This window comes from Xiphophorus maculatus, chromosome 21, assembly GCF_002775205.1.
Source record: "Xiphophorus maculatus strain JP 163 A chromosome 21, X_maculatus-5.0-male, whole genome shotgun sequence".
In the NCBI taxonomy this organism is placed as follows: domain Eukaryota; kingdom Metazoa; phylum Chordata; class Actinopteri; order Cyprinodontiformes; family Poeciliidae; genus Xiphophorus; species Xiphophorus maculatus.
This window is the reverse complement of record NC_036463.1, coordinates 13,520,632-13,641,301: the sequence shown is the minus strand read 5'-3', so window position 1 is coordinate 13,641,301 and position 120,670 is coordinate 13,520,632. Positions and strand designations below refer to the sequence as shown.

General features: G+C 39.0%; 2 protein-coding genes across 6 annotated transcripts; one reads left to right on the top strand and one right to left on the bottom strand.

Annotated features, from left to right (window-relative positions):
* Window positions 1–827: 827 nt before the first annotated feature.
* Window positions 828–4,384, top strand: prlh (prolactin releasing hormone). Its single transcript, XM_005809850.2, has 3 exons — window positions 828–1,005; window positions 1,312–1,528; window positions 2,657–4,384. Exons 2-3 carry the CDS (start codon window positions 1,366–1,368, stop codon window positions 2,860–2,862), a joined length of 369 nt encoding a protein of 122 aa, XP_005809907.1. The 5' UTR covers window positions 828–1,005; window positions 1,312–1,365; the 3' UTR covers window positions 2,863–4,384.
* Window positions 4,378–115,871, bottom strand: myrip (myosin VIIA and Rab interacting protein). 5 transcript variants are annotated; one of them, XM_023326521.1, is made up of 18 exons: window positions 115,768–115,871; window positions 102,245–102,474; window positions 56,171–56,392; window positions 28,821–28,957; window positions 18,948–19,028; window positions 18,319–18,416; window positions 18,090–18,170; window positions 17,620–17,772; window positions 15,834–16,026; window positions 14,604–15,139; window positions 13,546–13,692; window positions 12,635–13,384; window positions 12,357–12,419; window positions 8,620–8,811; window positions 8,368–8,529; window positions 8,162–8,257; window positions 7,956–8,016; window positions 4,378–6,929 (listed from the first exon to the last, which is right to left on the bottom strand). In XM_023326521.1, the coding sequence occupies exons 1-18, from the start codon at window positions 115,855–115,857 to the stop codon at window positions 6,886–6,888; spliced, it is 3,336 nt and encodes a 1,111-aa protein (XP_023182289.1). In that variant the 5' UTR covers window positions 115,858–115,871; the 3' UTR covers window positions 4,378–6,885. The 5 variants fall into 5 exon arrangements, with proteins under 5 accessions (XP_023182289.1, XP_023182290.1, XP_014328323.1 ...); XM_023326522.1 differs by having other exon boundaries at window positions 13,546–13,689; XM_014472837.2 differs by lacking the exon at window positions 115,768–115,871 and adding an exon at window positions 115,478–115,740.
* Window positions 115,872–120,670: the final 4,799 nt, after the last annotated feature.

Sequence of the window (120,670 nt, the reverse complement as noted above, 5' to 3'; positions counted from 1 at the left end):
AGCATAATTTTATTCAGGTTCAGGACTGTGTAAAAGTAGATAATAGTTTACAAAGAGACAAAACAACACATCAATATCCAATACAGAAGTAATTTAGCAGAATTATACAGGCAAAAAAAAAAAATCAGTCAATTAGAAATATTTCAACTCAATCTCTGTTTTAAAACAATTCACTCAAGTAAATTTTTTTTACACTTGTTCATGCCTTTGATGATGTATTGTTTTAAACTAAACGTTACAGAACTTAAGATTCCAGTGTGGTTCCATTATACCAAAACTGCTGCTGGTTTTCCTTGTTTTCATCTCCTGACAGATACCTTTCTACAACAAAATTATTTCTCTTCCTTGTATCCTCTCTGGGGTTTTTACTTCACATCAGCACACTGTTCACTCACTCCTTTGCCCCACCAGCACCGATAATAGACTAATACACATAAACCGGAATCAGACAACTTCTTTATGGATTTGCTCCAATTTTGTGTTTCTTAATCCTCTTTATTTGAAAGCAACAAATGACATCTAAGTTTTGTCACAAGTGCTCTTCAGATGTAGTTGTTATGACTTTCAGCACTGTATCTAGCTCTAATGTGATAGATTCTGGTAGTTTGTGATTCTATTTTACCCTCTTTTATGATGCTGATTGATGAAAGACTCCATGAAACCACCCACCACAGCCCTGGGTCACTGCTGTTGGGATGACCCCCATGTTCACTAATTTAACGTTATCCACATGTCATTGACTCCTTGATGGACTGCTCTGCTGCGTGACAGACGTCAGGAGATTTTAGTCAAAGAGACAAGGGGTTTGAGGGAGTGGGAGGAGGAGAACAAGGGGAGGGGTGCTGCTCGCATACCGTGATCTACACTGTGATCACTCAGGGTAACTGACGTTCTTGATTCATCATCCGACGACCTCACGAGCCGCATGGCTATATAAGCTCGGGGACACTGCTGTTCAGAAAACAACCTCAAGAAACTGACCTCAGTTCATCACCAAAGATCTTGGTAAGTGCTTCTTGGTAATGATTTTATGGATTTTATTACCTACTGCCAAACAAATTCATGGACATATACTTTAAGAAGCTCAAAATGGATTTGCTTCTCTATCCATTTGTCACTGAGAGTCTCGAGAGACAAATCCTTTAAAACAAAAATAAAATGAAAGAATAACATTTAAATGTAAAGGAAAAGATATTGTTGATGTTTGACCTAGTTGTAATTTTCAATTTTCTAATTTATTTCTACTTAAGCAAACCTAGAATGATGATAAAATGAATTGCTGTGTATTTCTTTGCATGTCCCTAAGTACAGCCCAGATTAATCAGCAGTGCCCTCAGTGCCTTGACCGACTCCCCCAGCCTCAGCATGCTGCCTGGGAGAGACGCTGCTGTCCGGCAGTGCATCCTGACGAGCCGCTGGCTGCCCACAGCTCTGACGCTGCTCCTGCTGCTGTCCTCCAGCTTCAGCCGCGCTCAGAGCACCACGGTGGAGCACGACTTCCACATCGTTCACAACGTAGACAACAGAAGTAAGTAGAAGTAACTGCTGCCTCCCTATTTAACTGCAGTTGCTATTATTTTATCTGTCACCAAGCAGACGTGGTGGAGCGACCTGGCTTTCGAGATTACTATTTATCATTCTACATATTTCTCTCTCTTTTTTTATTCATCCCGTCAATTGAAATCTTGTATTCTATAGCTTAAGTTTAAAATAAAAAAAATGATATGCCTTGAGTATGTATGAAAACGTTAGATTTGTTTTTATTTAACAAAGAACTACATATGTAAGAAATACATTTTAATAAATGTAAAGTATGAACCCAGCTCAATCTCCTGATCTGAGCTGCTTTACGCAGTAATGAGATGCACAGAGTGGTCGTGTGGAAGTCACCTACTTTTTTAATTTCCTTTGTTTAATAAACAAAAAAACTTGATCTTATAATAATTTCTTTGATAATATTAACAAAACAATGTGTTCTTCAGGTAAGATATTACAAGCTGCATTTTAGAAATGAAATTGAAGACAACATTTTAAATGTTACACAATTACTATATTTGTCATTTTGCCTACTGAATGCAGGAAATCGTATTTCACAGTAAGATAAAGAACAGTGACTAATATTATGAATGACAGCTATCAGCATGCTTCCTCTTAGATATTGTGTTAAAAACTCCTTTACTTTAGGAAAAGTACTTCTGGAAAATTAATTAAAGATAGTGAAAAATTGCAAAAGTTGATACTTTATACTGATGTATCTGAAATGAACAGAAAAATCCACTTTTTTATTGAAACAACTTTGAATGTTCTTGCAGAAAGATTATTGTGCTTTTTTGTTTCTAATGTTTCTCTTTTGCCTACTTTTTTGTTCATATTTTATCTTGCCATTTTTTCTAAATGAGATATTTAGTACTAAATAGAAATTTATTATGCAAGGAAAATACTTTCCATTTAATTTCAATATTTATTTTGTACATATCTAAGTTTAAGGGATGTGTTTAGTTTTCTTTGATTGTAAAACATTTCTGAATCTGGTCAGGAGCCATTTATTTATATGTTGAAACCACAGAATCTATTGATGTGCTTCCTGTTTTTCTTGACCACAGACATGTTTTACTTCCTTCTCCTGCTGATGTTTGTGTCTGAATACACTGTCCAGGTCCAGAGATAGACCCGTTCTGGTACGTGGGCCGTGGAGTGCGACCCATAGGGCGCTTTGGGAAGAGGCACAGCAGCATGGATGCTCTTGGAAACAGTGGGATGCAGCCTGTCCTAAGGACTTTGGAGCTGCTGCTCAACAGCCTCAGAAAAAAGGAAAACCTTGAAAAAGTAATCAGTGGAGAGGAAAATGTTTGGTTACCATGACGCCATGTTCTTGCCTTCTGTCCACAAACCTTTTTTTATTCTCTTAACTGAAGTTGTACATTCATTTCTTTTAATGTAAGCTATGAGGTTAGCCATACGTGCATAATTCATTCATCATAAAGTATTTACACATAAAAGAATACAATGTATATTTATCAATAAATAAGAATGTTGTTAGGATACCAGTTAACGGTGTCGATTTCTTGAGCTTGCAGACGCACAACAAAATGTTTGCTTCAAACTAAACAGGTTTCCTTCAAGTTTGCAAATTTTATTTCATAATACATTTTATTTCTGAATATTGTGGCACATAGAGAATCTGTATTTTTTGCATTTTAATATTTTCCCCAACATGTCATATGGATTGCAACAAACGATTACACATTAAAAAAAGTGAATGGCCCGCCTTTGGAGCTGTGCACAGTGTTGCTCGGACTGGATTTAAACAGGAACAAAAGCAATTTCTGTTTCCATGCCATTCACTTTCATTTTCAAGAATCCCAGTATAAGATGAGATTACTGGCATCTTATAGCTACAATTTTAACTTCCTGTATGAATCCAGCCTCACAAGTTATAGCAATTTTTACAGTCTCTTGCACACAACACCGAAAGAACCGACTGGGCAATAAACATGTGGCACTATATCATATCCATCTCTTTTTAACACATATACATACATTAACAAACATTTTGATGAGATATTATTGTTCTTTACATTAGAAAAATACAGGACACCGATGATTGGACCCTTGCAGATGTGCTTTTCATGAAAAACTTTACACCGATCCCATAAAACCAGAAACATGCTTTTATACTACAACACCTTTTGGAGAACAAGACTGACAAAAGTACAGAATCAGTGTGTGCAAACTGAAAGATGTGAAAGGCTGCGATGAAAAGGTCACTAATAGAAGAGGGAAGAGCATTCATACAGAGCATCATCACATCTTTTATGCAGTCCATCAGGACATCCAACCCTGTTTTTATATTTCGCCAAAGCAAACGAACAACCAAGTGCATGGCTAAATCAGATTCTGATTCATGTAAGTCGTCACCGAGTAAAGAAAAGTTACCCAGAATGAAAGGCAGTCTCCTCAAATCTAGTGTCTAAGGAGTATACAAGTACAGTGTGAACCACACTGGCCACTTTAAACATGCCTTTTGTAGCAACCTGTTTTTGTAACACTCATGTCACCGCTGCTGATAAATGAAGGCTTACACTGAAAGCAGTTTGAATCACCACATGAGTCTGGTAGAACTAATTAGGGGTCCTTAGAGGATAGGATAAAGCCTTTAATTTGTAATAGTCCTTATTTCTGTGATATTGCATAAAAATGTTCTGCAAGTACAAAAATAAACTGTTTGTAACAAAATCATGTTTTCATGACATTTATAATATAGCACATTAGATGTTATTGTGTAAAAATCTCAACAAGATTTTTATGATTAAAACACAAATGTTCAGCTATGACCCGGAAAAGGATACAACAAAAACAAACATTTTATTTGAAAAAGAAAGGCCACAAAGTTGAAAACAAAGAAAGCAAAATAAATTCTACAGAGAACTTTTTTTCTTTTTTTGTCACCAAATGTCAGACCTCAATTTTTCAACTGTCTTGTAAGGGAGACGTTTTGAGCTCAGTGGGACAAACCTCGTTAAACTAAGGTTGTTATTATTATTTCAGTGGTTCCGTGTTCATCTTGGTTTTAAATCATACAGAAAATTATTTTTGGTTTGGGATTCATTGAAAAGGATCAGTGCACCACCTCTAATTTAAGGATTATATTGTAGGCCAGTTGTAAATTGTTGCCATTTTACAAAACAAGAAACCAAAGATTCATATTAGCTTAACATTTCTAAAAGGAGACCCTGATGTCATTCGCAGTTGCTTTTTTTCCAAGCCTAGACACTTTTTCAATTTTTTGGCCACCCAACAAGTACTTAGCTAAAATGTGCCAATTATTTATTAGAAATAAATTTCTTGCTTTAGTTGCTGATGTTTTGTCAGCAGATTATCATGCATCATGCATACATTTAGTCTATTTCATCATCAGAGATATCCTTGCTAATTGAACTAGCTACTTCGTCAGTGCTAATGCTTAGCTAAGCCAACAGATGGAGAGTCACTGGCTGTGATACCTACTGACATGATTGTATTTACAACACTTTCTATTTGGATCCAAATTCACCCTGATTAAAGATATACTGGGCTCCAACTATGCTAGAATAAGATCTTTATTTCATTGACATCGTCAAAAGATTTAGGCTAGTTGTTTCCCACTTCCTGTGTGCATAGTTAAGCTGGCTGATGATGATTCATTTCCCTAAGTTGCTGACTGCCCATTTGTTTCATGATAATTAGCATCCACTATATCTAGACTCAAAGTGTCTAGATCTTAAAGTCAGACATACTAGACTTATATTATCTATCTCATTTGCATCATCTATTCAGGTTGGCTCTCCCCCCTTTCCTCATGAATAGCAAAGCTAACTTAGAGGCTCCTTGGGCTTCACCAAGTTTAATATAAACCATGTTTACATATACAATTGATCTTCAAGAAAGACACATTGGAATTGAATTATGGCGGAATAAGTTATTTATTTCACCTTACTTTTACTTTGCTGTATTTAGCACAAGCCATTTTCTTCCATTTACTATAATATTCAACTTAAGCTAGCGGGTCCCTCCTTCCTGTATGCAGTGTTGTACTAAGAAATTGGATTTTTTTTTGAGTTACAATTTAAAAAAAATACAATAAGAACACCCTAAGAAGGAAAAATTTTGTTTTGGAGAATTGAAAATCGCCAAATTGCCCTGAGCTCAATGTCCAATATGGCTGCCATGCATATAAAACACAGTGAAAGAAGATGCTTGGCTATAAACTATTTATGAGCTTTGTGTCAGTTTCTCTCTCATTAAACCAACAACATACTGTAAACTTCAGTTTGGAAACACATTTCTTTAGTGTTTGAATACATAAAATAAAGATTAGTGCAGATAGCCTACAACAATACGACAAATCTCACTGGTCTTCCAATTTGACACATGAAAAAATTCGACCTGGGGTGTGGTATAAACACTAGTTCTGTGTTTATAGAAGGAACGGAGCATGACATAACTGGCTGTTGGCTTAACTGGATTCTGGATATCAATTAGCATACCCCCTAACTAGAACACTGGCATCTAAACTATACTGCAATTATATGAATCTTTTATTCTCATCTGTACGTCAACAGTAGATTGAACAATATCACAAATGTGCTTTGTGTTTGTTTTAGCTCCTGCACATTGCAGTGGTAGGAAAAGTCCTTCCATGTTTTGGCCCAGATACTTTGCATATCTTAAACACTGTTTTCAGATACTGTGAGTGCAATGATCTGATTTTAAATTGTAAAAGTACCAAAGGTTTAAGTGTAACCGACGTCTGATATAAGTGTGTAAAATGAAAAATAAAAAAAATAAAAAAAATCAATGGTAGTTGGAGGGTGGATAAATACCTGTATTCTTTTTTACCAGTTTACTTAGGAACTAAAAACACAAGACAGCATAAAAACTGCCCGGTCTTTCCATGATACTGAATCATAGAGAGTTTCACACAATCTTTCCACAGCTTCATCTTACACTTAGTAACAACACTGCTGCAAACAGATAGAGAACGGCATTGCATTCTTCTTTGTCTGTACAGATGAATATATATATATATATTCTGTGAGTTGTATGTAGCATGAGGATTGTTTTCAGATTTTAAGGCAGATACACCAATGCTAAGTCAGCTTTTACATGTGTGCATTGAGGAAAGAAATACTGAAGGTTAATGGTGAAAAAGAGAAACAACCTTTAATGTTTTCCTGTGAGGTGCAGCTGTTGAGGTTGGCTGAGGGTGGAGAACGCAGGGTGGGTGTCAGCCCCTGCTTGGCCTAGAGCTGGAGGCAGATGCTGGGTCAAGGCACTAGATGTGAAGGGCCCCTGTCCCTGAGGCTCTGTAAAGTGGCCCTGAGGGACTTGTGCTGCTGCTTGTCTCTATGGCCGAAGAGCTTTAACCTGCTGCTCTGACTCCAACTTTTCTGAAATGCCATAAAAACAAACACTCTGTTATCCAGGAAAATTTAAACCTATTTTTTTAGGCCTTTTTTGTACAGTAAATGCACAGGAGAGAGAAGCGGGAGACATGCAGCAAATGGCCGAGAACAGCAGAGCCTGGTACGAGACAGCAGAGCCTGGACAGATCCACTGTTTTGCAGGGTTTTAAATGCCTACTTGCTTAAACACAGGATCAAATTATTGAATTATCTCTTCATATTTTGCAAAGATCTGGTCACAAGACATTCAACTCAGGTGTGTTAAATTAAGGAAAAGAGCTAGATACCAGCCGTATAGATGACTGATCTTGGACATCACTGACCTACAGTGATGGCCAGAGGGAATGAATGAGATCTATTACTCGTTTTTCAAACCGTGCTGATAAAGCTAGTCTGACTCAAAGCTTTTGTAGTGAGAAGAGTGACGACTAAAAAGAATATAAAGAAAGCTCCAATTAGAAAAAAAAAATCCATTTACAAACATGAAAAGGAGACGATGTCTTGTAGCTCAATAAAACAGCCTCATCAACCTGTACTGGGTGTGTGTTTCCATTTGGGAATTTTACGTCTAATGGGGCTTTTCAGTTTCTTAGTCTGTTTTTAGCAAATGTATTAACTTTTGCATCTATTCAGGAGCAGCTTTAGGAGCTGCTCTATTCAAAAAGCTTTTTTTACAGCTTTGGAGGTAAAAAAAAATCCTCTTGTTTCTGTGTGTCTGTTTTAGACTCCCATACACTCACATTATATCTGCAGATAAAGATGTACTATTTACTGCATGCTGAAGTGATTTAGTTACTTCAGCATATGCATATTCACCAGCATATTACTGGTGAATATGCAGAATATCAGCTCATAATATTTTCCTAATAAATATTTCCTAATAAATAATAAACATTTTCCTAAATATATTTGACATTTTCTCAAATATCTCCCCAAAAAATATTCTATCTCTGGCTTTCTCTGTGAGCGTCTAGTTTTCTGCAGACTAAACAGAAACAGCTAGATTAATACCTTTTAATGGAGGTGCTGGGAGTTTCCTTCTCTGATGGCGTGACGAGTCCAGTGTTTCAGGCTGGAATAGACACAGTTATGTAGTTTACAAACTCCAACACAAGCAGACTGGATTTTGATGGAGGTCAGTTTATGGTACGTTACTTTTTATCAGCAAAAATCTTCAGAATATGAAAAAAAACAGATAATCTGAAGGGCAGAGATACCTTGGACTTTGGCTTTATCTTTGAGAAGCGATTGCAGACAGTCACATTTAACCCAGCTGTTTTCAGAGCTGAAATTCTGGCCTCGATATTTGATATCTTCAAAACAAAGACAAGTCATCCACAAGAAGACCTTTTACTTAGTTGTGACTTATGAACAAGCACCCCATATTTTTATTTTCTCCCAAATAAATAATCCTACTAAGTACCTGTAGTTCAGACTGGTGGACCTGAGCTGCTGCAGTGGCTACCTGGTCCTCCAGGAAGGCCAGATCAGTGTCTGTGGTCCCACTGCTAATACTGCGGGCACATTGCTCTAGTTCTCCTAGCGCCCCCTCCAGGCCATAAACAGCTCCCGCAGCCAGGTACACCTGCACAGTCAGGAAGAGCTAAACCGTCAGTGTCCGTCAACAGTCTTTGTTCAGTCTGATATGGTTATGCAGTGCTGCTCCGTAGCCTACATTCTCCTCCATCTTGGTAAGCCTCTGGTCCAGCCTGCGTGTCTCAGAGCTGCTGGATATGGGAGAGGCACTCATGGACTCAGACGGGGTGTAGCTCTCACCACCAGCCTCTCCAATCAGATCCTCTGTGGCATTCAAGACCTTCAGCACTTCTGTGGTGATGCTGCACAGTGAGGCTGCTGAATACTTTTGCTTTGATCGGAAAACAAAGAAGCACATGTGCCTATTTATTAGCACCAGGAATCAGGAAACCCAAAAAAAGTTTTGGGTTTAGAAAAGCCAAAACTTTTCTAGCATCAAAGGAATTTAGTATACGATTGTAAAAGTAGATGTTAAGACACAAGAGTGCATTTTTATTGGGCTCATTGGGTAAAACATTTAAATCCAATTAAGGAGAGAAACATTTTTTCTTTCTTTTTTTTTTTTTTTTTTTAAATCCTAACCTCAGAACTCAGGTTGTACAAAAACACATTGAAGGGACACATCAATCCTGTTAGAGCTTGAAATTGATCACAGAAACAGTAGGAGTGCAAAATAAGGATATGAGATGTGACACAAATTAGGAGAAATATGTCCAAAAGTAGACAGACAAATTCAGAGAGATGGGTGGTGATTTATTCTTTTAGTATGCCTTAAATATCAAAACAACAGCAGAATGAACAGCATGTCTTGATTAACAAACAGATGAATTTGCAGGAATTAGCTAATTTGATCACTAATTTCTCACATTTATTGTGTAGCAAACTGGTCAGCAAGAAAGTTGTGTGTTCAAACCCTGGTCTGTGTGGAGTTTGATCTTCTCTCCAAACATGCATGGGTACTCTGGCTTTCCAAAAACCTAATTGTTTGGTTAAATAATCAGTCTAAATTGCCCAGGTGTGTGTGTGTTTGTACACATGATGGGGTGTTCTCTTCGTCTCTGTTGTCCTGTGATGGACATGTCCAATGACTGCTGGAGACAAGTTACAAACTCCTCCTGTGCCTCTATTCCCTATTGCCTATAAGCTGGTATACACAATTAATGAATGGATGGGTGGACACTCTTTAAGACTATATTTAATATGTGCTTATTTTATATAACAAAACGACAAAAAGCAAAGAAAGCTTTTTTCCAACTTGATGGGAGTCGACGCATTTACTAATATAAGTCCAAGCCCAGTCCCTCTGTCCAAACTCAGATGTATGGAGAGGTGTATGAATATAAATTAAATACATGTATATTTTAATTTCAGTAACGTAATCTCACACCAAAAATCTTTCAGTCCTAGTCCAGCTGTGTTTGCCACAGATTAAAATGTTTTATCCTTTTTTAAAGAGCCACTAGTTACTTTCTGATTTAGATCCACTACACTTGAATGTCATGTTTTCTCATCTTTCTCATTATGAAGAGTAGCTGAGTTAAAGTGTCATGTCAAAGTAATGCCCAGAGGAAACAGGAAGTCCTGGATTATTAATTAAAGGTTCTAAACAAAATGGTTCCAGTTTTGTATATTTTATAGAATTTCTTAAAGATGCCAATAATTGAGCCCCAAATAATTTTGTAAAAATTAGTTATTTTGTTAGATTAATTAAATTATTTTCTTCACATCTTCGTCACGGGTTCCAGTGCATATGAAGGAGTGTGTGTATGACTGAATAGCAAAGATGTAAAGCAAAAACAGCGGCTGATGTATTCCCCTGAAGAGATAAAAACACTGCGGACATAAAGGGAGACGTGTTATGATCAATAATGAATAAATTGTTGGGTGGCACTTTGATCAGTCCCATCTCAGGCTTATTGATCCTATTTTAAGCAAGTGTGACTCTCTGAAAGGTGTTTTGAGGTAATGTTAGAAGAAGCAGGTACATGGATGGGAACAAAACAAAGGAGGTGGCATCTTTTCTTTCATCCCAATTCAGTGATCTTAGCCATGCGGAGCGGCACAGATGGACATTCTGAGATATGTATCGATCTGAGCCGCTCAATAGCCGTGTGAAGACGTCCTCGTCCACTGGAAGGAGTCGGCATCAACCAATCTAACGTACGTGTGGCTGTTTATGTTTGTTCTTTCACTCTGTGCCTTGTTTTCTCGCCGTCTTGTTAAATTTCTAGCAGGAATCGCACGTAGCTTCATCCAATGATCCGCTCCTAATGTCTAAGGAAATTCTGCTTAACTACACGCACACAAGAATTGAAACAAAACACCTGCAGCTATAGCGAGCCATCATCCATTAAATGTGTATAAACCGGCTTTGGGTCTTAATTAACCGTTATTTTACCAAGAAGTCCCTTGAAATACAATCTTTTTTTCAAAGGCAGACCAGGTGAAAAGGCACATTGAGGCTTATGCTACCCTGAAAAACATCTTTATTCATGTTTTCTGAAAAACAAAAGCCAGCTTCTTATTTGTGCATGTACATGCTGACGATGACGCAGATGAGAAATATAGTGGATAATTACATCAGCCGGCAGCTACACAATACGGAAGAGTCACTACTTCGCATTGATTAATTTAATAAAAGCTCAAACTCTATGCTGTCTTTGAAAAGGGCGCATGTTTGATGCAAAAGCTGAAAATGGACAGAAAAGACAAAAAAATAAAAAATAAAAATCAGTGATGGTGATATGTTTTCTCCCCCAATGAATTCCCAAAAGGTGGATAAGAAAACCGACAGAAATAGATGTTATGAATACATTTGCCATTCACCTTGTCGGAAGCAGGCGTGACTCAGAGAAGCATTCATGATGTCCCTAATAACCAACCATAACTCTCACTTTTCAGAGGGGTGTGTGTGTGTGTGTGTGGGGGGGGGGGGGGGGGGGTTTGTACCTGCCTTTGTGCTCATTAGTCTGTGTTGACTGGAATATAACTATTAAGCAGTAAGAACTTCTAATTAAAATAATTTCATAAGCATTTTATTTTACTGTCTTGTGTTTTGATGTGTGATATTTGTTCCCATTTGTACTAATTGAATGTGTGCATATCTGAATTTTTTTTTTCAAAAACATCAGAGATGAGTGCTGTTGTGTTCCTTCCTAAATGGAAAGTCAAACCTACAGAGCCTTAGAAAAGTAACTAACCCCTGACTCTTTTCCGATTTTATCACATTACAGCTGTTAAAATCAGTATTACAATTATTGTTGTTTTATGTGCTACACAAACAAAATGTAATATACAATTAGAAAGTGGAAGGAAAATTTAAAGAGGCCAATTAATGAAACAGTCAATTTTTTTGGGACAGTCAGAGGAACATGCAAACTCCATGCAGAAAGACTCCAGCAGGGATTTGAACCCGCAACCTTCTAGCAGCAATTATACCAGCTGCTCCACTGTGCAGCTCTAACTCACTTTTATTTCTAAAACATGCTGAACACCATTCTACTATACAATTACACATTGCTTTCTGTGGTTCCGTGAGATACAGTCCCAATTAGATAAACTGATGTTTGCGGATGTTTTACAGGTATGAATACTTTTGCAGTGCAGCGTGCGCAGAGGGGAACGGAGGCAGATTTCTTTGGTGTGCGGAAGTGCAGCAGCCGCTTCACAGATGGAAAAATTACCGGACCAATGGCTGTAATTCATTCTGAACTTTGGAGGCTTTCATTATTAAAAATGCTTTCCACAGAGAGAGGTTGCCAACTCATGCGCTATAATAGCTTTACACCATGCTGGATTACGTCGAGAGTGAAGCAGACGTTTGAGTGTTTGAGACGGGAGGACTCGCTTTGCTCTCCGGCCGCACAATGATCTCACCTGCTGCAAGACAGAAGAGAGCAACTGAAGCCTCTGCTGTTGTTCCAAGTCATTCTGTCCCACCTGATACAAAGACACACGCGCACACATAGAAACACACAAGGCAAATAAAACCAGCCAGACTAAACACACCGAAGCAGTGAGCGCCAAGGAGGACAAAAGCAGTGTAAATACAACTTTAAATAATACCATAATGGAAGACAAGCGGACAAAACAGACATACAAGCCAGAGACAGAGAATGACTGAGAATGAATGTGTTTCTAATCTCTCATCTCACCTGGTTGTTTGACAGCCCCCCCTCCTGGGAAGAAGGAGAAACAGCAGGTGAACTTGCACTGGATCCGCTCCTCCTGGCTCCACCTTTTTGCGCCACCTCCTTCTCTCCATCTCTCTTGCGCTGTTTCTTACTTACTCTGTTCACCTCTCCTCTTTTCTGCTCCTTCTCGGCTTCTCTCTCTACAAAACTCTCTGCTCTTTTCTCTAACCTCCTCTCCTGAGCTGTCGTTTCCTCTCGCGCCGAGGAGCTCTTCACTAATCCGGGAGCCCGTTTCATCTGCTGCCCGTTCACCTGTTCCGTCGCTCCGCTTCCTTTCTCCCTCTTGACACTTGCACGATGCCTTTTCCTCTCCGTTTCATTTGGTCTCGATTTCTCGTTCTGTTTCTCACTTTCTTTCTCCATCTGTTCGTCATCCTCGTCGGATGAGACGCCGTCTTTGCTGTTCCCTCGACTGACTAGCCGACTGAGCTTAGATCGTATTTCCACTTCCAGAGAATCTCCAGAGCCAGATCCAGGCCCCGGGCTCCTGGAGACGATCTCTGGCCCCGGGGACACAGAGTCAAGCTGAGCAGAGTTGGGCTGTGGAGAATTTGGAGCCACCGTGTCTGAGGGCTCTGGCTCTCCTGCTGTCATGGCATCTGGTTTGAGGGCATCTTGTCCAGCTGGTGCTGCTAGCGTATTGTCAGGCACCGGCTGCTCCTCACTTAAACCTCTCTTCAGCAGGGCGTTGAGTAGAAAACCACTGTTCTCCTGAAACACACAAATCACAGGGATTAAAATCATCTGGTCCACTAAAGAGAATGCACAGCTGCATTAAAAAAACCACACGTGTTTGGCAGCAGACATGCACAAATCCTTGGTGACACAGCGGAGATGAAGAGATAAAAATAAGCAACAATTAGAAGTGCTACCTGTGCTAAGGGGTAGATGGACTGTGCATGGTTCGGACCTCCAGGTTTGTTCTGGTCCGTTGACGACTCCTTTCTGCTTTTCCTGCGTCTCCGTGATCTTCGGACACACTGCCTGTCGTCCGCCTCGCTGCTGTCTCCCGTCACCTGCTAAACAAACAGCAGTTGTTGGAGGGGGAATGGGGGGGGGGAACACAGCATGTGTTGGTATTTTAGACTTCCTAAAAATTCATATTTACTTTTCAAAATGAAAGTTACAAAATAAGTTTCATTTGTGGGGAAAATGTGGACAGAATTTTCCTCTTAACTCAAACCTGTAACAGGAAATAAAGATGTAATTTTTGTCCAATCCTGTTTTCTTAGATTTTATTTTTAATGACTCTGTTGAATCACAATTTAAAAGAAAGGTCTGATTTTCATTGGTCAGCTTCATGTTATTTCAATGGTTATTGTGGATATTTCACTAATTAAAAGATGGATCCTAACAGTTTTGACAAAGTGTTTATTTCTCAAGTTCACCCAGAGGTTAAATTACCATGGAATGGATCTAGATTGGTTATTTGGATGAATATTAGTATTTTAATAAGCAGAGTAGATGTAAAAAGTGTAACCATCTCTATTAAAATGATTTTTTAAATTATTTGTAAAATGAGACTTTGATTAATGATTTCAATCCTTTTCCCTTGTGTTTATAACTCAGCCAGAAAACTAACTAATCTGTTTTTCAGGGTGTGTAAAATGAACAAAATAGCAACAAACCTGTTGCATGGGAGAGCAAATCTGAAATGAATCATTTGTGTTGGCATAATTCTTCGACTCTTTTATGCTCAACATTGTAATACATTTGATTTCACCTTCTCCGTACAGTAGTTGCATTTTTTCCAACCTTTACTCATTTGCAACCATTTACTGAACAGTTTGCATAGAGGTTACAAGGATCAAAACATCTAGATGGAATAAAGGCACAAATCGGAGGAAGGGAGTGTTGTGACACCGAGATTTTTTTCTTTCTCCAACCTGCCTTTAGTTTTTGCCTCTGAAATGCATGAAGGAAGCATCACCTTGGGGTTAAAGTTCACGTCCAGCGCCTCTGTGTGGGCTGAGTGTTGGGATAAGCTCTGCTGGAGGGGCAGATGGTACAACGGCTGCTGATGAGGGTGCAGCTGAGAGTCCGCCGGTCCCTTCCTCCTCAACAAGTTGTGAGTGGGTTTGCGAGGACATGCAGACAGCACCGACGAGGCCTCGGAGTCCGAGTTGAGGGTCTCCGTGTTGGTGTACAGGCCAGAGGACGGCGAGGTCACACCGGGGGGCTGGGTGTAAGTCCACTCGGGGTCGTGCTGCGAGTCCGTGTAGTAAGTCTCATCGGACAATTTGCGGCGAAACTGTTGGAGCGCCGCGCCCCACCTGCCGTCGTCGTCCTCCTCCTCCTCCTCCGAGTCGGAGCCCATCTCGTCGTACGCAGAGACCACGCTGGACTCCTTCTCCAAGACGCTGAACACCAGGCTCTTCCTCTTGGTGAGCAGGCTGGGCCGGGAGAGCTGCGAACTGTGCAGAGCGATCCAGTTTCCATCCGGGCTCTGCAGGACCGAGGATGCGCCTGGAAGCACAAAGCCATCAGGATGTTTGAGGAAAAAGAAAAACAAGCAAACAAACAAACAAAAAAAAAAAACATACGAGACTTTCAAGCCTTTTTAGAAATACAAAAATCTGGGGCGTGCTGTGGTGGCGCAGGGGGTTAGCACGCCCCACGTTTGGAGGCCTTAGTCCTCGACGCGGATGTCGCGGGTTCGACTCCCAGTCCCGACGACCTTTACCGCATGTCTTCCCCCCTCTCCTCACCCTCCTTCCTGTCTGCCTACTGTAGAAAAAAATACGAGCCACTAGCGCCGCAAAAACTCTTCGGAGAAACAAAAGAAATACAAAAATCTGAAAAATGTGGCTCAGGGATTTAGCCTCCCTGAGCCAACGACATGTAGAACGACATTTTGCTGCAGAGTTATTAAGAGGCTTATTAAGACACCTTGCGAAAAGTTCAAAGAGCCACAGGATTTAGATCCTTGGTGTAAATCATTCTGTGGTAGCATTTGGAGTTGTCACACTAGATTTTATTTTGGGGCATCAGATTAAACGTACAGTTTTCAGAACTTTGTGTGGATCTCTAGAACATACAATCCCCATAAAATACACTGGACACTTTGTGACAAATACCGAAAGAGTTAAAGGGATATAAATGCTTCTCTCAGACTCTGTATCAAGACAAGCGATAAGGTGAACAAGACTGGGGTCTTTACTTGAGTTATCCAAGCGATCCATGCTTTTCCAGCCGGGTAGCAATGCAGCCTTGCCCTCCCTCTTTAGGGAAGCGTACTCCTGCAGAGCGCCTCCACCAGCGGCAGCAGCAGCAGCTTCAGCCTCCTCCTCCTCCTCCTCTGGACCCTTCTCTGGGGAGTCGTCACTGGTGAAGGAGAATGCTGATCGGGACCGCTGCAAGACGATCGAACACTTCTTTAGTTAGTTTTTACCTTATTTTGTCCAGGAAAAAAGAAACAAAAAAAAAACAAACAGACAAAAAAAAAAAAAAAAAACGCTGGCCGTGATTTAATAGTCCCAACAGCAGGTGGAGCTCCAAAACAAGTAAATAAAATATCATGCACTGATTCCCAATAACAAAATCTCCCCCTGGACACAAATTAATTAAAGGGGTTGTTTATTTTCAGAGCACAACTTCTAATTTTACAGGAAATCTTCAAAGCGGGCTCATAATTTTAGAGTTCATTAAGACGTTATTTAAGTAGTTAACAATAGCTTTCTGTGTTTAGCTTCAGGGCAAGCCTAAAAGGATAAACGCTTTTAAGATAAAAGGCATAAAGCCTCATAACAAGTGGGATATGATCTTAATCTGTAGTGTTGCCAAGCAGTGAGGCGGCTCTGAGAGTCCATCCGCTGTGTCTCGGTGAGTGTGTTTGTGAGAAAGCTAATAAACGGGCGGGCTGAGAAGTTTAGGAGGATCCGTGCGTGTTTCACAGGACTTTGATCTTCCCTGAGTGAAACAGCGGGAAACTGAGAGGCCTGGAGGGGGGGCGCAGCTTTGATGCTCCGCTCACACACACGACAATGACAAATCTATGAGTCCCTGCTGGCTGGTAGCAGGATCCGGTGGGAGGCCGATCTGCTGCTGGTTGGTTTTTGCTACAAACTTGTGTATGCAGCGTCTCGTTTCTCTCCAGATTGAAACATTACCTGGGAGGATTGCAAACTACACTGCTCGTTTGGATCGTCTTAGGTCCATTTTTTTTTTCTATTCAGATCAGCCGAAACCGCTTCCGAAATTTGTTCAATTGACATTTAGAGAGGAATTTGTATTCCTTTCTTTAACTTACTGAGGAGGGAATAAAATCTACAGTAGAGAGGAAAACAAGTATTGGCCAGACAACTGTGATATTAGAGGGAATTCTAGGTAAAGCCTCCACAGAGTGCCCAGCATTTCTACTAGATCAATGTTAATTTTAGGGTTCATTTCACCTTTAAAGCAATACTCTGTGTAAATTAATTAATGTATTTTTTTTGTAACATTGGTCATTTAAGTGCAGCAGAATGCAGCTGTCCATTAGAAAACGATTGTGCTGAATGCCCAAAACAAATGATAAATGATCACATGGAGAAAGTTCTGTGTTTTTTTGGTGCTTCATTAATAACAAGCCAAGCGGGCGCGTGCTTGGCAGGTTTACGGTTGTTAAGGTGTGTGGTCTGGATAGCTCTTTGGATTTAATTATAAATCCCATAAAAAAAAAATCACAAAATTAATGACCAAGCACTGAGCTTCAACTTTTAAACCCGAACATTTGATTATTTTCCTACAAAGCACCATGTGCGCACACTTTGTTTTTCCATTTTCCATAAACTAAGAGGGAACGGCAAGCTCACAATAGGACAGGCAGAAAAATAAACCAGGCTATCAAACAAGACTGCAAATATGCAGCTTGTAGATAGGAAAGAAAAAAACAACAACTAACCGTCTCTGCACACAGATACGGTTTACACCCACCAGCCAGACATTTTGGGGCGAAAGGGACTCACCCACAGAGGGTAGGGGTTCTTCAGAGGGTCCTGTGATGAAGTGTGAGGTTGAGAAGGAGATGGCAGCTCACCGGTCTGGACTAGAGATTGAGGTTGTGGCCAGACAAAGTCATACTCTGTCTGCATCTCTGATCGCTTCCTCCTCTGAATGATCTGATGGGGACAAAAGAAAGAAAGAAGAGAGAGATAGAATCCTCCGAAAAATAAACATATTCTAACATACTAATGCAATATGTTCAATAGTCTTTAGCTTCCTTATCAAAGTAGGACACCAGAATAATCTTACAATTAACCTACACCACTTTGACTCAATGTTTCATGCTTGAATATGACATCAACGCAAACTGATTCAAGATGAGTTCATTATTTATTCATTCTCATTTTAATAATAATGTTTTCCATTATTGCTTGCTGATGATGTGGAAAAATAAAAATGTTGTAAAGAGACAAAACAGCCTCTCGCAGCTCACCTTCTGCACAATTGTTGTTGCGAGTTCCTCTATGAGCTCATCTTTGTGGTCCCGCAGATACCGAGCCTCATTCTGCTTCTCCTGCACACACGTTTCATTCAAAGAGGCTCAATTATGTAGAGGTCAGACAGAAAGAAGTAGGACATGGCTGGGAAAGTTGGTCAAGTAAATATTAAAATTAGGAGAAGAACATAAAAAAAGAAAAAAGAAAAGTAAAACAGCATCCTACCAAACTGTCCCGGAACTCCTCCGCCTTAGCGATGGCCTCCTCTATAGCTTCCTCAGCAACACGCAGGGCGACTGTGAGTGTCTCTGCCATACTGTGTCCTGTTACCACAACAACAAACATGGCTCAGATGCTCACATACGTCAGGGTTAAAGCCTCCGAAAGTTATCTAACTTACCATTTGCAGGGCAAAAATACATATTTATCTTCCTACTCAGCTTCAGTTTTTTTGTGTGTGATTTTTTAAAATTTAGGCCCCCTTCAAACAGGAAAAAGTCCGGACAAGAACAGAAAAAAGAAAAAAAAAATCAACAGTGTGGGTTGTTTTTGTCGGGGCTTGAAGACATTGAATCAAGAATTCACAAAGCTCACTATTCAGATTGGGTGTGATGATATTCCCACAAGAAATTTTAAATGATTTTAAATGTATGTTTGGGTGGATTTCTGCTTAAATGTTTGTGTGATCATTTGTTTAGAACAACAATGAAGGGGTCAAACGTTGACGGTGGCGGGTGAATATCAACAAAGACTGCAAAAGATAAAGGCTCTGAAATGGCAAAGATAATTTTGACGGCAATTACTTCCCGTCTGCAGCGCCACAAGTACCGACCGCTCATCAACACATCTCTCACCTTCACTCTGCCTGTAAAAGACGGAGTCGCTGCCGCAGACGCTGCCATCGTTATCGTTGCTTCCGCCGTGAACGCTGCTTTCTGAAACACGGAGGGAAGGGAAACCATGAAAGCGTTTCTCCTCACACCGAAACTAAACTCGAACATCCTGCACAAATTGTGCTGCTTTGAGACGCAGCACAATTTGTGCAGCTGCAGCCACGTGAAAAGCAGGTTACGGCTGGAGCACCATGTCTTGAGACCTTTTGTCAACTGGATTTCCAACCCGGTTCTGTTGTCTACTCGGTTGTGAAGTTCTGTTTCATTGTGATTTTCTCTAAACAAAATCAGAGCTCAAAGAAAAAGACAGCTCATCTCATCGTTTAATTTCCAGCTCAAAGCAATCACACACACATACACGTATGCCAAAATATTCTGAAGCCTTATTTTTTGTTCCAGTCCTGCTATATTTATGTTGCTCAATTCTCAAGGAAAACCTACATTTACTGCAAGACAAATGTCGTATAAAGGTGAATTCAGTCACATTAGATGTTAATTGGTCTAATTTAAAGGACATGAACCACTCTGATAAGGTTATTGGTTAAAAGATTTCCCTTTTTAGAAGCTCACATTCCCTCAGAGGCCCATTAGCTGCAGTATGATAGGCCTCCTGGGGGGCTTCTCATTAAACCAGCAGTAAAAGTGAAGTGGTTGTACTTGGACATGCAGCTTTTAAAGCCTAGAAACTTGCAGAAAAACACATAGCTGCTGATTGCCAAACCACCGTGGCAAAGCAGAGAGAGGTCCATCTCTAAATCCACCTCTGGGTTCATTTTCATTTCTTAACACAAGTTCGATGGAAACTCTTAGAACAGACTGAACGTAAGAGAAAGCTGGATCCATGTTTGTTCACAGACTTATTCCAACATGTCATTATTTTCCTCTGCCTTCCTTAGCCAGATCCCTAGTTTCTGTAGTTAATTCAGTCCCGTTGCTCAGCCTGATGGCCAGGCTGCAGACAGACACAGATGAATGTGGTTCGATGTGAACCTGATGTTAAGCAGCACAGGCCAGGCTCACATATCCCTGCCATAGCTGTCAAACTGCCAAGACAGCAGCACACGAACTCCTCATTCTCACACTCAAAGTTTGACAAGTCCCTTAAGTTTTAAACACGAGCCTTCTCGCGAAGGGCAGAAAAACACTTAATAAAAACCGTTTAGAGAGGAAAACCTGAAATGCATCAGAATGAAGAGAGTAGCATTCCCCCCTCTACTTTTCATTCAGAAGGAGCAGCAGCTCCGTATGCGAGGTACGCTTTATCGTTTCAAGAAGAACTGCTGTTTGTCAAAGTGCTGCGAGGTTTTTCAAAGCGGGAGTGCAAAAACCGGCAATTTCACCTGTCACATCGGCACCCAGCGACACAACAAGAAAACACAATGTTTGTTGTTTCTCTGCACATCTGACTCCCTAGAGGAGATCCCCCCCCCCGACCCCTCCGGCCCTCAACCTGCACACAGCCCAGTGCAGGAAGCCCCAGAGAACATCACCCTCTCCTCTGACCTTTTCCCTGTCAGTCTAATCGTTGAATGAACAGAATTGCACAGCTTCTGCTTGGTTAGAGCTGGATTATGGTTTCTGAAGACGACAACAGATCGGTGGAATTACCTGCAGCAGCGGAGGACGATGTAGACACAAAAGTACTGCTGTCAGAGAAAACGGGGGCACCTCCAAAGATTCACTCGCCGACTGGTAGGCAAACAACAAACGCTGTTTGCACACGCTGAATAAACTTGCCAGTCATACAGAAGAAGCCCGCGGCGTCGTGCTCTTGAATGCAAAGCATGTACTAAACCTTTAGCAAACAGCAGTACTGTATCTATTTCCTTTACAAATATTGTTGTATATCTCCATGCAATCGAAAGACTGGGGAGGTGAGTTGAAATTTTGATTTTATTTCCATCCAAACCCTATAAAAAATTCTCAAACATACACTTGTAAGTTAGTGTTAGTGTGGTATATCCATGATTTTCTTTTGCCCTGGGATATAAATAGAACATGTGATGGGATATATATCAAAGAACGTCATTTCTCCTAGCCATGCTTTGAAATAGGAAATAGAAGAGAGCAAACACTGAACTACGAAGCATGTGTGGGTTTTAAGGGAGGAAATTCGATTCAGCTCAATTTACTACTAAATTAATACTGATCAGCAGCAAAGATCTCTTGTAGTGGTCTGTGTTAAAGCACTTCAGACAAAGCCTCTGACTGAAGATACTGTTGTTGAGAGGATTTTCAGGAATGTGCATTGTGTTTTATGAAATAGGGCAGCTGCGATTTCCTCAGTACCATTGATGACATTGATGGTTTATTGCTGTTTATCATTATTTTTAGCTAAGGCGTGATTTTTATGATTTCAGTTTTAAGAAAGAGATCAGCTGCAGTTATTTGGTGTATCTGTATTTCTAAGTAAGTATGGTGCAAAGAGAGTCTGATTAAAACCAAATAAGATAGCCTATAAAGGTTTTTTTAGTTTTTATTTTTAAAGACCCAAGGGGTCTAAAATATGGGAATACTTCAAGTACCAAACAATGAGTGGAGGTCTGGATGCTTTGTAACTTTGATGAGTCATTAAAAAAACTGCAGTTCGTAGTCAAAAAGGACAGTAAAGCAGATTTTGTTTTTGCTAAGTTTTTGTGTGAATACATTAGTCATCGAATCGTCTGAAAGAATAAAATACGAAAGTTGCATAGACATAGGCTTGATCAAATTAACTCCATGACCACCTCAAGTCCTGGAGACAAATCCTGAAGAGAAGCTGTGTGCTGAGAGAATAAGGGAGGATCCATGACTTTGGTTATCGATTGTTCAAACAGAATTAATCAAAGATCGACATCATTTAAGACTGGAATGTTGTCCTATTGGCAAAAGGAGGATTTAGAAACCTTCAGCAATAGTGGTACACAATAATAATAATAATAAAAAAATTTACCCAAACTACTGTATGTGTTGTTTTAAAATGATTCTGCTGCCTTATTAATAAATAAATGCTTAATTAGGTGCTTTAATAAGACCAAATGGATTAGGTTATTCTGTACATGAATGCTGTTCACCCATAAGTTCTATGAATAATGTAACAACAGCAATGATATAGTACCTGCTGGAATATAAAACAGTATTACATCCGTTGATGCAGAGTGGCAGCGATCCACCATATTACAGAATATATAGCTGGTCTTCTTGAGGACAATTAAAATTTACTGTAAGTCGTTTAGACAAAGATTTCACTAAGTGTTTAAGTGAGACCTTAAGCATTAAAGGAATTATGACAACAAAATGTGCCAATCACAATCTTTCATCTCCAATAATCTTGCCCTCCTTAGATGCTGATTATACTACTTAAGAGATTATTGAGGGTTGATTGATTGAAATAGAGTGTGGGAGGAAACAGGAGAAAACCCACACAGCACGGGCAAGAACAGAGTTCTTCTGCAGAAAATCCTAGAGAGTTGGCTGAGGTAAACCAGAGGCTGCACTTCCTAACCACACAAAAACGCCAGCTCTAAAATCTGCATTCTGAAGTGGCAGAACAACAAAACCGCAAATTTCGGAGGTGAATTCAGTTTTTAATCTTGCAGCCCACTTAGTGGTGACTGTGAAAGAACATTAATTGCAATAATTTCGTTGTTTTTCTCGTTACTTGTCCAAATGCAACAAGATCTGAATGCTTTTTAGGAAGTAAATGCAGTGCCTGGCAAAAAGCGGTTATAGCCCTTATACCTGAACACAGAACAGAGTGTGCAGATCAATGCATATTTACACTAATTCAATCTTGTCATCCTATTTTTGCTAAAACAATACAAATATACATGTTTAGAAAGTCTCTCTCATTCATATGTTTATATACACACATACAAAGCATTATCTTTATTTGGCAAAGTGAAACCAAATTCCTTGTTTCTGAGCACAGACTGGCCAAATAGAGCTGATTTTGGTGTATTTTATTTGCTGGAATGATACAAAAAAAATGCATAATAAGTGCCTTTTATTTTTACAAATAAATATCTGGAAAGTGCTTTGTGTATGTGGTCTTGGCTTGACTTAGTTCAAACTTTTTAGAACCATTTATATGATTACTACAGCAATAAATAAGTTCCTGTTTGTGTCGTTTTGCCCTGGATTTTGAAAACCTCACCTACTTTAGACACAAATGTCAGCTGATATTTACTTTTGCCAATAGATGGCAGTAGTGGTTTCGATGCAATGGTGCTTTGATATAAACAATTTGATGTGTCTCATTAAGATGAATTTCTGTTCCAGTCTCAAGTCTTTCTCCAAAGGCCTTTTATTCAGTATTGCCGTATTTTAGCTCCTTCCATTGTCCCATTTATTCTAAGTAGTTTCCCCGTCACTGCTAACCAAAAGCATCCCCACAGACTGATGCTGCCACCACCATATTTCAGAACGGGAATGGAGCGCTTAAGAATTTCAATCAGTTCGTTAAACTGAATGTCACTCTTTCTTTTTGGGTCTTTATTCCTAGAAATCGCTTTAAAACAACAGGAAGGCTTTCCTTCAACTTCGGCGTTATTACATTTTTCAGTTTGACCTTTCATTGAAAGTCCTAATAAAACACAACAAGACACAGCCGCATAGTTTAAGGGTCTCAAAAACAGACAAAAAAGCAGAGATCCTCTGAACAAAAATGAAGCGAAATGAGGACGTATAAATAAACAAGCCACTAACAAAATTCTTGAAGTGCCAGCAGCAGCAGCAGGAGGAGGAGGACAGACAGTCCAGACGGTTTGCTTTCAATTACAGCGCAGCATCTGGCAGCACACACGAGCCCCGTAAACAAAGTCCTCAGAACAATGGCTGAGCTGACAGGATGACTGTTTATATCATTCAGGCTGGTGGAGGAGAGGAACAAACACACATATGGTCTATTGTCTCTTTAATTTGGGATCAAGTTGGGAGTTTACAGTAATGTGATGGAGCTGACATTTAAATCTGTAATAAACATAAATTATGCCACAAACAGGAGCTCAGTCGCTGTTTCCTGCTGCAGAACATATATAACCAAATATTAATGACTGTCAGGCTGAGCTTTGACTGGTGTCTGTTTTTGGGGGGTATTTGCAGAAATTAACTAGCCATAACAAAAGCTTTAGAGATTGAAATTGCGGAGATGAAACACAAAATGAGGGAGCAACGGGTCCTCTGTAATTAATTTTCACAGTTTTTCCAAAAGCAACCCAAGTAATCTGTCTTTGATTGGACTAATCTTCCTTAATGCAGGAACGCAGAGGAAAACAGAGTAGCAAAAAAATAAATGAAATAAAATAAAAAGACACAGCTTAGAGGGATTGGAAATGTTCAGCCGGTAATAGGAGAAAAACAACAAAACAATCCTGCATAAATCACTTCAAAAATTAGGTCATATATGAATGCATAAACAGAAGAACAAATCTGCATAAAAGCATTTGGATCCAACCCCCGAGCTCAGATGTTTGCCTTTTACCAGCGGTAGCTCTGGGCTCCTGTTTAACATTTGCCCTCCGCTCCTTCCAGCCGGAGCTCCGGGTCTGCGAGCCTTCAGCTCAAACAGCACCAACATGACAAATGACTCCAGCGCGGCCAAAAGCCTGCCAAGTGTCTGAAAGACCACAGCCACAGTTCAGCAGGTTAATTTTCCGAAGTGCACTAAAAAGGCCGATTATAGATCCGCTGAAAGTGAACCTGCCTCTGCGTGTGCTTGCTGTTAAATTCCGCTGCTTCTTTGGCAGAACAACACCGAAACGAAAACCAAGGTCACTCTTTAGAAACACTCTTTAGATTTCCATTATACACAGCTTCTGGAATCACTTAGGCTGCGTTCACACTGTAAGCTGAAGTGACCCAATTCCAATTTTTTTTTACGTAATGCGACCTGTATCTTATCTTTTCATGACAGTCTGAACAGCACAGGTCGGATTCTTTTCGAATGCGACCCAGGCCACTTGCGTATCCGATACGTATCCGATTCAAATGCAACCTAACGTTCAGGTCACATTCATCCGAACTGAACGCCACTGATACTGGACAAATCTCACTATTCTGCGCCCTGATACACACAAGCGGGACGTATAACAACAACCACGACGGACTATAATGAGGATTAAGTTGTTAATATGCTACTTCGGTCGGACAACAACTTCAAATATGTAAGCTGTGCTCCACTGTTAGCCTCCATGTTTACTTCCTCAAACACTGAGCACTTCTTTTTATGGCGGTTGGCAGAACACTGAGGACGCTGACGCTATTGTGCCCTCTACTGCGCATGCGGGACACTTTCAGGTCCTTTAACCTATTCAGACTGCAGAACACATACAAGTCGCATATGTGTGGCAGTGTGAACGGCCCCGGCAAAGAAATCCAATTTGACAAAATATCGGAATTGGGTAATTTCAGTCTGCAGTGTGAACGCAACCTTAATGACACGAGAAGCCCTAGACTATGTGTGAATCTTAATTTCTTTAAGTGTAATTTTCACTTTAGTTCAACCTTACAAAGCCATGTTTTTGTATTAGTTCGACCTAGAAAATTTGGTATCCCCTGAAACTTAAGTGCCAAAACAAAAATGGAGTCATTATGAAGCCGGTTCTGTGGTATTCTCAGAAGGCAGCCTGGCTTAAACCCATAAAAAATGCCCTGAAGATAGTTAGTTTCGTGCAAATGCTAACTTGATATCATTTTCCTTATCATTGCATGCATTAGTCAACAGACTGCACATGAGCATGCAGACACACAAATACATCTCTTTGATTTTTGCAGAGAACATAAGATTGGAGCTGTGAAATACTTGAATGCCTGCGACCGTATCCTGCAGTTTCCTTTCTCTATTTGGTTTTCAGCTAGAGAAAATGACATGTGAGAAGGTGGTACTATGCTTTAGTATTTCTCCATTTATCTTTTCTGGATAGGTGCAAAGCTTCCCACGGATGTTTTGAGGGATGTAACAGCAGACAGAAAAGGCAGGGGAGTTAAACTAGGACATCACTAATCCCCGAACAAGAAATAAACCTGATTTACCCGTCATAAAAATGTTCAAATAGTTTCTTAGAGGAGTGTAAAAATGAGGTGGAAATAAAGAGAGATTTATAAAAACAATGACAAAAAGCTAATGGGTTCCACGATCACTGCAGACTGTGCACTATTTTATCACAATATGCTATTTATGGTAAATATATATTTGTACCAGAGTGAAGGATAATACCACTCACAGAATGACAAGGGAATCTGATTTTTTTTTTCTTTTTACATTATTCACTTAAAAGTAATTTAACTGCTTTAGCTAAGTCCTTAGATTCATTTAGTTTGCAATCTTTAATGTAGGGACTTTCAGTGAAAGCAACCTGTTTTATAAAATGTGCTGCTTTAACCAGCCTAAAATTATATTTCTGTCATGTAAATCTAGCATTGCAGCCACTTTCTGTTCAGGATTGAGTCAGCTTCACTCATCGGTTTTAATTAACAGAGAAATTAGGCCAGGCACCTTTATTTAAAAGCAATAATACTGTAAAGTCATGTGCAAATGTCTTGGAGTCATCAGTCATCCTTCATATTTTGCTTCCAAAGAGCTAGAGTCTTCTGATAAAAAACCCCCCAAAAATTAAATCTGTAGTTCAAAAACTTAAGAGAAAAAAAAATTTAAGGGAAATTTAAAAGATTTTAGTAATGCTGTATTGAAGAATACGCTGCTCATTTGTTAGAATAGATGGGTTAAAGTGCGGACTTACAATCTGTGGCAAAACTTGGCAGATGACGATCACAGATGCTCTCCATCCAGTCTGGATGAACTTCAGATACTTGGCAAATAAGAATGGCCGTGAATGTCTGTCTCTAGATGAGTAAAAGTAGTACAAATATACTTCAAAGTGCTTCCATCTATATTAGCAGCACAAGATTAATTCACTTAAGGGGACTAAATACAAAATCACTGCTGTGCTGCGGAGTGTTGGTCTGTAAAAATCCCCCCAAAATGTAATGATGTTTCTGGTTATAATGTAGCCAGAGATGGAAAACTCAAGGAGCACTGATACTTTTGCAGAGCACTGAAAGTCTGTCCTGCTCAAACACTCAGCGCAACTCTTAAAATGTGTCATTATTCACCGAAAAGGAGGTTTTAGATGGCATCTGACATTAAAAGGAGATAAAAACTGCAGTTTCCTTTCCCAGCTGTACAACACTGACGTCTTTTCTCACTGTAAGGGAAACAGAGGGAAAAAGTAAAAAAATCAAAGACACAAACACCAACACCCAATATAAATCTTATTTCCCAAGCAATCTTTACATATCAGCCTCTCCTATAAGAATCCAAGACGCTCTTATAAGAAGATCCAAATGGCTTACCGGACACTCACATGCAAATATGTCAAAGTCCTACATGCTTAAATCACACAGTGAAACCAAGAGGCAGTAAAGTCCATTTGGCTGGTGTTAGAAATGAAACATGATCTACCAAAGATGATGGAAGAATAGAGAGGAGGGATGAACAAAAGTGGAGAGGTAAACCAAAATGGACAAGGGGAGCTCATTTAGTCCAAGTCTACAGTTTAGCAGAAAAGAGCTTGAAAAGCTTAGACCACCCTACAGTGGAAAAGATCAAAATGAGTTTTACAATAATAAAAATGACAGACGTAGCAACTCACATTGATATTCAACTTCCTAACAGCCAAAGTTGTGACTGATGCATGAAATATTGGTACAAACCCAATAGAATTAAATCATTGAGACAGCTAAATGATTAAAATTTCTGTTTTGCAAATTTCAAAAATGCATCCTTTCATCGGTGCACTTTACGATACCTGGTGATTTACGCTGTATATGTTGTAGATTCAACGGATTCCCAAACATCCCTTCATCTCAAGCTCATGCACTTGCGCCTTATGCCCGACCCAAATCACCCCGTCTGCCCTCTCTTCATCCCCATAATCCCATGAATCAGGATATGAAATAATGCCTCTTTGTCAGGCCCCAGACGCAGGCTGATCGAGATGCAACTGGGTCAGAACACAGTTCAACGTGAGCCGGTTAAAAACAGAAGCCCACTTGGCCGCCCTGAGCAGGATGTCAACTGGTCAAAGCAGATTAACAAGGAGAACAGCTACAAGGAAGAAGCTCATCGACAGTTTTTCACTTTTATCAACTCAAACGCAAATTAATTACAGCAGATATTTTCCAAAAATGGAAGACAAAATGTTTCTCACACCTAAATGTTTTGGATAAAACGACTTTCATGTCCAATAGCGAGCAATAATCCAAACTGCCATTTTTAAAACATTAGCTTTGTGAAGAAAAAAAATGAATAAATTACCAGCTTGTTAAAATATGAACTACCTTTGGTTGAGTTTCACTGGTCACATTCAGGTTTAATACTTCCAAACTTGTAGAGGCAAGAAATCTCTGAAACAGAACCAGGGTGGCAACAGGAGGTAGGCTAAAATATCTCAAAATGCGTCACATCAGATCCCAGTCTCAAAAGTTGAAGAACAAAGTTTTTCCAAGCAGTGTAAAGCTGATGTTAGAGAGCTGAGTCTTTGAGGAAAAACATTACTTCAGCCTGTCAGACAGAAAGAAGCCAATCCTTCAGAGAAAGAGAGGACAAAATGTGTTGATAAAAAAAATGAGTGATCATTTACCAAAGCAGAATAATAAGCCTATCTGTGGATCCAACTAAGACCCGATAACTTTGGCTTGATGAAGTCTGACATGTCTCCGGCCAAACCGGACAGATCCGTTTCATCCGACCATGTCTAATGTGGCAGCAGGCTGGCAACTTGATGTAGTTCACACACACACACACACACACACACACCCACAGAAAGTCAAAGGAAAGACAGACGCTGAAGTTACCTGGGAGATCAGAGAACGTTCCTCTCTCGATGATGTGCTTCCTGTACAGGGTTTTCAGAACCTTGGCACTGCCGAACCTCTTGAAGCGGCTCTTCACGTTGTTGTAATACCATTCAAGGGACTGCGTCCTAAAAACCCTGCAGATGAGAAGAAGGAGACACAGTAATGGGTCAAAAAGAGCTAACTTTATTTTAGCTGCCCAGGCTTAAGCCACAAAACATGACAGATATGCAAGTGGAGTGCTTTGAGAGTAATTATTTAATCCCCTTGAAAAATTAATAAAGTGGTTGTTTGTTCCAAAGTAAGAGGGCTAAATTATGAGGGCGGTTACATATTGGACTAAAAAACCTGGTGGTCTGTTTGTAAAGTAAAAAAAAAGTTTTTTAAAAAGGACTCACTGACATCTTTCTTACAGCCAACAAAGCTTTGAAGGCCATTGTGTCTGACTGTTGGGTGAATGCTTGGGTTTCCAGACTTGACACTGCATCATTTTTTCCAAGTCATTTTCTCCCATTATTAGAAGAAAAAAGCCACTGGGTGCTTCAATGACAGCCAAACAGACCCTGGCACAGAGCGCGTCATTACATAAGAAATAATAGATCCATAACAGAGAGGGTTTAGGAAACAGCTCTGAGAAAGGGCTCTCTTTTTCTCCAGCAGTGCTGTACTGGATTGCATGAATCTCTGCCAACTTTGCGTTTAATCTTGCAGCTCCTTCTGCGCTTGTTTGGCTTTTTCAGACGCTGCCACGCTAATGACGAGCCCAAACCAAAACAGATTTACTACTGAAAGAAATAAAACAAATGTCCATTCTGCTGCTCAGCTTCACAAAAACATGCAAATCGCAGTTTTGTGCACAAGTCCCCAATTAAACCTCATTTATTTCCATCTTATATCCAGTGAGCCAGACTTTCCCATAACTTTTGAAAGTGGATCTTGAGTACTAGTTCTTCTGTCAGTCCAATGCCTGACCATTTGCAGATAACTGTTTTTATTCCCAGTTAAGTAACACTTACCTACAGAGATGATTTGGTTACCCATATGAAGTTACCAAGGTTTTAAAAAGCTAGCTTTACATGAATACAAAATATTTCCCACCAAACTTTTCCCACAGATATTTAAATGAGATTCTAGAGACTAATTACCAGAGTGTTTTCAGATGTTTGAAGCATAGAATAATGAAGCTTGGCCCCTCCCCCACATATTTCTGCAGTGCATACTGCTGGTAGTTTTGTTTGGAAGAAAGGCAAATTTTGCTTTTTGGAACGTTGAGCAACATTTTTGGTAATTAAATGTTTTGTCTATATTACATTTGTCCGATGTAATATTCAAATCTTGATTGTTGTGTTTTAATTAGCTATAGACAGAAAATAATCAAAATTTCCCAAAATAAAGCTTTTAACATAAAATTTTTTAGTCTTTATGTATTTTACTTAGTGAACTAAGTTACTGAAATAAATAAAATTTTCAATAATACTCAAATTTTATGAATTTATTAAAAACCTGGACAGCCATTGTAGACTGTACGTAGCATTGATAACACTGTTATAACTGTAATTACCAATATTTTGTAATATTTTATTGCTTTTCTATTTAGAATGATTATTGCCACGTGTGTGCCTTCTGAAAGGACTGCGGTGGGGCAGGAGGGGGCTGCCACTATTACACCTCTGAGTCACAGAGAAAGCTTGTGACTGCACCGTAAAGGTTGATTTATGAAAGGGTTAGCCAGACTGGCAGCTCGAGGGTGCGATGTAGCGATGGCAGACAGTCTGTGTGACCAGTCGGCTGTGGGATTTCAAGCGAGAACACACTGGGAGTACGATGAATCATTTGATGCCCACCAGTTTTCACAGTTAGCACACACTGGACGAGTCACGCCGAAGACGCAATCAGCTGGCGGACTTCAGCCATGGGTTATCTTCTTCAGGAGCGGTCATACTGGAAATGAATGCAAAACTAAGTGGGCAACTGTGACTCAGTGGTTAGAGTAGCTTGACTTTGCACATACTGGTTGAACGGCTGCCTTCGGGAAAATGCTTCAGATCTATGGAGAATAGAACCATCAGACTGAGAAAGAGTTTTTACCCATTTGCCATGACCAGTCTGATTGATGCAAAGTAATTAAATTGACCTTGTCTATATTTATGTCTGTAATTTAGTCAAGTTTAAAGATTTATGAAGGGATAAATTCAATATTAGTAATTGGTTAAAGTCTATTTTTAAGTGAGACATTGTCTTTGGAGAAATGCACCCAAATTCTGTTGAACAATGTTTCAGATGACAATGAAGATTCTATTCTATTCTATTCTATTCTATTCTATTCTATTCTATTCTATTCTATTCTATTCTATTCTATTCTATTCCAGTTTCCTCCTACCTCCTGGGCAAATAACTTACCTTAGATTGCCTACAGACAAGCATATTGGTGAATTAAAGCACTTTGACTGGACACTATAACTAGAAAAGTACTATATAAATATATTCATTCTGTCTATGATTTGTTTGTATTACCATTATAAATCTAAATTAAAAGTATGCTGTTGCCGACGTGCGCACATCTTCCTCTAGTTGCCTAGTTAAAATGAATAAAACAAAGAAAAATTGTGCCTTACAGCATAAATATACAGCACATCGCTGTCTCGAGATTAAGTGTGCATATTGATGCTTTTGGTCGGTGAGAGAAAGAGGTGTGGAATAAAACAGCCATGCTAATAAAGGCATCCTGAGTGCCCCTGAGGCTGACTGAGCTGCCACGTTCATCCTTTCTCCCTGTACCTTTTCCTCCCCTGGATTTATTATCCGCTGCCTCCATCAGCTGGGCAGCTCAATGGGCCTCAGCTCCTTAATTTCATGCCACGAGCCTGCCTTGTCATTTTAATAGTTGCAGGCAAGCTCTGGTAAAAGAAAAAAAGAAAAAATAAAGCCTGGGTGTTTCTGATCTTTGTCTGGCCCAGAGGAGGAAGGCACAGGCATTGCATGAGGCAGAAATATAAATAGGTTTCACCTCCAATCTGAGATGAGCTGATGCATCATAAGGCACCTTTTGGACTGAGAGGCAGTGATGAAAAGGAGACTCATGCATCACAGTTTAGACATTTTTGCTTGTTTATGTTGCAGACTAAGGATCGGCGATGTCTACAAATTGTTTTGTGAAACTGTGATCTGGAAACTATCAACAGGTTTCCTGTTTCCTGTTGACAGATTAATTAAAAACACAAACATGACAGGAAACAGTCCTTTCATGTTTATATTGCAGAATAATCTAAACCTTTTAGCACCCATGTTGAAGATGTAAAAAAGGGATCAAAATAAATTCATTTTATTGCAGTAGCATAATTGTTCTACACATAAAATCTATTTGATTATGTTCATTCAAGTGGAGGAGGAAGTATTCTCATTTACTTATCCTTCAGTGTGTAGGGACCTTTTGGTTATTAATTCATAATCTTCTGCCTTAATGAACTGCACAATAGCAAAAACAGTAAACTCACTGTTAACTCTTCTAAATAGGAAAGACAAGAGAGACCTTTGAAGTCCTGTCTTCTTGTATTAATGAAAACAGTGCTCTATTTTCAGCTTCGAAACTGAAATTAAGATCCCATTGTGTCTAGTTGGTAGACTGAGGGATGAGGTACTACTATCAACAATACAAGCTAGTAAGAAAGTATTTCTCCTCTGTTTTGTACTTTTATCGATCTGTACGTATGAAAGATTAGAGATGCAAATTTTTAGTAGTGCAATAAAATTGATTTTTTTGTCCTGCTATTACAGTCAAATTTTTTCAAACTCATTATTCCTTCAAGTACGTCGTCCTGGAAATATATAAAACAACAACAACAGCTAAAACACACCGTATGTTGGTGGTATCCGACCCTTGAAAACTTAGCATTTGGGTGGTCCTTGTTACGAGACCGAAAACCCCTGTCAAAGACACAATTGATCAGCTAAAGGAAACCACTGCACGCCCATTCGCTTCCTCCCATGCAGCAACACAAACTTTTTATAGACGTTGCTTGCCCTTCAGAAAAAAAAAAGAAGAAGAAGAAGTGAGGGATTTAGGACAGTTGGAGAAGCATCTCAGTGAATGAAGCTTGACATGGCTCCCCTTGAGTAATCTGATCTAAAAAAGTGATGACGAGAGGAGGAGAGTAGGGAGGATAAGCGGAGGCTTTCAAGCAAGAGCGCTCCTGTTCTCTAAGCTTGTGCAAATATTCGTTTCATAATGAGGCTGGGAGATTCCCTGATGCTCAGCAGCTGCATGAATAAGTAAGAGGGATTCCTGTGGATGGTCCCCTGACACCAGGCTTACTCTTCCTTCATCATTACTGCACTCCGCTCTGTGTGGAGCCACCGCCTCCCTCCTTGCCCTTCCCATCTTATCTAAAACCCTTTTGCCCTCTGTACTTGTGAGAGTCAATTTTCCAATCTAAATTAGGTCTAAATAAAATATATGAAAGTTTATGAAGAGTAGCTGACGTTGGAAGCCCTGTAGCAAAGAAAAATATTAGCATAATCGACTTTCTGAGCCTTCTAATGAATTGGTTCAGCCTCTGCTGAAGTTGCCGTAGAGACAGGGTAGTGAAAAAAAAAAGAAAAGAAAAAGGTGATGAGGGAGGGAGGGTTAACTGAAAAAAGAAATATCACACAAACCAAATTCAGGGCTAAAATTTTCCCTGTGTGACTCACTGGTCATGATAATAGAAAGGAAATAAGAGAAGATTGCTTTCAGCTGCATGTGTAGATCAAAGTGGCTGTTTGGAAGGTTAAAGCTGGAAAGGCGAAATGAATGAAATGTTTGATGGGTTATTACAGCCAGGACATTGTTACTGTCTTAATATTACTAAAGATAAATAGAATAAACTGACAGCAGAAATGAAGGGATGTACGCTTCCTGACTGTGCGATACCTGAGCATGTTTCAAGCAGAGGGACTCACAGCCATTCAAGTGAAAGCCATGACTCGGAGAATTAACAGTTTGGTTTCATGTCTTCACTTTATTTCAATTGACTGATGCAATTTCTAATGCTAAGCTCACAAGACAAGATATTTTATGCCAACTTTTGTCCCGATTTCTCCCTTCTGACAATCTCAAGGTGCCCCAATTATTGGGAAGACACTTGGGATCATTTTTAGAGACATTCCTGCTGTGTGTGGTGGTGTGTATTACTGTAGGCGTGATCTGGTCAGTGTGGAAAGACATACAGATCATTTCAATCTGAAATAGGGATTATTCAACTTGTTGGATTGTATGTAGCCAGTTGAGTTTGACGTTTAGCCAATCAGCCATATTTGTTTACTCTGAACTCACGTTTGGTCTGACGAGATTTTGCGAGATTTCCCTTCTGACATCTGAATTTTGGTGAGTGTAAATCAGTTTGACTGCGGTGTCTTGCTCTTGCCGTGTGGCTCAACACCACACACTGTACGACAAAACGTGCTATACCTTTTGTGTCACCTCTGAGGTTTTGAAAATCTGCTTTAAATCTTGCCACGTGACCTGGGCATTAGAGGAATCAGTTAGTTTACATATAACTGAAGAGCAAACAGCTGATTGCATCACCATGGCATCATCAAAAACACATCAGACACAGCTTGCAACCACCCCTTCATGTTACAGGGTTTCTAAGCAATCTAAAAAGGTATGGAATTGGATTTGATCCCTGCATCCTACTTCCCTTTCATCTTACCTTTATTGTATCCTTCTTTCCTCATATCCTTCCCCCTTCTGTGAGTTCTTCATTCCTTACTCATTATCTCATTCTTTCCTTGTGTTCTTCCATCTTGGTTCAGTGCATGGTTGCTCATTTGTGTCATTCTTTGATTGAGTTGTTCTCCATTCTGTCTTTCTTCTGTCCTTTTCTCATTGTGTCCTTGAATTCCTTCATTGTGTCCTCTGTCCCTTGTGTCCGCTCCTCCTTCCATCTGGCACAATGTGGTTTGCGGAGGTTTAAAGCAGTATGCCTTCAATCTCCCTATTTCTCCCTCTCTTTCTCTCTACAGTCAGAGGAATGAATGACAAAATTTAAACAGCTGGAATTGCAACAAAGACGGATGCAAGAAGCCATGTTTATCTTTCCAACAAAATGAAGAAAATCTCCAAAGCTCGCTGTTAGAGAAGTGCTGCAAGGAGTAGCATCTTGGGCTGATTACCTTCTTTACAATCAGTTGTCAAGAAGTGATGCTGGGAAAAAAGTAATTTCCGTCCACCACAGTGATCAACATTTAACTAAGCCAAAACAACTGTGTATTCTGAGTAGACCTAGACTAAGATTCAGCAGATGAATAATGAAAATTGCACCTAATGCCTCTCATTGATCATGGTTGAGGATCTGTGTTGGTTTTGGGCCGCTTTCTCTCCTAATGGTCCTGGGAACCTTGTTAGAGTGTAAAACAACAAGATCTTGGACATTCAGGGGTCTTGATGTTAATCTGCTGGATTGTACCAAAAGAATAAAACAATGGGATTGAAATCAAGAATTTTAACGGGATAAGGATCCAAGATGCACAACAAAATCAACACAGAAATTCACTAGACACAAAATTAACATTGTTCTAGGGTCACTGCAATATCAAGAGCTGCAGAGAGGAAAGACTACCAAGGACTGCTGATAATCTGGAGAGATAGTCTAAGGAGGAATGGTCTCCGTATGCAAACAGAGATGGGTCCAAACTGTTAACACTTCTTTATTTATCAAGACTTAATCGTTTTGTCAAAGATTGTAGTTAATGGAAATGTTTTGTTTACTCCAAGTAGATCACAAATAGCTAATCCTCTTTGCTATAATGTTGCTTAAATATTATTCTGATTTGTACCCAGGTAATAAACCTAGTATGCGAAAAATTTGTCTCGTGCTTCTACTGTTGCCGCACAGTTCACACAATCTTCTTATCCTATCACCAGCATCACAGCAGACTGAAGGTCAAAGGACAAGGATGTGGGCCAATACCTCTGAGACTCTATGTGAACCTGACCCGCCGCTGAGCGACCTGTCCACATGATTTAAAACTGAATAAGGCAAGAGAACAGCTCTCACACAGCAGAGATCTGAAACATGACTTTTCCACTGAACACATGGATTATTGATGAGCCATCGTTGCCTGTCAGAACATTCGTTCTGGCAATTGTAAGAAAGTAAACAATTAAAACCATTAAAAAGATTTAGAAAGAAAAGCATTAAACTAATTAATCTACCAGAAGGGCTGATAGACATCTCACTGAGTAAAGAAAACGTATCAGAAATTGTGAGTCTTACACTGCTTGTCAATCACAGATAACCAGGTCTTCCATTAGACTTGTGATAAACACCTAAAACACACCAATATTTTCACTTTTTTAGCTGTCTGAAGCTTTTTTTCCCCCCATCATGTTGGACATGCTTCTTCTTATAATGATGGAGATCAGTAACCTGAAACAAAAAGGTTATAGTGCGGTTTCAGCCTCTGACCATATGTGAGGGGTTTCCAGAAAGCACAGAGCATCTGTTCCTGTTTCACTGAATGTTGTTAGCAGACTGTCCTCTGAAGAGCAGCTGGTCACTATAGAGCAACGCTCCATTGCTCCAGACAGCAGAATGTTTTCCAAACAGCTTAAACCTTCACCATACATTGAAGCATTTCCCATGGATTGCACTGAAGATTTACAGAAACCAGTTTTTCTACGTTGTCGTGGCTATCCTCCTAAAAAGTCCAGATTAAGGGACAACACAATCTGCAGGCATCGGCCAAGCCATTTATTCTGCCTCCTCCTCCTATAGCTCTTCCTTTAAAGACCCAAAGCTGTCATCGTTTATTTTCTCTCCCTCTCTTTCCCCCAGTCTGTATTCCGGATGTCTGTCCCATTCTTTATCACCCGGCTCTCTGCAGATCTTCATCGTCCACTGTAGCTCAGATGACTGCCACAGCGCACAAGATTGTAAATGAGTTACACTGGGAGAGTGGTCTCAGACAGAATACCTGAAAGAAGGACAATTGTGAATCTCACTGGAGTGTAAGAAGTGTCTGCTTTAAAATGGCAGTGGTTTTAGCTTTTCGTACCAATATAGTGCAAATATTATTTCTGACTGTAAGAAAACAGATTTGTTTTGTCCATTTCTTCAGGTAGTACAATGCAGATACCAATGTTGAAGAATTTTCATAATCTTTTTAGTTTAGTTGACGTCTTGTAAAAGAAATTTTACGAGGCTGAGTGGTTAATCTGTTATATTATGTAATTTTTACTATCTTACTGTACCACAGAGAGTCCAACTCATACACAGTTCAAGACATCAATACAATGCTCATACATACACACACACGCCCGCACACACCCACACAAATATCACTTTCCCCCCATTACAATTATGATCTACCTTATGGCAGTCTTTCACATAAAATCCATCAAAAATTATAGTCATAATCTGCCAAAATGTAACAAAAAACCCCATAAAAGTTTTACATTACTTTGGAAGGTGTTGTGTTCTGTGAGCTAATTCAAGACATTAATAACAAAGAACTGGACAATTGACAATATCTATAATACGGTGAATAATAGGTTATATTTCCAAATGAATGTGCAAAATTCATTGTGCAAAATGTTCAGAGATAAATATCACTGAGGCAGAATCACAGGTAATATTTCTTAGATTGATTTTTTTTTACCTTGACATTTAAATTACAGTTTATTCTTTGTCTTATAAAACTGACAATTTACTGACATAACAGGACTTTTGAAGTTATTCAATGAACATGCAAAATAAAAGCAATACAGAGGAGTTTTTTTACTGCAAAGCACAGTTGCCAGAGTGAAAGTGATTGTTTAAAGGAAATCTCATATAGACTTTATAGCCAATTCTTGCACTAATCTTCATGAATGTAAACCAGAAAGCACCTTTTGTAAACTATTGACCCCCTCATGTTTCATAATGTCAGCTCCGTCATTAACGAGGTATCAGAGGAGGCAGCAGAGGATGCTGAAAGACTGGGCAAAGGTCATTAACTTGACTCCAACTCCAGACATCGCACGCAGACACTTTTAGAAAAGGACAAACAGGAAATAGCATACTGAATCTGCCAGAGCCCAATGCACCGAGGTGTCAGCCCTAACAGCCTATTAGAGAGCGGAGGGAACCAGAACCAGCCGACCAGAACGCATCACATAGAGACCAAAGAAATGAAAAAGGAGGGCAGCGACACGTGGGGAATGGATATATTGGCAAAAAGCAGGAAGACAAACACAATGAGACTTAAAGGTCATTGGAATGATTATGATCATGGATCCCAGACATTGCGTTTTCATTTAGAAGGTTTTTCAAGGCTCGCCCCTCTACGAAACCAAAGTGATTTAATCTCCAAGAGAAAAAGGCAGTAGAAGAGAAACCGATTTGCCTACAGTTACTCTTATAGGATGTTTATGAGCACATCTGTGGTTCCGCGATAAGCCTGCAAGCTGCAACACAGACTCCTTTAAACAGAAGAGGAGCACGGCATTTCATCAAAGGTCACAAAGCGGCTCCGCATGGGAAGGTTTCGGGTTTGTTGGCAGTCTGTGAAAAGCAACAATCTTTGATGTAAAAGCATGACTTTGTATGGCTGCTGTCCACAACAGGCTCTACACATTCAAAAGCTTCGAGAGTGCACAAACAGCGCAGATCTAGAGAGCTTGTCTAGGCTTTAAAGGACGCAGTGTTTATGTGGGTTTATAACATAAACCACTCGATTACTTTTTGTCAAATGCTAAAAGAGGGTTTAAAACCATGTAATATAGCAGTAAAAATGACATTCACTATGTCTTTTTTGCCTGAGCTGCTGTATGTAGGTGTGTGTCTGACTGTGTCCAATTTACAAATACATTACTTCCTGCTGGACTTATGCCAGCGTGTGAGCGGCCCTGTGGGCAGATTCCTCCGTCTCCTGAGCTTGATTGGTCTCGGAAAAATCGTGGAGAAGAAAATGGCCAGCAAAGAGAGTGCTGAGATCACACTCCGAGCATTTAGAAAACAGAATAATGAACTTCTTCCCACACAGGTCTGTGGCTGGCCTCGTCTGGAAGCAGCAACCCATTAAGTGAAGTTATGCAACAATTACTGCAAGACCAAAGTCAGCACTCAAAGGCCTTGTCTGAGCTTCTTTTCATCTCGCTGTGTGGCTGCTGCTGTTTCGATTGAGCTATTGTTTTAATTTCATTTTTTCCCCCTCTTTTTATGCCTCATAAGTGCATGCATGTGAATAGATTTTGCAAGAGCAGTATTAACATTCAAGCGCCGCGTTTGGCATCCTGCAGGCTTTTCAATAGAATCTACTGAGAAGCGCTTGGAGAGAAATTTGCTTTTAAGGCAACAATGATCCTGAAGACAAGAAAAGCTCTGTGCTGCATGTGGATTTTCAGATTTGACATTGTAAGAAATATGCAGTCAAACAATGAAATGAATGTTCGTGTGCTGTGTTATCACACAACCAGCCTCTAGTTGATGGATGAAATCTCTGTTGTTTTGGTCAAGAATAAGTGGTTAAAAACAGCCAGTCTGGTCTTGTTGAACTGTAAGGTAGGCTTTGAGACAATTGAGGTAGACAATTGACTTAATAAATCACAGTGAGTTATAATTTGGGCTTTAATTAGTGTTGGTCCTTTGCAAAACATGCATTTTAATTGTCCGCATGTCTGAGTGAAACTCTAAAGCATTCATGGTAAGAATGCAGACGAACATCACCCATCCACCCGAGCAGAGGTTGGTTACCATGGAGACTGCACACAGGCTGATGGACAGGCATTAGGGACCAATGATTTAAATTGATTTCTTTGGTAATCAATTTAAATCCTGCTGTTTTGGTCTCCCAACAAATGATAGAGGCTGTTTGATGCACTAGCATCTTAAAATACTATCTTACATTATGTACTATCAAAAAAATTATGGACATTTACAAGTTACTTTTAAGCTAAAGTACTCTTCAATTTGTAGAGAAAATTTGAATTAAGATAAATGGAAATTTTATACCAAATTCATACCTCCATTCAACAAAATTTCTGTTACACACATTTTGTCATCTTGAGTCCAGCAGTAACCAAAAAACATTCCTTCAAAAAGTGCATTAGATTCTCATTCTACTACGACTTGCATGGAATAACTCAGCTCGGTTCTACTGGCTCTTCCAGGGTTGGGATCTTAGTAGCAAGGCAGCCTGAAAAAGTGACACGATGTGATTTGTTTGTGCCGCCAAACACAACTTTTTTGGACCACAGCTTTAAAATTAGGACTGCCATTTTCCTCAATTCTTGGAGTGCGCTCAGTTGTTGCAAGTTTGATTCTTGTCCCCGAGTTGCTCTGATGGTTCATCCAATGACACCAACCACTAGCCAATCAGTTTTTTGATTTTGCATTTTCTCTCAACTTGGCTGGCTTGTAACCCTGCTAGAGTGCATGCTAAAAATGGAGCTCATTTTTGTATTTATTCCGGTTATCTTTCCTTTATGTTGTAAATGTGACCGTACTTTAAGCGTTCATATTTAACACAGACACACCGGTAAAGAGCAAACAGCTCTATGCCTGACTTGGAAACGGGGTGTAGGAGACGGCTGACACTGATGCTCTGATGCTTAGCATGCACATCTCAAACGAAACAAAACAACATGACAGATGCGTGCACACACACACATTGATTATCTTCACGCTCTTACTCATCCATCCTTTTCAATTTACGCAAGATTTTTTTTTCTCACTGCACCATAACTGAGTTTGCTGAGACAGAGACAGATGGGAGGACTGAGGGAGGGATGGCTCACTCAGTAGAGAAGGAATAACCCTCTTTATAGTTGTTATAGTTGCTGATGTTCTTTTCGCATTCCTGTACTTTGAAACAAATGTACAGCATGAGTTAAGTGAAGGGTTAGGACAAGTGATGTGAACTCCACATTATCACAGACTGTAGCATTGATCAAGTTGGAGGAATTTCTTACAAATAAATCTTTAATATATATAATATTTATATAATATAAATATAATATAAATATTATATTATATTCTATATATATATAATATTTTTTTGCTTGCAAGCCTCATATGGAGAGAACCTCCTGATCAAAATGCAAAAGGCCTGAAGGAAAAACCCTCTTGAAGCCAAAAAACCTAGAAGCACTATTCTCTACACCTGTGTGCTTCATGCGAGGGGCATGAGAGGATTGCATTATTCAGTCTGAATTACTCAGTAAGGAACCATCAAAGAGGTGGGGAGTGGAAGAAACCATCTTCTCCCTTTGCCTATAAGTAGCTTTGATTGTTTTCTGTGACCTCTTACTCGATCTTAAGCCAAGGTGACCCTCCTCAGGACTGAGACAGTTTGGCAAGATCATTGTGTGCCTGTGAATATTTGAACATGCACAATGTTAGAATAATGTAGTCACTAGAACCACCTTAGTGCCACATTGTCAAGACTCAATATTTTCTTTAAGATAAACCGTAGAACAGAAATTATAATCCTGTAGCCTACAAGTTTTAAATTACATTTCTTCTCAAGTTTCCCTCTCCGCACAAGCAAAGGGAATATGATACAGAAACCATGTAGAATACATTTGAATCGCTATGTATGGTTAAGTCCTTACTCATTTTGTACGTATTATATAATTGCTCCAACTACAAAAACAAAACTAGCCAGAACAATGAAATTACCCACAGATTCGGCTCAATTAATATTGACGGCTGATGTATCTTTTAGTGAATGGAGACATAAACTGAATAATTAACGCTTGGAATAAAATTCTGGGAAGCTGGTTGGAATCATGAGTGCTGTGAAGTTAAGACGATATTAGGCACTGTGCATCAAACAAAACCACTAAAAGGCAGTGGTCATAGGGAGAACATAAAAACTAATAAACTGCAACTAATTTGTGAACCCAAAGAGAATATTTCACTGCATTCATGCTATTTCAGAACGCTGAGCACACTTTTACAACAGCCTTTTTCACTCCAGCAAAAATATGTTTTTTTTTTTTTTTTTACTCTGATCCCATCAGTCTCTAATAGGGTTTTCCAGATTTAAGATGTAATAGTTCCCACATGCTTTTCTTCCATATCTGCTCCATAAAGGACAGTTTGTGTACATGTCAAAATGTCTACCTAGGAGTTGTCAAGAGATTTTCCACAAAGCGTCATGGGAACAAGAAACAAGGTGAATACCCTCCCTATAATAATCTAGACCCAGAGTGCCCATATCCAGTCCTCGAGATCTAGTATCCTGCAAGTTTTAGAGGCATCTCTACTCCAGCACACCTGAATCAAATGAATGGGTTGATACCAGATCTCTGCAGAGTTGATTAGGGAATTCAGACGTTTGATGTAGCTAAAGGTTGCAGGATGGTAGCTCTAGAGAACTGGACTTGAACTGAATTGACCTAGATGTTTTGCAAAATGTTGATTGTTCCATTTGCATCTATCGTTCCCACGCAAAACTACCAACTTATCCTCTTTTTCTTTCTGTGTTAGAAACAAAAAACAACCAACAAGTGATTCATTTCAATATAAATTGAAATGAATCACTTGTTGGTTGTTGGTCAGAAATTTTCTGAGAAATAAAAGCATGAGTGTATATTTGGTTTGGGCCTCTATCTCTTTCTTTGAATTTCCCCAATGAAGGACTATTAATGACATTTCTATTCTATTTCTAGTCCATTCTTCTGCTTTTCTTGTCCTTGTCTCAAGGTCTGCGCGTCTACAGATCTGCAACACAAGGTAATTGTATTTTTGGCTTTTTTTAAAACTACCTACTTAAAGACAATTAAAAGATTTAGTTTATCTGGATGATGCATTTAGTGTCCTGAGACTGATGGCGCAGTACATCAGCTGTTGACTCAGCTTTAACATCGACAAGAGGGTGGGAGAGATGAGGAGGGCAGAGTCAGAGGGTATCAAGCTCGCTGGAGGAAAAAAGCGCTTGCTGAAACCAATTTTCCCCAAGAACTGCATGTTCTAGAAAGTGTCGAAGTAAACAGAATCTGAGCGTGGAGACTGGAATCCTGCGGCTGTTTGGCGGTGTGAAAAATGATCTGGGCTGAGGAAGAGTGAACAGATACAATCCCTCAGAGAGAAGAGCCAAGACCCAGGAACAAAGAGCGGCAGAGAGAAACAATGAGGAAAAAGGAGGTTGTACAATCATTGTGAATTTATGAATTGACACATCAGAGAGTCACAAAAGAACATACAAACACGGCATGTTAATAAGACTCAAATCAATGATTTAGATTTACAACCAGAGCTAGAAGTGGAATGAAATAATTTGGAAATGCAAGGAAACACGAACACAAAAATGCTTTCCTTTCTTTCTTTTTTTTCTTTTTTAAGAAAATGAGTTTCTTTGTGTCCTATTCTCCTGAGCCAGAAATAGGCATTTTATGCTGCAGTTGCTGCTGTAAGCCTTCTGGGTTTGCCTTCACTATCTTTAGAAATGCAAAGACTAAATTATTGCCCAGTCAAATTGAATGCATGCTGTTTGTGATCTGCAGTTTTCAAATCTTGCCACAGGTTCTCTCATTTGGGTTTAGGTCTGGACTTTGACTCCTTCATTCTAACACAAGTTGTGTGCTGCCTGCATTTATTTTCCATTTTCCTTCTGCTTTAGCCGTGTACTTTGTATTGGTCTATCCCTCTAAGTCCTATTTAATACACTGAAATTTGTGGTTGTGATGTGACAAGTCGCTTGGCAATTGTGTGAGACAATAAGCCGAAATGGGACTCATGGGCTGATCCCCTGCATGCTAAGGCACAGAAAATAATGCACTTCTTAGAGAAATTGCTTGTTTTTAAAGTCAGAAGGCTCTGGATGTTTTATGCCGCATTTATTGAAACTATTTCAGCATATTTTATCATCTGCTGCTTTGGCAGTTCTACTAAAGTACAGAAAAAAGTTAGTTAGAAAGACAATCACAGCTGCCAGTGAGCTCCTTGGTCCAAGCGACTTGGGATTGCTCTGCCAAGTTGACAAAGACAGGCAAAAACATCATCTGTTACTCTACACACCCACAAGTTTCTGCATTCAAACTTCTGCTACCGAGATGTTTCTGCCCCTTCCCTTTTTACCAAAAACAGATCCAGATTTTCTTTTATCTCTCAAGAAATTAAAGCTTTAATCAAAGCTGAGTTAGAGTAAGTAAGTGATGTAGCTGATGTGATCAGACTCAATGAGTTACATGCTAGTGTGGGTAGGAAGAATGTTAATTACGGTGTGTGTGTTATTTTTTTCATGTCTTGTACTGCCACTGTACTGAAAATCCAATTGCCCGACAGGGGTAATAAAGTTTTCCACTACTACGACTAAAACACGGAAAAGGGCGAGAGGTGTGAATGCTTCTGCGAGGAACTGTAACCCACATCATCCCTATGGGAAATCACTCATAGTCTTCGTCTTTACATATTTCAGACGCAACACACTCAGCCTGGATTTCTGCTAAATCCTAATTAAGCCATATTTCTACTCACAAAGCTGCAGAAAATCTGGAACTTTATTCACTTTCGAGCATGGCAAAATTAAAACTCCAGATTCTTGTTTATAAATATATATAGGCAGAGGAAAACTTATTAACTGGGAGAACAGTTTCTTACTCCAGTGGCAAACACTTGATAAATCTTAAAGATTAGAAGAAATAAACCAAAGCTAACAAGAAAAAAAAACAAACAGTTTGATAAACATTGCTTTGGTCCACTTGGACAACGTCTTTATCCATAGAAAACCACAGTCTGATGAAGGTGTCCTGATATGACATGTGTTTATGGCTTCATTGGTTCTCAGACTCTGATGTTGTCATAAAAATAACCACGAGGGCAGACGGGGCCAAGGCAGCACAGACAGGCTTTGCTCTGTTTGTATATCTCTGAGCTCGTGTGAACTCTAGTGCCAAATGCTTTCACAGTGCCACAGATTTTGTACATGTGTGTGTGTGCCCATTTTTTGCTTTGATATCTCCCCCATTGGCAGCCCTGGTATGAGTGGCTGCTTTGATCCAGTTTGAAACAGACAGCATCGCCAGAGTTCCTCAGCTGCTGTTCTGAGCAAACAGGCTGAAAGGCACAGAGACGGAAAGTGAGGCGGTGGGGCGGCAGGATTCCCGTTGTTTTCCGGTGGTGGCACTGCCTCTGGAATACCAGCTGCTTTGGTTTCAGAGGAACAACTGTGTGTGCTGCCTGCAACAAAGGATCCAAAGCAAAGAGCCACTGAAGTCTGTCTGGTTTTTTATTATTTATTATTGTGCTAATTAAGATCTTATTATAGATTTAGGTTCATAAACATAGCAAACACTCTTCCTCTGTATTCCTTTCCGGATCTGGAACAGCATGCGCGGTCTTCTCTAATAAGTAAAAACAAGCACTATAGAAACCAACGAGGTAGAAGAGATCAAAAGGAGCTCCTTCTTAAGGTGGGAAATCAGACACAAACAAGGGGAGCAGAGTGCAGTTAGCTATGCAGCGCAGCACAGTCCACGTCTCATTTTAAGGCGCTGAGAAATGAGAGCGGAGGAGCATTGAGACGGAGGCCTGGAGCGCTGCGAAGCCATTGATATGCAGCGCTCTGCGGAGGAGCGCAGTGCATACACAATATATGAAGTTGGATACTAACATTTACATATTCTGCTAATTGTTATTCATCTAAATTTGCTCCAGAGCACAGAGTCCAGCCAGCTTCATGCATTATGTCTCTCATAATGAATGTGCTTCAAAGGCGACGGGCTAATACCGGAAAACTGTTTGTTAAAAGAAAACAAATGTAACCTGGATGGAGCTCTTTACCTTCTATAATGATGTCATCCACACCTTCGATATTTTTCAGCAGTTTATCTAGACTTTTCAGAAAGTTTGTGCACATTATAGTGATAATTCACCCATAGCTTGAGATTTCAGCCAAAGGTTAAAGTATTTTATAACATTCTTCATAAGGCTCAGTTTTTAACTGTTTGTATTAGTATGCCATGTGTGTTGTGCTTGTGTAAAACACAGAGGGGGCAGATGAAAGCAGTTGAAAATCATTCAATATGGAACAGTTAAGCTTACTTAACATCCTGTGTTATTCTCTAGAGGCTTTAATTGATCCACTTCAATAAAAGATGTCAGCTAGAGTTTGACTTGAGGTGACATGGTCTCTTCACTATTCCTCTGCTAGATAACAAGTTGCACAAGCATAGATAAGTATTCTAATTTATGTGAAGTGTTATTATAATGATTAATTTTGCTTTTCCTGATAGTTGAGGTTGATTACCTCGAACATTTTCTTATATTTAGCTATTTAATTGGCTCAAACTTGGCATTCCATTTATTTATTGTAGGGTAAATGCATGAATTAGAATGTTTTAATTGTTGCTGTTCCATTCGTCTGTCGTGGAGACATGTATTTGCATTCAAGTTCATTTATAGCAGTACATATTTTAATTAAGAAAATTACAAACTTCACAAACTACACATCAACTAAAAAATATGTATTTTAAAGGAAAATATTTATAGTATGCCCTATGACAGACTGGCAACCTGTCCAGGGTGACCCCGCCTCTCGCCCAGAACGTAGGCTTGAGATAGGCACTAGCACCCCTCCAGACTCCACTAGGGACAAGGGCATACAGAAAATGGGTGGATGGATGGATGTTTATAATATGACTTGCCATATTTTATATTCTTGGAGCCACCCTTCTAACTGGACAATCAGGGTGGTAAAGTGTGATATTTCCTTAACTCTTCAGCAGTTTTAGGCTGTTAGTGTATCAGCTTTTTTGCTGAAACATTCTTGGAAGCAGGCTGCTAATCTAGCTACAACCAAAAGGATATCACCGACTGAAACAAACAGTCCACAATGGACACACCAATAACTAAAGTGACATATTCAGAGCCCTTGCAGAGTTCCCTACAGAATGGGCCTCACAGCTGAGGAGAAGCGCCCACACCTCCAAATTGTGCACAAGATGGCTGCTGGGAGATCTAAGGAATTTGTGAGTTTTTCAATTCTAAACTACTTGACACTATATCAAAGAGAAATTCTGCTTTTTAGAAAGAAGAGGGACAAGGGGAAAAAAAGCATAGACAACTTTTAATGCTGCTGATGTGGCCTTACAGAAATCTTTACATCCTAAATAGCTACTATTATTGGTGGAGAAATACTTTAATATTTGGGGAAGAAATTTTATTTCATGCTACAGAGGTGACACTGTGTTATGTAAAATAAATAAATATCTATTACTATCTTCTACAAAAGATTAAAAAACTATACAATTTTAATTTGGACATTGAGTAACTGATAATAAAGCTAAAGCCTATTATTAAAAATTTCTTCTCTTTTGAGAAGCTTTTGCGTGTTTTTAAGGAATATTTTGCACCCTTAGAAAATAACTGAATCAGAATAGTCAAAGTAAAGTAACCTTGGGAATCACACGTCCAAATTGCATTTGAGTGAATCCCTGTACAACAGTAACACAGCTACACAATATTTTCTTTGTAGAAGGATTAAAGCCATGACAACAAGAGGCCATGCTTTACCTGAACTGCATGTTGTTCCAGCAGAACAAATATTACACAGAAAGCAATCTCTAATCTATGTTTTAATCCTCTTTGTGGATATTTCTGGTGATTTATCACATAAAAGAAAGTGGAAGCTTGTCTTCTCTGCAGGCTTGCTCTGACAGATAATGAGCACATTTGCTGATTCCAGCCATAAATTAATGTTTTATTCAGGCTTTGTCATTACTTACTTATTCACTGGCAGCTCCTCCAATGCTCACTGTGTGTTATCTTTGCCTATCCTAATAGGATGGAAGACGTCTCTCTCACACACATATGGCGTTTCATGTGTCCAGCTTTGATGAAGCCTAAAGATTAAACTTTAAAAGCAATGTGTGAACTTGTGACTCGGTGACCTTCATCTGGGAGTCATTTTCACATTAAAATCGTAACTAAAAATGACACAGTGAGAGGCGTGGTGTGTGTTGTTCACACTGATGTGAGATTATGACTTTTTACAGTACACATACATAGATTAGCACAGCAAATTAACAGCACTTAAAATAAAAAAATGCGCCATTCAGGCTTTTACAAACTCTGCTCTGATTTCAGATTTTTTTTCTTACTACTCAAATCTCCTCATTTTGATTCTATATGGTTTATTTTCTGTCTATGAAGTTCAACAGATAACATGAACTAGACAGGGGTGTGTTTTGTGTGTCAATTAACAATTCCTGGAATGAATACTACTACTAAATCTAGTTACTGTTTCAATTGTTTCCCTTAGTCCATGTATTAACATCAAGTAATAAATTATATAACACCACCAGCTGTAGCTTAACAGCAAAATGCTGTTTTTAATGGAAGCAATAAGATCATGTAGATTTTTATAGAAAGTATTTGTGTCTGCAACACAAATACTTGCAAAACACTGCTGCAAGTATTTCTTTTGATAGAAACTTTTTAAGCTACTTTGATGACTTAATTGATCTTGATAACTAGGATCAATTGGAACTGTGATTGTACTGAAATAATTGTCTTTGTAAAGTGCCTTGAGGCGGCATTTGTTGTGATTCAGTGTTTTATGAATAAACTGAAGTCAATTGAAATCTCTTTTTTTTATATGTACAAAAGTTATAATTTAATTTAACATTCAAAACTGACAGACACTGTTTCCTTAAAAGAGGTAGCAGAAAGCAAGGTGTTTGCAAGGCGACTCCTATCTTTGGGCTCATTATATGTTAAAGTTTTCACTGTTTGCTGATGGGTTGACACACTCGAGAAAGTGTGGATGGATTTAATTACTTTCTGATCAGGAGAAAACTGGCAGATTCTCATGAATGGCTTATTGACTGGCACATCACAACTCAGACTTTCAGAAATTAAAATCAATTCCAGAGGTAAACTTAACATCTAATCCTAAATTGAAACACTGGCGTGAGAAGACAACGACTTCATCTAGAGAGCAAAAGGCAAAACACAACAGTCAGGATGTGTGTCCAGTCATCCCTTATGGTCTTTTTGTCTGGAAATATAATTTATTTACATAATTGTCTGTGATTACTTCCTGAATCTTCTAAAAAAATGCCTATTCTACTCCCGATTTACACATTACAGACAGAAATGAGGGCTCAATCAAACTGGGCCATGGTGGCTACAAAGTAGTATTAATGAATGTCTGATAATAATGTCTGCCTGCTGTTTCCAATCCACTCAACCCATTTCAGCAAACAAAAAGAGCTTTGGATTCTTTTCTGACAACTTACTCCATAAACCAATTTCAGAAATCATAAAATTTTCAATCAACTCTGTGCTTCAGGATTGTTGAGGAAGTCCCAAAAGTCACCAGCAAACCTCCAAGCATGTAATGCTCAGCCAGTTTCCAAGACAGAAACTGCTGCACCTACACACACTGCAGCACCGCACAGCAGGAGCACAAGCAGCATCACAGCAGCACCTGTGTTGCCTCCTTCCAGCAGGGCTCCACAGTGAAACCGAAGCGGTGCTCAGATGAGAGGTGTAACTGATTCAGTCGCACCGACCCACAGGCTCACACTCAGAGGAGATCTAGATCTGGATCCCCACAAAGACTATAGGAACTTGGAGCTAAATCTGCCAAATACCAGACTTGTGAAAACACTGAAATGTCACGCATGCTAGAAGGAAGTCTGAGTGTTGCATTTTGTTCACTCGTAGCGTTCCCTGCAGTTTTGATTTTTCACCTGCTACAACAAAAATAAAAGTCATGAGGCACAAATTGGAAATGCACATCGGGGAAAACTGACAAAAACAAGTTATCCTGAGGGGCGACAGACTGAAGGTGGCGAGGGAATGTTTACAAAGCGCATTCTACCTAAATATATTGTTTGTTTTTGCTTTGTTTTGCATTATTAAATAATTTCTAATTAATTAACATTACAATGAGCCCCGCTAGCAAGAGAAAGGGTTGAGTTACTGAAATTTGCATTAATAATACTAATGATGTACAAAAATGGCTCAGTCTGCTTTTGTTGTCTAATTCAACATACTGAGGGATGTGACTGTCTGAAATGAAGGCAGAAAAAACATTCACCAAAAAACAGAGAGAAACAAAGAAGAAAAAATATTTCTTTAAAAAGTCAGGTGAGCAACACAACATAGTTATTATTAAACTTAGTTATTACTAGCAATTATAACACTAAGAAGAGCAGACAGTAGATTAAAAACTGCTTCACTTTTTGTGAGGCTATTTCAGTGCTTTCCTAATGATTTCTTGTGACTTAATATACATTTTGAAAATGAATCTGTCATCTGAAAAACAATACAATAATCCTCGAAACCACAGAGGGTTTTACTAAATTAACTATTAGCGTTTCACAGAAGCTTGAAATTGGTCAAATTAAAAAGAGGAGGTTCATTTTTCAACTTTCAACCAATACCGGTTTCCATGAGAATGGCTAACTTTAGTTATTATAAGAGTTGCCATTGGGAAATGTCTGTCGAATGTATTGTTTTATGAAAACCATTAGGTATTCATCTTCTTTTCTGTGATGGTATAATGATGGCAATTAAGTAATTTCAGGAAAACAAAAACTATTTCTTTGTCTTTTATATCATGGGAAAATTGTGCAGGGTAGATGTTGATGTTTTGTTATTAAAGGCCACCAAGATGATTCCTACATAGGAGCCAGAATTTCTGGCTCTGCTCCTGACGTTGCCTCACTCAGTGGATGAAATCGATGTGTGCACCTGGTGAGATTCTCCATGTGCACATCGGCTGTCGCTCCCGGCTGTGTATCCAGTGCAACTAACAGCCAGGAGTTATGGGTGACTGGTGGCCCCCATGTCAGCTGGGTTGAACATGACACATGACCGTGAAGGGAGGAATGAAGTGGAGGAGGGAGAGGAGGAGGAAGGTGATTAGTGGCTCTCCTTCCTGTGCCTTGAGCTGGCCAAGATGAAGGCTTTGCATTTCGGTACAGCTGCTCTTTTCGATATGAAGAAAAGCTTCCGGCAAGTACTCTGTGGGGTTCAGACACTAATTTATGTCAGCTTTTTTGATTTTGACTGGGAAAGTTTTTTGCTGTTGTTGCACGCAACTGTGAATGCGCACACCTACAGTACGTGCTTCAACATAATACTTCAAATGAAATGGACGAAATAATCAATTCTCCAGCGTGGCTTACAGCTTGATTTGCTTTCTTATTGTTAGAAAATAAAGGCAGACACAACAGCAAGCCACACATCCCATTGTCGCCACCGCCGCTAAAATGACAAAAGCGCAGAACAGACAAGCTGTTAGACACATGCTGGCTGAGACGTGTGGATGTCTTATTAAAATCCGGAGCTCTGTACATATATTTCATCTGGAGGCTGGCGCTGCAGGGCTCAGCCTCAGGTGTCAGAGACCAGTCTTGTTCACCCACACTGATAAAAATACATCTGCACGGAGGACAGAAAATGATCACACTGTGACTTGCTTCTTCTGCACGCTCGAGGTTCTCCACTGACAGAAGCGAGACAGCTGATTGCACATACAGTGATCGTGTCTTCAGAAGCATGCTGCCATTTTTGAATATAGATTCGTTTCATTTAAGGTTTCAGTGTTTTAGCCCGGCAAGGCTAAGACAGACAAAACAGATCTCCTAAATTTGGAATCTAAAAAGCATAATGAACAATATTTCCTGTTAATTAGCAAAAAAAGATATTGTGAAAAAAAAACCCAATAATATATGCAACACAGGCAGGTCATTAAACACAAAGCAACAGGAGGGAATTTTCTTGAAAACAGATATCAATTACTGTGAGTCGTACTGAAAACTAATATTCTACTTAACAGAAATGAGGTCTTAATGGATAGCTCAGTGCAATTATCTTAACTTTTTACTGCTTGCAATCTCAGGAATGTCTGAAGCACCAACAAAGAACCTTTAATCACTGTAGCTATAAGTCATCAATTATTAATTAAAGCAATATCCCCAGCAACACCAATATTGAAAATTATCAAACAACTCATTAGTCAACTGCCTGTTTAAATGATCGCCACAACGCAGAAAAAAACGATACAGTAAACTGGCTTTAGAAGCAGAGTGCATGCAAACTGGAATAAAAGTGCTATTCCCTTATTTTGTATTACTTTCTCATTTATAACATGTTGCATGTTAGCTTGTCTAAAAAGCTGTTCAGGTTTATCCAAATGCATAGCAATGCAGCAAATTTAGTAAAATATTAATTTTGTCAATTGTACATATCAATAATGATGACAGCCATGCCTCATCTGAGTGGTACGGCATGGATCTGTGCAGTTCAGTACATTATTTTTTTCAAATACAACATTATTTTTGGTCATTTGGGGTTTACTGCTGAGTGAGAGTCCAACTGGTAAAATAACATACCAAACTACTCCGACCAGTGCCTCACCGCTCAGTGGAAATAAGGCATTAGTGTGTGTAAACATAGATGAAGAGTGTTAAATTTAAAGTGTGTGACTGCATTAGAAAGAATGTTCAATGCTATATATAGTTTGTGAAATAATAATGACAAAAATAAGTCAAATTTCCCTGGTATGCAAGCCATTTAAATAAATAAGTAAGACTTCTGGGGAATTTCTTCAGCTCTGTTTCAATCCTCATGCGTGCCGATGATACAAAGTGTTTACTCTGTGTGGACGTGCTGATGGAGCCGCTTTTGCTTTCTTTTCCATGAAACTCATTCTGCAATCCAATAATTCCACTTAAAGTTCATAGTGAGTACAGATTTATTACTATCCCCTGACGTGGACCGGTCTGTGTTGTGATCTTCCAGTTAGTCGTGAGTCATAGTGAGCATGTGTAGATTAGAGAACGCAAAAAAAAAAAAAGAACGTTCAGAAAGAGGCTATTTAGTAATATTACATTTGGCTCACTTCTAATTTCTGTGTAAAACTCACCACACTACAGATTATTTTAAAAATACCCAAATAATCTGTGGCAGCAGCCAACCTTGTATCTGTATGAACCATAAAACGCATCTCAGTTTAGATCAAGTTTTGTTCCTTAGCATTTTGTTAAGTGATTCTGTGAATCAAAAGAAGGTTAAAGCCTAAATCTCAAGTAGTGGAATCTATTTGAACTGTTCAACAATGACTGAACGTCACACGCACACGGACTTTGCATCGGCAGTTTATGAGATCGCATCATGTTAAGTAACTACTTGGCAACAACAACTACTGACCAGATTTGAGAGTGCACCCTCAGCTGGTGTCTTAAAACCTCTGGCCAATCAGCAGCTTGGCATTGTGAAGCAGGCTGGCCTGTTGCAATGGTGCAAATTTCATGTGGAATCTGTGTCTCTCTGTGTTTTCAGAACAATAATGTAAAATACAACGGACTGTATATAATGTTATTGTTCCTGTTATTCTGCATAAAGTTAACTTTTCTTCCTCTAGTGGCAAAAATAACATACATTTTAATATGAGATTGGCGATTGTGTACGTATGTCGTGTACACATGCTGATTCGTAAGCCCCTCTGTTTTTGCATGTGCTTGTGTAGATGTGTGGCATGCCGTTGGCCTCCGGCAGACGCCCTAATCTCCTCACAGTCATGCTTTAGGAAAAGATTATGAAAATGGTACGAGCAGTTTGTCACTTTAGTTTATTGCTACTTCTGTGCACACAAACACATGCATGCTGTTTATAGACGGGTGGGTACACTGTTCTATAGCCTGAGGACTCTATAAAGCTGTGAGCAGTCCATTTCTGCAGATTAAGCACAGAGGGTTGCTCTAGCTTGAATGCAAATGTGGACACAGTGCAGGTAAAGGAAGTACGCAAAGAGGAATTAACTCATTAAATAAAGCAAACTTTAACAAAAAAAAAAGAGAAGTAAGTCCTTGCTGATATCATTTTTACTCCTGGATAATTGGAATCGGTCATTTCCTCCTTTGCCACTTCTTTTTTTATCCTCTTTCCCTCCCTCTCGCTTCTTCCTTTGACCTTCCTTTTACATTTTCTTTCCTTTTCCCTTTAGGATTTTGCTCACTGTGTTGGGTGAGGAGTCAAGATAAGAAAAGAAAACAGCTCTTCACTTCTAGCTAGAAATGTTTTGACTCCTATGATTAAGCCAGAGAAGAGCGGGTCTTGTGTGTTTGTGTGGACCAAGGCTTCAGGATGCCATTAATCCAAGCAAACTCCAGACTCCTTCTGGTTCTGGAGGGAAATCTCTGTCTAGTGCATGCCTGTGTGCGGCTTTTCAGACACCATCTGCGTCATCGCCGAGCCGTCCCCGGTTTCAATCTTGTTATAATCAAAACATCAAAAAGAATCAATGATGGGTTCCTCTCATAATGTAATTGTTTAGCACTTGATTGATGCACATTGCAGATAATTTCTCTGCTCACAGGCATGTGTGCATCCATCCACGTGCAGGTGGGTGACTGTAGCTTCTGAGCGAGTCAATGTGTGCCATGATTACAAATCTGCTTTTCCCTCGACGGTTCGCAGTGGCGAGCAGCACGGCCGTGCCTCTGCGAGCACTGAAGGACAGCCGGTGCAGGCGAGTGACACCATTTGGCAAGTTATGAATTTTCACATTAAAATTCCAGAGAAAGGCCCGAAAAGATTCCAAACAAGCCAAAAGAAAAAAAATTAAATACAGAGGAGCTCGCGTCCGCATTGTGATTTTTTGAAGTAATTCAGATAAGCCTCGCATTTACTGTAGATATGTTCCTCTCGACATCAACCCACGAACGCAAATTACTTTTTCAATATTGCATTTTCAGCATGATGACTGCGCTCGTTCTCGCTGTAGAGCAGCTACAGTCTATTTAGCATCGGATCGATGGCTTTACTTTGCAATCATTGACTCGAACGCTAACAAACCATAATTTCCAAAAATCCTTTCTAGAGCTCGTTTAGCCTCGATCGACCTACAAATCGCTGTCCCGAAATGACGAGCCTCCAGTCAGAGAGGCCGATTCAGGCTAAAATCAGACGTAAGCCGGTATAATGGACATATAAAAAGAGCCGTGTTTTAATGTGGACAGCAATGTTGTGACACAGGGCCCATCTGCGTCTACGTCCGAACCTATAATGAGAAGATTGCAAAACCCCAAGGCAGAAAGAGAGAAAGAGAGAGCGAGGGTGAAGATGATCAATGCGAAGCCTTGCCACCTTTTTTTTTTTGACAAGATTCCTTTACTTTTCTTTCCTCCCTGGCTTTTGACTTCCTTTTCCCTCCCATGTGTCATATAGCAAAACCAAGGGCAGCTGTTCTAACTCATCACGCTGAGCAGCAGAAATCAATGAAAACCTGAAAGAGATGGAGGACTGAGGGGAGACAGTGAGGCTAAACATTTCATAACTGTGTCGACGCTGTCGTCCCCCAAACCTCAGGCTGCACTGGCATTCACATATCATTGGGAATATCAAAATGCTTTAGATTTCACTCTAAGCATCACTGCAAACTGAGACAATGAGTTTTGTGGATCTGAGACAAAGGAAACTGGTGAAGTCAAATTCCAACTATAATACAAATCTCTTCTAATCCAACTCTCCAATGCATTTTTTTTTTTTTTTAACAAATCAACCAAAAACAAGTGGGCAGCATTCGTTCCTGTACAGACACAGAAAGTTTAATATTCATCCATTGTTGAGTTGGAGCACCAGAACGACTCCCAAGGCTTTTGGATGGTCATGCATGAACAAACAGAATAAACAGATACATACACACACACACACACACACCCACACAGCTCTTTTGAATAAACAACCAGCAGCAGCACATTTCCCTGTCTGTTTTGCTTCTCTGATTGTTTTCCTAGAATTTGTTTGCGCCCCTCTCTCTGGAAAACCTCGATTTTCAAAGATCTTCAACAGAAAGTCGATTTGACGACTGCCAGAAGAAATAAAGCCAAAGAAAATAATTAAATTTTCAATAAATCAATGAAGTTATGTCAAAAGAGATAATACAAAAGAACAACAGAAGATGACATTTAGCTTTGGAGCTGTTAAATTTCATTTAACCCCTCTCCGCCTTTCATCCTTAGGTTTTCTGACAATTCTAGTCCCTTTCCGTTTTGATGACCCTCAACAACCTTGCTTTCTTTTGACCTTTGCATCACAAGGAATATTAAAATGTGAGCTAGATGTCACTTTTTGAAAACAATGAAGTAAACAAAAACCTAAAGACATTGTAAAACCTTAAAAGACTCGTTTACACCAGCCCGCCTTTTCCGCTCATTCACTCACTTTTCCTCTCACATCTGTGTGTCTTTCAGCCTTCTTCCCATCTTAATCAAAACCAACCTTAATAATTCCAGTTTATCTTCCCACTAACAATTTTCCTCCGGCGTCCTCTGGTTGGAACGTCCCAGCTTCCCTCCTATGTGCTATCGCACTTCATTCCTCCAGTCACCGCTGCGTGCGTGTGCGTGTGTGTGAGCAAACACTAACCTGCCCTTTTGGCACGCCGAGCAAAGCCAGGCTCGGTCCCTCTTGCTGTAGGTGCAGCAGGTCTTGCACACGTTGTACTGGCAATCCAGGCACTGGCGCTTGGGGTTGAACAGGAAGGTGAAGGGCACGCAGCAGCGGATGCAGCAGTGCTCGTTGAAACGATGCTGCTTGGAGAGGATGGAGCATCTGCTGCCTTCCTCCGTGAGCTCCTGCTTCATCTCACTGGAGAGAAAGAGAGAGAGAGCGAGAGAGAGAGAAAAAAGGCAGGGAGGGGAGAGAAAGTGAGAGGCTGGTGAGCGTCTGGTTGAGCGGCAGGGAGCGAAAGCGGCACAGTAAGTAGGCAACAAAGAATAATTAGAAAAGCTGCAGCGGATTAAAAATTCAAAGGGGTGCAGGGCATTAAAACAAAGCAGAAGAGAGCAGAATGGGTCATTTCCATCCACTCCTGACTGCGTGCCCGTCTCTCTGTCCCTTACACCGATTCAGTGGAATTAACATGATGGCTGACATTTCAGTTTGGAAAAGACCTGACATGCCTTGCTTTTCCTGCATCAGTCTAAATTACAGCTGAAGAGGGCATGCCACACACATCTGCCTCCTCCAAGACTTTTTGTTATCCATTAATTAAGACACTGTGAAAGTGAACTGGCATAAATAGCAACCTAGTTTGGGAGATAACGCCTAAAGCTAGGACAAAATAAAAAAAATAAAAAATCCCTGCCGGGGAGCCATTCAGGCACAAGCTCAAACAATTAAAGTTTGAAAGAGAAAAAAAAGAGTTGAAGTACCAGTATTAGGAAGCCCTTAGGAAATAAATTAGACTCCTGAAATGCAAGATTTCAGAATGAGAATCCTTCCCTACTATAATAAAGGGATGTAGAAGCCTGAGCTGCAGGCTGTCGCATCAACACTGGAAGACTAAATTCCTCTAAGAAATCAGAGGGAGTTTCAGTTTTACCATAGATATGAAAAAGTTTGATATGTTGTCTGTTTCAAATGTTGATAGGCATTGGTGCATTTCTGTTTCAACAACTCTACAGTTGTAATAATAATTTGCTGCATGGAGTTTGCATGTTCTCTCTGTGCATGCATGGGTTCTCTCCGGGTACTCCGGCTTCCTCCTGAAAGTCAAAACATGACTGCTAGGTTAATTGGTCTCTCCAAGTTATCCTTACGTGTGTGTGTGTGTGTGTGTAGGTGTGTGTGGGGGTGTGTGTGTGTGTGTGTGCGCGCGTGGGCAACATAGAGTCCTATCTGTCTTTGTGTTGCCCTGCGACGGACGGGCAACCTGTCGAGTGTGTGCCCCACCTCTCGTCTACTTATTGCTGGAAACGGATGTATATGGATATGGATGTATCAATATGTCCAGTTTAGAAGATGAAACAAGACAAGATTCTTAGGAACACAAAGAGTCCCAATGACAAACTTCTCATAGACCATCTGTATTTAATTAATCTGTAGTGTAAAACAACATTAGAGATTCAGTGTTTGGCGTTTTTATGCTTGTCTTAATCTGAAGTGGTTCTCTTGACAAGTGCAAAGAAGATTTAATAGATAATAAAATGGGTGTACAACATTTGTTCAGTGTAAATTTTATTTTTTTTTTCCAGGTCTGATCAATCATAGTAATTTAGATTTTTAGCTAAAGATGATTAGATGCAATCAAAACTCGCGAAAGAGCAAGAAAGGCCCCTTCAGTTCAGCTCTGCCAGGAAGCCGATGGCGACTTGATTGTCAAAAGTTCAAGATTACTGAGCTTAATTTAAGTTATATATTTATGTAACAGAATTCCCAGAATGATACCCACACACAACAAAATGTTTGAAAAACAGACATAGATGAATATTCAAACAGAACTAAAAAACAAAACACCAAGTTAACTGAGCTAAAAATCAAAACAATGCTAAGCGCTAAGGAAGTACGTGAAATCAATTAATAAGAACTACAAAGCTTCTCCGAAAGAGGTTACAAACAAAGTTCAATAGATCGACTGACTTTAAAGAAAGTCTTAGCCAGTGAATTAAAAAAATAACCCTAAATCTTCAATAGCAAGAATTATTTGCATTATTTAACTTTTTATTTAAAAAATACATGTGTGTGGATATGATGGCATCCTTTCTGCATGCAAACTTGGAGCATTAGCTTAGAGAAAAGGAAAACAACAGCCTGAAAATATAAGCTGTGAACCAAAGTTTTAACTAGCAGGGCTGCTCTGTAAATCCTCAACTGCTAATATAAATTATCCACAGCCTTAGTGTAGAAATTCTGCTGACTGTGCATTAGAAGCAGTAGCCTCTCCCCTCCCCCCAAAAAAGAGATGTTTTGCTTTAATACTATAAAATCAGTCGTCATTGGCCCAAACAGCAGTGGTGTGAATTGTTCCTGAAAGCGTTCCCAGAGAGGAGGTGGGTGTAACACATTTACCCACACTGTCAGCCACCAGCTATCGTCAGGCTGCGAATGGAGGCAAGGCAAAGATGTTGCTGCTGATAAGGTGTAAAAGAGGAGTTCTGCTCAAATGGCCAGCAAGTAAATAATTTAAGATGCTCCACTGCAGGACGTGCACGGCCAAAGCGCATCCTTCAGGACTTTTGGTGATCCTACACACATGGACACGCTCATTCAGAATACAGAGCGTGAATTTGGAAAGATGGGAAGAAACGTACAATGAGGACAATGCTGCTGAGAAATGATTGCCACAGAGAAAAGATGTGTCCTACTACTGCCGCTGAAAATTAAATGTGTAGCAAGACAGTGTGCTGAATGCAGCATATTGCAAATTTCCTGCGTGTAATGTGTTCCCATTGGGGGTATTTCAATCTCCTTGCAACCCCAAGTCATCAGCGCTGCTTCTCAAGCACACTCTTCGCTGCTCCGCTTATTGCTTTTCATATGCATCATTACACGGCACATATTAACAAGATGAACAAACCAATTCATAAAGGGTGTCATGAGAAAAGGGTCGTATGCGAGCATGCTACATCGGTGCAGACATCACTACTAAAGGCCATTTTCTATTCTAAAGGCCATAAATGTACTTTTTTATTTTTATTTCCAAGCATCCTAGTGTGGTTTAGACAAGATCCAATATTTCTGTACCAAAAAAAAAAAAAAACTAACAAAAAAAAACCGTACAGAGTGTACTCATATCTCAATAAACTGGAGAAAGCAGTTGTCTGGAAATCATTTTGTTAGGTCCTAATAAGGATCAGGAACTGCATTGCCTTTCAGTGTCCCTTAAATGAGTTTAATCAGCAGTGCAGTTACTGTAGATGACGGTTATGTCTCTCTGGCTGTTTAATTACATCATCTAGCAAATGCACACATAAAACCAAAGGCGAAAAGGGTTTTGTAATGCTTGGGATAACTGTGCATTAACATAAAGCTCAAAACATTGCTCTTCCCAGCAATTGCACTGTTGACAGAAACACTTGGGCCATCCAGATGCCAGCAGCCACTTAATTCCAACAAGGTATAGTATTCATTTACCCTTGAACTTGCTCACATTTTGTCACATTATCCACCTGTGTGTGATTTTGGCTCAGTAAATCCAGCTGTTCTCTGAAGGTGTCGGAGGTTTCTTGGAGAAAATTCGAGAACAAACACAATACTAAAAACTCGAAAACATGACAGGAATAAACCTATTTAGAAGTTTTCAACAGAATTTGATTATGACATCTTATTTACTGCTGTTCCATTCATCGCCAACCCAAAAACGGAAAGAATATGTCGCAACTCCAAACTCGTGACAAAGGAAGTGGGCTGCTCGCCCTAAACAGAGAGGTCAGTGAAGGAGAGCATCGTCCAGAGACGCGGTCGAAAAGGCCGTGGTAGCTCTGGAGGAGCTTCATTTCAGCCGTCGTGAGTGGCAAAAAAAAATTTCAGCCTCTTTCATCACCTATTTCGTCATCTTTCATTATGTTGAAGTCTGCCAGATGTTTGGGGAGTTTTCCTGAAAGCTACGGCCGTATGTCACATCCAGTCACAATTTTCCCATGACATTTAAAATGCTAATATTTGAAATTAACAACTTGTTTTTTAATGTCGACAAGATTAACGGCGGCAGCTTGTGACAAATTGGTGAGGGAAACATCTCAGAGGGCACCGAAAGTTTAAAGTTTCCAAACTTTCAAATGAAAAATAAAAGTATTGATTATGCTGATGAGTCACTGCGCGGTAAAAGGTGACGTTGCTGTGAGTTTAGCAGTGAACACAAACTGAATACCGATCCCTTACATTGTGGCTTTAGGAGTCCATGTAAATTTAATGATATGCAAAGTATTTCTGGTCGCCTGTCACTCCCGATGAGAAAAGCTTTTGCTTAAGATCTATGAACTCTTTCCTTCGTCATCCATCCCTTCATCATCTTTCATTCAGATCTTCAGTATTTTTTCCCCCACCCACCTTTTCTCCTCCCTTGTGTTTACTGGTATCTGTTACTACAGTTACTTTACTCCTGTTGCTCCTTTGCCTCTCTGTTCATCTTCCTCTCCCTGACAGATATGCAGACTTAGATATGCAGAGTTGATTTATATCACAACTGGACTTGTAATCTAAATGATGGTGTTTTTCAGCCTTCAATAAATTCAGGTTTTCTACATTATGTCTTCACTCTTAACAGCTGCTGTCTTACTCAGGACTACAGTTACGGATCACAAAGTGGATGCCTAAATGACTAACATCACATTAAGCCTTACTTTAAGACTAAGGGTTAGTCACTTCTGATTAAAAACAGGAAATATAATACAAGTGCACAAATGTCAGATTTTATTTTAGGTGTCTCCTGTTTTTTTGGGGTAACAAGGTTATTAATCAACCAATAAACAGCCTGCATTATTCTGCCTAGTCTAAATTTTTTGTCTCCTGTTCTTTTTTTTGGTTTTTGAAGCTCATCTTGCAACCTGGCAATGATTTAGCAGCACAAAATTCTAATTCTTGTATTATTTTACATTGACTTAAAGACAGGCTATCATGTATTTTCCAGGCATGTAGAGTCATTTTATTGCACAATCAATTAACTATGTTATTTTCAGTTGTTATAAAATTACTGTATAATTCAAACAAAATTTAAAGTCAATTTGACCCCTGGAAATTTGGCCTCTGTCTCTTTAAGAAGCTCCTGCTCTTTCCGAAACTCCACCTTCAGCACATCATCAGAGCCATGCTTCTCGTTATGCCGTTTCTCATTACATCGTTTTTACGAGTGTTGGACTGAGAAGTAGTTTGTTTGATGAGCTCAGCAGACTCACAGTTCCACCCATTGTGTGCTATTTGCTGCTGAAACTAGTCTGAAGGAGTTGAGTTGGAAAGGCGCAGTCTTATTTTTTGACGTATCAGTCTACATTTAAAACATTCTACCATAGTGAGGATCTTAATTTATTTTTGTGTAAACTACCACCTTTCTTGGAACTTTGCAGATTCAGTTATGTCATTGCTACTTGCTGAATGGAGCATTCAATTTTAAGACATTTATCTGGAAAAACAAATCCAGATTAATGCTAAAACACTTTGAAAAAACGTTTGTTCAAATAAAACTTTAATTACGGAGATTTTATTAGTAAATGCCTTGAAACAGTATTGAGCTTCAAAGCATGAGCACATGTTTCATAAGCTCGTACTCCATGGAGCCGAGCTCTACAACTTTTTTTTAGTCTACAGATGAATACTAGAGTTATATTAAAAAAAGAGGATCTACATGAGGAAAACTGTTGGTGAAAAAAAGGAAAACAATGATAGCTTCAACATTTTACCTTACTTTTAGTGTTGCTGAAGACAGCACTGTGGCAAGAACGGATATCTTTAAGCTGCCCACTACAAGCCCATAAAACCGCCATCGACTGCTGGCAAGTTCACCAGTAAGTGATGCAGCTCTGGTCAGTGGGATGTTACAATGCATTTTGCTGATTTAGGTGCAGTATTGAGTTTAGGTGTGTATATGTTTATTTATTTATTGATCTGTTCATCTTCAAGTGTACACTATCTGAATGGACCTGGTGACTGAGAATTGACCGCAGGCTTGCCAGGTGCTTAATTTGCTATTAATTGGAAACGTGCAATTGTGAGTGTGTAATAGCGCATGAGTTTCTATTTGGGACAAAAAAAAAGAAGTAAAAAAGAAAGAAGAAATCAACTCTTCTTAGTGTGTGCTTTCGTGCTTAGGTGAAGTAGCTCATAAATCGACACTGTCTAATGTCTCAGTACTAGGAAAAAACACAAGAAGGAACATTGTAATGTCAATATAAGCGATTCTGGCTACAGTTATCAAAGCAATTTGATCTGAACTAACTGGAGCCAAACAGAGTATGATCAGAGCCTTTCTAAGGATAAACACAGTCAAATAGAAAGAATCTCTTGCTCAGTAAATCCTTGGAGTTCTGACAGTGACGGTCTACTTTATATGGTTTTAAATATCAACATATACATATGTGTGTGGTCGAATATATATTATCCACATATTTACTTCATGCTGTCTTGATTTTGTGTGTTTTCAGGCTTATAATCACTCAGAGTGATAGCTGTTTCATTTCAGTTTTTGTTTGTTTGGCAGCAAGGTGGGAACGTTGGCAAAAGAAAACAGCAACAAAAAAGATACATATTCCGTTATTTCTGCAATCAATAATCTGTTTCTGCTGAATGCAAAAAAAAAACAAAAAAACTTTTGGCTAAAGACAACAATTAGATTTTGAGGTAGGATTATACTGTTCATCCAAAAAAAAAAAAAAAACTTTAATAGTGTCTTAAAACCTTGTGGAGCAATGCTGGACGGCTCCAAACTTTCTTGTTACTTCTTAAAGATGTTTTACTTTAAAGATGCTCGTACTCCAGGGAGCCAAACAAAATATTCAAAATTTTGTTTGAATATTTTGTCTACAGTTGCGGTTAGGGGAAAAAACATACAAGCACTGTTGTGCTATGTTGCTATGCTACGCTGTAGAATGCTGCAGGACAAATAAAATTAATATAATGCTACGTTCCATTGTCCTGTTCCATGCTACCTATATATAACTTTAAAGAATATGATATTCTGTTCTACTAAACTGGACTATTTGTTTTATTTTAATACTGATTAGTGCATTAATAATAAAATACATTATAAGCCATTATATTATTCCCTCTGGTTGCCAATGTTCCTTCATTAGATCGTTGACTTATTCAGTCAGAGAGCTGCCATTTAATTTGCCCAGTCACACCTGTCAAGCTTGCTCGTGTTTTTATATTTTCCCCAGTTTTAATATGTCAACTTTGAGTTATATATTCCACCTACAAACAGGTGCTGTGTTGAGGAGATAATCTGAGTTGTTCAACTGTCCATTGACATAATATTCAATGTGATTGGTTTATTTCCCATCGCATTTTATCCTTGCAAATTAATGCAATTTTTCCAGGACAATCGTTTCTGAAAATAGAGCTCTGCTGCTTTTCAACACGGAAAGAAATATATCTAAATTATGCAGCTTGCGCTAACAATCCTGTTCATCTCTCTATAGCAACCTTGGTGAGGTTCATTTGTCTGCTGCATGAATAAAGAAAGCCCACATAGAGCTAACCTTCTTTTCCTCCCTGCTGGATCCGCCTCCCTCTTGTCTGCTCTGTGTAATGAATGAAATGCAGACGTGTGATTTTTTTCCCTCCTTCTTTGAGACCACCCGTGTGTCATCATCTAAACCTCTTCAAAGAAGCTCAAGGTGACCACAGCAGGAAATAAAGGGAGCTCTGGGTGTTCCTCTAGCTTAAATGCTGTCTCACTTTCTCACTTAAAATGAACTGAGACGGTTCGGAAGGCCGCAAACCCACAATTATGCACTGCTGCCAAATTCTACCATTACTGCAGGTGCATAAATCCAGAAACCCTTGATTCTAAATGTCAGAACAGGAGCAGTGCTCTTTCTGAGTGAGTCAGCCTACTGCTAATACTGATACCATTATGTGAATGTATTCCTTCGTCTCTGCTTTCCATGTTTGGGATCCCAAACATCTGTGGGCTCATACAGAATAACACGTGTCGGGGTGCCCTGCAGCTCAGAGATACGAGTCATGAATAGACCGCTTCTGAAAACGTGGCTCGGCTTTTTATACACGTCAGTTCGTTTCTCCATTGTGCCAGATTCTCACAGTCTCTCTGAGCATTAAGACCTGCCTTATTTCTTCACATACATCACTTTAGCCCTGAAGAGCCACAAAAGACATTTGAAAACAAGATAAAATGAAGGATGATTATTATTATCCCACGAATGCACGTCACCAAAATCTGCATAAAGACGCTTAATGTTCTGAAGATGGTTTGCAGAAGGTTCAAGTCCAGACTCAAAATCATCGCAATGCACCTGATCTGAGAACAGTATAGGGGCACAAATCTATACTTTCTAGTATTTTTGATTCAACTCCAATTTTTAGGGACACAAATTCAATTCAGAAACGATTTTGATTCAGAAACTATTCCTAATCCAGAAACCAATTTTTGTATTCAAATGGTCTGACGAGAAAAATACAGCGTAAACAAATTCATTTAAAACAATGGTGCAATGTTCCACATTTCATCAAATTCCATCAACTTATATTTAAAAAAAATAGGGTTAGTGCACAATATTCTGTAACTTAAATAGTCTCTTTATTTAAGAGCCTATTAAACTAACTAAACTTAGTTTAGTTTAGCTGAATGGTATTTTCTTGAGTAAAAAAATACCAAAGAATCAAAAATATAATTTAACACAAATTAAGCAGATAAGACATAAAGTGTACTTGCAAGTAGGATTGGCAAAAAAAATAATAATAATTTTGAGCATCTTGAATTGATTCAAATTCCCAACACTGGGAATTGAGGTTCCTTATAGATTTTTTTCTTTTTCTGCACATTTAGTTCTGTCAGCTAATAACAGTATTATTATATACTCAGTTGATCAGAATTGGCTGCTATCCTCAGTTTAAGTGAATGCTTGTACTAAGAGAGCTAATATTGACATGGCTAAATCTTTTTTTAATGTTGACTTTATCTGTAGCTTAGCAGCAAAGTCAGAGCAATTACTGAAGACTGCGTACAGAGGAATCAATTATACATGGCTTCTTGGCAGATTATCAATCTACCAGTGGTTTTTATAAAAATAATGCTGGATTTAAATCATCTTCTTTGAATTATGGACTCCTCTTTCTTACTCCCATATATGATTTTCTTCAGCTAGAGTTCTGTGCCGGATCTGTCTTCATGGTAACTTCATAAATTTTACATTTTAACACTCCTGGTGGAAGGCTATAGAAGAATCTACCTTCATACTTCAACTATGGCCTACTTCCTGCAGAGTTCCATACATCAGAGCTGCCCTGGGCTCTTTATCGCTCCTTTTCCCTTCCTCTCTTATTTTGGCCCTCCTGCTGAAACCAGTGGCTGCGGGGACGAGACTCTCCTTCTTATCCAACAGGGCGGTAATGAGCCCTCGGTTTAAGAAACAATTCAAGTCAAATGTGCGCTCTGCTGATAACGTATCCAGTCAGAGTGCACTGGCTGTTCGCTAACTGGTGTATGTGAGAAAATGAGAAAGATAAACAGTGAGAGACTGCACTTTATTTTTCCTCCACTTGAGACAGAAAAAGAGACTCAGCGTGCGGCAGAAATAAATTGGGAGGAAGACGGGTTTCAAATTTTTGCCCTTATTATAATTTCGCACTGCAGTTATTTATTACTGAAGTTCAAATGGAACGAAAGCAAAGGCAGATTGACTGACAACAGACAGAAGAGTGAAACTGAAACCCCTAAAGGTTTTCTTTTAGATACAGTCTCAATGAATAAATGGTAGAGTTTAATTTTCAGTCATCCACCACACTGATTCATACAAAACCTCTAACTATGGCTCTAATTCTACATTTGGATGCATTCATAATATGAACGATGTCACATGCCACATTCAGTCACTACTGTCATCCAGAAGAGGATGTCAAACTGGAATATTGTTGATATTTGTTAAGTGACAGAACTGAAAATTAGTAGGTTAAGCAACAATCCCAAAAGGAAATCTTGCAACCTTAAGAACACCCCTGTATTACTAAACCCTTACAAACCATAGAGGAAAGTACAGACTCTTTTTTTTTCAATCTTATTTTCAGAAAGGAATCAAACCGTGAATGTTAAGAAAATTACGGCGCCTCAGGTAACAAAGGCATCTAAAATCTGTACCTAAATGTAGGCTGACTGATCTGGTTACAGCACATATGTAAACAGATTTGCTGTTAGGCAGCCAGAAGAATGATGAAAATAGTGTTGTTAGTGGATCAACAATGCATGTTGCCTCATCTGCAAAATACAGATTCAGAAAAAAAAAAAAAAAAAAAAATATATATATATATATATATATATATATATATATATATATATATATATATATATATATATATATATATATATATATAAATTCTTTTTTAAAGAATCCTCTAATGTTAGCATACTTCCAGCTTCCATCTGCCACACAGAGCACAGTTTGATGATGGCCTGGTCCTTAGCTTTGCTGGCGAGATTCCAGGTGTGAGAGGATGTCACAGCTGCATGCGAAGACGAAGTCTCAGACAGCGGCCAGGGGACCCCGTGGCTATTTAGGTTGCAGCGGAAGACCCAGAGCTGGAGATAAGCATCGCTCACTGAATTCCCGTTTAATGGGAGGAGAACAAGGTGAGGGGCGGAAATGAGGAGTAAAAAATGGAAGAAGACAAATGGAGGGAAACTTTGGGGTTGAATTGAGAGAAGAGACACACCTTATTTATAGGATGTGACGGCTCTATTACAGGCGATGCAACTCTGGCATTATGACCAACAATACGGCACCAAGGCTCAGAATCCCTCTTCAATTTAGAGGCAGCCTGACCGGCAGCTATGACCAGCTGTGCCTTAGAGACTCTGGGCTGTTGATTTTCTCATGCTGTGAGGACATAAACCCATTCACACAATTCATTTTCGAGAAATAGTTTGGAGGAAGAAATAAAAAAATGAGAGTGCGCATGAAGCTAAAGTTGAAACAGCCAACAATTTTGACTCTTCTCATAGTGATGCTCACATTAAATGAAAGTATTACGTTTGAACCCCAGGAGTGGTGAGCTCAGGAGAAGGACCCATATTGACTCAAACAGGTACAAAGCTGCATGACTGATGGGTTTGAGACACCCACAGACATGCCTCACTCCAGGTCCAGGGAGAGCAGCCTTTTGTGAGAGGTAATTTGAGGAAAGAGAAGGAAGAATGCAGTATTGATCGAAGAGGAAGAAGCTATCGATAGTAGCCTCAGAAAAAAAACAAGGGTATTTGCAACTGCACAGAGCTTTTGGTTGGAGCGTCACAGCAGCCTCTAATGACTAAGTGTGAGGAGGCAGCAGCACATGCATCTTACAGGAGCGCTAAAGTTCCTCAGTAAATCTGGTGGTTACATAATGTCAAATGAGTGATTTATAAAGGACACGAAAAAATGACTGCATTGCTTATGCAGCAAAGAAATAAAAACAGAATGTTACCAACTGAGTGTGATGCCTGAATGCCTTCAGTTTAAGTAAAGACACCCAACAAGTTTTATGCAAAACTGACTGTAGTCTGTCAGACATGCATATTGCCTTTGTGATAAAACAGAGTAGACGGCAAATCAATACAGTCAGTGTAAACGTGGAAAAAGCTGGATAAAAAGAGCAATCTGAAAACGGCACTGATGCATTTTTTTATTTGATCTTCTAAGGCAAGAATAATTAAAATCAATACCTGGATATTTCTGAGTCAAATTTCTACCAAGAACTGCAACACAAAGACACAGAGCCTCCATAATGCGTAAAAGATCCACTTTACAGTGTTAAAATGCATTACCAAATAAAATAAACACAATGAAAGTGTGTACTGACAAAAATGGGAGGAAAAGCAAAAAAATCTGTTGCTGTTATCATAAAAAATGATAAGCCTAATTAAAAGTGCCACACTATTTTGATTCTGCAGCATTAAAATTGCATTTCAATAACTGCAATTTCTCGACAGTTGGTCTGATTTCTAATTACAAGGCCTTAGCAATTTTCGTATAATAGCTGCTGTGAAAATGATCTTTTTTTTCAGGGCTTAGATGTGTTTGTTTGATAACTTCAAATAGAAGATAAGTCTGTTCCTAAACAACCACCGTTCCAGCTTAACTGTAACGGTTCTGTTATTACCACGCAAGATTAAAGTGCTAATTCGCACGCAAGTACCTTAAGACGTTCACGTTTCCTTTAAGCTCTATAATATTAACTCAGTTATACATCTGCACAACTGGAGAAACCCAAAGCCCAGGCAGTGAATCAAGCTAATACCTGCATCCCAATGCTCAGATGTCAAGAACTCAGTGGTTACCAGAAGAAACAATGCAACCCATTTCCAGACTTTGCCAGATTAGTCAGAAAAGAGGAAGAAATAACCTTAAAGGTATTTGTATTCAATCCCCTTTTACTCAAACACCCCTAGATAAAATTCTGTGTAACCAATTGCCGTCAGAAGTCTCGTTGGGGTCTGCCATAGCAATATATTATTCTTCACCTCAAAATAACTGCAGCTTCCTTCCAAGGGTAATGCGGCTCGTACCGCTGCGTGCCCCCTCACAATTTATATCAAAACATGCGGCTCGATCCTGTGAGGGGTGCTATTACTTTTGTCGGCATTTCGAGTAATTAGCGAAAAATGAGCCAAATTCAAATCAAAACAAATTCTAAATGACACTGTTTTCATTTAGACTAAACAGAGATAGACTTTTGTCTGCCCCTCTGCGTCTCACTCACCCATGACAGTTTCCAGAGTGTAAATAACCCTTGAGCATGCATTAAATATATTTTTCAGTAAGCTCACATTTCTGTATTAAAGGTTTTTTTAAAAATTGGTCTGACAAAATTCTGTTCTTAACTGTCTTGTTTTTATTAGCTGTAAGATGATCTTACATGTTAGCTAAGCTTAGCATTGATGCTAATTTTTAGCATCAGACCGCTGGGTTCCAACCAACGGGCACACTTTGGCAGGCCCAGTTCAAATTTCTTCAGAAATTTTCCAGTTCATTGTTTAACTTACTCAGCAGGTTGTTGCTAGGTAACCAAAGAGTGAGTGAGCAAGTTGATGCCACCAACTGTGATTGAGAGATTGAGAAGATAGAGCCGTTCTTCATCCCCCAGAATGCAGCGCAATTCTAGATTGGAGTTCAGTGAAATTATTTAATAATCTATTGGACGTATTTTCTATTGATATTGATCAATAGAAAATATTGATCAAAACTGCAACATATATTGTTTTAGATTTATTTCCCTGTACTAGTTTCAATCAAATGTTATTCATGTGTTATAATAGCCCAGTCAAAGTCCAGGCTATAACACCAGGCCATGACACATGATAAAATGTGGAAAGACATGAAGAAGTATGAATACTTTACAAGCCACCGCAGTTAGGATCAAGAAGCCTCGACACCAAACACACCCCACACCTGTATGCCATTTGTAAAGAAAAAAAAAATTCTTAAATGTGTGTTGTTTCTCTGGCTATAAAGCAATAAAATACACACTCTGTTTTAATTTTTTGTGCGTGTGTTTGTTTAACGACAGCGGTTTTCAGGGAGCCTGTGCTAATTGGAAGCCTCATCAATGGAGACCTCTCGAGTAATCAGACTCAAGACAAAATGTAAATATTGTGATTCGTTCTTCATGTGGAGCCAAATGCAAAACGATTTCAATTCAGGCTGCAGGGATTTAGATACAGAAGAGGTGTGAGAAAAGAAAAAGCTTGTGAAAGGTAAAAACTTTATGAAAAAGTAAATCCCCTTTATCCTCGCTTTCAGCTCCTTTCGGGTTTATTGAAGTCGCCGAGTTAGGGGTAAGGAGAGGACAGGGACAGAATGAGAGAAAAAGGATTTATCACAGCTGGCCAGATGTAGCTCAGGTTGAATGACAGGGACTATACAGGAAAATCCTTCAGAAACTTCAGCAAAGAACGCCAGAAGGTCAGCCAACAAAAACTTTACATCCTCACACAGAAATACGGGCATTCTTTCATCTTGGCACACAAATCCCACTGATAACCAATTTCTGCTGTTAAATTGTGATAGAAGCAGTAATCGTATCCATCCGTTGCATGTTTTTGAAAACAGCAAAAGCTTTTAACTGGACATGTACAGTCTGAATAAATACCACCACAAATGAAACAAAACTAGATCAATCTGTGCAGCAAAAGATTATACAATGCAATTATACTAATTTGCATTGCTCTCCCCCTCATTATAAAAGCTAGCAGCTCTCATGCGTCTCGGTCCAGAAGAATCCCTCTGCTCTTGCATAATGTTCCATATGTTTGAGCTTGAACTTGCCTGAAGCCCTGGGGATGTTCTGTCCTTGGGTCGTGTCATCTCTTCAATAACTCAACTTAATGAAGTAACAAACACGGTGACAGCGATGACAAGGCCTGACATCGACCTGAAGCTCCATCCCGTCTGCCTTGTTGGTACCCTGACTTTGGCACAAAGGTCAAAGTCAGGGTACCTTATTATGGAGCAGAGAGACAGCTCTGTGACAAAAGCCCTGTATGAACCTTATGTCATTTTATTGTGACATATAAGTTGCCACATGCTGTGCCTTACAAAGCTTTCATATCTCTTCTACTATTTTTTACACTTTTTTTGTTACAACAATAAATATGACTGTGGTTAATCTAGTTGAGGTAGAACGACTATAATACATAACATGTTTTCTGTATACATTTTATGGAGAAAAGAGTGCATATTTTTTGCACATATCAAAATCAGAAAAGTGTGCAACTTATTTAACTCCAGTTGAATTCATCATCTAAGAAAGAGTATAATCCAGCTGCAAACCTCCCGAAGCTAAACTGACAGGCTGAGCAAGAAGAGCATTTACAGAAAACAGTCAATGATGCTGTGGTAACTCTGGAGGAGCTGCAGAGATCGGTAGCTCTGATGTAATAATGTCCTGACATGACTCCCTGAATGTGGCATTTATGGAATGATAGGCATGAACTCTGTTGCTGAAAGAAAGTTATAAGAAGTCTGGTTTGCAGCTTGCCTCAAGCCATGATGGGGACACAGAAAACTTGTGGAAGAAGAGACTGATAATGGCCTAAAGTGATAAACTCTAGTGGTGGCAGCCTCATGCTGTGGGAATGCTTGTCTTCATCTGGTTAGAGTTGAAGGTGGACAGAGTTTAAAATCAGAAATCCTCTGAGAGGCTACAAACGTATAGAGGCTGGATCAGAGGTTCATCTTCCAGCAAAACAAGGACCATAAAAGAGTCAGAGAAGCTGAAATGCATGGAACACTCCCAATTATTTTCTCCATTAAATAAAAAAAATTCCCTTGCACTTCACATTACACTCTGTTTTGTGTTAGTCTGTCACTAAAATGCACTGAAAGTTGTGGTTTTAATACAAAACAATTAGACAGCTTCGAGGTTTACGTCTTCTTTTTCAAAACATTGTAATGAAGGATCGCCATTTCCCTCACTGAAGTTTGTTTAGCAATCATTATTTCTCCAGAAGTACTCCTCTCGATGGCACTATAGTTCCTTCTTAAACACTACTAAAATCCCACCATAATCCCTTTCTCTCCACTCCCACTCGTTCAGTGAAGATACGACATTGGCAGATCAGAGACTTGGCAGACACCCTGCATGCAAGGGCATGCTGTGTGTTTACTCCACCATGAGCAAGTGTCAACCTTGCAACCCCAACTTTCAGCTGAACAGACAGCCTTGATGGCAGCCATTTATCTCCCCAACTGATCACGGTCGGCTGTCTATGACTGCCAAAGAATCCCAGTGCCTCCAAAAAAGGAAGGAAAAAAGAAAAAGAAAACTGGCGGCCGATGACAAACCGTAACCAGCATGTTTTAGAAAGCCATCATATTTAAAAAAGAATGTAGCACAGGGTGTGTGAGAGCTCTAAAAGGCTAAATGTGGTATTACTTTGGTGAAAATTAAAAGCTGTATTTTAAAATCATCGCAGTGATCTGCAGTCTCTCACTGTTCCTCTATATCACAAACCTTATTTTTAAGATAGGCACTTTATTAAGAAAAACTTATATGTAGCATTAACAATTAATGGCACAACATCCAAAGACAAATAAAGTAGTATTCTCATATATTATGTACATGTGGAACAAACACACACCAACATTAATATAGAGACACGTAATTTCTTAATGATCAACTGTAAAATGACACAACACATAAAACAGGAACATTTGTAAACTGTAAAAAAAAAAATGCAGATTAATTTATGTGGCTGAATGAAAGAAAAAAACTGTTCAAGAGGTTCCTGCATCACTGTGGTCCAGAAATAAACCAAACATGTAGCTATTTTATACATCAGCAGATTGTCAGACAGATGGGTCATAATAAGCCTAAGTGTCTGGATAGAATCCAATTGGACTTCTGTTCCACTTTCTTCCTGTTGAGCCTGTATAGTAAGAGCATTGGTTTTTGATTGAGTGCAGAGTGAGGCGTAACGTCACTGGGGTTAAATCATCGCTGACAATCAGCCTGTGCCTGGTTAGGCAAGCTTCACACAATAAATCTCCACGGCGGTGTTCTTCACTTTGCTTTAATAGACCCAAGCCAAGGTTTCAACCACACTGACCTTATATTTACACATTAATAACCTTTCTGTGTAATATGTAAGACGCAAAAGTTATGCTAACAATTTCAATACAACTTCATTGATATGAATTACACCACAAGGGCATTCTATTGCTCACCTGTTTCTGGAAAAAAACTACAATAAAGTATCACTTTTAGTGAGAAATAATCTGAGCTGCTTTACATGCAATTGTAAATGAAAAATCAGAAAACATGTAAAGTAACAACAGACAAAAACACACAAATAGAAAAATGACGGTACAAACGCTTTGGCTGTGATTAAAGAAGACTAAGGAAACTTGATAATATTGCTTCGGGTTTGTTTGACCTATATTCTGAAAAAAATTTCAAAAGATTTTTGTCCAAAAAGTATCACGAATCTTCAATGGATAAACAAATAAATTTCACATTAAGATGAATTTAAAAGGATTCATATTACACTTGATTGCCTTTTATTGTGTCATGCATACAGCTTGATGCTGACACCGTATTGCGTGAGGATGATGTTAAATGTTTCTGCCACACACCACTTTGCATGTAGGCCAAACATTTTGATTTTTATCTGACCAGAACACATTCTTCCTTCTGTCTGGCTTATTCATACATGGCAAATTGAACAATAAAGAGGGGATTTCTGGAATGCATAATGGTTGTGGCATCACCTCAGCTGTATATCTATGCAGCTCCTCCAGAGTTAAATCATTTTTTGAAAGTAGGTCTGATTGTTTTTACTGTTTTCCTCCCAGGGCTCTAAAATATACACACTCACTGACACTGAACCCCCCACCCCCTCACCCCTACAAACACACACACACACACACACACACACGCAAGCAAACACACTAAACAGACCACACACCTACATGACAAATTGTTCCCTGGACTGTCATGTAGAGGTTAATGAGGATCAACCTGTCTTGGTTCAAACAGAACCGAGTGAAAGTGAATTATGAACCCTCAGAGAAGAAAAAGTTCAAAATTAATACAGATTATGTTTATAGATCCGGCCCTGATTTATCTAAACAGTAATCACTTTGAAAATGGAGGTTCACAGAAGCACGTCAACAGATTACTCAAGCTCTTAACAGGTAAATCAATAAGGCCATCAAATATGTTTATAATTTGATCTCTTACTAAATTTTCATGGCTTACATGTATTTGATGTGTACGGCTAATCTAGTTTTATTGATTTATTTACTGACAGGGAATGATGTCACACTCAGGTTTACAATTTTTCTTACATGTATGAGAAAAACTTTTAACTTTCAAATGTATTTTTGGTGCTGAAAGAAACAGCTTCCTGTTGCATGTAGTGTGCAACAGCAACCACTACCACTGCAATACAGATCATGAAGTATACTTTATCCAAAAGCACTGAGTCGTCGCTTTTACATTTTGACTTTGAGGTAAGTTCCTTTGAAGTCTCACTTTGAACTTTGACTGCTTTTGTCCTCATTGATTCAGAACCTAAAGTGATGAACACAACTCTGACCTGGGGGATATTTAGACAGAAAAAGGCTCCTAACCCAAAGGATGAAGCAGGGCTGTGCCTAACTGAGGAGATAATATGAAAATGAGCATGTTACATTCAAAACCCCATATCTAAGTTTGAGACTCTTACAGACTGTTGGGATGGCCAAAATATTAGGTCACGCAAATATCGACGGAGCATCTGTCATTTTTAAATCATTTGGAATGCAGCATTTTATGCACTGGGAATGAAAACTAAATTGGCACAGAGCGGCAAACAAGATGTGAACAGATTGTAGGAACTATAAAAATACTGTGACTGACTAACAGCCACTAAAGACAAGTTCTGCTTCATATCTGTCCTCAAATAAATGACAACTTTACAGATTTTAACAAAATATATTAGTTTATGTTGGATTTAATATTTGAATTACTTTGGTTTAGCTTTTTTCTAATTGTGAAAAAACAAAAATAAGCATTTTAAGTGTGTTTTGTTTAGGCATTTGTTTCACCTTAGAAGGAGGCAACCATAAAAATTGTGATACTTAAACCGAAGCACTATCGATCAAGACTACTTTAAAATATTTGAAGACAGCTGACTCCTTGCATTCATCAAACTTTTCTCCAGAAAATGCTGCAATACTTGAGTATTCAGTCAGTGCATGTTCAAGTTGAGTCTGTTCAAAATACATTACAAACAACAGACTATTGATGTAATTTTTACCAAGGTAGCAGCATTCTGAATCTTTAAATTCCAAACATGCCCTTGGTTATCACAGTAGTGTGTGCTACAGATTTCAACAACGGGTTAAAAAAATAAAAATAAAAAAAATAATAAACTTCTCAGGGAGTTTTAGGGGTGATGTTTTGACAGGCGATGAGAGGACAACATTGTAGCCTTGCAGGGGGAACAGCGTATGAGAAGAGCTGTGGTACAAATGAAAGGCAACAGATTGGTGGTGAAGGAGAGAAGAAAGTGATGGTAATTGTGGAAAACAGAGGAGAAAGAGCAGATTGCAATAAACAAACTGCAATTTTCAAAGAGCACAGCAGAAAAAGGATTGTGATTTTGAAAGCGCGTATTTGTGTGTTAGCTTGTGCATGTGCTCTGAGACGACAACGCACACGGATGAGTCATAGTTGGACTCCTGCTGATTGCTACCATTCAGAAAGTCAGTCTAACGCGCAGCCTCATCTTATAAGAGGAAGCAGTGCTCTTGTGCAGATATCAACCTACACGCACGTCTCTTCCGATGGAAAATCTGATATGTTGTGGGGACAAAAAAAGAAAAAAAAAGCATAAATCTATGCATGCCTGTGTTTGTGTATCAGGAGACTTGTCCACAGACAGCTGGAATGACATGCAGAGATGAGCATCAAAGCAATACAGATTAAATCCTTATCTGGACATTAATCCCTATTTTAACACAAGCTTAGCCGGTGCAGAATGATACCTGACTGTCTGTTTTACATTTTTTTTCTGGCAACAGCAAAACATTTCCAAAAGCAATTTCTCAGAAAATCTGCAAAAACACATCCTATAATGGGAAGTTAATAAATCGTTTCTTGAGGTGATCAAAGTTATAAATTTGCTGCACGTGATGGAGGGCAGAGACTGCTCATTTGGACCGGTAACGCAGTGGCGGGTGAAAGCAGTTTATCATTTCAGCGGGGTGATGCACTCGTACGTGTCAGTCATGCTGATGAATCTTAATCCTAAATCTCCTGGCAAATGAAAACGAAGCCAGTCTGATTAGTAGGTGTGGCTGCTGCTATGGCAACAGGGAATGACTGACAAGGACGTGTAGGCCTGAGTCAGAGAGGAAAGTGGGCTGGGGTGAATTAAGGTTCACACTCAAAAGATTTACATGGACTTTGAGGTTATTTTTCATGCTTTCGATTAACTTTCCAATTTGCTTTTTCAGTATATGATTTCTATTTGGTTTTTATCTTCCTCCCCACAAACACACACACACACACACACACGTGCACACACACCCCTTCTGTAAACTACAGCAGGTGGTGTAATTCTCTGCTGCACTGATTCTGTTGTAATAACATTTGGGTCTTGTACAGCTTTGATTAGCACACGGTAATCAGTCTGAAAAACCTTCAGAAACATCTCTAACACTCAGGCTTTTGGAACCAAATTATTGCTTCTTTCCATACAAAACAACACAAACCAATGTTACAGGATAAATATTTGAACTACTTCTTGTCTGTGTTGTATTTGACAAACACTAATGTGAGTCAATTTAAGGCTGAGTTCAAACTAGGTAGCTGTTTTTTTGTTTTTGTTTTTTCAGAAGATGCTTCCACTTGTTTATTCTGTGAGCAGTGTTGGAACTAAGAAAGAAAAAAATCATAATTAATGAGAAAAAAAATCATAGAGACACTAAAATATTACATCTTCTGTAGTACTGCTGCTGCAAATGTACAAGACAGAGATACTGTAGATTTTGTGGATGGTGCAGCTGTACCATCTGCTTTTAGTCATGTTTTTGCTTTGAAAGATGTCATTGAGTATAGTTTATCAGTCACATTAAATTCTTATTCGAAAGCTGTTCGATTTTTTTTTTTTTTTACAATGGTTGACTTTTCCAACTCAAACCCTTCTATGGCAAGAATGCTGTTTTGTGTCCAACATTTCTGTATGTGAAAAATAATATTGTTTGCAATTCATCAAGTAACCGGATAAATAAACTGGCACATTCTATAGATGTTTAATTTAATCACTTAAGCTTAGTTTATAGTGTGTTAGAAATACATAAGAAATGCTAAAAAATAAATAGTTCCATTAATGTTTGGAAAAAGAAAATTTAGATTTTATTTTCCTCTATAGTGCAATAGCATTGCATTCCTTTAGTGTACACTAGATTATTTGTAGGAAAAGATGCACCTGCAGATAAAAAATTGACTCCAACATCAGCATGTGTAACAATAAGGCCCAATAAGTGTAGGGCTGATCTATCTGTTGTTTTTGGATTAACCAATTAAAACTTGGATAGCAAAAGGTACTTAGAAGTTTTGTGTTTTAACAGAATTTTAACTGGTTGAAGCCAAAAATGGCCCAATTTTTTTTTTAGCAAATGGCATATTATATATATATATATGAGGAGCATCCAGCTTGAGCTTGTAACAAACAACCTTTCTGTTTATGCTGCTCCCAGCAAGTACAAAACTATAAAGTATCAGCTGATAGACCAAACAGAGCTTATAAAATATGACCTCTGCATAGGATGCAGTTTAAGAGGACAACACAAAATACAAGGGGTGGAGACCAGGATAAACAAGAGGATAAGGAGGAAGGGCCGTGTATGGAACAAATACTGGGCTTGTCAAGGGTCTATTAAGCCAGACAGGATTTTTGTTATTCACATTACATCATGTCCTCCCATGTATTTTACAATGCATATGATTTATGTTCCAAAAGAGGTTAACTGACTTCAGCTTGCAAGGTATTTGCTTAATATGTTTAGAAGAGGTTGCTACCTCCTTGTCCTGTTCTGTAAATCACGTTAATGTTCTGTGAAGCTTTCTTACTAAAAATCACTTAATTAATGCATGCAGGCTAAACCGAGGGAGAGGAAAGAGCAATAACTGCTGCTGAACACCAGCTAGTGTGCTGGGATAATAAAGTGTGCTTAATACAAAATGGGGTCATAAAATACAGAACAATCTGGCATCCAACATTCTTTATTTATTTTGTCGAGACTGCAACTTTGCTCATTGTTACCTTGGGAACTGGCTGATGGAAATTACAACTTCCGTCTTCATGTCATGTAATGACTAACCGGTTAGAAAACAAGTCATAGATTACTATGAATGCAGGGCATCTAATTTACACGCCTCTTAGCTCTACCAGGAGGGAGAATCATGGAGAAAGGTTTACGCTACTTACATTTACAGATCAAGTTTGGTATTATTCATTACCGCTTACACTTAAAACCAGAAGTGTAACAAACAGTCCTTGGTACTTGCTAATTTAGCTTCAGCAAGTACTTGCAAAAGCTAAATTCCTGAAATTCAGAAGCTTCACATCTGTTTCAGACCTAAACGCAAGGATGAAAAATAATCACACAGAGCCGTCTGCAAGACAATATTGATGACTGAAACAACCCAGAAAGATTTTTTTCTCTATGTAAGCTTGCTATGTTCCCTGCTGACTGTGTCTTTCCTTGCAAACGTCTGGGGAAAACTAATATTTTCAGATTCCTCCTGCACACATCTAAAGCTGTTTGTACGAAGCACTAAAAAGTATGCTCCCATTAGGCTGTGTCTACAGACGGAAAGTCTCTGCCGCTGTGTTCATTTAAACCGCTACAATCTCCTTCTCTCTAAAGAGACCGGCAAAATGGAAGAAAAGGAGGGGGAAAACAAAAAATCAGTTTTCAGTGACAAAATGGAATCAGTGGTGTTAGGGGAAGCAACACAGTTTTATTAAGAGATCATATTCACCCAGAACTAAATACTTATATAACGATAAGAAGGAACATATTGCAGATTCTCATAATGTCGGACTTAGTGATCTTACGAGTTAAGACGTTTCCAGTTGGGGAAAGAAAAGTGAAACTAAAAGGTTTTCGGAGTGTGAGGAAATGTTACCCGCAGCCATATTTTGAATCAAAGTGTAAATGAATTATTAATCAGACTAATCTGTATCAACAAGTAATTACTGGTGAGAAGCATAAATAACAGACTGCGCTAACACAAAGACAAAACATGGAATTCAAATAGTCTCCTACTAATAAGAGTTTAAAATGAATGACTCTCCAACAATTTATCAATGAACTAATTCAAGTTTGAGAAGCTGTGAGACCTTTTGGGATTTTTCCTCAACTCTGGGTGGAAAAGCCTCCTTGGGTCGTCTGCTTATCTAGCCAGCTGTCAAAAGATGGGGAAGCAAAAAAAGGGAGGAAAAAGGCTCCAGTCCATCCCTACACTTTTATACTTTTCACAAAACCTAGAGATGAAAGGTCTTTTATTATCTGATAACTTTCTATCTCTCAAAAGGTGTGAGAATCAGTTGGGAGTAAAAAAAAAAAGGGGGCGCTGATCCACCTCAGTGGGCAACACCAACATGCCCTCCTACTAGGTCAGAAAACATCTGTCCCTCCTCCATCAATGAGTCATGTGCTGGCAACAATATCTAGCACCGCAACTCCGAGCTGGAAAAAGTTGCCACAATGTTCTTTGAGTCAGTCTTGGCAGCCGCTGCTTATCTCTCAAACCGCAGGTGTTCATGGTTGCAGCCCAACCTTGATCTGAAGCAAATCTCAACAAAAGATGAGAACGAAAAATCTACCAAAATTCAAATGTGAAACGTAGAAAGCGTGTCTCTTTGGGATGACCTCCCGGATGACCAAGCTGCTCACCCTGTCTCTAAGGAAGAACCCAGATACCCTGCAGAGAAAACTAATTTCAGTCGCTGTATGCACAATCTTGTTCTTTCTGTCATGACCCAGAGATTTGACAACAGATTATGGTGTAGAGCAGCTCAGACTGGCACAGCACCTGCATCACTGCACATGCTCCACCAATTTGCCTATTGATCTCCTGCTTCATTTTGTGACCTAACAACAATTTTCCAATTCTGGGAAGAACAAAGTACACCTTATTATCTTCTCTTAATGTGAAAAAAGGGGATAAACTGCTATGTGTCAGACTTGATGAGCCTGTTTGCGCTAGTGTATTTTTAATGCAATTTTCTCTGTGAGCCCAGAGCAGACAGCGCACACAAAACTGTGTAATCACATCTTGGTTAATTTCAAAACTTTACCAATATGAGCACATGACACTTGATTCAATGTGAATCTGAATTAAACACAAGTGCTACTGTTTATCAGAGAAAATAATCCAGAACATGCAAAAAAAAAAAAAAGAAAAGGGGGAAAACTCAGAGGGCATGAAGGGTCTTGTAAGGAAAACATATTTATTGCCTTTTTCTAATATTCATGAACGCCTCTGTGTTTGGCATAAATGAAGGTTGTTTTGCACATTGCCTCAAGGATAAAGTGTAAAAAGAAGGGAGTGGGTTAAATAAAGTGCCTGAAGTTATTAATGCCAGCATTAGGAGTAAGTAGTACCAGCTTTTTCAGCATCAGACAAGGAAGAGCGCCTGCTTGGAATGCTAATAAACAGAAAGCGGGTTGGCTTGAAAGTACAGTTGTTGGAGCGTTGAGACTTCAGGCCACGCAAAAAATCCATCTTTCATTTTTAAACTAACCGAGAAAAACAACCCGCGCTCTCTCTGCGGTATTAATGAAAACCATTAATCAAAGTGTAACATGCAGGTGCAGATTCTTCTCCTCCACCCCTCCACTCTTGTGTTGGCAACGTGAAAACTAGCAGGAGGGACTTAACTGATCTCAGAACTCATCTGTTCTGTGAACAGACACCAATCAGCTGCATGGAAGGAGCAGCGATGGAGCTGAACTGAGCTGCACCTCTGTGCTGCTGCATTGCAGAGCAGTGACCCAGTCCTCGCATGTCACGTCTCCGCTAAGAGCAGAGCAACCAATTTAGCTCAGCGCACCCACTGAGCACGCTTCTAAATCAGTGTTTAATCACTAGAATGACAAGCTCAGCTAATTATTTCCCTCCTATTCCTCCACCCTGAGCGATCCTCCTCACCCACATCCCCTGAGTTTCCTTCCCCCAACGCCACCTCTGTCGACTCCTGCCAGGCCGAGCTCTTCTCTATCTCTCTCTTCTCCGGCAATAACTGGATGCATCAACCTACAGCCGGGTAATAAGTGTCCTGCTAATTATTACAATCATTCTCTGTGTAGCACAACGATACATCTCACTTCACCTCACCTGTCTGTCTTGCTTGTAAAACAGAGTAAAGTTTGACTAAACGTCTCCTCGGGTTTGTCTTTAGACACGAGATGAGACTGAATTGCTTTAAAGTGTGAGGAGACCTTTTTTTTTTTCTTCTGGCTCCTCTCAGAAAATGTCAATATGGAAGGACACAATTTATTTTATGATCAAAGACGTCGGGGAGCCAACGGCGACCCTGAGCACATTTCATTTGAGGAATGCATAAATAAAACTGTGTGTCTGCATGTGCACAGACCCGTCTATTGTCAATAACGCTGCCGGAAATTAAAGCTGGGATGAGTGATGGATATAAGAGTAGAAGGACAAAATTAACAATCACCTTCTGCTCTGACATTATACATATAATAGTTCAGTCTGATCATTTGAAATACAGCAGACGCTTTGTAAAATCACTAAGCTGTTCACTTGAGCCAACAAACAAAATACATTGAGACAAGAAGACAGAAAATGAGGCCAAGTTGGAGTCACTAAAATGAGTAATGACACCTAAAACCCCAAGAGGGCACTATAACTTCTCATTTATGTCCCACTGAGCCTTTTCAGACTTCACTTGTGTCCCAATGCGTGTCATTTTTCTTTTTTTTTTCCACTGAATGAAAAAAATAACAGCTATCAACCACAGTTCAAAGCTCTATTACAACTGCTGAGAATCACACTACAAAGTGCTTCAGCAGGAGGTGAGAATAACTTTAACATTATCCAATTGCCCACCACTGTGGAGCGTTCAAGCCACCATAAACGCTTGGCGGGCGTCATGAAAAGCATCATCAGGGACGCGCTGGGCCGTGGACTCCTCTAATCTAGCAGGCCGAAGAGTAGCTTTCCTCCCTGATGATGTGACCCTGGTTAACTTCACACAACAGCTCCGAGCATCACTGCACACATTGCTATCTCAGTGCGTTTTCTCTTGCATTGCTCAGTTTGGCTTTTCGATTTTATTCCTCCGTGATCTACACTCGGTTTAACTTCCATGTTTGACACAGTTCCTACACTTTGATCTACATAGTTTTAGGTAAAGCGTATTCTGCTGCTCTCAAGAGACAGTGTCATTACACCTTGCAGTATTCACTTTTTTTCATTTCTTTTTTTTACTTTTTAACATTTTGCTGTATTCCAGCCACAAGTTCTTTTTTACATTTTTTTATTGAGATTCTATGTGAGGGACCAACACAAAGTAGCACATTATAAAGTGGAAGCGAAACTGTACAACTGTAATGGTTTCACATTTTTCTATAAGTTTGATGAAGTGAGATGTGAGTTTGTGTTCACTCCCTTTTACTCTGGCACCCCAAAATAAAACCCTGTGCAGTCAGCTGCCCTTAAAGGTCACTTAAAGGTCACCTTATGGTGCAAAATACAATTATGGAAGAAACCCTGTTGGGCTGCTAAGATCCTACTAGGACAAAGACCCTAAACCTACTGCCAACGCTGCAAGGAATGGTGCAAGTGTTGCAGTGTCCAAATCGAGGTTCAGACCTAAATCCACCTGAGAATATTCACAGACGTTCTCCATTAATTATGACTGAGAAGAATACGCTATTTTGTAAAGAAGAATGGAGAAAAGTTGGCAGATAAATTCTGTGATATATAAGGTAAGGAAAAGTCTTACAAGTGTCGTATTATTCTGTAAGGAATTACAGAATAATGCGACTCCATGAAGTATAGACACAGACGGTTTGAATTCAGATGCATGACGCACATTTTTGTAACGCATTTTGAAAGCCATCCTTCTGATCCTTATGCACTACTTTGTGTCGGTGTAACATGCAAAAAATAACACAACGAAATGTGACACAATGTCCAATTTCTAATATTTCAGAATCAAAAATCTATAAAAACTACTACAATAATGATGTTGCAAACAGGTTTGTGATAGAGATCCCTGTCAAAATATCTAATTATTATGCTATAATACAATTCTTATGTAATTCTAGATACTACAATCTAATAATATTCCATAGATTGAGGATGATGGTGTTTTATTTTATTTGCCCTTTATTTTTTTTTAAACAGGCAGTTTTGCCAGGAGCCTGGAAGAGAGTGCTGCCTGTCATTCGGTCTGGTCTTAGGCGTGTGGTCGACCGCTGGGACGGACAGAGTGCAGCCATGTGCAGGCAGCTCCGGCTCAGTCATGACAACTTGGACAACAGTGCTCCCTATGGGTTCTGCAGAGAAGGTCATTTTGCAAACCTGCACATAGATGAGGGTGTTCGGAGGGTGGGAGTGCATTTTAATGGGTCAGAAAATATTCCTGTCTGAGTCACAGGAGGAAGGCAGTAAAAAAAAAAAAAAAAAAACAGGGGAGAAGTTGTAAAGCAGAGCGTAAATTGGCTCCCTTTAGCCTCGACAGCACACTGCCAACAGAGCACTCTGTAAGTGGTGGAGCTTCTATATGTTTGTGCTTGTTTTGGCTGCAGTGCATCACACATGGGCTTCACAGACTAGCATTGTTTTCAAAGTGCCGACATCCAGCCGTAAGGTTACATAATAATGAGTGAACATAAGAGCTTTCTCTCAGGAGGTGCCATGTTTTTTTTTTAAATGATTTACTATTTCCTCACAGGGGGAATGAGAAAGATGAAGAGGATAAACCGCCTTAAAGCAGAGCTAGCTTCAGCACAACACAATCATTGTTTTGTGCTGACGTTAGTCATTCCCCAGAATAAAAAAAAAAAAAAGTCTTATTTTTATTTTCTTCCTTTTTTTTTTTTTGTAAAGATCACATTCCTGCTTACAGGACTTTTTTTTTGCCATTTCAATTTCACAATCCTGCTTGTGGTTGTGCTGCAGGAAATCTGTATGCTTGAAACGACATCTTTCGCCCCAGCGTCTGGGCCACGCAGCTGCAGAAGCAACTCATTTACAACACACAGCAAGTCTCCAGTCCTTACAATGACAAAAATAGGTGGAGCAGCAACAAACGTTTCAAAACCATGTTTAGTCCTGCTAAGTATAGCAGACAGGATGCTATCCAGGCCGACTGTATATTTAATTGCAATTAAATATTAATATTGGTTCTCCCCAAAGAGCCAAAGAAGTCTAAATATGTATTCCACATGTCTCTGCCGCTGCTTTTCCTCACCAGACCACAACTGTAATTGCAGACGTAGAGCTGGCAGTGATTCACAGCTGACGAGCCAGAGTCCCCAGGGCTTAATCCACCTACCCAGTGATACACTGAACAAGATCCCATATTGACTGTTTACAGTGGCTGCACAAGAAAAGAAAGGTGAAAGCTGGGACGTCAGACAGGCTTCGCGGCAGGGTCCTCGGCCGGGGAGAAGGGAATATGTGTCAGGCAAACGTATTATCCGTCCAGACAAAAACCGCAAGCATCAAGACTAGAAATGGAAAGTCGGGGAAACAGAAAATGGACTTGTTGCAGGAAAGCTGGAGAGATGAGAACAAAAAAAAAAAGCAAAAATAACAAGAGGCAGAGTCATTATTTAAATATCAGAATTGTAGTTTGGGCTCTTTGAGTTTATTTAGTAAAGATGTACAGGTAGGGACAATAGCATAGTGAGGTACTCTAGACCAGTGGTTCTCAAACTTTTTTCAGTGATGTACCCCCTTAAAAATATATTTTTAGTCAAGTACCCCCTGACATGGGCAAAACATTTTCGGAATAAAAAAGAGGTACAGAGATCGTGGACATAAATCCCATTAAAACATACTTTTCCATGTACGTTCTGTACTTTGTCGGCTTTGGTTTTGCCTTCTTTTTCACTTTATCTGTACTTTCAGCAGCATTGCTGCTACGCTTTAGCCACGTCTCCATAGTTACAGTGTAATCATGATAACGACAGGTCATTGACGAGTGCCCTGGGTCCGTGGGTCAAACTAACTTGGTGGGGGGGTCCGTTTTATTTTAAAGGATATTGAAACTAAATACTGAATATAAAATTCAGTGCATGAACACACATTTATATTTTATCGAACTTTTTACAAAATAATTTTTCCCAAGACTTATTATGAGGAGCCTACTGATTTTTTAAAGATATTTTGAAAAGCTTCACGTACCTCCTGCAGTACCTCCATGTACCCCCAGGGGTACGCGTACCCCCATTTGAGAACCACTGCTCTAGACTGATGATGAGGAACTAAACCTACTTTAAAACCACTTGAAATAAGTTAAATGTTGACTCAGTGAGGAACTTGAAGGCAGTGTAGTGCTGCATTTCTGAAAAGTTTATTATCTACTAGCAAAGATAAAATGCATAAATACCTAAAGATGCTTTGTTAATCCCTGCTTTTGTGTAGTTTTAAGGTATTTACACAATAAATGACCCCCCCCAAAAAAAACAGCACAATGATGCCGTAAGTTAAAAATAACTGTTGGAATGAAAGTTTTTAGGTTGGTTTAAGAAAGAAACAAGAAAACAATTTTGTGTCAGCAGTAGAGCAAAAGCAATATCCAATAAAAACAAACCTAATTGCTCTCCTGACTGTTCATTTGGCTGAGAAGCTGCTTTCTTTTAGACATTTGCTCAACACATGCCTTACTTGAATTAACTGTTTTCCTGTCTTTTCCATTTTGAAGAGTAGCTAAAAGAAATGGCTCCAGAATCTAACCAGGAAGTGATGGATTAAAAATGACAGATTAAAAATATTTTAGATTATTAACTCATTGAGTTTAAAGCATTTGAATCCCACAATAAATCTTACTAAAGAATTATTGTGTCTATCGCTATGATTTTGCGTAATGTGGGATTTCCTTCCCCACTGAATGAAATCACTCAAATTCGCAGTTCATTTTTATTCTGTTTTATTATTTCCCATTTAAGATTTTGCTTCTACTTTAAGAGACCTACACATTTCGGAGCTTTTTAACGCATCTTTGTCAGCGATGGCAATAAATAAACAGGAAGGAGCATCCATTTTTTTACACGTCAAACAGTTGTAATGGTAGCAAAACGTTTATTCTCCTCAAAATAAGTTTCAATAACCAACCACTTGGTAGACATTAGGGGGAAGGAGAATGTGTGCTTTAAGCCACCGCTGCCTTCATTAACCAGATGGGGGAGAGCAAACCACTGCTGCTCCAGATGTGACTCATAATAATCTCTCGAAAACCATCTCTGAACCAGTGAGCAATTCCTGAGAAATATATATATATATATAAAAAACACCCACAAGTGGCAGAGAACCACAGCTAAATCACTAAATAAAACAGCACAGTCTTACTTGATTTAATTTAAACTATGAATGTCTCGTTTTAAAGCTAGTTGTGCAAACCAACTGAAGGGTTTTATGGGAGAGAACTTAATTAAAAGAACAGCTAAAAAATGGAATATTATTGAAATTACAGAGTTGATAGAGGCGTCAAGCCAATAATTTTAATATGTTCATCCACTGACTGACAGGTGTCTTAACCTATCATATGAGGCCATAAATGCCGGCGCCTGCTCCTCTCACCTCAGACCGCGGTGATGCAGATTCTTGGAAAGGCTTCCAGCTGTCATTATTGGCTTGTTTTGATTACAAGCCAGAGAAACGTCTTCTTGTATGTCTGGCTAATTAAAGTCAGGATATATGTTGTTTACCAACCATTACAGATGAATTTATGTCACACCGATTGTCACCGAATGCTCCAAATGTTTGCTTTTAGCTGGAAATGCCTCTTGTCTTCATTTTTGTGCACTTTAGATGACACTTCTTCAAGTTGAAGGACGTTACAGTTTGATTAGAGGGCAAGACGTTGGTTACTGAAGTTTCTAACAATAACACTTTACTTTAGGGCATCTTTAATTTGGATGAGCTGGAGGTAGCAATAATTTGGTGAGTCCTTCTCTGTATTTAATCTGATTGTGGTTGAAGGTCACGAGGAGTGTAGGATGTCTTATTTAGTTTCCACAGAGACCAGCTGAGCTGTACGCAATGAAAATTAGACCTAGAAACACACATCAATCTGAGGAGATGGAAAATAGCGGATTGATTAGGTTTTCAAGTTTCAGTCAGATGTCCGTTTAAGGAGAAAGACTTTGATTAATTAAATACCCTCAAAATGTGCGCTCAGAATTCAAAGTATTCAGACACCTTGAACTTTTCCGCATTAGTTCACAGTTCTGTAAAGGCGTCCGAAAACATTACAGGGAACAAATGTTGTCATAAAATTTCTGTGCCTTTGACATCATTAGGATGCTTGGAATCCACTCTTACAAAATTAGTAAATCCCTTAAAACGTCCTCAGTGTGACTTGTTCCTGGTTTTAATCACGTAGTATGTCAAAGTCCATAACCTCAATCTGTGTACATTTGTGAGAAGACCTGAAAGTCAGAAACGATCACAACTTTCATTATCCACATGTGCAAAGGTGGTAGAGCCAAAGACTTGCAGCATTACTGTAACAAAATGGTGGCCCTGCAAAGTGTTGTTTGACTCAAAGGGCCTGAATACAAACGCACACCATACTTTCTAGTCTTTTATTTGTTTAAAAATCAATTCACTATTTCCTGTTGGTTTATTGTATTACATAACAGTACAAAACATCCATCCTTTCTAACACCCTTGTCCCTAGTGGGGTCGGGAGGTGCTGGTGCCTATCTCCAGCTAACGTTCCGGGCGAGAGGCAGTGTACACCCTGGACAGGTATCCAGTATGTCACAGGGCAACACAAAGACAGACAGGACACACAACCATGCATGCACACACTCAGACTTAAGGAGAATTTAGAGAGACCAATTAACCTGACAGCCATGTTTTTCGACTGTGGGAGGAAGCCTCAGAGAACCCACGCATGCACAGGGAGAACATGCAAACTCCGTGAAGAAAGACCCTGGGCCGGGAATTGAACCCAGGACCTGAGGGTTGCACAGTGGCGCAGTTGGTAGCACTGTTGCCTTGCAGCAAGAAAGGCAACAGTGCTACCAACTGCACCACTGTGCAGCCTCAGTACAAAACAAAATACTTATTTTATTTTATTTTATGTAGTTTGAGTTTGTAACATGAATCAAATGTGAAAAACGTTCCAGGATGCTTTTGAAAGGCACTGTAGATATGTTTGAAACATGAGCTAGTAGTTGAGGTTGACACTTAAACTGGAGATTTCAGTAAATGCAAATGTCTCTCTTCCACACGCGGCAGGAAAAAAGTTATGAGTGCAAGAAACTTAAAGATGCATTAAAATAAAAAGAGACCACATTAATGAAGAGCAGAAGAAATATTAAGCACATAAAAAAACACTGTGAAGTCTTCAGATATTACATATAAGTTAAGCCCAGTTTGAAGTACTCATGAGGGGATTTGTATTCATTTAAAGTGTTTTATGAGGCTCTTTAATAGGTGGTTTTAGCAGAAGTGTGAGCCTATAAAACACATCAAAGTCATACCACATTTGCTTGCAAACTTTAAAAGGGGGGAATGGTCTTCAGATACTCTACACAGGCGTTTCTACTTTTAAATAAATATAATTAAACCACAGCAGCATGAACAGAAGATGTTGAAAGCCCCCGACAAAAACAAGATAGATTTTGTTAACGTGTAAATGCTGTGCTGTGGTGATTGATTAAATGCAGCAACAGCCCTGAAGTAGACATTGATCAAATCCTGCTCATTTGCTCACGAGGTAACCAGTGGATCACCCAGATAAACACACAGACTGGTGCTATCTGGATCCAGTGGAGAAGAAAATGAGAATCAATGGATCCAAAATTAAAACCAACAGGCACCGTGAAACGCTTTGTCCCTCCTTTGCAGTCGCTCTGTAGGCAATCCTTTACGCAAAATCCTACCAGCGAGTCTCAAATGTTTTAGACATTAAAACTGTTGTGCTTTGCAGTCAGCCATGCTGGAGTGGAGGAATATACCCAAACAGCTCAACAGGACTGGAGGGAAAGCACGACGTCTAAATTAAATTGTGTGCATTTGGCTGGCTTGGTGTGCAACACTTTTAGCTGCTCGGTTTCTGATGATGTCATCAGAAGTAATCAGATTACAGTTTATGCTACCAGCAGACTTCAGTTGATGCCTTGCAATGGCTGCATGCACACTGGAGCCCGCGCTAGCCACTTAATCCACCTAGAAACTGTAGCAATGGACTGAAATCGTTCACAACCTGCAGATTAAAAGGTAAATTAATCTGCAGACAGCGGCTTGTCACACACAAAGTGATGGATTCCAAGCACTTAGTTCAGTTTTCTTTTTATTTGGACAAAGAATGCATTCATTTAAACTGTGATGATTGATGGAACTAAATAAATGGTGATATATAAGCATGCTCAATTTAATATTGGTTTTCCTTTTTTGAATCAAAGCACAAAAAAAAAAAAGAAAAACAAACTTTTCAGTTATGTTCTAATTTACTGAAACATTCATCCCTCCACCAAATCAAAATTCATGTACCCCTTGGGCAGTGTGTCCATTTAGATAGATTACTTCTGTGCCGCGGAAAGCTGCAGGCTTTTTCTTTTTGAAAGGCTTCATGTTTATCTGGAACTTATTTAATAAGATCACCTTTAATTTGGGATAAATAACAGATGGTACCTGTCAAGCCAGTTGACAAATTATCCCATGAGACCTCTCCACTCACCATCCTGAGAACATCAAAGAGTTATGTCGCCATCTGAGCAGCTATGTAGATGACCTTGTGCTATTTCAGATTTTCATTTTTCTTTTTTCTTTTTGGTGGAGCACAAATTAAGTCAGGAGAGTCTCCCTGGGTGGGGAGGTGGCTGGTGCTGCCAACCACCTGGTCTGATTCACAGGCCTGTAATCTCACAGGCTGTTGACCACCAGTGAGGCGGGTGAGTGATCAAGACCACCAGTGTCCTGCTCTTTGCTTTATTACACACTACGCTTACAAAGAAAGGAAGTGTGAAGGCCTGTGGAGAAAGTTACAGTGAAACAGTCTGCTCAGACTTCTCATTATTCTGGAGACCATTGCAACAAGGGTTGAAGTCATTTTAACTACTAACATCTCTTTTCCCCAGTACTTGACCTATCCTGATACTGTATTTACATAAAAACTTGAATGGAGAACCCCACGCCTCTGCTCAGCATTTTATACAAAAATAACTAATTATTCGTGCAGACTGCAATGTAAAAAGGAGGTTGTTCATTTGAATACAGTAGTACCAAAGACATAAATGTAGCTATTTATTATGCACGTTAGATAAATTAGACATAACTGATCATACTCTTGACCACTACATGATGTCACAGTGCTTCCAGTATGATCGCAGGAATGTGCTGAGTATGCTTATGCAGACATTTTTGTTATTGTTTCCTCATTTTTGCCAAAATAAAAAAAGTCACATTGTTCACATGCTTTAAAGTCATTTTATCCTGATGAAATGTGGGAATTGGGAGTTTTTTCTATCATTTTGGAAAATAATGAATTGAAAGGGCAGCTACCCTTTCAATTCATTACACGAAAGGCTGTTTGGAAATGTTTAGTTTTGCTCAAACTACTGGAGGTCACTGCAGAAAACTAAAGCAGCACCACAAAGTGTCAGAAAAGCCATGTGCGATAGTTTGAGTTTCTTTTCTGCTTCTGGACAACTTGTTGTAATCGATGGGAAAATAAATTTTGCTCTCAACCAGAAAATCCTGACGGACAATATCCAACAATCAGTTAGTGACCTCCAGCCAAAATGCACTTGGATGATCCATCAGGCACACAAACAAGTCCATCTCTGAATGACTCAAAAAAACAAAAATAACAAATGAAGACTGGGTTTATATCTGACTAAAATGCTGAGACGCAGTGAATTAGTGAGTGGACTTCTGCACAGCTAAACTTCTGCCAGCTCTTCAGTTTTGTGCTGAAGAGCTGGCCTACAGTGAAGAAAGTATAGCAATTATTTTTACTAATAAGTCTAGTCGATGTCTGGATAAATTACTCCCTTCTCCTGGAAAGAGAGCATCTGATTCCACCTTCCCTCAATTTGTCTATAAATGTAAGGAGAGAGACACAGACAGAGGAGAAGCTTGTGTTGAAACCAAATAGATTGATCAATTTAAAGCAAGAACAAACACACACATGCCCACGCAAACCCCTGCATGCACACACACACACACACTTTCATTCCTATTGCAGCCAATTATTTTATTTCACTTCTCTTGACATTTTGTCTCAATCATAAGGAATCTCTATAGGATTACAGAAATCCAAAGTTGCAGCTCAGTTGATTGCTCTCAAACCATAAGAGTTTTTCTCCAGCTCCTGCTAGAGTTTATCTTGACAAGAAACACATTTAAATAGAGTAGCATGATGCTACGCACTGTTCTGTCCTCGTTCATTTGACTTTGAGTCAGCAGAAACTTTCAGCATGCCGGAGCTTTCACAGACACGCAAACACAATCTGGCAGGCAAGGTTATTTAGGTGAAACCTATCCACTCCGTCAGCTGGAAGCGGTGTGTGTGCCATGAAAGCAACCTTTCTACAAGTGGCTGTGGTGGATTAGCTTTGCACTATCTCATCAGCCAATCCTGTGGACTCAGCGGCTGCAGTGGATAGAGGTGATGTGCTGATTTGTTGAGCTCGGGGGAAATCAGAACCTTCCTCTTTCATATGCTGTAAACAACCATCTGCAAAGAACATTTTATGCTAATACAGAAGACAGAACGAATGTTCAATCCCAGTTTTCCTTTTAGGTTTTGTCGATATAAGCGCGTGTTGTAAAAAATTTGATATGCTTTGTGAATTTTGATTGGCCAAGTTAACAAGCAAGATGCTCTTTTCTGCATCACTATACAGCAGATATGCAATGCATCACTGTGTGTGTGTTTCACCGGTGCATGCGTCAGCAAGCACATGTATAATCACAGTGGTCAGTAGGGGCCCGTATTTCTGTCTTCTAATTAAGTCTGATTGGCATAATATCATCAACGAAGAGTCAAATCAGAACTAATTAGAAATCATAGAGTCTGTTGGAGCTCTGTAGCCCCGCATAAAAAAAAAAAAGCCAATTAAAGCAGAACTGGACTGATCAGAAGTGAGCAGGAAAACTCACTGTGTGGCAACATGATGTCAAATCCTCCTTACAAAGAAAGGAAGGACAGGAGGGAAAATCATTTGCAAAGTCAGTATTGTTTTAAATCTCAAAACAATTAGATAAAAGTTTGATCTCATAAGTTTTCTTTACTTCTCCATTTGAATAATGTCCTCCCACACAGGGTACAAGTCAAAGGTTTGCACACACTAATCACGGCCATGTTGTCACATTCATTTTTAACTGTTTGTGATTTATTTGCATTGTATTTTTCCATTGCTTGATAAGTACACAACAAACAACTTTGATATTTTAAAAAGATTCGGGTTTTACAGTGTTTGGATTTTCTTTAATTGTCACTGAATTTACATGGAAACTCAGTAGATGCACAAATCAGTGGATGCTCCACCACAAAACGCTTTTTGTAGTGATAAGCTTCTTAAATAAATCTGGCTGGATATGTAACCACTTATTAAAACAGAGACAATCAAAGAAATTCAAAATGTTTTGATTTTCCTAGCATAAACCATAATTACTCTGTTAAGTTCAAACATATTCTTGGTTTTATGAATTACAGGAGTTATATTTGTTGAATTATCAATATCATCCGAAGATAAAATCATACAAGGCCTAAAATTAGGATGAGAATCATGCCAATGAATGAGTGAATTCTGGCCACAACCAACCTCTGAAGTGCACAAAAATACTTTCTTATTAGTGTTAGATTTATAAGGCAGTAATAAGTAAACAGTCAGAAAGTCCAACAAAAGCATTATGCAAGATTGCAGAAAAATCCTGTTTCACAACATGTCAGTATTGAATAATCTGATGTTGTTTTAGGGAACATAACGTTACCCTGGTAGGTAATTTTTTCATGGTCTCCCATGAAATTATGCTTTTTTTATCTGACAATGTGGCAACAGCAACAACAAGGTCGCTTCTACTTGCTATGTGCAAAAACACAAAGGCACTGCCAGCACACACACCTCCACATCAAAAACAATCCACATCAACATGACTCAGACAAATAACCCACATCAATAACGCAATGTGCTAATCCCAACCGGGGAGAAACCGCAGCCAAGCGAACACAACTGCCTCAACAACAGCCAGACTAAAATTAACGACATGAAAACCCAATTCAGTGACTACATGCCGTGAGAAATATTCCACATTCACAACAAAGATAGAGGTAGATGAGGTAGTCACCCATGTAAAGCAGTTGCTCTACAGTGACGCGTTACATTCAGGCATTCACTGGTTACTCATGTTTAAAAGCTGAGTGGTATCTGGTGACAGGATGGTTTTGTAGCTGCTCCAGCCCATAATAGATGTAAGGTGAATACACCAGATTTCACACGGTTTTCAACAAGTTTCTTCAGAATGCCTTTGCCGGACTCTTGGATTAAGCTAAAGCAACCTTATTGGTATCCTGAATCTTTTAATATGCGAATGTTTCTATGACTCTGAAGTATATTCAAAAAAGATCTCTGTCGAAGTAACTACTAAATCTAATTAAGTTTACCACTTCGTGAGAGCACACTCTGCACACAGAAATACGCAATGAAATTGTGAGAATTTTTTAATGTTTTTATTTGTGTGTTAATTTATGTTTCTGTGTTCAGTTGAGTGTCTGTGTTGTCCCAGCTACCCCTTGATTGTTTACACCTGTCCATTGTTTCTCCTGATTGCCTCCCCGTGTATTTAAACCCACTTGTGTCTCTTGTTCCCTGTTGGATCCTTGTCGTGTCAGTGTCTTTTGTCAACAGTCTTATGTCATTTCTCGAATATCAGTTGTTACCAGAGTCAGCGCTATTGTCGCTGCTCACCTGTGCTGCCTGGATTCATCATTAAAAACCTTAATTTCCCACAATACTTGGGTCCTGCCGCTTCTATCCTCACCACCTCCAAAACCACAATTCATGACAGAAATCAATCCAGTCATATTGACTGACATACATTCAGATTCAATCCAGTAGTTAAATTCAATTGATTTTGCCAAAGAAGTTTTTTTTAAGAAATTCAACCAGCTGCATCAAGTCATTATTTTGGAAAGGAACAACTCGTTATTGAAGCCTCACCCTGCTAAGACAGTGGACCTCGCAGTAAAGCATTTTGCTAATTTGCTAATTGCGTTAGTAAGTTATATATTAGCTAAACTTCACCCCTGGTCTTACTGAAATGTCCCTGTGCAGCTCAGGACTGTCTAGACATAAGGAACAGGATGACCGTCGGGAAGTTCAGGAGGCTTCCCAGTCGATCCGTTCCATCGGCGGCATTGCTGCACAGCCGTTTTTAAGTGAGAGGTCAGACTGGCTCAGTCTGATGTCTTACATACCGGCGGCTCCTCACAATTTAAAAAAGAAACATAGAAAGAGGAGAGGGTTAAATTAACCAACATACCAAAAAGAAATAAGAAAGAGATGGGTGTTGCAGAAAAACTTGACATCCATTGTGTTCAGGGCACACAAAAAATTAAAGGCAACCCACCAGCAATGTTACAAAAAATGTGCCTAAATAATTTAACTGCTTGATTAATTAAAATCCATCCACTGGCTGGCCAGAAAAAGGCACATATTTCTTTATTAGAAAAGAAAACAATGTAGGAGAAAGCCTGTGTTCAAGGTAAACAAGAAAATATCTAAATTTACAGACATACATAATTGCCCTGTCCTGTTTGTTTCATTAATACACTTTTTTTTTTTTTTTTACCAGGTCAAGAAAAATTACGTAAAGTCAGTAAATGACTTCCTGTGTGTTCAGCGCTTATCTTAAGTTGATTTTTATACTGTATTTGTTTTCTAACACAATGAATTCTATAAAGTCGATCATTGTCACTGTTAAGTAGCAGACAGGGGCAAAGTCAGCTGAGGTCATGGAGTTATAAATGAAGGACTGCCTAAAGCCAGTAGGAGAGAGGCGGAGGAGGGAAAGATGGAGAAGGAGATACAGGAGAGGAAAAAGGAGATAAAAGATGAAGTGGGATTGGCTTGGCGTTACGGCTTCCCTTAGAATCATATTAACTTCTTAAGAACAAAGGACTGTGGTCCAAACCTCAGCTTTTCAACACCTCAGAACAGTTTTAAAATATATTATCTTCCCTTATCAGGCTGCACAATGGCATAGTTTCCAGCTCTGTTGCCTTCAAAAAACGCTGTGTTTTTATATTGTAAATAAAGCTATTTTGCCTGAAAATTGTGTTTCCACTCTTGTCTGTTGTGTGGATCTGACCAAAATGCCCTTTCAAACCAAACTCCAGGACAGGATTTCATCTCCAACCTGTACCTTGTAACCACTTGTTTAGGGCTGCATATAAAATAAGATCAAACCTAATATGCTGCAATCGCTCCAGCATGCATGCACCAAAGGTAAAATTAGATAATTTCTACAATAAGTAGACTATTTACCATCTATGTGGCAACTAAACTGGAGGAAACCCCTGAAACTCCTGTATGAGTTAGCAGCAATATTTCAGGCAAATCCTTACCACACTCTCCAGTTTGCTCATCAGAGTAGAACAAAATAGCTTCTGAAAAATAAACTGTACTGGTAGAACAAGAATGAATTTGGGTTGAAGAAATAATAAGTAGCATAGTCGGATCCTTTTATGCTTGCTAACTATTCATCAGTGTGTGATGTCTGGGTCTTTTTATCGCACCACATTATCTGCCTGCAGCAGAAAATTTCCTCTTAAAATTGTCAAATGCTAAACTAACACACTCTCTGTGATTTAAGGCACAGCAAAGTCCTGATAAGTAGTAATTTAAAATATATTTGGCTACTAGCTTTCATCCATAGCAGAGTGCAGAAAGCGGCTAAATACCCTATTACGTGTCTATCATATTATTCTGCTTAAAAGAAAAAAATATATATATTCCTATTTTAATCCATATTTGCCATGAGAGATTATTTGTGTATTTTGTAATATATGTTAAATATTGATTTGGATGTACCAAACAAAATCCATGCAAAGCATTGTGGGTAACAGGAGTAAAGGAGAGAGACTGGTGGTGTCTTGTATACGAGTGAGGAATTTCAAATGAAGCTTTCAAATGAGTCTACATGCTTCCTAAACTTAAGTAGTAATTATTGTGTTAAAGTCTGCTGTATAGACAATATTTATTGCCTTGTTCTTCAGGATGCTAATGTGCCGACAACATGATTCTAGATCTACGCTGGTTTCCAGTCAAAGCACTAGCACTGGTACTGTTGAAGACATTACCATCAATTAATGCTGGTAAACCTGCATGTTAACATAGAACCCACCACAATGGATTATGGTACAAAGTAGATATGTTGTACACCGGGAAGAAAGGAATAATGCATTTCTGTTCAACACAATGGGGCCATTTAATAACCTGCAAAGCCGGACTGGACGAGTTATTAGATTTCTGGAATTTCCCACAACAGGCACTAGTAGCGGTCAACAGTTCACTCGTCTGGCAAATCCACCTCAGGAAAGCACACATTTTAAAACCACTTGACGTTAACTGACTTCTGTATTTTTACAAATAAATCATTTGTAAAAGGTGGCTCTTCATTAAAATCTGCAATGAAAGAACACAATCTTCAGAGTCCAGTTTCTTTCTCTGCAGGTCAAATTGTCCCTTTATAGTGTTCATTCAAAAAAAAAAAAAACAAGACGTCAGTGAAGTCTCAAGGGAGCGTTAATATTCTTTCACTGCTCGGGCTCCGCATTTCACTTACACCCTTTTCACTGATTCATATGAATACCAAGCAGTTTGTCTCTTATCTTGGCTCAAAATGAATACAATTCTGGAAGCTGTCCACTTATCTAAAAAGCTGTGTGTCTGTGCTTGAGTCATCTGCAGATGAAGAATAAACACGGACGGAAATAGAGGTCACTCTGTCCCTGACAAAGTGACATCCTCTGCTGCTGTTCGCAAAATGCCCCTGACCTCCCAGGGCGATTCCTGCGGCGTGTACCTGCCTGTCTCCCACATCATGCTAAGCTACAGTAAATGAATGGGGTATAAAATGGGAGAAGAAAAAGGTAAAGCTGCTAGATCCAAGAAATATTAAATCTCTCCTTGTACAAAAATGCACATACCTTGGACTTGAAATGGAAAAAAGTCAGTATATATGGTACATTATCTGAATAAAACTCCAGGTGGCGCTCTGAACAGTGTACTCACTTTGTTATTCCTATCACTTTCATAGAGAACAAAATGTAAATTCACTCCGTTCAGTTTTTCATGCTGATATAGCCCAACACTGCATTTAACAGCTTATTTGTCCTGTAAAGCTTTTTCTTTTCTTCATTTCTAACCCGGTGACACTCCAATTTCACCCTGGCTCATAAAACATGCCACAATTTTCCCCCGTTGTTGCAAACTTGGCAAATTCAACACAGACCTTTGTACCACCACAGTGTAAACAATAAATCTTCCTGCTGAAAGGCGGCATTGTTGACCATCTCACCATAACAGCAACATACTCTATTTAATGCTTCTTACTTGGAATAAATGCATCCAGTTGTGCTGCACCTTGTAGGTGCAGCCATGTTAACAAATTCACTGGACAACACATTGTCCAAGAAACTATTGTGATAAGCAATAATATTGGGATATTGAAACCTTTTTCAAGTAATATATTAGTAATGGCATAAAAATGCAAGTTTGCCCTCTGAGAGACCCAACTTTAATTTTGTAAATAATATAATAATGATAACATCCTCTACTGTCACGTCAACCAACAAAAATAAAAGGAAATAAAAAACACACACACACAACTGAAACCATAAATAAAATGTATCAGTGTTTCTGTAAACAAAGTCATCAGAATGGAAACTGAGGTTATTTTGATTTGTTGATTAATTGATTAATTGAATATTGCGACACACTTAGCTGCTCCTGCTAAGCCCCTGGTGAAGACATATAAAAATTTGTGCTGTCAGTCGATTAAAAAAATGTAATCAGATTAACCACACTATAGTGCTGTGATCAATGACTATGCCTAACTTTGCAAGTTTGTAACCAATTAAAATGCAATTGGTTGGATCGTGCAATTGGCAACCAATTTTGTAATTGGTGGCAAAAAAAACCCTCAGTATCTGACTTTTTTTTTCTTTGAAGTAGAAAGCAGGTAATGTAGTCTCCCAGCATTAACTTAGGACAATTCACTCCACTACACATGCATACAGGTAGTAGCAAACATGATCAGGGGACAGCTGACAGAGACATTTTATTTTCTAGTTCTTGGGTTCCCCACTCCTTTCTGATGCCTGATTAATCTGCATCATGATGATGCATATGATGAATCATATGCATTAATACATTACATTTGATAGCCCTAGTTATTAACTAAATATATGGATAAATGTACAAAAGCATTTATAAGAACAAAGTGAGTCATCATTTAGCCAAGAAACATCTTTTCTCTTTAAATTCTTGTCTGGAAAAGGCAAAACTGCATTCCTGAGCTTGGACTTAATCCACACTAATAAAGTGGGAGCGACTGTGGAGTTAGCCACAAAGAATTGCTTAGTTTTCAATCCCCACACTCAGAAGGACAGTTGAATAAGAGCGTATGGAGAAACCATTTATGGAAAAAAGAATTACACTAATTAGCTAAATGTAGCTTGTCTATAAATAGGTTCCAATTCATGTTTATGCTGCTTCTTAACAAAAAAGGAGATTAAAACTACTTTTAGGACTCAAATTTCTGCAATCTTTGACAAGTTAGCCATGACATGAAAACCTGGAAACAGCACATAAACACACTTGATGTGTCAGGCACAACATCAACTTAAGATACTGCACTAAAGCAACTATTTAGCAAGAAAAATAGTGCACTGGGATCTGTCACCACAAGCCAAGGGAGGAGTTAGACAAGTGAATGTTATTAAATGAAAACACACTTCTTCTGTTTTGCACATAGCTTTCATTGAAATGCTGCATCCTTGAGAAGATACGGGCAGAGAGACAGATGGATGAACAAATACAGACAGTTCATATAATTCAATTTGTTTGAGGCACTTTGTTCTTAAGTAAACTCAACAGAAACAGTATCAGATATCTCATCAGCCAAAGAACAAATTGATTTGCAGAGCATGGACAAAACCTGCAGAAAACAAAATCAGTTCTCTTCTCAGTTCATAGAAAGACAGCCATAAACTAAATTGGTCTGGAGGTTTTTTGTATTATTATTATCATTCATGTACACTAAGTACATGCAAAACATTATTAATTTTACAAACTAAAGTACAAAAGTACAGAGACCTCAAAATGTGGTTGTCCTCATTAAGCCACATAACAAAAGCTGCACAAACTCCCCTAAAACAGGCAAACAGCCATCATTGTCCTTTCCTTTGCATATTTACGACATTTTATATGCTGACATTTTAACTAAATATTGAATTATACAGTGCAGAGATGAATTAAAACAAGGCATATAAAGTATTAAAATATAGGTCAAAGTCATAAAACGTGCCAGAGTTGTTCCTGAATTTACACCAGGAACAACTCTGTACAGCTTACTGGAATAAAGAAAATAAAACAAAGCCAAATCTGTCTTGAATTTAAAATAACGGGTAGGTATGTTGCATACATAAGAGGAATATACATAATAAGTTTTCAAATGGGGAGAGTTACCAATTAATGATGATACTTTGAACTTAGATACTTTTTTTCATTTTTTGTACTGATTACATTAATGGTTTATAGAGTCAAAAGCAATACAGTTTTAGTTTGCATCTATATTAAAACTCTTGTAATTTCAAGTACAGGGGCTTATTAAGCAGTTGAAAACAATTTATGTAAAATATTTTTTTACACTGATTTTAATAACTTTAACATAATGTTGGACTGGGACCTTATCATAAGGATGAAAAGCTGCTAAAAACATATGCACACAAGAGAAATGAATAATAGAAATTCATTGTTTTCTTGATTTTATGTGTGCCATGAAGTAGAAACGCAATGATATGAATCAGGAATAGCAACATTATTATTGATATTTAACATAGTAGCAAACAAAAATGTCATTTTTCCTATTATGGGACTGAGTCTATCATATCAGTGGCTGAGTAACACACAGTCAAACCCAGCAGCGGAACTGAAGCAATCTGTCAATTTGAATCTAATATCCATTAGGAAAAGCTGCTTTGGATAGGAGAACAAAAACAACATGGATTCAAATGCTGATGGCTTTTATAAACAACCGCTGGCATACAAATCACTGCTATCCAGCTCATCTTCTTTCAGCGAAAAAGCGGTAATAACAGCCTAAGCGACATAAATTATTTCTGATCATTCATGACAGCTTGGTGGGGAAACATTTTACAGCCTAGTAATTTGGGAATACAACATCTTCGCTTTGAAACTGTTTCTGGGAAAATAAGATGTGTTTCATGCATGCTCCGCATACTGATGCTTGGATTCTGCTCTGTGATGTAACTTTGTTATGCTCCTCAGAGTTTAGCTGAGATATTTAGCACTCCAATTGAAGCAGCCTAATCACTTGTGGCATCCACTCAGGAACAGTAAACCACTGATTTGTTACGTCTCCATAACAAAATAGCTCGAGTTTAGGCCAAGTCAGGGAATATTTGTGCCTCCAAAATTATATGTTACAGCCACATATAAAAAGCTGATAAAAACATATTTTGTTGGGATACTAGATGCAATGAAACTGTGCAACATAAATTGCCCAGAGTCTAGATTCTTTTGGCAATATCCACACAGTAATAAAACCAAACCAGTTTGGTAAGCAGGCACTAAAGGACAGGAGGAGAGGGGAATGATATGGACCAGAACATGTGGCAGGTTATGTATGAATCAGTAAGGTCTCCGTTGTATTATATGGCCAAAGGCTTTGAGATGCGGATAAAAGATTGTTGAGAAAAGAGAAAAGAAATAGCCAATTATGTAAAGCTGTTGATGTCTTTTTCAAAGCGTTCTCAGGTTGCAGAGATGTAATTATAATTATTGCTGAAACTGTAGACAGAGTAAAGATAATCAAAGCAAAAGAGCATTTGAAACCATGTCCTGGGGCTCTCCAGGTGTCTCACTTTGATTATGATCACTGAAAAATCCTGAAAGTGTATTCATGCATGCCAGTGCCAACTTTGGAAGCGGTGATACTTACAATTTGAACAGGTAGCATTTCAAGACCAGTAAAGTTTTAATTATACCACTCGTACACAGCAAAGTATTTTAATTGGGGTGCCAGAGATGAGCTGAAGTGACTGGAGCTTCTTTTATATGTATGGAGGATACAGTAGTAGAGTCCTGCCCAACCCCCACATGATTCTCGACACTTCCACTCAGATTTTAGACGGAAAAGCTGTAATAATTGTAATAACATAATACATCTACAACAGGCTTTGGGTCCTTCTTATGGAGGCCAAAAACACAGGCAGGATAAAGGTACGATCATGTAGTTGATGTTGAGAGATGGAAAGAATTACAACAGAGAACACAATGGCATCAACACGTAGCAGCGTTTGCAAGAAGTAAGCAGGGACTAAAGAGGGATCAAACAAACCGGGTACTGAGTACTGAGTACTGAGAATGGCGATTACACAAGAATGCATCTGCATACTCACTCTTAAACAGCAGTGAGAAAACATAAAATGAGGGAGGCCAGTTGAAGATAACACAGAATAAACACATTTAAGGTTCAGAAAAAAAAAACAACAACAAAATCTAAGACAATAGTTGAAATCTCTTGTAATAAAAATGGTCTTTGGAGGCAGACGCTCACACTGTGGAAGAGTGAGCAGAAGCATAACTGACCCATTTGTTTGAGACTTTACTCCCATATTTTCATAAAATGTTGTGGTCTCATTGCAATAAAACAATACTTGTGTACATCTGGTAATTCAAGTAAATAAGATCAAATAAAGTAGGATGCCTTAAAAGGTTCTAAAATGACATGCAATAAAGGATGTTATGATAAGCACTTCCAACCAGAAAATTATACCACATAACAGTATCATTTTAAGAAGGTTTAGTGGTATACTAGCCCAAATGATCCAGTAGTCTATTTGCAGGATATTGCTTCTTTTACCAAAGCAGTGTTAAATCTGTTATAATGGAAGAACACTACCACATAAGCCCGCTGATCGTCACTTTATCTGGTCATTTTCACTCACAGTTGGCTGACATCTCTCCTTTATCAGCTCATGTCAAATCATCCTCTAAGTGTCAAATGTGGAAAAGAGAAAAAAAAAACCCAGGCAGGAGAATGTCATCTCACCTCAGCCTCTCCTCTTCCTTCTTCCTCAGCTTCATGTCACGCTGAACCACTTTCAGCACATGCTCTGCCTCGTCATCTGTTAGGCCCGACAGGTCCAGCTTGCGTCCCATCGTCCCTGGCCTCGCCACACTGAGCTGCTGCTGGTCAAAGAGGGGAGGAAGAAGAGGAGGACAAGGAGGAGGAGAGTCACAGGTGGTGTTGGTGCTCAGGGGGCCGAGGCTGGGACGACCCTGTGGACAGGCAAAGGAAACAACGAAACAAATTTTTAAAAAACTGTCTGTGAATTTGGCAAACTAATTTACTCCTCATTAAATAAAGAAATTAGGACGTTACCACTTAGAAAGAACCAGGACACTTCTTTTTTTAGATATATCCTATATATAACAAAAAGCGTGCAAATTATTCTGCAATGCCTGCTTTTCTGACTTGTGAACGAGATTAGTGTTGCCAGTTTTTGCCTGCAGGATCCATTTTCTTCCCAGAGCTGATGAAGACTGTCTGGAAGGATTTCTTCCCTTAATGTGATCCTTGAAACTGTTCTGGACGGAACATTGGACCTATTAAACGTGTCCGCTGAAACTCCTTTGGCTACAAGTTACCATTTCATGAATGTTATGAGAGCATTTCATTAGTCTCTGGCTTAAATACCAGCCTGCAAATCACCATACTATAAAGTTCTGTAAAATGCAATTATGTTAGATAAAATTGACATTTGCGAAATTATCCTAAAAGTGGATTCTTCCTAATACATTTGGTTGCAGATAATTCCATTAAAATGTCCAACAAGGAAATTTAAAGAGCTTCTTCTGTGTTTTATTTAATAGAGTATGATACACACTCTGTTAATGATACTCCCCTCCGTAATAAAGCAGATTATAAAGCAGGGCACAGATTAGGTCAGAACGAGATAATCATATAATTAATAGGATAATATCTTCGAAAGGGTGGCGTCCACAACTCATTAAACTTTTAATCTGAAAACATTTTTTTGAGATGTAAAAATGCTTTTTCCCCCTAACAAATTTCTTCTGTTTTTACTTTGTTGACACACATACATGTTTTAGATAATCAAAACAAATGTAATATCTGGCAAACACCAAAATGGTGTTTTGAAATGATGATTTTATTTATTAAGGGAAAAGAGCAAATCAAACTAAGCTTGGTTGCAATAACTACAATGAAATATGCCCGATGACTCGAAATAAGAGTTTAACGTTGCTGTGGAAGAATTTTGACCCACTCTTCTTTGCAGGATTGCGGTTGTTCAAGCATTATTGTAGGATCATGTGACAACATCTCTAATAGATTTTAGTGCAGAACTTAACTAGGACTAGGATTTTTGCTTGAAAATCTTTCTATTTAGTTGTTCTCATTTGCTTGGGTGCATTTCTCAAATCTTTCTCGACATTTGCAAAACACCATGAAAAGCCAATTTCTCTCTCAAAATCCTTAGTTCATCTCTCAGAAGTGTATATCTGTGTCGATGAACATGTCAGGCTCAGAACGACAAGTTGGCGTTTCGATTGCTTTCTCGTGTTGTCAACATAACAGTGACTCCGGAGAGATGTTTTGATGACATGTGTTGTAAGTTGTAATACATTTTGATCGCGACATAAGCAATTGAAAATGTGGGATAAAGCAGAGGATTGTACTGCTTGGATGTACAAAAGCCTTGGCAACTTGCTCAAAGGAACGAGGAACTCCTTTTTGAATGGTTGAATCGATTGAGTGGAGATACGTGGATGATGTTATAGACTGGAAAACCTTCCACTGATGACAGGATGACAAGTACACATATATATAGAATGTACGTCAACAAGTAAGAGACTGCAGTATTTTTCTTTTTGACCATCTTTTATGGTTGGAAATCTAATCCCAGCTGGATGTTCTAGCAGGTTAGCCATATAGAGGAGAAAGAAATGGGTTCACCAGCCATGGGACAGCACAAGAGTTGGCTACCATGTAGACTGAATATACAGTATATATATATATATATATATATATATATATATATATATATATATATTTTTTTTTAATAAAAAAAAATTCCAAACAACTTTGGAAGACAATTTCAGTCGCTCAGTTCAATACTCCCGTTCCTCACTTCCAACATCCATCAAGGCGCCTCGAATGATTAAGTGTCACCATTGCAAAGGGTTAATAGCTTGGGTCTTGCAGAACTGATCTGATCGTTTCCATAGCAATGAGCAGAAGCAAGACATTCCCCCAGAACTTCAGTGAGCTCATTGTACCTATGATCTCACCTATGACATGCGGTCCTACATCAAAGAACTTCTGAGGTTATGAATGCGTGTATCTCAGGACATCAGTTCATATCCAACTAGCTCTTCGAATCGAAACACTGTGTTTTACAAGTATTTTCAATATGGAAAAGATGTTTGTCGGCTTGTTTTTTCCCCTGAGTTTTGGAGTGGGATATGTGGTTACAACAGGGATGAGGAAGGTTTTTGACAAACTGCTTCCTGGTAGCACTGAAGATAGAAGTAGCGTTCAGGAGGAGAGGACGTCATCTGAGTACGATCTTTTTGACGCTTTTCTTTTTGAACCTTCCAAGACTGTGGAGCAAACCTCCCCAGCTGAGGAAGTTTGCTACTCTGGCTATGATAGTTTGGATTCTTATCTGTTTGATCCATCCCCGGCTCAGAACCAAACATCCCTGACTGGGGAATTTCAGATAGCTGAGTCTGAAAGATCAACTTCTGCCTTGAAGAAGACGACAATTGAAGATACTACCTATGAAGACAGCGCTGTCCAGACCACTGTCGCAGGGAACGATCTGGCCAATCTTCCCGAAGAGCAAACTTCTGCGGCTGCAGAAGTTTGCTGTGAAAAGGAGACATCTGAGTCTGAGAGTTCAACTTCTGCCATGAAGAAGACAATATTTGAAGACACTACACATGAAGACAGCGCTGTCCAGACCACTGTCGCAGGGAACAATCTGGCCAATCTTCCCGAAGAGCAAACTTCTGCAGCCGCAGAAGTTTGCTGTGAAAAGGAGACAGCTGAGTCTGAAAGCTCAACTTCTGCCATGAAGAAGACAACATCTGAAGACACTACACATGAAGACAGCGCTGTCCAGACCACTGTCGCAGGGAACGATCTGGCCAATCTTCCCGAAGAGCAAATTTCTGCAGCTGCAGAGGTTTGCTGTGAAAAGGAGACAGCTGAGTCTGAAAGCTCAACTTCTGCCATGAAGAAGACAACATTTGAAGACACTACACATGAAGAGACCACTGTCCAGACCACCGTTGCAGGGAACGATCTGGCCAATCTTCCCGAAGAGCAAACTTCTGTGGCTGCAGAGGTTTGCTGTGAAAAGGAGACAGCTGAGTCTGAAAGCTCAACTTCTGCCATGAAGAAGACAACATTTGAAGACACTACACATGAAGAGACCACTGTCCAGACCACCGTTGCAGGGAACGATCTGGCCAGTCTTCCCGAAGAGCAAACTTTGGGAAGATTGACGGTTGCAGATGTTTGCTGTGAAAAGGAGACTATTGAGTGTGAAAACTTTTTTGCTTTGACCAAGATGGCAATTGAAGGCAGTAGCCATGAGCAAACTTCCCCGACTGAGGAAAATGTGTTTTCTCACAAAAACAAAGACAACATATGGGAGCCATTTTTCTTAATGTTTCTTAGTTTGTGTTTATTTTGCCTTCCCTGGGTTATTTTATACTATGGTGGTTTTTTCCTGTTTTTATTTGTTATATATTCTTCCTGTGGACTTGCTTATCTTTTGGGATCATAAAGCCAAGTATTGAGAGCTTACCTTTAAATTTAATTACACTGTTAAATTTTCTGTTTCGGTTTAAATTCAAAGATACTTTTTAATCCCAAAGAAAATTAAATGTTATAGCTCATCAAGATTCTTCAAAGAGCCATTGAAGATGGCTGTCGACAGGAAAGATCTCCTGAAGCGGTCAGTACCACACTGAACCTGAAGAAGCCTCTGACTGAGGATGGATGCTCTTCCCTTCCAAAACAGCCTTGCGAAGAGGATGGTCAGGATTGTCCAGAATTTTCTTGATCCTATGAAGAATCCTTCTCTGCATTATCATCTCCAGAGGTTCCACGGACATCCCCAGAAGAGAACAAGAACAGAACCAGCCTTCTTTATCAGGCTGGTTCTGCCAGGGATCTTTTTAGATCCTTGGCTGATGCTGCCCCAACAGATGGCGCTCTCAACAACAGACTTATAGAACAGTCGTCCCCAACCCCCGGGCCGTGGGCCGGTACCGGTCCATGCGCCACGATAGTCGGACCAAGTCAATCAACATGTTGAAAATGCCCGATTTTAGATCGGAGCAGTCCCAACGTTCTACGTAACTCACCACACAGCAGGATGATCGGTTACGATTATCGCAAGCCACACTCAGAACGTTCTAAGATTGATGTAAGGAAAAAATCGGGGCAAATAAATTAAAATGGTGCCATGTGAACTAAACTTTAGCGGGCACATGCAGAAGCCTGTCTGACGGTTCACCCTCCCCGCACCCATCCTACCGAGCGGCAGTAAAAATGCCAAGCCTTGACCGGTCCGCAGTGATAAAAAGGTTGGGGACCACTGTTATAGAAGATTGGCAGCATCTTGCTGCAAAGCTTGAAGGATCTTAGCTCCCTCCAGAAGCCCAGTCTGCTCTGTCCCTTCTCATAGACGCTTCACTGTTGCGTCTCCTGTCCAGACTGTTGTCCAGTTGAACACCAAAGTGTTTATATTCATCAACCACCTCCACTTTTTCTCCCATGATGGAAACAGGGTTTGATCTGATCCTGTGCATTCTGATATCAACAATCATCTTCTTTGTTGGAAGAACATTTGAACTTGTTCATAATAATAATAACAACAATAAAAATTTGAAGTAGCAATAATAATAATGAATAACAACATTAGTATTGATATACTAATAATAATACAAATGTTTTAATATTAGTATAGTAATACTAATATTTAAAATCATTGTTATTACTACTACAAATTTTTATTGTTATTGTTATTAATAATATTAATAGTAAAATAATGCTAATATTAGTATTAATATACTATCATATACAGTATATATATATATATTATATTTTTTATAATTATATAAAAATATATATAATGATATATATATATATATATATACTATATATATAAATTATATATCTTTTTATTTAAAAAATTTTATAACATTTTTAATAAAATTTTTATAAAAATTTTTATAAAAAATATATATATTATATTATATTTATATATATATATATATTATATTTATATATATAAATATAATATATTTATACTATATATATAAATTATATATATTTTTATAATTATATAAAAATATATATAATTATATATATATTAAATATATATATATATATATATATATATATATATATATAATTAGTATATATTATTAGTATATATATATATATATATATATATACAGTACCTGCACAGTCACTTCATGATTTATCAATGGAACCAGTGACATTCTCACAATGCTCTGACAAGTTTTTTATTTGATATATCAAATTATCATTTTGTGCGTACTCAAGTTATCTTATCTCGTCTGTCTTCATTTGATAAAATGCAACATTTAAGTTTAGTTAAAAAAAAAAAACATAAAAGAGAGAAATATGTTTATGAGCACTGTAAATCCCTTGTTTGAAATTGGTTTCAGCAAGATTGCTAAATTTAAGAATACAGTGCTTTTAATAACTTTTTGAATAAATGACACTTAAGAAAAAATAGATCTCTTTTACCAGAGTAAAGCCAAAGCCCCAATCTGAAACAAAACCCTTAATTTAGTCATGGTAGATGCTGGAAACTAATGACACTGAACCAACTTCTTAACATCCATAAACAAAGATGTGCTGTTCCTTCTTATTTCTTCGTTGTAATTTATGTACTAAGTCTAAATGAGATGTTTAACAAATAGGTAACTCCTCTTCTATGACAATAACTACATTTGATGTAGATTTTCTTGCAATATTGGAAGCAGGTTTTTAATTTAGCTCTTGGATTATGCATGCTTTAGCAGCATCCGTTGGCTGCAAGCAAAAAAATAAATAAAATAATAAATCACACCTTTGAAGCTGTTTGCCATTTTGGGTGAGAAGATCTGATTTTCTCCAGCAACAGCACAAAGCTGAAGTCTGTCTTCTGTCAACACAGACAAATATTGAAGCTACACAATATCAAGTAGTGTTTTGTCCAGCAAAATAAAGCCCATGGTTTTATTGAGCGCGTTTGCCCTGGTTCCATTCACTTCTCCAGGTTATTGCAGGACTCACTTCACTGCAGACTCCAGTTGAATTTAACAGCGTTACCAAGAAAAACAAGCCTGAGCTGCTGCTTCTGGCTTCTCAAAGCCTGAATGAAACCTTTGACTCCGTTTTATCCTTAAACGCATCTCAGTCAGACGTGCTTCAGTCGTTTTACCAGTGGGCTAATTCTCAATGCCATAAGCAGACGTGCAGGAATGTAGAGGTGAGAAAGAGGCTTATGTCACATTCGGCGGTGGCGGAGAATGACGTCTAAATCTGGCAGTCTCACAGATCTGTTATCAAACAGCGTGAATAGGCTGCAGACTGACGCCTTGCCATTCACACATGCTCCCTATTCAGCTGCTGCAATAAGACACCTAAATCCTCATCCCTGCTAAAGCTTTCCAGCCTGAAACAGAGTGACACTTAATTCAAAAGATGAATGAATCCCGACATGTGTGAATATGCGAAGTCAAGTGTCACCGTGTGCCCCCACAGTTTGCAACCTGCGCTTGTTCAAGTAGATCTGTAATTATATTTCCACGACGGAGAGCTAAACCTTGGGGAATAGAAGCTGAGTATATTTACCACTCAGACATTTGTTTTTGCTTTAAAAATGACTTTTTATCCATTCATGCATTCATTACGTTTAATGGAGCCCTCATAAGCCCAGAGGCAGGTAACATCTCTGCTGTAATATATATTATCATAAACATTCAAGCAACAGCACTTATGAGCCTTGACTGTTCAATACACTGACATCCTGTGATGAATTTAAACTCCACCTGAAAACTCAGAGCTTAGAAACAATCACCACAACATTATTGAGACAACTTAGACTTAAAAATATGTCAGGAACTGGATATTGCAATCTTAAAAACCAGGACGCATTTTATAACCTCGAGCTTTCTGTTGGTAGTCAGCGGCTTATGTAATAAAGATCCATACTTGTGACACTTAATGTGAACGTTTATACATATTGAAACGAGACTATTTGTCTGTCTATTTATTTCTAATGTCGGGGATCGTTGCCACCTTAGCAACTTCATTACAAGAAATTCTCTTTGCAAAACATATCCAACACTCTGTGGATTCAGTCTTATCTTTTCATTCACTTTCTATACCAGCTTCTCCTTGCAGGGTCACAGGAGGGCTGGTTCCCATTTCCAGCACTCATTGGGCAAGAGGTACACCTTGGACGTTTTACCAGTTCGTCACAGGGCAACACAAAGACACGCCTGACAAATAACCACCCAAACACACTCATTCCTAATTGTAATTTAAAGGGACCAAATCACATAACAGTCATGTTTTGAAACTGCGGGATAGAGAAACCATGTAAGTATGGGAAGAACTCCATGAGGAAAGGCCCTTGGCCAATATTCAAACCCAGGCACTTCCTTCTGCAAAGCAGCGGAACAACCAACTGTGCCACTGTGACAAACGTTTGATAAGTAATTGCAGTTTTTAAAACTGTTTCTTACTCTTTATCACTTAGTGCATTTATCTTCATCCAGCTTCCTGGATGCCTCATGAGATTCAATCAAGAATATGTCACTCCTTCCATCTACAACAATCCAAAACTACTGACCCCACATGAAAAATGGTCTTGGTCAAAACTTAGGTTGTAACCGTCAATGTTCATGTGACAGAAAGTTGAGTTATCCTACAAAGAATCATTCTCCCAGCTGTCAAATCTGAAGGACCTATGCATCAAAATCTATTTACAACCTAATCTCAGCATGAACATTCTCAAAAGATCATGATCCTGCTCTGCTATCACCTTCAAATCAATGCTCCAACACCAACAGAGACTGTGCTGTTTTGATTTGTCAAATCTAAAGGAAGGAGTGATGGATACGCCATGACAGCACCATCATTACTGTATAACTGCAAGGCATTTATTTAGGTCTTCTATATTGTGCGTGGTGTGAAAGGATGGTGACTGAGCTCCAGTCATGTCTGAACTAAAAGTTGCAGTCGTCCATGCACTTTATACATAGATATTACAGACATGGTAGGAGAGGTTACAGGGTGTTTTAAGCTGCACATGGTTGACCGCACACTGACCCATAGGACTGTCCCTGCTGCACATGATAAAAAAATCATATAATGCAGGTGGAGTATAAAAAGTGATGTGCCTTTCACACAATAACAGCGTAGATGAGTGATTAGTGCTGAAGCAGAGGAGAAGATTGCAAGTCATTCAAACAAAAAAAAATCTTGTTGCATAATAAGGAATGGTTGAACGTGTACACGCCTTCTTCCCAGTTTGCAAAGTTGTTTTAATCAACAAACTTCCAAAATGGCCAAAACATTACCACAGCTTTGTTTTTGTGCACAGATTTTAGACATATTTGGTTAGCCATTGTTCTGCATATAAAACATTAAACTTTTAATTTACAATTTAAGAAAACATTAGTTTTCTAGAAAGGCAGGTGACAAGGCAATTAATTTTCAGTGAACATAGCTGTTGAAAACTAGAAGTGTCATAATGTCTGGGTGTATAATATACTATCCAGGCGCATTTTACAGGAAAATCAAGTAACTATGTTACCTTCAGTTGTCATAAAAATGCTGAATATTTGAAACATAACCTAAAAGAAATTTGACTTTGCAAATTGACCCCTTCAAATTGGCCTCTGTCTCTTCAAGAAGCTCCTGCTCAAGCAAGGAATCTGACTTTAGTTTCACACGCAAACAGAGTTCACGCGTTAAGCATGAATATAGCAGTGCTGGTTCATTGCTCAAAGTGAAAGGAATAATGAAGAAGGAAACTTTCAACGGTTTGAACGGTTTGAACTGAAGCGTTTTCAGTTCAACCCGCTTGAACTGAAACATTCCCAAGCACACATAAAACTGGATAAAACATTAAGCTTTTTTAACAACCCAGACATTAACTTTTATTAGCAATGCATAAGCTAGGCCACTGCAATTGCTGGAAAGATGGACTGGAATTATGCCAAGATCTTCCTCATTCTTGGTTTCTTTCCTTGCAAATGAGCAACATTCATTCAGACATCAGAGGGTTTGTATGTAAGCCTGTATGGATTGTTTTGATCCTTTGTGGATCTAAAAAAGATCCACAATTAATCCAGGAACTTTAAATATGCATTTTCACCTGCATTATCTGGAATCTAACCTGGAAGAGGCAGATAATTTTAAAAATATAATATTACAGTTAGTAATTTTACACCACTAATTAGCTTACCAGTTGAGAAGCACCATACGTTCCAGGTTTAGTGTCGAACTTTATTTTTAGGTTTGCAAAAAGGAAAAAAAAAGCTGCAGCAAAGAGAAACGTGTTAATTTATCACAAATTTGTTTGGTAAGATTTTTCAAAAATGTAAACAGCTCGAGTGTTTTTCAGAAGCTCAGATACTGCATACAAAGACGCTCTAATATTTCACATACAACTTCATCTGTAACATTCTGGCTCAACCAGTCACTGTGTCTGATAGGGAATACAAAAAGACAAGGCTGGGCATTTGGTTCGCACTTTGATTGGCACTACACGAAAGTCCACCAGTGTAATACTTTCAAGCTACAAAAGCAACACCTTCAAACTGACACTCTCACTTAAAGGGACAGGTAGTATCTGGAAAAATAGGTCAAACTGCTACATCTCTCCTAGAGAGTGGAACTGTGAGTTTTGTTGCTTTTTTTTTCTGCACAAGTCACTCTCAATACTTCTTCTATATGCAGCAAAATGAACTTATGAACTCAGGTGTACCCAATTAAAACCCACAAATAAATCTTACCCGACGCCACCCTGCAGAGCACTTGGCTCTGCTGTGATCTGTCACCTCAGAGAGCCGGCAGACGATGGACAAACGGAGAACAAGGCCCTGCTGGAGCACTAAAAGGGCAGATGCAGCCAAGCGCAAAATTAACTGCTTGTTTTAGACCCTCTCCATTGTGTTGGCTTTTTTTCACAGCACGTGAGAAAGAGCTTGATACTGACTCCAGATAAATCCTTATTTGGATGGTGAGCACAATAAAAAAGGCTGACAATGAGTTGAGGTGTGAGGGTGGTTTTTTTTTTTTTTTAATTATTATTATTTTATCAGATTTGTTCTCTATTGTGATTGAAATTATTGGGAAAGCTCTCCATCAATACTTTGCAATTAGGAATGCACCAAACAGATCTGTGATTGAAACGAGGTTTCCAGTTTGATCCTGCTGAAAGATGACAGGCAACACTCAAGAATCCAATTTTCTTCCAGTCAGTGGATGCATCATGATTGATTTGCTGTTGGAGCTGGCAAAAGCCTCAGGAACTTTTTACTCTGAAAAACTGTACAGATGTTGAGCTTTATCAAGGAAGACTAATTAAAAATAATCAATGTAAGGGTTAGATTCTTTATCTTTATCTTTTCATTGGGCAATTTCTATCAGAAAAGGAGAAGAATTTTGAATTCCTTTTGTTGTGAATCAAGACTTAAACAATTCAGCTTGAGATTGTCAAAAAAAATTACTGATAGAATCAAGAACTAAATATATTACAATCAAACTGCATCATCATGGAAGACCCACAACGTGACATTATTCCTTCGTCTGGTGCACAATGTCACCTTATCTACAGACTCAAACTATGACTTTGAAGAGAATATTATTTCCTCATGAATGCCTGACTGTTGTCATGAATTGTCATTCGGAAAACAATGACACTATTAATGCAAAGTTACATTAAAAGTCAATTAAAAGTGCCATCTTTGCATTATTTGGACAATGACGACCTTTTTAAAACAAAACTCTATTAAAATTTGCTGCAAAAATCCATTAAAAGTGTCAATTTGCAATAAACGTGTCATCGTTTACCGAAAGATGCTTCATGACAGCAGTCATAAACATTCAAGAAGACTCCTTCATGTTCGTGACAGCCGTTACGTCATATTTAAGACAGTGTCATGTCAGTCTTATGCACACTCCTTCACATAAAGCTTCACATTAGAATATGTCAGTGTACGAGGACAGACTTAAGAAAATTTTATTTCAGTGACTGAGTGAAAACATCTCTTGTTTTCTGAAACAGAATTGACTCTCAAAGCACTAGAAAGAGGATGTCATGTCTAATTCTGAGAGTGATTCAAATAAGAGGATATAGAAGAAAGATAAAGCCAAGTTGTAGAACTAGCCTTGATGCACCGGTTTTCAGCATCAGAACCACCACAATAGGGCTGAATGCCAACATAATTGGCTGTTTACTCTGATGCAACACACTCACACAAGTGCTATTCACCTAGTTACTGTCAAAACCAGACTTGCTCATTGCATTTCCAGACAGACAGGTGTGATTCTGGACTCCAAAACACATCTCCACTGCAGTGTCGGTGTGCTCTACACTACTGCATCCGACTCTTTTCCAAGCCTTACTTGTCAACATAAGGCTTGGAGGCAACTCTACGGACTCAGAAACCATTTGAAGCTCTCTGAAGGCCAGTTTTTTGGTAAATCTGAGGGTTACATGCAGAGAGTTTGAGATCTTTGTGCATTATGTGCTTACCCCGCTCTAGGATTGCGTAATGTTTGCCCACCTTGTGGTTGAGTTACTGTCATTCCTAACAGCTTCCACTATGTTAGAAAACATCTTACAGTTGATAAACGAAAATTTAGCAGTGAGGCAATTTCGCAACTTGACAAACTGCACAGTAAAATACTAGAATTGACTGATCACTAAAAGCAAGTTATTCCTTCACAAATGTTCGTAGAACTAGTCTGCAGACCTGGACATGGAAATTATTTCTATGGATGAGTTAATGCCGTGTAAAAGGTCGGTGTGTATTTTTGCCCCAAAGATGCTGCTGTTGGTCAAGATGACACTAAAAATTACCAGCAGAGTGCCCAGAAAATGAAAAATAACATTGGAGTTAATGTTTCACTCTAAGCTAATAATAGAGGTACTTTATCTCATGTGACATTAAAAAAAAAACTTGCAGTAACATCTGACAGAAGGTAAATCAAGTATCATCCAAATATTAGAAAGTAGGTGCTTTAAATTCTCCTCTCAGGGAGAGTGTTTGATCATTTATCACTTTTTGACACCTGCCTGCTGAACCACATCAATCACCACCCAGCCTATCGACGCAGAGCTACAGAGGAAGCGGCTGCATCCGCCTGGGAAGATGCCCTCACATTCTCCAGCACCCGTCAGACACATGCACGAGGAGTCACACTCTCACCCGAGGTGTTAAAATGGAAACAGTTGAGGACTGGGCACCACTGCGCAATCGTGCATGATGTGAGTAAGTGTTGGAGCATGAGCATTTAAAAACGGAGGAATTCATTCAAATTTGTGGGGCGAATGCTCTCTTCCTGCATTCCAAGATGGTCCCCCCTGCTGTCAACAGGTGTGAAGTCAACAATGAAACACACACACACACACACACACACACACGCACCCCAACAAAACAACGTACAATATAGCATGGCGAGCCAAGCTGAGATTTTCAGCCTGCATTCCTAGGGGAGGGGGTTAAAGTTTCTTTCCCTTACAATGCTCCCGAGACTAAAACATGACTTTACTTCCACTGGCTTCGGCTCAGTGAGGGGCAATCGCTTTACTTTATTCAAAAAGATGACTCACACTCTGCGCCTCCAGGACCCGGTTTTTGGTTTTCCCTCCCAGCATCATGAACCTGTCAGACACCTGCTCGTTTTAACCCCTGCGTGACGACATCAATTCTCCGTTTCTTTCTTTTGAAGGAACCACCTATATTCATCTAACCCTGCCACGTATAGCTGTAACTGGATGATAACAGCTGTGCAAAATCTTGCAGGAGACAGTGTCGGTTCTCGCAGGAGACTAAAGCATCATTCTCCTCATCGCGACGTCTAAGCATGCACTGTAAACGAGCCAATCTAAAAAATAAAATAAAAATTAAAAAAAAAAAAGAATGCTGCTGTGTTTCCTGCCTGCTCGTTGCATCGTTCACAGCCTGTTTGCGGTGAGGAATCACTTACACGGGATCAGCGGGAGCCGAATGACCGCCAGTCACAGCCTCCTTATTCCAGATACTGACCAAGAGACGCGGAGGGATGCGAGCGTAAACTTCCGCGACACCTGTCAGCCTGTCTCCCGGTTACTTTTTTTCCTCCTCTCTGCACCAGCTCGACTGGTCGGCTTATTGTCCCCCCCCCCTTAAAGCACGCCAGGCACCGGTGAATGGGTGATCACGGGGTTTGTATTAGAGGAGGATGGAGGAGGGAGGGAGGGTGCACGGCGTTACGAGGTGAGCGACCAGGCGCCCAACCTTGATTTCTTCCTGGTGCTCATGAACACTGATCGCGATGGAGCTGCGGATGAGGAAGGATTTAGTGATTGGAAATCTGCGCCGTTTCATTCAGGTTCCGTGACTGGCCGATCTGATATTAAATGCAGTATTCTCCTCTGCTGGCACCTGGGTATCCTGCACTCCAGTCTGCCTCATGTTCCTGCAGGAGGAGTAGAGAGGAGGAGGAGGAGGAGGAGGAGGAGGAGGTTCTCTGAGCTGGATGCTTCATTCACAAAGCCATTCAATGCAGTTATATCACAGAGAGGCAAGAAAAGTTTGGTTTTGGTGTAAGCAATCCCTCAACCTCAACCTAAAGCAATGGGCAAAGTTATTTGCATTCAAGTTTGTTTCTCAATTACATAAATAAATAAAAACATGATATGAAAATGTAGGCGTATGAATTTTGGAGAACATAAGTCAGCTACTATTTTCGTTCAATAAAGAATGTGTGAAACTGTCCATGTCTAACTCTAAACAATGACAAAATAAAGTATTTTTGAAATCAAGCCCTTCTTAGCATTTTACATGTTTTAGCTTGTATTTTCATGGCTTGCCTTTACCAACAGGATGCAATACAGTTAAAAGTGATGAGTTCAAAGTCTTTGGGATTTGGAAGACCTCTTTGCCGTCACCCTAATCTTCAACTCTCTCTAAAGATTCATTACCAGATTCAAGTCAGGACTCTGACTGGGCCACTCCAACAAATCAATATTACTTCCAGTCAGAAGAAATCTCTTGGTAAAAACAAAGGGATGCTTGAAACCCAAATCTACCTGCAGGTTTGATCATTTTTTGACTTGTGTGCAATTTTGGCTATTTTAAGTGGGATTTAATGTGGGGGTGCACTAATATATAACTCATAGTTATAACAACATTTAAAAGCTTTTTTTTTTCCTTCAGTTTTATTACAATCTATTACTTGAATTTTTGTCAAAATTGATGTGAAATATATATATTTGTCCAAATGTGTTACAAAAACAGAAGCTTTCATAAGCTTTCTCTTTTTAATGTAATTAGTTTTGGGCTTACTCACAGTTTCACTAAACTGCATTAATGCATCAAAATGTTATTTTGATAACACTTTCAGTCTATGCAAGTCCATTTATTGTTGTTTAATAATACTATATAGTATATACAGATGGAGGACAATTAAGTATTATGAACCGTGGTAAAAAAACAACTTAAAAAATACATTTTCTCAGTGGAGAAACTTTATGCTCACAAACGACAGGTCACTATAATTAGACCTGGACTTATTTTAGTGTTGTTTTGACTCTGCTACAGCTATAGTCTGTCCCTGAAGCAGGAACTGTATTGCATCTTGTTTCATCCCTTGAAGGAAGGTGCAATACAGACTTCAACCCTTTAGCGTAATATCAGTGCTTTCATCATTTTCTGGTGGATGAGGACAAAACCAGCATTTTAACATATTTATTTCATCCTCATTTTCAATTTTACTGTATAGAAGTAAGAAAAAAAAAAGGAAAGTGCTCCTTCCAACATTTTTATTGACTTTTTCTGCATTCCCACTAAGTGAGCCCACATCTGACTCTTTCTGTCAAGAAAATGAGGTTGTCTGTTTATCAACTAGAACCAATGACGTTCTCCAGTTTCACACGCCGCTTGGGCTGCCATATATGGTCATGCAACCCTATTTTTGAGAGCCAAATGCTGCTTTTATTTACCTGATTTGAAGAAACTCTGGTGGAACAAATTGTGATTCACTAATATTTTACACATTTAGGATGTTTAGATTTTCTGGCTCTAATATATATTTGTTCTTTTAATGACAGTCAGAGCAACAAATACTTATAGAAAGTTCCAGGATCAGCTTTATCACTGTGCAGTGGGCTGGCAAAGCACCACAGCTGGTCAAAGAAAGAAAGAAAGAAAAAAAGGCTCTTCGTTCTCTTTATTAGTGCACTTACTTCCCTTCAAAACTGCTGACTCTGACACACAGCAAAAAACACTTTCTGGGCTATTTGCCTTCCATGGTAAGATTTTGCAAAATAAGTAGTCCATCCAATGCTGCAATTACTTTATAGAGCATTTAAATCATCAGGGGGGGATGCTTGCTTCGTCTTAAATTCAACTAACTACTTTCTAGAACACACAGTGAGTAGAAAAGAACTGCACACATCCACACATCCTATGCATTAGACCCTATTTATGCATGCAAAAATACTTGCATGAGTCACTGTGTGCTCATATAAATTACCTTGACCTACATGCAGAGAATGTACAGAAATGTTTGCAGTGATGCTGCAGGGGTAGGAGTGCCTTTAACTGTAAAGCTGGAAGACAAATATGATGAAGCAGGGATTAAACCCAAATCTGGTTGTAACGAAAATGTTTTTCCTCCTACTGAGTCTTTGTTATGAAATGCACAAGATATTTACTGAACAAATATGAACAGGATTCACTCTGCCATTCAGTTCAGAAGGACTGTGTTTGATATAATGCAAACCTCATAGTTTATTAAATGTAAATTAAATGTCTGGGTGCTTAAAATGTCTTTCCTGCCTTTTCATGGAGTATTAAATGTGAGAAGACACAATTACCAGAAAGTCTAAACACATGTGGCCAAAAGTTCACTTCTGCTCAACACTCCCAGTAAAGCTCATTACAAGCTTCAAACATCTTGTAATTATGACATAAATGTGAATAAATGACATAGATAAATTAGAAACTAAAAGACGACATGAATCATAAAGACTACATTTTCTTATATCTCCCTTATATTGTTATTCAAGTTTATTTCAAAAGTATTTTTACTGCCAAAGCTTTTCCCATTTTTTAAAATCTTATAACCAATCCAAGTTACAGACAGCAGTGAACTTAAAAATACAGCCAAAGCTACAGTGGGGTGTTTTAGATTAAATTATATTATTGTTCTTGAATAGCCCAGCTAAAGGCCAGATCTTAATCCAACTAAGATTCTGTGACATTTCCAATCTGACAGTTAATGATAAAATGAAAACAAGCACAAGTTTTCAGTGTGTAGATATGTGCAGGCGGCCAAGACACATCTCGACAAACCTCCAGACAAGTCTTTATCTGAAAAACTTTTAGTCATATACATTTTTTTCCTTAACATCACAATCGTGTTGATGTGCATTTCAAAATCCGCAAAAAAGAAAATGATCCTTGTGGTTGCAATGTGACAAAATGTGGGGAAAGTTCAAACGGGTAAAAATGCGCTGGATGGTATTGCGTATTGCATGAAAACTATTGCAATTACTTTAACGGTCCCACAAATCTCAAAGGGGGCAATAGTGAGAAGTAGTCACTTTGTCATTTTGTGCTGTGGCTGAGTTAACATACACTCAGCAGGTCAGTGTGGCATACCTTAACATGCAATGTGTTCTAAATTTGATCCTAAAAGCTGGTTGGACAGCAGTGACTGCTGTAGTGGTGCGACTGGTTCTACCGTCCCTCTCAGATTCTCATGCTGGTGTGTTCATGTGCGCTTATTGTTATCTAGTGTCTGTGGGTGTGTGTGTGTGTTTGAGGGGGTGGGAGGAGGGGGATTATAGCTTCGCAAATCCCGTTTTGGCATTTGGGGTTTCTTTTCTTTCTGAGGAGTTCTGTGCGTGGCGTTTGATGTCGTCCTTCAGCCAAATGTCAGCCTTCAAATCCACAAAAATGAACAATGAATCTCAATCCTGCTTTAGCCGACAGCGGGGACTGATCCATAAAGGTTCTGTTGAAGAAACAACTCATTTTGAAATTTAAAAAAATGTGCTATTGTTGTACAGGAGACCACAAGAGGCCTTCAAATAGGAACATTCACTGCATGCAACAGTAACCAGAATTGTGCCTACAGAACCAAATAAAAGTATTTATTCCCGTTTTAACGTTTCAGCATTTTTCTAGGTTGCAACCACAGACTTTGATGTGTTTTATTGCAATTCTATGTGAGAGATAAATGCAAAGTGGTGTAAATCTGTGAAGTTGATGAAGCATGGAGTGGGCAGCATCATTCTGTGGGGACACTTTTCTGGAAAGAAGGCAGGTCAAATCTGATGAGGAGGTGAACTGAGTGTCAGACAGAGCAATCTCACCAGCTGTAACTATAAAATAAGAGGACTCTTAAAGTAACAGCCAATTTATGTTTCATTTGACGACAATAAAAGAATTACTTCCACTCTCCATTTGGCGTTGCGCTCCAATCAGTAGCATTACTTTCCAGCATCAAGTTCATTTATGCAACCATCACAGTTATAGCGAACCAGCGAATGAAAATGTTTAAGAAAATGAGGGCAGTAAACTAACTCAAATAAGGCAGTAAAACACAGAGGGTAAAATAAAACTGAGGAAACTGCCGTTGTAATCACCTGAAAATCAGATTTTTAATCTCCTTGATTTTTCTTTGCTCTCTTTTCCAAAAAGCTTAAAGATTTTGATTGCACATGTTTTTATGTTCCCTATATTTGTTAAAATATTGACTACATGTTTTGCTTTAGGGTTATATGTGTGTTCTATTGGATATCATTGGCTTTTTGCTCGGCTCTGCTTGCTTGCAACATTGGTGTGTTTTGTTGTTTTTTGGAGCGACCTGTTTATTGGGTCCATTTTGGTTTGCGTTTTATTGCTGTTTTATGTACAGATTTTGCCTTACTGTTTTAGTTGTGTACCGTTCGCCTCTCTTTTCACATCTTCAGACCTTCCCATGCAGCTCGTATGAATGTGTTGTTGTTTCTTCTTATTCTGTGTCAGGTCTCTTGTATATTTTACACTTTGCCATACTCGTTATTTTGGATTTTTTTTCATGGCTGATTTCTTGGTTTTGTTTTAGCTATGTGAATATTATTTATTCCTCCGTCTTCTGTGAGTTGCCTCTGAGTCTCCTTTTGGGTCAGCGCTCACCCTGCTGCTTGAT

Excerpts from the sequence above, each read along its gene's own strand:
- prlh (XM_005809850.2), top strand. The coding sequence starts at position 1,366 with ATGCTGCCTGGGAGAGACGCTGCTGTCCGGCAGTGCATCCTGACGAGC. Across the intron at positions 1,529-2,656 it reads TCACAACGTAGACAACAGAA|GTCCAGAGATAGACCCGTTC; the intron begins GTAAGTAGAAGT and ends TACACTGTCCAG.
- myrip (XM_023326521.1), bottom strand. The coding sequence starts at position 115,857 with ATGAAACGGCGCAGATTTCCAATCACTAAATCCTTCCTCATCCGCAGC. Across the intron at positions 28,958-56,170 it reads TCGGCGTGCCAAAAGGGCAG|GGTTTTTAGGACGCAGTCCC; the intron begins GTTAGTGTTTGC and ends TCTCATCTGCAG. Across the intron at positions 13,693-14,603 it reads ACGTGAACTTTAACCCCAAG|CAGGTGACGGGAGACAGCAG; the intron begins GTGATGCTTCCT and ends CTGTTTGTTTAG.